The sequence below is a fragment of the Peromyscus eremicus genome, chromosome 9, assembly GCF_949786415.1.
Source record: "Peromyscus eremicus chromosome 9, PerEre_H2_v1, whole genome shotgun sequence".
NCBI lineage: Eukaryota > Metazoa > Chordata > Mammalia > Rodentia > Cricetidae > Peromyscus > Peromyscus eremicus.
In genome coordinates, this window is record NC_081425.1 from 74,251,232 (window position 1) to 74,393,317 (window position 142,086).

Below are 142,086 nucleotides of genomic sequence, written 5' to 3' on the forward strand. Positions count from 1 at the left end.
CCTCCTGACACCTGTTCTGAAACTAAAACCTCCGTGACTCACACGAGGAAAAAAGAAAAAAGAAAAAGAAACGATCATTTCTCTTCCTTAGGTTTAACTTTCTCTTTATCTGGTCAGGGAAGGGCTCAGTGTCTCATGGAGCCCAACCTGGTCTCCAATTATTATATAGTTAAGAATAGTCTTGAATTTGTGATCCATCTGCCTCTATCTCCCTCGGCTGGGATGATAGCCATGTGCCACAATGCCTGGTTTATTCGGCCTTGAGGATGGAACCCAGGGACTCGCACACGCTAAACAAGCACTCTACCAACTGAGCTATATCCCCAAACCCCTAGGTTTAGTTTTAAAGTTATAATTAAATTTCCTCAGGAACACCACAGCTCTAGCACGTGTGCCTCAAGACTTCCTTCCTACCTGGTTTAATTCCAGTTTAAAGAAGTTCAGGCCTAAAAATAGTGCACAGCATTCTGCCTGGAGAAGCTGGCTCTCCGCTCGCAAGGTGGGGCTGGTGCTGTCTAAAATCTGTGCCATTCATCACTATTCGGCACATTTGGGGATCACCACAGGCAGGTGAAGGAGGAGGGCTGTCACTGCTGTTCTGATGACTGGGCGTTTGAGGACCAAGCTGACTTAATTTCCACAATGATGATGGCCGGGACTTGCATTTATTTTATTTTTATTCTATGTGTTGTTCTGAACAGTTCCATTTGCTTTATCTATTTTTTAAACTTTTCAGAACAGTCAGCAGGTGGGATCTGATATGAGGCCTCTTTGCAGATCAGTTCTGGTTTTACAGCTGCTGTGAGACCCAGGATGAGTTAAACTCCAGGCCCTCCAATCCACATCTGAAAGACAAAGACTGCAATAAGGGGGACTCCTAAGATGGTGTAATGCATAGCCAAGGGTAACTGTCTCTATTAGCTGGATTCCTGGTAGAAGAAATGGAAGTTTTAAGGTCAGTTAGATGCTAGATGTTCTTCTGGTATTAATAAAAAAGAAAGAACTCTTGCAAGTCCAGAGAATTAATATTTTAAAAAATAAGATTTGTCTACGTCTGGTTTTGACTCAAGGGTTCAGAGGAAACAGGCTTGCCCCAGACAAAGCATGATCACACCCAGAGTGTGCAACAGGCTGCATGTGAAAGCTCCATCATTCCCACCAGTCACATAGAAGGAGCATCTGCTCTCCCACCCGAGTGCTAAGGTACATCTCACAGAACAGGGAACCACGGGCAAGAAACAAGAGCCAGAGATTACCCTTCCCATCCCAGAGGGTTGGAGAATTCCAAGTATGCTTTAGGAGGGGGTGGAGAGGAAGTCTTCAGAACAACTATATCTGAAGTAGATTATCATTCTTAGCAATCTTCCCATTTATAAACCATTCTATAAGTCACTGTTAACAGCAGATTTATTTGATGGCAATGATATTCCCATAGAAATAATTCTATAAATCAACTCTCAAAACACATTAATGTAATATTTTCTCAGCCACAGGACTCTTTCTTATCTTTCTATGTGAAAAAAAACATTATATTTTGTTCTATTTTATTTAAATATGATTTATTTCTTAAAAAAAACAAACAAACCAGAGTGTTAGCCCTATTAAACAGCTAGCCTTGGAGAAATTACAGTGCTTTTCAGAGACTCAATAAACAGTGACGTAACACATTTTTTCTTTCCTGCCTGAGCCATCTTTGAGCAATTTTCCAAAGGACAAGTGTTAGCTTAAAAATAAAACAAACAAGGAAGGGGGTGAGGCAAACATCTTGTCAGCCACTGGTCAGCCTCTCTGAGTACCAGGCATGATGCAGCCTGAGGAAACAACCTTGGTTACTGGGCCAGGCTCTCAGACTGCAGACAAACCTGTCTCCAGAAGGAGCCATTAAATCAAACGAACGTTTTGAAATATGCTCAAAGACATATTTATTCTAACTCAGGCTAAAATTCTCCTCCTCAGAGTGAGGGAAGGTAAGTTTGATAAATGCTTGGGCAAAAGGGAGTCTGGGTAGAACTGTGATTTCTCAAAAAGTCCAAGGCATCGATTCCCTTTGTGACGGCACCTCGGTAGATAGCCTTTAAGATCTTGAAGTCACAAATTTATCACCTTATGCTTTTAAAGCACTAGCGGGTTGGTAAATGTTTTAAACAGCACACTGGTTCCCTGAGCGCACGGAGAGGGATTTAGAGTCTGTGCCAATTGCCTTGGTGTAAATACTCCTAACATAGCCTGATTTCAGGCTACCAAGGTGGTGTATTGCAAATGCAGCTGCAAAAAGCTCTGCCCGCTCAGCCTACAGGAGCCAACATGAGTTGATGTAGCATAGCACTGGAATTGAGTACATCAGTAACACCAGGCAGGCCTGAGCCACTTTAAACCTGAGCCGTACCAGAGCCATCTTTCGGAAGCCATCTTTTTTGTAAAGTTGAGGCATTTAGTTTCTCATTCTTACAATGTTTGTCACCAAAAGATTAACACTGTTGGAAACAATCAATTGCAAAGCCCTTGGGAGGAGGGCTGTTAATAAACAGAATGACTCCTTAATCTTAGCTTATACTAATCCTCTCCAACAGCTCAGAGCCAAGCCTGGAAGGAATCACCTGTCTAGATGTCATCTGTCAGGAAGGCTTTTGAGTCTTTCCCGCACAGTGCAGTCATCAGTAAGCTTGGGAAAACATGATTGATCAGAGAAGTGGTAAAAAAGCAACCAGTGACCTCCTCTCTGTCTCCTTCCTCCATCCAAAAAAACTACATTTTCCTAAGCCCCTCCCTACTACTTCCGTGTCTCTCTATATGTCCTTGGTCCTCCAAAACGTCTATGGCTAATTTTGGTCAACTAGTAGCTAGCTCCGCCCTCTGATTCAAGGTAAACTTTATCGGCACTGCGGAGCAGCATTGCGAACAATTCTCCTGCAACATCGTTATGCTTGGGTCTTGCATGGGCTCTGGGGATCTGAACTTAGGTCCTCATGATTGGACAGTAAGCACTTTTCTCACTGAGCTACCTCTTCATCAGGCCTGACTATCAAACCTGTAGATGATGTGCAAGTGTCAATCATAGCTCCAATAACTAAAGAGGTTGCATGACTTCTTAAAATTACTCACAAAAACTAACAGTTGCTGGGGGCTTGGTGGGTGGTGAGGCTCCACCCCTCTCTGAAGATCTATAGGTAGTTAATGGTTGCTGGGGGAAGGAGAGAGATTTTCTTCAGTGGAGTAGTTTATATGCTTCTGAGTAACTCTACTTGAATTCATTTGTTCACAGAGAGAGGGGAGAGAGAGAGAGAGAAATGAAAAAGACACGAAACTAGAAGAGGAGAATGGTTGGGAAGAGGAAAAAGATAAGAGGACCAAGGGGGAAGAATACGATCAAAATACATTACATGCATGAAAATGTCGTAATGGAAAGCATCATGTGTCATTACTATATTAAATAATTAAAATATTTTTGAACATTAATCATTAAATCAAATGTCTCTTCAGAATGACTGTACGCATCAGCAGCGCCTGGAAGACCAGACATTTGTCCTGTTTCCCAACTTCAAAGACAAAACTGTGAAACCACAAGGGAACTGGCCAGGCCTAAGACATCCCCTTGTCTTCCTCTGAAGACCGAGGAAGGAACCCCTCTCTCTTTCAGGTTCTCCTCACATCATCCTAAGAAACCAAGCTTGACCGTCTGTCACTGAGTGAAGAACATGCCCCCGACTTTTCAGTTCAGTTGCTCTTCCAGTGAAGAGCACTGCGTGCTCCAACACTCGCTTTGGTTGGTTATTCGTGTAGGTTGATGCATCGTGGTAGTTATTTTTGTTGAATGGGCCCGGGACAATTGTGAAGTCACAGCCCTTTCATGTGCCTTTGAGAAAGAAACAGAATCCTCCATCTTTCCCTCTGTCCTCAAAGTACTGCAGAGAGCATACCATATTTAAACATCATCACACTAATTAAATATTTAATTTCAAAGCCTTTATAAATATATTTTTGCTGTTCATCAGGGTCTTGAATAAACTGTTTGATACGTTAGGGAAACAAGGACACGTTTTGCCCTCAAAGGCATATTGGTTGGGAACAAATTACAATCCTGGCTTCCTCGTCTTTTGTGAACTCACATTCAAATACCTTCAAAATTAAAGGTCACTGTTCCTCTGTTTCTACCTCCTAAAAGGGAAACTTTCCTTTTAGGAAAATGCTAGGGCCTACACCATGGCTCAGTGTGTAAAGACGCTTGCTGAGCGAGCCTGATAATCTGAGGTCTGGTACCAATTCCCCAAAGTTATCCTCTGACTTCTGAGTGCATATGCTCTGCTAAACACACATGTGCACATGCCCACACACAATAACAGTAATCATTTTTAAAGTTCAGAATCGTCGCATTGTGTAGTATCACTTCAGAGAGTTGGAGTAAAAATAACTATTTGACAGGCACTACATTGAGTTGTCAAAACAAAGTATCTCATACAGGCCTAGAGGAGGAGGAGGGTCAGGAATTCAAGGACATTGCTGGCTGTGTAGTAGCCTCAAGGCCAGCCTGGGCTAATTGACACTCTGTCCAAAAACAAACAAATAAAAGAAAAGAGTAAGCAAAGAAAGTCATACCAGTTAAATTTCCACTCTAACAAGTGAAGAAATGAGCCCATGGGGAGAGTATATTGACCACAGCCCAAAAGAGAACAATTTACTGTGGGTGCCTGGGACATCACCTTGCCAGCCTTGGTGCTTAATCAGGAGCAAGGCTTCCCACACTGGCAGCCTCTGCCTGGCAGAGTCGCTCCACAAACTCTAGAACACACGTAATTTCAGACAGGGATGCAAAGCACCAATTAGCAGAACAGACTTCCACCGTGGCAAGGTGAGCACATTGGGTTCGTGGTATGTGGTCTTTCCTGTGGACACACCCGTTCATCAAAGCCTTGAGTTCTAAAGATCAAAAAAGAAGAAACAGGGCTGGGGGTTTGGGCGAATCTGTAGAGTGCTATCCTAGCATACAGGCAGCCCTTGGTTCAAACCCTAGCAGGTGTGGTGGCACACTTCAATCCCAGCACTCAGGAGGTAGAGCAGGAGGACCAGGAGTTCAAGGCCATCCCCCAGACACAGACTGAGTCCGAGGCCAGGCCGAGCTCCAGGAGACCGTATCTCAATGAAACTAAACAAAAATAAGAACTAGGCATTGTGATATAACTCAACAGCTACAGGCCCCCACACCCACCCCAGATTTAAGGAAGTACAGTAACACCGGAAGGTCTGAAGGAGAATGAAGACAGATATAAAATAAAATGTGGCGGATAAAGGGAGCAAGGTCATTTATAATCTTCCTTTTGGGGTACTTAGCAGCTGATTACCAGATGGTGGACAGAAGGTAGAGGCAGCTGCCTGCCCACAGTTCTCTTTTCCATAAACAGTGTGAGATTTGGTAGTCACATAAGGTATAGCATGGATTGTATGAATAAATAAATAAATAAATAAATAAAATAATTAAAAAAGGACATTTCACTTAAAGTTTGAGTACAAGGAGATTTTATTTTTGTACAGAAATCCCTAACAATAGAAAAATGTCCCCATTAATCTGCCTTTAGTAAGGGTAAGGGAGACTCCCTATATGTAATGAAAATACCCAAAAAAAAAAAAGGTTTAAAATACAGGTTTAGAACATAGTTTTGTCTTTTGTTGATGGTTGGTTGGGTGGGTTTTGGTTTTGAGACAGGGTCTCGTTACATAGCCCAACTTGACCTCAAATTTCTAGAGATCTGCCTGATCCTGCCTCCCGAGTACCGGGAATAAAAGCCTGAGTACCATACCAAGCTCAAGTGTGGTTTTAAAGCTCTCATGTCAGGGAATATTTGAACACTTCAGATACTAGTAACACCATCTATTTCAAGGAAGTAACAACAACAAAAATGCATGAACTAAAATAGAACATAGATGGTACCTAATTACAGAAGGCTTCATGTTCTAAAAGTTCATCTATAAATAGGGTATGTGGGACCTGGAAAAAGGTTTTCAAGAAATAATGCTATAAGGGAAATCAAAGACATAGGATGGCCCATAAATATGTACCAGCCCACAGTGATCAGGAAACACACTGTGCCCGGAACCTTCCAAGAAATCATTCAGAGATCCAACCTAAGGAGTGAGCTACGTCTCCTGGGGACGAAGCTTTGAACTTGGGCCAGAGACCACATCCCAGGCACACATCCGCAGAGGCTTTGTACTGCTAAGAAATGGAATCAAATGAGGTATCAACACTCCCTATCACACGATCTCAGGTGTCCCTGACATCTCTACCCCACAGTCCTTTTTTTGAATAGAATGAAAGAGTACACGAAAGTTACATTGCAAACTACAGGCACCCCCCCACCCCACCCCACCCCACCCCCGCCCCCACTTCCCCAGGTGAGGAATTCTTTCGTGACAAACGACTCAGAAGCACCAGTCAGTAAGTTTGGTTAATAAATCCAGGGTTTAAGGAGAGAAAGAAAGGGGGGAGGGGATAAAGAAGGAGGAAATGAGGGAGGAATGGAAGGAACCAGGACTCTGGACTTCCGGTCCACATCCCTCTACACGGGATTCACATCTCAAACACCCTTTCTCTACAAGCCAGCACACCTGTCGTACCTCCAGACAGAAATACATTCTGCAACGACTGGGCTGGAGCCAGATTACCAGGCCCCACCACGAGTCTCACCTCTGCCCTGAGGGCTTCATCATACAAATGCACAGCCAGCCAGTTTCTGTGGCACTGGGTCTCCAACTGGGGAAACCACACCACATCTCCTGGCTCCTCTCAGGAACCGGAGTCAGAAAGGTTTCAGTTTAAGGGACAAACAATGGACTCAACCCAGCGAGGTTTGTAAAGCTTTGTGCTCATTAGGCCAAAAGGGCAACACTGCTTGCCTTTCTTGAGTATTATTGGCAACCTGAGACATTTTATGAAAAGAAAATAAATAGTAACTAAATGTCTCCCACATGTTTATAGAAGGCTTACATTAGACATTCGAGTTAGGGAAATTCAGTTAGTGTATGTGTGAAGAGAAGTGGGCGAGTCCTCTTCTTCTTTCTCCTCTCCTCTCCTCTCCTTTCTCCTCTTCACTCTGTGTGTGTGTGTGTCTGTCTGTCTGTCTGTCTGTGTGTGTGTGTAGACATCAGAAGTCAATGTCAGGGGTCTACTGCTCTTCACCTTCTTCTGTAAGATAGAATCTCTAACTGACCCATAAGCTCACCAATTAAGCTACATTAGCGAGCCACTGTTTCCCCGAGAGCCTCTTGTCCCCATGTCCCCTGTGCTGGAGTAACAAAAGCGAAGCTTCTGAGCCCTGCTTTGCACATGGGTGCAAGGGATGAGACTCAGGTTCTCACGCTCGGTCACGCTCGCGTGGCAAGCGCTTTCCAACTGACCTGTGTCCTCAGCCCACAAAGACTTCTTAAAAGTTACTTTTTGTGATCCACGTCTAATTTTATGGAATACATTGTTTATTAAAACAGGTGGGCCGGGCGGTGGTGGCACACGCCTTTAATCCCAGCACTCAGGAGGCAGAGCCAGGCGGATCTCTGTGAGTTCAAGGCCAGCCTGGGCTACCAAGTGAGTCCCAGGAAAGGCGCAAAGCTACACAGAGAAACCCTGTCTCGAAAAACCAAAAAAAAAAAAAACAGGTGGAAGTTTTGCATTACCTTAGGGTGTGTGTGTATGGGGTGGGGTAGGAATGGTGTTATTTTGGTAGCCCTGGAACTTATATGTAGAAAAGGGTAGTTTCACATCTACCTCTGCCTAAGGTCCTCCTGAGCCCTGGGATCATAAACCAGTGTCCAACCAAATTCTTACCTTAAAGTCAAGGTTCCTGTCTAGGTGTGGTCTTGAAAGCCTTTAATCCCAGCACTTAGAAGTCAGAGGCTGGAAGATCTCTACCAGTTCAAGACCAGCCTGAACCTTTCCCTTTCCTTCTCCTTTCTGTATTTCATCCTAGGTATTGATCTGGGGCTTCCCACATGCTAGGCAAATGCTCCACAGCTGAGCTACCCCATTGGCCTGCATCCCCTCACAATCTTAAAAATTAATGGCAATTCGAAGATTTTTTTATGTAGAATTTATCTACCCAGTTACATATTACAAGGAACTTCAGAAGCATTTATTCACTTATTTTTAGAGAGCAATATGCATATTACATTAACATAAATGACATGTTATGTTATTTATGGAGCAATGGGAAAGGCCAGCACTTTTACATTTTTGCAGACCTTTGCCATGCCTGTCTTAATGGAAATCAGCTAGAGTGCTATACCTTTTGCATCCCATCTGTTGTGCTGCGTCCTCTAGTTATAGTATATAAAGAAAACGCAGACTCCCAGCACTGGACTCGGAAAAGGAAAGAGCTCAGTGTTTCTTTGGGTAACTATTGATGTTCTTGATTGGTAGACACTAAAACCTGACAATGTATTTCTTAAAGACAGCATCAAAATCCACCCTGACAAAGCTTTCGCCTGAACATTCAAGAGATAATCAGAAGAGCAAACGAATGTCTTCATGTTGCAAAAATAGCTTTGACTTTTCAGATCCTCTGCAAGGGCCTTGGCGCCCTGGGCTCTCTAGACCACAGGTTCAGACCTGTACAGACTGCCTTGTGGTGTGTAGCTGGCAGAGGAAGGATGATGGTCTAGTTTCCTCCTAGGTTGTGGCACACACCATGACCCAAGGCAACTTAGGGAAGGGTTTATTTGACTTACAATTCCAGGCCACACATCATCACTGAGGGAAGTCAGAGCAGGATCTCAAGGCAGGAACCATGGATGGATGAACATTGCCTATTGACTCACTCTGTGATTTGCTTATGTAGCCCAGGATCAACTGCCTAGGGATGGTGCCGCTCACAGTAGGCAGGGCCCTCCTGCATCAATCAATAATCAAGACAGTCCCCAACAGACACACCCACAGGCCAATCTGATCTAGTAAATTCTTCCATCAAGAGTTTCCTCTCAGATGACTCTAGGCTGTGTCAAGTTGACAATTAAAGTCAATTAGGACAGGTGGCATTATGTGAAAGTTAAGGAACAACGCAAAAATAACCTCAAGACACATGAGCCCACCTCAACTTCCTGGGATCTAGAAAACGGGTATGACAGGGAGGAGCCTCAGAACGGCACCAGCCAGTCTGGGAATTTGTTTGCACCTCAATAGTCTGCACCTCTCCAGGAGGGTGGCTTTTATAAACAATATGTGAGACCCCTTAGGAATACTGTTAAGACACTTCTCCTGTACCATGACTGTCCACAAGTGGCCCAAAGCCAGCCTGGCAGGCCACACACAAGGAATTCATTAGGCTTTGCAGGTGAAGTGTTCCCTAGGCTCATGCTTCTAAACACTTTCTCCAGTGACACTGCTCATGGAACCTTTAGGCTGGAGGACTGCTGGATTGCACTCCTGGAGGGCTGTAGCCTGGGAGCTTCTGGCCTAACTTCTCTGCTTCCTGCTATCCACTATGTAACAAGAAGTCCCAGAGGCAGGATTCTACAGGCACGAACTCTACCATGCCTTCCTTGCCATGACGAACTAACTATACCCCACACACCGTGAGCAAAGAAAATCCTCCCTGTAGTTGTTCCTGTCAGACATCTGGAGGAAAATAACCAACATAAAGGGATCAGGAACATTAGGTCATGACAAAGTTACCACCTGCTTTGTTCCACTTGAACCTGGTCCCCACTCCCTCTGGGTGCCGCCTAGTTCTTGGTGCAGGCCTCTGGCCATATGGAGGCCTGTTCCTGTTAGAAATGGAGTGTGTGTTTGCTTGTCTTGGCTCTGGCTTCCCATGAGGATTGTGGCTCTTTCTGCTGTTGAGTGCCTTAGGCAACCCCTGCTTGGTCCTGTGTCCAGCTTTAGCCCCTCACATCGAAGTCTGGTACCTAGGCATGAGGTTGGGTGTGAATCACCCTTGATTGGGTAATTCAAGAAAATCAATGTTTTTCGGTCTTCTTGCGTGGCTCCCCCGCCCCCTTCTTATTTCATGACAGAACATGGAAATAAGTCATCTTCATGCTATTAGTGCGTTTAGGAAAGAGGCTTCTGTAGTAATTAAACTAATGAAGATGACCCTGGATTGAAGAAACAGCAATTAGAGTTGACAAGAATAGGCATTAGGGGAAATGAACACATTCGCATTCAAAGAAAGAAGAGGTTTTTAAATAAGAGATAAAATTAATAACTGTCCAAATTGTATCAAGCCAGAAAAAGCTCCTGCAGACTCAAAAAGAATGAGGTGACATATGGAAACCAGTCCATCACCTTCTAGTGAAAACAAATGCAATGGAGGCCTGACATGGAGGTGAAAAAAAAAAAAAAGTCATTTCAGAGCAGGCTGAAGAAAAGTAAAAAATTATAAGAACCTGGCCGATCCTCGAAAACATGAATTTTCCGTGTGTATTTTTAATTATTAGCTTTTTCCCCCTTCCTGAACATAATAACTGCTTCTTAAAGTGCTGTTTCAAATCCTGTGAAATCACACTCCTGTGGTCCACACTGCTGCTCTTCCAGCTCATCTCAGTCAAGGCATGTGCGGCTCTGGGCTTGCGGAGGGGGAGGCAGGACCACGGGGTATCCGTCCTCCAATGGAGGAGATTTGTCCACATGTGCGCATGCTGGTGGAGGCCAGTGGTTGACACCAGGCATCTTCCTCCATCCATCCCCACTCTATGTACTGAGGTAAGATCTCTCCCTGAACCCAGAGCTCACCAATCGGGGTTCTCTTGCTGACTCTCTTGCCCCCAAGGCTTTGTCTGCCTGCCGAGAGCTGGCACTTCCACGCGACCCGGCCAGCTTTCCGGAGGGTGCTGGAGATTGAACACTGGCTATGCTGCTTGTGTGGGAAAGAGTGTCACCCACTGAGCCATCTCCCCAGCACCAGGTTCTTCCCTAAGTCTCACAAGCCGGAGAGAGAGAGACAAAGGGATAAAGATAGGCAGAAGGGAATGTCACTCTGAAGGCTGTGGTTTAGGTTCAGGCGAGGTGAATGGTTTCCTAAACTGGGGCTGCCCACTTTCAAAGGCCACTGATGTCCAGAGTGAGGCTTACTCACCTGAATAAGGGCCGAGTGAAGGCTCAAAGATCCCTGCGGGGGACAGCAGGCGTGTCCGAACAGCATTGTTCTGATGGGGCTGATGGGTAAACAAGGGACTTTTTATTAACACCCATCTTTATTAATCTAGCTTTGAGTATTTTGGGGCTTTTTTTCTTTAAGATTTCTATGTTCAGCTACAGTCCAAGGCTTCCTTTTACAAAGCACATTTCTATGCCATTGCTCTGCGCTCTACAGCCTTGAGGCGTCATGATTAGCATGGTTTCTAATGCAGAAATTAAGTATGCTGTAAACTCTAATTATCGTCATGCTGGGCTTAGAGCTCGTTTCTAGGTGAGACGTTAGAAAGATGTACAGCTATTGTGGCTCTTAACAGCTTTTTGTTTTACTCCAGTTCCACAGGTTTAGGAGAAAGGGGGAGAGAGAGGGAGAGAGAGACAGAGACAGAGAGACAGAGACAGAAACAGAAACAGACACAGAGAGAAACCAAACTTGCTTTTTCCATCTGAGCAAGAGTGCTTTTTATAGCTTTTCTTTTATTTTCTACACTCAACCCAAAGAAGGTACTAGAGCTAAACAAATCCAAAGACATGTCAGTTACAAGCTGTGTAGCCGTTAGCTGTCTGCAGCTTCCCGTGGGATGGAGCTGTCTGTGGATGCACAAAATCAGAGTGGGCTTTCACAGTGTGAGACCTTATCAATAGTGGCTTAGCTCGACTTGGCTTAAAAAAAAAAAAAAAAAAGAATTGCTTCAGAAATTAATTTTATCGCAAAGACCATCAAGCTGTGAGAACAATCTAGCTATATGAGCTCAGAACCAGAGTTCAAAGATCCATGCTCCAAAATAAGGACTTCTCAGAGCTGGGGCGGACAGAGAAGAGTGAGCTGGTGTCAGCCACAGTGGTGCCAGGCCCAGCTGGCTGGGACATCCTCTGGAAGACCTAAGGGCTCTCTGGGGCTATAATGGGCACTGTGTGAGCTCGGGCGGGAGCGCCTTCCCTCAGGGCTGCGGCTCAGCACTCCTGCGGCTGTGGTGGTTCTCATCACCTCAAGTGGACACGCCGACTGGGCAGCACTTCAGTTTCCCCCCACTTGGAGAAACGGAAGGGCCTTGGGTTTGTTTGGAAAAGAAAATTGCTACAAACACCCATATTTGTTTTGGAAACTTTTAAGAAATATTCAAAACAGAATGGAAGTGATCTAGTTCTGGAAAAGAGGTGTCCTGTTGTAGCTAGATGCACACCAGGCTGGGGAGAGATGAAAAGATAGAGAAACGCATCTGCTGGCAGGGGATGAAAAACACAGCATGCATCATCTACCCATCTGAGATGCCCCCACATCACATCTGTAGCACCAGGTCGGAGGACTGGAATCAGGTCTGGTTAGGGGTTGGTGGGGGCAGGGGGGGTGCCTCTGTAATCTCAGCATTCACCAGACTGAGACACAAGGCGGTGAGTACAAGGCCAACCTGGCTACATAGTGAGTTCAAGGCCAGCCTGGGCTACATAGAAAGACCTAGTCTTAAAAGAAGGCTCAGGGGTTACTATAGGCTCCCATCTCTTGGAGAGCAAATACATGCCTCATAGCCAAAGAAAACCATGAGGACAGGGTGACTTTCAAAGACTCACAGCTTCAGCCCTGCAAATAAGTTTAACCTCTCTAAGATATTCTAAATGATTCTGCCAACTTTTGTTATCAGTCTGGCTAACTGCAGATGGATTTCTTAATCGTTAAGAAGGGTCTGCTCAGAATAAACATGGGACAGAGAAGGGAGTGTAGTGTGACCCAGAAGAGCCTGTGATAATATGCTGGTCAACACACAGCTGTTTCTTTTACGTTCATGTGCTGGGCATCACATCTTCCTCTCCAGATGTTGTAAGTTAGCCCTACTTGAAAGCACCTGAGTGCGTGTGGACAGGTCCTCACTAGTGACCAAAAGAGACACAGTCTCCCTCTTTGGTGATCCTGAAGCTGTATTCATTTCCTGCCCACATCCAACATGAATGGTCACGGTGTCAGAGGCTTCAAAGCCCTACAGCTGTCACCCTAGGGCTCTGGAGGTCAGAGGTCTGAAGTGAGTCCCACTGGACTAAAATCAAAGTGTTGGCCAAGCTGGGCTCCTTCCGGAAGCTCTGAAGGAGAGTTCCTTTCCTTGCCTTCCCCAGAGTCTAGAAGCTACTCACATTCCTTGGCTTGTGGCCTCCTCCTTCATCTTCAAAGCCAGCAATGGTGGCTGAATCTTTCTCACGTAGTATCTCCCTGACACAAATTCTTCTCCCACCTCCCTCATCCACTTATAAGGACATTGTGAGTATATGAAGTCTACTCCAATAATCCAGGACAATCACCCTATTTTAGAGTCACCTAAGAATGTTTATCCCCTCTATAGACATAATCCTCCTTTCCACTAACATCTCCCAGCTCTGAAGAGCAGTACGTAGACACGGGTCAGAAGCCATTGTTTTACCAACCACAGGTACCAAGGACATAGCAAGCATTTTTTTTCCTTCTTTAATTCTTTTACAAAGGCATTCTGAGTCGTGTAAGGGACCTTTTATCAATGGTTTTAACATTATCCCAAAGCGGCCAATTCAGGCCTTTCTTTGGCGGTGACTGGCCAGGTTTGGTCACTCCACACCTGTGCAGGGTGAGATTAAGGGACCCAGGAAGACCCCTCTTAGCCTTCCTCATTGGCCCTCCCTCCTCTACTCTATGATTTGGGACTTTGTTTTCACCTCAGAAAGCCACAGCCTTCACCTAGCACTAAACACACAAAGGTGGATTGCTCCCGGCTTACCTGTCTGCCCCGGCTAGCATAGTCCATGGCAGGTGACATTTAGCATGACATTCATGCAGCAGATGCGATGGTATCACCAACTCGATGCTGGCCTGGCACATTCAGCTCTGAACAAAGGGAGCAGCTCCCAGCATGTTCCCATATTTCCTGGGTAACTACAGAAGCCAACTATTTCCTCCTATTGGCTCCCCTTTTTGGGTAATGCCTAGTTAAGTGCGTCTTCTAGAACAGACATGCTACACGAACTTTTAAAAATCTGGAAGCATGCAGCAAAAACAGACACTTATTGCGACCGGTGAGGACCTGGATGAAGACACAACTAAGTTTTGTCCTGGATATTTGTGGTCTGAGTGCTTCCCAGTGCATTTTCTCAGATCCACACTGCAGCTGGGGCATGCCTGCCAGGCATCATATCTCCCAAGCTGCAGGTGAGCCATTGGGCTCCCCAGACTTCATTCTGTTGGCTGGGGTCACACAGCAAGTGGTAAGGTCTGGGACTTTTCTCTCTTCGAGTCTGTCTTCCAGATGTAACTTTCCCCATTGCCGGCTTCCAGGATCACATGCTATAGTTAACCTCTTCTACCTCTTCTCTCTCTCTTACACATCTTAATTCTCTTGGTCATCAACCCAACTCTCTCTTCTCACAACCTTAAACAGTGGCTCTTCTCAAACAAGAATGAGTCTGGCCAGTGCGAGCACATATGAGGGACTTCTTCAGATAGTACCCCTCCATCTCATTCCAGCTGCCCATCAGGAACATCTAATGGGGGGGGCGGGGGAGTCTTAGTCACTGTTCTACAGCTGTAGACACCATGACCAACGCAACTCTTATAAGAGAAACCATTTGATTGTGGGCTTGCTTGTAGTTTAGGGACACAGGAGACACGGTGCTGGCCCAAAAGCTGAGAGCTGTGTGTTCTGATCTACAAGACAAGCAGCAGGCAGAGAGAGAGAGAGAGAGAGAGAGAGAGAGAGAGAGAGAGAGAGAGAGAGAGAGAGAGAGACTGGGCCTGAGCTTTTGAAAGTGACACACTGCCCCAACAAGGCCACACCCCCCAATCTTTCCAAACAGTTCATCAGCATCAGACTAAGCATTCAAACCTAGGAGCCTATGGGAGTCATTGTCGTTCAAACCACCACGCTAGGTGGTGTTCTCCGCACTCTGTCAGCCATGCTCTGGCCTTAGCTTTGTCGCCTCTTGCCTTCCCTGGTACCACTTTCTGACCCACTGACCTTGAACTCAGCCCTCCACCTCTCCTTTGTGCTGGGCTCTGTCAAGGCTGCATCATCCTGGTACTAATCCACTCCCCTGGGCCCTGGAGGCTGCCCTCTGGCCAGCTACTCCCTGCTCTCCTCACCCTGCCTCTACCTTCCCATCAACCAGCCTCTGAAGCAAGCTTGAGGCTTCTCTTTTCCTGGGGAACCCTGAACACTGTGATGCATGATGGTGTGGTGAAGTCAGAATGCCTTCGTCCACAGCATTTCTCAATGAAGAGAAGAACCAACCTGCAGGCTCTCTCCAGCCACACACTTGAGGGAGGGAGGGAGGAAGGAAGGGAGGGAGGGGCAAGCCCTTTCAAGGGCTAAGTGCTATATATACAGCCTGCCAACTTCCAATTTTCCCAAGTCATTAAATATCTGGATTTTTTGAAAATGAAAATTTCCTAGAAAAGCCCGAAGAAAGGTGCTAAGCGAATGCTATGCCACAAGCCTGGTGCCGATTCCACGACGGGGAAAGCAATGAGGCTGTGCCCTTCATCTTTGCGGGGTTACTGCACCTGCCTCAGGAAGGGCCCAGCGGCCTCACCCCCGCAGGCTGACAATGCAGGGCAAACTCCCTGCCCAGCTCTGCCAGCCTCCCACAAAGGCACATGCCACGGATTCAGCAGCACCCAGCAACACGCACAAACAGCTTGTAAACATCAAGGCTGCAGCAAACCAATGCCACTCATTGGCACAGCAGGCACCCTGCAGGCTGGCCCTCTTGCTACTGAGGGTGGGACCAGGGTACGGGAGCACCATTGTAAAAGTGAAGAACACGGACAAACTGATGGATGGACACACACCACCTCCACCACCACATCACCGGAATTAAGGCACAGCTGTCTATTCTGCTCCTTAGAGTAGAGAGAACGTGTTTTGTGCCTCCTAAAAGGCAGGGCTGCTCCTTAAATTACTTTTAAAAATAATAACTTCTTCATCTTCCTGGGTCTTAGAAGATGGGGAGGTGAAGACGGATGCCTAATAGGCACTTGTCAGAATAGATTCATAGTTGTTTTATTTTAATTGTGCTCTGGCCTGTCTCTACCAAAGCAATCAGGAAACAGGGCACCTGCTCCTAAACACCCATCAGCGATGGTATAAGCATCTGGGCTCCTTAAAAAGTCTGTAGGGCAGGGACAGAGCAAAGGCTCGGAGGGGACACGCTTCCCATACAAGTTTGACGTCACCGGGTGGTGGTGGCACACGCCTTTAATCCCAGCACTCGGGAGGCAGAGCCAGGCGGATCTCTGTGAGTTTGAGGCCAGCCTGGACTACCAAGTGAGTTCCAGGAAAGGCGCAAAGTTACACAGAGAAACCCTGTCTCGAAAAACCAAAAAAAAAAAAAAAAAAAAAACAAGTTTGACGTCATGAGTTCAGTCCTTGGAAACCACCTCAAAGGCCAGATTTGGTGAGCACATCTGTAAGCCCAGCCCTCCTCCAGTGAGGTGGGAGACAAGACAGGAGAATCACCTGGAGGCTTGCAGACTAGCTAACCTGGAGTCTGCAGCCGAGCAGAAGCAACGAGAGAGGCCCTGCCTCAGAAGAAGGCGTAAGAAGAGAAGTGTCTCCCCAAAGCTGTCCTCTGTCTTTCACACGTGGGCCCCAACACGTGCATGCGTGGAATTTAACACACACACACACACACACACACACACACACACACACACATGCACACGCGCACACACATACACGTGCACTCACACACACACAGTCTGTAGAGGAAAGTCATCATTTTGTAAGATGGTTTTTGAAAGCTACGTATACATCAATACCCTTATTTGAATAAAATACAGTAGGACTCTCAAGTATCTATAACACTAATCACAATAGTCAAAACCGAACAACTGAACAATATGGAAGTTATTATAGACAGTAAAGCTCCAGGCCTTTGGCTGTAAAGCCATGCCCCATCAGGGCAAGCTTTTAAGGAAACACTCCTGTCGGTCTTCAGGATCTCCATGAGCTTCCCTGCCTCTTTTCTTTTCCGTTGCTTTTACTGTTTCATTTTTGTTTTGAGACAGGGTCTGTGTATATAGCCCTGGTTGTCCTGGAACTCACCAATGTAGAGTAGGCTGGCCTTGAACTCACAGAGAACTACCTGCCTCCTAAGTGCTGGAATTAACGTCCTGTACTAGCATGCCCGGCCTCCATGCCTCTTTTTAAACACCGCCATTTAATAGCTGCTGAACATCCCTCACTCTGTTGCTTTGAAAACTCAGATGTGCACCTAGTTCTTCTTGGAATGTTAGACGGTAACAAATAACCCACATCAGAAATAAAAGAGTAAATAAAGCTTTGGTGATCCACAGACACTCCCAGAAACGCCACCCCTGTCTCCAGAGTTCATGGTGATGATTCAAGACAGTCACCCTGGTTTGGGTCTCCTGCTTTGCAGTTTCTCCAGGGCTGGGCTGGTTTTCAGCTCATCTCTACAGCAGAAGCTTCATTCATGTCTCTACATCTTGTGCTCCAAGAACCATCATTGTGAGGGAAACGAGAAAACTAAGCTTACAAAGAGTACCGGTTTTATGAGCAGAATATCAGATTGCATTGATGATCAACATTATAAGGGGTAAAACCAAACTGTTTTAAAGTTCAGATGAGAAAAAAAAAAAAGGAAGTCTGAGAGTGTGGGCATAAAAAGTGGCTCAGCCACTATCACTTGGTGTCCACAACTAAAACATGGCAGGGCATACTCCAACGCGTTACCCTAGCCTAGAATGAGATTCTACAAAGGCACATCAGACACTGGTATTATTGATTTCTTGTGCTGCTCTAAACACATGGCATACATCCTGCTGACATTCACAACACAAAGTTGTTGCTTATTCTTGTATTGTGACAGGTCTCATCATTTCATAAAGATTACACGTCCAGCAGAAGCTTAAAATGTACGTGTTACATAGAACATAAATTTAAGGCAAAGATTCCTTTCCCTCCTCATTTTAGATTTATGTTTACAAGGGTTTGTAAGTTAGACTAATCTAATCGAATGCCTTCTAGTGATGATCCATGAATAAAATTCTGTCTTGCCTATAGCTCATGAACTCATTTGGAGCTGTGAGTTCTCATTTTAAGCAATAGGTGCTCATTTCCTATGTCAGAACAGCAACCCTAAGCCCCTCCTCCTGATGCCATACCTGGTTCTTTGCTTCTTGACTAGGGAGCTGCTTTCTAATCACCTCAAGCTCTTCAGTAGAGATACAGATCTAATTTGTGTTTCAACAATAAATCCAGAGAGAAAGTGGTTGTGTGTTTAAATGGCCTGGTTTAAAAGCAATGTGGAAATCTAGTGTTCTTGCTGGACCAGCACCTCAAAATCCCCCAAAGGGCAAATCACTACACCACCCACACTCAGCAAGGGTGTGTGGCAGGAAGAGAGTGTCAGAAGGAAACAGTGGAAGCAGAAGGGGTCTTCTCTTTTCTCAAGCCTTCCAAAACGCTGACTATGTAAAATACAGAGGAACCCTAAGTGTCCTAAGAGCGAACTCTCCACATACACCAGTTCCTAATGGTCCCACTACTAACTCAGAGGGCTGTGCTAAAAACAGGGGGCTCACTTCGCTCCATCATTCCATGGCTACGGGCCAAATGCCTGTTCAAACATTTTTTTTAAAACAGTTTCATGGGCTAATGGGCACAGTGAAGGCAAAGCTCTACACACTGGACTCCAGATGCTGCTTGGCATCCCGTGCTGTACAATGCCAACACTGGTCAGCTTCCGCTAGCTCCAAGCACAAGGGAGCTGTTACTAAATTGCCAGCAAGCTCATTTAGGTCAGAGTTAAAAATCTATACTCATAAAAATGCCTGCACTATACATATTCTATCCCATTTTCAAGTTTAATTATATTTGAGCTAATGAAAAGTAAGATTTAAATGAAAAGAGATATTTTAAAAAGAGTAGTGGTAATACAGTTAGCTTTGTTTATTATTAAATAGATCAGCTTTGTCTTGGGGGTTGGGGTGGTCCAAGATAGAGATACTGTATATTAAAGGAAAACCCAACAGTCTCGGGTACTGTGCAAGATGTGCCTGTAATGGTCTCTTCCTCTCCTCCAGCCCCAACTGTAGTCATGCTGGTTCATCATGGCCCTGGCCAGCCCCCTTAACCCAGGATGACTACAGGGGGTAGACACCTGAGTGAGGCAGCAGAGACCCCCACTAGTGATCCTCCAACTCCAATGGGCAAATAGACCCACTGTATCCACAAAGAGATCCCAGATATATCCATACCGCTGGCTCCCAGTCTGCCCTTCAAGGACCCAGACATTTAGTCTGACAGACATGATAAACAGCTCAAGAGGAAATAAGAAGGGTTTGTGTCTCAGAAGTTTCCCAGTTCTAGTGTTCCCGAGACTGGAGAGGATTCTGTCTGTGGGAGTCTCCTGTCAATCCCACGGCACTCTGGTATCTTACAGTCAATACCCCACCCCTTCAGCTAGTGTCTGCTGATTTCTGTCCCTTTCAACACCACCCAGGACTAGAAAAGACACAAAGCAAGGTGCGTTCATCCCAGAAAGGCACCGCCAGGCTCTTCTGGCTTGGTGCTTTCCCGTCGTCGTCTTGTTTTTCAGATGGTCCTCTAGCAACAAGCACATTATTCTAGATTTCAAATCAGCAGCATATCGACTGATTTCTGATTGGGTCTGGGCCTGCTCCACAGGAGGGAATTCCCATCTGGCACTGTAAACCTGGCCCAAAGCCTGCAGCCAGAGAGGCCATACCGCCTTAGAGGGGAGGCTACTGCTCTTGTTTGCTAAATGGACATGTGGTTTCTGGCTTCTTTTCCTGCCCCATTTTTTTTTTTATATCAATTTTCGCTCCATGATTACCAGCTATTTATGGAGTTTTCTTCTTTCTCCAGTGGCCGAGGGCTCTCATCTTATTCTGAAGCCTTTAAGGTATGTTAGCCAGATGTTATATAATTCTACAGCCCAGTATGTATAGCAGTTCTTACCGATAATGACTTGAGAGTGGTGGGGAAGGGCGTAGGAGGGGAGTCAGAATCTTCACTCCAAGCTGAGATCCTTGATTTCTACCTGGACCCCCGTCCCCCTTTTACCCAGACATGAGTGTCAACGGCAAAGCCTAACACTGACAGCTCCAGGGGAGCTCTTGGCCTTTCAACCTCAATATAGTCCACTCTAGCCCTTACCCAGGTGGAGGATAACCCGTTGATTTACATAAAATTGAAAACATTTGTACAGTAAGCGTTGCAAGCTAAATGTTTCGAGGCGCTGCCAGTGTTCCTAGAGGCGACCTTCCTCCTCGTTTGCTCACAGTCTCGATGTCCTCTGCATCCGAGCCCGAAGGAATCAAAAGGACAAAGTTCAAAGGGAAGCAGGAGATGGACACCAAAGCCAAATCCATGTGACCATGATAGTAATACCGGTGGTGGTGCCATTTTATTTAGACTCTGGACTACCTACTTCCATAACGGATTTAAGGGGTCTTAAAATAAACACACACACAGATGGCTGAAATAAAGAAAAGACGAGCTAATCCACATGGAAGAAGGAAGGATAACCACCAGGAAACAGACAAGAGCGCTATTGTAATGAAGACTAATTCTGGCGGAGGCTGTAGGAAACCCAAGCTGGAAAGGAAATGCAATAGCAAATGGAATCTTGGTTTCGTCAGGAAGCACGTGGACTCGTCAGCAAAGAGCAGCATTTCTCACTGCTTACCTCAAAGAGGAACAACTCCTGGGACAGTCTCCCCACCAAACACTAAGAAACCAGAAAGGACAATTTCAGCAGAATTGAGGAGTCAGTTTGCTCTTTCGGCTCCAAGTCCGGATTCTGAAATGCAGTCAGGAAGACTGTATGTCTCCAAAGCTCTCCAACCAGTTAGTGTGTCTTAGGTGGGCCTTCTTCGGGTGCTAAAAGGATGGGACCATGGCTCACAGAGCAGCTGAGGCCTCACCTGCCCTGTAGACCTCCTTCCTCGAGGGAGAAACACTGAACAATGGCCATTGCTGGCGAGTGTCAGGCACAGCCTGGCTCAGCTGCTGACCAACGTGCTTGGGAAGACGTAGAAAGTGGGGGAAAGGACTTCTGCCCTCGGCTGCCACTGGCGAGGCAAATACTACCTTTTTATTGCTTTTATTAACATGCCTGTTATTCCAAACCGTTATGTGTAAGATGCCAATGCAATGTTTCCGACACCAGAGGAAAACCATTTTAGTCTAGAAAATTGAGGGCAAAGGTTATCTGGTGGCTGGCTCAGTCTCGGAGATACTGTAGTGCGGTTCCAGGAGAACAAATTCTGAGAGAAATGATATTCTGTGGCAGACCTCGTACAGTATGCCCAGCAGCTGGATCAGTAAGTGTATTAGCTGAACTTAGCAAACATCTTTCAGGAACAAACAAACAAATAAAGAATAAATAAAAAGGAAGAAAAATAATCAATAAGGTCAGTAACAACAGAGTCTTTGAAAATAACCTTGGGGGGGCTAATTATTGGTATGGGGCCAGTAATGTCTTCTTTATCTCTCTCTCTCTTTCTTTCTTTCTTTCTTTCTTTCTTTCTTTCTTTCTTTCTTTCTTTCTTTCTTTCTTTCTTTCTTTCTTTCTTTGAGATAGAGTCCTATGTAGTCCAGGCTGGCCTCGAACCTGAACTCCCTATGCAGCTGAGAATGACCTTGAACACCTGGTCTCCCTGCCCCACTGATCGATCCATAAGGATGATAGGCCAGCACCACTTACCTGGTTTATGTGATGCTGAGGCTCAAACTCAGGGCTCTGTGCATGTTAGGCAAGCACTCCCCAAACTGAGCTCTATCCCCGAGTCCAAAGCTGTAATATTTCCTAAGAATCTGTGTCACCAGGTTGCCTGGGTTTACGCCAAGACATGCTCAGGAGGAGGAGCCGTGTTTCCCTTTGCTCTGCAGAAATCTGGTGTCTAACTTTCCCTAAACCAGAAAACAAATGTTTTGTTGTAATTTAAAAAAAAAGAAAAAGAAAAAGAAAAAAAGAAAAAACCAGGATACGGCCTTGCTTCCTGGATTCTAAAAGTGAAATTCTAATCAGCCTCCGAGCTGTGGTTCTTCACTCCAGTCTGGCTGTAGAAAATGATGTGGGACAGGGACTGGAGCAGAATGAAATGCCAGAGTAATGACCCAGGATATACAGTGTGACACATGGCTCTTCTCCCCGCGACCCAGGACTACAAGTTCAGAGTCTCCCCCAATTTTTATCTCAGAGGAGAGAGGCACAGGGCTTGAAGTTCCTGACTACACAAGTTCCTGCCCTGGAATGTGAAGTGTGATCAGGAAAAGAGAATGCCCTGGAGAGCCCCTAGGCTCACAACGCTCTCACTCCTGACATCCTCAGCATTCTTGTCTACTACTCTGCGGCTCCTAATGGACTGTTCATCGTCATCTCTGATATGATCTCATCTAATTCTTAACAATAATCTTACATGTCAGTTACAGTATTTCCCCCACTAACTAGACAGAAGACTAAGGGACAAAGTCTTCCCAGCACACAGCCAGAGAAACAGCAGTGCCCAAACTGGAGCTCAGCCCTCCCGACTTCACGTCCTCATCACAGACATGAGAAACAGTTCCTCTTAATGGAACCCAAGCAGCACCATGCTTTTGGGACAGGGTCTCACTGAGCTCAGACATTGGAGAACTCCCTAATTAGCCAGTAGAGACCCTGGACTGTCCACCCTTCTACCTCTACCTCCTGAGAGCTGAGATTACAGGTGTGTGCCAACATGTATGTGCAATGCTGGGGCTTGAACCCAGGGCTTCAGTGCATGCTAGGCAAGCACGCTACCAACCGAGTCACACTCCCAGCCCAATGCAGTATTTTTTTCTTTTATTTTACAATATAAATTAAAAAAATGTGGGGTAAGAAATAGGAGGCCTCAGCTATTACATGTATGGGGAAAAAACAAAACCCAGAAATTCAAGGTACTGAGATGGTGGTGGTGGTGATGATGATGATGATGATGATGACGATGATGATGATTTTGTTTTGTTTTGTTTTCGTTGTTTTTTTCAAAACAGGGTTTCTCTGTATAGCAGCCCTGGCCATCCTGGAACTCCCTCTGTAGACCAGGCTGGGCGTGAACTCTTCCTCTGCCTCCAGAGTGCTAGAATGAAAGGTGTGTGCCACCATGCCCGGCACTGAAATTATTTATAAAGGAGGGTGACGGTACATCAAGCTGCAGTGTTTGTGATGACCAACCACAGGTGAGATGTTATATATGATCTGAGCATCACTTCTTCAAATTGTGGCTGTCACTGCATATATGAATGGCCATTTGACAAAGGAACTAAATCTTGAAAATAAAGACATTATTTGAGATGTCTATTAAACATTTAAATGTGTGCTCCCCCCCTCTCCGTTTTTTTACTTTTTTGAGTTTATGCTAAAAGAATAAAGGTAATTCCACACAAATGTATGCAACAGGAAGTTCCTGATGGTGTTGTTCGCACTCACACATTACAGATCATCTCCTCTCCCATCTTATCTTTACCTGTGGCTTGTTTTGCTTCACTTTGCCATGAGTCTGTTTCCTTCAAAATCAGGAAAATAAATATTTTTTAAGGGCAGTGAAAAAGAGGAAGATAACTTTTGACATAGCAAATCTGTTTTCTCCTAAAGAGTCAGATGAGTATTTCAAAATATGTGTCTAAAGGGCTGACAAGATGACTGGTGAGGTAAAAGCCCTTGTCACGCAGGCCTGATGACCCGGGTTCAATGTCCCATACCTGCATAAAGGTGGGAGGAGAATAGAATGCACAGAATTGTCTTCTGAACATCATATGCATGTGCAGGTGCGCACACACACACACACACACACACACACACACACACACACACGGCTAATAATAATAACAACAATAAATGAAGTGTAAAGCATTTAAATGTATATAAAGAGGTATGCTGTCATATTTTAGAATGATGAAAAAGCAAGACCAACTTCTCTACCATAATCTCTAATATTTACAATATCTCCGTAAGACTGGTCGTCTCACACTTACAAAAATGTTCCTGCTTGCTTTTTCGTTCATATAAAACAAGCTGAAAAGCAGGATATAAACACTGTTGCTTCCTTGTGTGTGGACATACACCATTGGCAGAGGATAAAGACTGAGGTGGCTATGGCAACATAGGACTAACCTTAGTGCACGATACACCATAGCCATGTTAGGCCAGGACTCTAGAACCAGACTGAATCCAAATTTCTCCCTCCTTCTCTGCACTGCTCTGCTGAGGCCAGAGACCACAAGCTTGAATAACAGAGACAAAATGGATTCAAGACTCCAAAAGGGAGCAGAGAAATGGAGATAAAGGGAGGCATGCCCAGCTTTGTAAGGGGCAGCTCCTACTAAGCACAGCAAATTGTCCCACGTGGGAACAACCAGGACAGAGTTACTTTTCAAGGAAGGCATGAAAGTTGATTCCAATGTGAACCACCCCAAAGTCAACATAAGTAGATAGTTTGGGTACTGGTTTTGATTTGTGTTAGTTAGTTAGTTTGTTTGTTTGTTTTTCTTTTGGAGAAAATGTGTGAGCCACTCCCAATGCCCTTTTGTGACATCTGAAGTGTAGCAGTCATCTCTGAGTGGGAAGGGCACTCTTCAGACCCCATGGCCTTCTCTCCAAGCTGTACCTTCTCTCTTTTCCAGTTCTCCCTCTACCTTTCTCTTCCTCTGGGAGGCCATTCAGCTCCTGTGTCCTGGGTCTTTGGGGGCCATACAATGGGGTGCCAGTTGGTAACTGAAGGGAAGGCAGGGAGGGAGGTCGAGTATTTGCTAAAGCTGCAGGTGCCTGTCTAGTGCCTTCCTTCCTGACAGTCAAGCCTTTCACCAGACTCCACCAGACTTCACCAGCCCCCCTTTCCTGTTGTTGTGATGGGATCTTCTGCCTTCTTGTTGATCTCCCTGAACTCAGCCTACCACGGTGACAGCTATTCCCTGAAGTCTACTCATTTACCCTTTTTTAAAATACCACATCTTCTCTGTAAGGTACCTCCCTGATATGGGAAAGCCACACCCCATGGTCTAGTTACCATAACAAGCAGGCACAGCCAAGAGCCTTTGGTTTGAGACCCATGAGACCAATTCCACAGAAGGAAAAAAGCCAGGAGTGTAGCTACCTTGATTGATTTTTCCCCCTGTTGAAAGACACTACTTCTTGAATATTCCATGGATTCTAAATTCTCAATCACATTTCTGAATTATTAAGGACCTAAAACTAGCAGCCTCTCTCTGGAGCGGTTAACATGAAAGACCAGAAACGGTGTCCTCCTGGTGAAAATACAATGTGGGAGTCAAGTGTAGCCCATGGGAAAGAGGCCCTTGTTTTCCTAAAATACCCACATAGAGGTTGATAATTTCCTACAGTTTTGAATGAGCTTTGCCACTCAAGAAATGCTAGGTTGTGCTCATTCTTCAAGTTAACTTCACTAAATGCTTTCAGCACTCAGTTTAATCCAAATATAATACATTAAAAACCTGTTTTGAGAGACACTGTGGTAGCCCATGCCTTTAATCCTGCACTCAGAGGCAGAGGCAGGAGAATCTCGGATTGCCAGAGCTACACAGAGAAACCCTTTCTCAAAAAAACAGAGAGATAGGCTGGGGAGATGGCTCAAGTGGTTAAGAGCACTGTCTACTCTTCCAGAGGACCCAGGTTCAATTCCCAGCACCTACATGGCAGCTCACAGCCATCTGTAACTCCAGACCCAAGGGATCTGATATCTGACGCCCTCTTCTGGCCTCTGTGGGCACTAACATACATGCAGGTAAACATACACATAAGAAAGGAAGAAAGAAAGAAAGAAAGGAAGGAAGGAAGAAAGAAAGAAAGAAAGAAAGAAAGAAAGAAAGAAAGAAAGAAAGAAAGAAAGAAAGAAAGAAAGAAAGAAAGTGCCTTAAAAAAAAAGAAAAAAAAAACAGAGAGAGAGACCCTCTTATGACCATGTGAGCACTAACATACATTCAGGTAAACATAAATAAATAAATAAATAAATATAAGGCCTTTAAAAAAACGGAGAGAGAGAAAGAGAGACCCTCAGATTCTCTTATGACCGTGTGGGCACTAACATACATTCAGGTAAACATATACATAATTAATTAATTAGTTAATTAATTAGTAGATAGATAGATAGATAGATAGATAGATAGATAGATAGATAGATAGATGATAGATAGATAGATGATAGATAGATAGATAGATAGATAGATAGATAGATAGATAAGATAGATAAAAATAGGCCTTTTTAAAAAAACCAAAGGGAGAAGAAGAGAGAAGAGAGACCCTCAGATCCTCTTATGACCACCCCTCAGTTCTTTGCATTATGATGACGGTGACAATATTAATTAACTTCAGTAGAGTCACTGGATGCCCTAGAACTGGAGTTACGATGGTTGTGAGCCATCATGTGGATGCTGGAAACCAAACCCAGGTCCTCTGCATGAGCAACAAGTGCTCTTAACTGCTGAGCCATCACTTCAGCCCCAACAGCTAAATCTTTGCATGGGAAATCCTACTTCCTTCATTTGTTGATAAATATTTATTCTGCGCCATAAGCTAGACTCAGTCACAGGGCTATAAAATTGTATGACTTGATTTTGCACATGCTTCTCCATCTATCTGGAGCGTGACAAGACTCTCTTCTGTGTGACAAGATCCCTGGTCACTTTCAAAGCCCAACATAAAGGTCACTTCTAATAAACATGGTCTTACCTTCTAAGCTGGGTTTCTTGAGACCGGAATCCTCTTGTCTTCATAGTTCTGCTGTCAAGTTGGGGGCAGGGATGGTGTGGCATATTGTGTTAAAGAAATAATTAAATGAGTCATATGACCGCCGCGCATACCCTGTCACATAAATTCCGATGCGAAAAGTGAACTCAGAGTTACTGTTATGTTGGTACATCAAGACTAGTTCAATATCTTAAACTCATTCTTGAGTTAGTCCTCGTGTCCTAGTGCCTATCTTAATATGTTCCCCCCAAAAAGTCCAACCATACGCTGAATCTGATTCACCAGTACAGTTTCACCTCTGAATAATAGTAAAAGCCTGGGGTTTGAGCCCTTTATGCTTTTCCTCGGTCACGGTTTTCCACACCTGATGAGTCTATCCTGTAATTAGTACTAATCAAAAGAGCCGTCTGTGTTCTTGTACGTCAGAAGTCCGAACACTCACTGGTTATGGAATTAACACTATTGAGTTCAAAAGCAGCCTCTTTTGTTTCTTGCCTTATGCAGATCATATGCTACTACAAAGATTTCGACAGTCAAGCTGCATCTACCTGGAACTGTGAATAGGCTTATCCGGTAGGGAATGCCTCGGTCGGGAAGACTCATTTTCTGTGTTCATGTCTCTAGCAGACATTCCTGGAAATCCACTTTTTTTAAAAATAGCAGTCTTATGTTATTTGCATAATAGAGGAAACACAGACATTTTCTTAGAGTGGGTGGGCACATAAGTCATCTTCCTAGGGGTAGGCAATCCTCTGGTGTTGCTGGAGAAATCCCACCAGAATTTGTGCAATGGTCATCCTTCCCACATTCCCACCAGGGACTAGTGAACTCATCAGGCTCTGCCTTCACCCCGTGGTCCATCCTCCCATGGCTCACACCAGACCAGATCAAAGGACACCATCTCCCCAGTCTGGGAAGGGACCCCTTCCAAAGAGAACTGCACACAGGGCTTCTCCACTTAAATGCCAGGTGCTCTAAATCCTAAGCATCCTTGTTAAAAAAAATAAGGGTGTAAACTGGTCCTAGGAGAACATTTGTGCATACTGCTTTCAAATGCCTTTAGCTTACATGATACTCTTCCAGCCTTTAAAGGGAAACCATGTTTCAATCAAAATTAAATATTTGTAATTTTCACAGGGCAAAGATTACCGTCTATGAGATGTCGTTCCTCCTTAGAGTACTCCTCACTCCTTCTCATGCTCCCATTAGCTACGGAGAAGCTGGTAAAAGCCACCTTCTTACGTCACCAGTCTTCAATGTTAATCTTCCCTTTTTAAAAGCATAGAAAAGGAGCGGGAGAGATGGCCCAGCGGTTAAGAGCACTGACTGTTCTTCCAGAGGACCCGGGTTCAGTTCCCAGCAACCACATGGCAGCTCACAACTGTCTATAACTCCAGGGTATACCCTCACACAGACATACATTCAGGCAAAATGCCAATGCACACAAAATTTAAAAAATAATTTAAAAAGCATAGAAAAGAAAAATTCGTTATTACAACCCATCCGAGATTCATTCTGACAAGAAATCCTTGATCAATAGAAAAAAACAACAACAACAACAACAAAAACAGGCATAGATACAAAGTACAGTAAAAAGAAACCCACAAAATATGAAATTAACGATAATCAAGAGTTAATTATAGAGAAATTAATTGGGTTTCTAAGAAACAAGTATAATAACTATGAAGTATAATAACTATGTCCAGAAAGACTAAAACATTATAGTTAGAGAAAACTAGAAACCATCCAAATTTTCAATAACAGATGCATGACTGAGGAAGTCAGGTACCATCTAAGCACTGGATCAGCCACACTTCCCTTACGCTGATGGTGTTGAAGCTCAGTGTGGTGTTCAGGGGGTTACCACAGCACTGTACTTTTTGCACTTTTTATAAATATATGTTTCTAATACCAGCCAGCATTCTAGAAAGATGCCCACAACAGAACACAAGTGAAATGTGTAAGAGGGGAAAAAAAAGCAAAACACAAACTCCACAAAGTACGCAAATCTTGTTTTTCTCAAATGTGAACACAGGGCAGACTGTGAGAAGTTCATGCCATCTCGTGTTAGGCCTGAGTGGCTCTGGGAGGTAGGTTCAGTGAGAACAGTCTTCTTTTTCTACTTTGATAGTCTTAAAAATGATCTTAACTGGGAACATGTTCATTTTAGCAACTAGCAGAATGAAAGGTGGGAGAAGATACGTACATACTTGGGGCAAGACAGGGCCCCCCAGACCATGGGCATGAACTTGTTCTGTCCAGAGTGTGTAGATACCACGTGGGATAAGGAGACTGATGGTGTGAACTGCCCATCTGGGAGCAGCTTACAAGCTATCTGAGGAGAAAATTTCACTGCAGGAAAGTATCACACGCTACCAGGCTGTAGGTGGGTGCAGAAGGAGTTCCTACAGATGCTGGGTGGCTCTGAAGGAACAGAGAGCCCCAGCACTGGAACAGACCTGGAGACAATGTCACCTGGCTGTCTGGAGAATTGGCTTTGATGGATGGGTGGGACTCAGAGAGGAAGATGGAGGAACTTAGAGGAGGAAGGGCAGGCAGCTTGAGTTTAAGGTACACATGGAGAGGGAAGATAATGGGACCCAGGAAGAAAGCCACCGTGGGAAGGCAAGATTCATGGAGAAGAGTGGCCCATGATTCATGACTGTAAATTTAGGTAAGGAGAAGATTTCAGTCACCCATGTGACCACACCCCCTTGACTATACTGAAATGAAAATCAGAGACAAAATAACCTAGTCAGCATATAATTTTAACCAGTCATTGACCTCACTGAAAGGGGGAAATAAAGGAGAAATCATTCATAAGTCTGTAAGATGCATTATAGAAGTAAAAATTCAGGCAGGACCTTGAAGAGACCCAGTGCAATGGCTGGATCCATGCCCCTAGGCTACGTCACTGAGATGACTTGTACATGCAGATTGGAGCATCAATTTCAACATCACAAATAGGGGTGACGACGTGAGCAGGGGCTCCTGAAAAAGTCTCAAGCAAGACAAAAAGCAATCTTGCCTTCGTTTTAATTGTGCAAAACCTACTTTTGCCTAAAGAACAGGTTCTACACACACACTGATGATGTTGCTCCTAGGTCTCCACTCCACGGCAGTCACTTGGCAGACACTCAAAACTGGAACATGATTTGAGGAGCAACAGCCTTGAGTTTCTCAGAGTATCCACATCCTTGGCCCTACCCACCAAGACTGATAACTTATCCCTTAACGTTGTGAAAAACAAAAAACACCACCACAAATCTGTGCAGTTCCCCTAGACACTAGGAATAGCCTTACTACAAACTACTGGATAGAGCTTGAATCATCACCAGTGGCTTTCCAGCAGGAGAATTTCTCTTTTGCATGACGTCTCGCACATTGCAGGGTGTTGAGAATCTCCATCACTGTGTGCTGAGAATCATTCATTGTGATGCTCGGACAGCTCTCCACGCATCCCTTTGGGTACCACCTTTGAGGGGCACTGAATGAGGACCTAGAAGATACTGCAGCGACTGAGAGACACAAGGCCTGAGATCAACTCTAACCTTTGAGTCCTCGGTGATGCAGCTCTCAGGAAACTGAGGCTCGGAGTCCTGTGGTTATCAAAGCAGCCGAGGAAAGCTGCCCCGGAAGGGCCCCTGCATGTTGCTGACATCTGCCTGCCTTTCAGAGCCCAAGGCTGCTGTTGCCACACCTGGGAAGAGCTACCTGCTGGACATCACACTACCCAGTGGACTGAGAAAAACGTGGCTCACAAGTTGTCCACATTTATGTTTTTACGTCACTCACAGGAAGGTCATGAAAATAACATGATGTCACTTCTTGGAAGGACTTGGTGCAACCGACCAGGTGCATGACCAGTGTGGAGGGAGAGAAGAAGAGAAAACGTAGTAACATGAAGAGACAGAGAAGGGAGGAAAGCTAGACTAATCAGTGCCTCCTAGCCTTTGACAGTCCAGCACCTCTGAGACAGGTGTATTTCAGGATTTCCTGCCCCTTTACCTGCCTCATTTCTCATGGACTTATCACCACAAACAGTGTCAGCCACACTACGAGCATGCACACATTCGGTACATTAATTCATTCCACACACTACTCCTAAGGCTGGGGGAAAGGAGTGTACAGGCCCCAGCACCCTCTTTGCATGGGCCTTTCATTCTAGATGGATGTTCTGATAATAATAGACACATGAGTAATTCCATAGGGCACATGGCAAAGAACACTGAGAATTAAGTATTCGAGATGAGCAACACATTGAAATTGGTATAAATCAGACCAGACTCCAAAAGGGGGGTTAGTGAGGCTGTAGGGGTGCCTGTAGGAGATATAGAGGCAGAAACTGGAGGAACTCAAAGAAGTGAGCCACACAGGCTTCAAAGACAGCCAATCAGAGGGAACATCTGCCTCAGATGGAAAATCAAGCTGCTATCATGATTCACAAATCATGCAGAACAAATCAAAGCCACGGGCTTTGCTTTCCAATTATGGAAGCGGCTATGTCCTAGATCTGGGGGGGAATCACTTCCAGCATAGCATTTGTCCTTTCTTACAGAAACTAGAGCTCTAAATGTGCACAAGACAAGAGGGATAAGCGAGTATGTGAATAAACGAAGATAAATGAGTGGGAAAAGGAATGAACACCAGCCATCTTACCCTTCTCCTAGAGAATCACTGGCTGATGTTGACATTATTTGACTTATTAAATAATTCTGCATGCTTGTGAAGTCTTGATACTTACATTGATAACATAAGTTAGACGCAGAAAATAGTTTAAAGTACACCACTCATGTATATCACACATATGGAATCATTGGACCATTTGGACTCTTGTCTTATCACTAATGTATCTTCAACTGGTATTAAATGGACCATAATTCAGATAAAAACATTCATTTGAACGCTGGGCATTTGAATGCCAAGCATTCGGGAGGCAGAGGCAGGCAGATCTCTGTGAGTTTGAAGCCAGTCTGGTCTAGAGTTCCAGGACAGCCAGGGTGGTTTATACAGAGAAGCCCTGTCTCAAAAACAAAACAACAACAGACAAACAAACAAAACACTCATGAGTTCTTTGATATAGCCTTCAAACATTTATGTGAAAACAGAAACTTTATAATTCTTATAGGATCGGAAACCAACCACAGGCCACGGGGAAAACAAACTTTGGTTTGGTTTGGTTGCTTTATGTTAGTTTGCTTTATTTTGTTTGGGTTAGTTTTGTTTGCTTTGGCTTTCTAAGTCTTTCTGTGTACTCTAGGCTGGCCTCAAACCAATGGTGATCCTCCTGCTTTAGCTTCCCATGTAGTTGGGTTACAGGTGTGTGTCACTTAAGCCCAGCTGAAAACAAACTTTTAAATGAAGCATCCCTTGCTCCTAAAAGTACATTTCCTGCCAATAGAACAGCATACAAGTTTTAAATTTCCAGACACCATATATATGTGATATATATATATATATATATATATATATATATATATCCCCTTGATGAGAGAAAAAATATATATGACAAAGAACTAATACGTTAACAAAAATGCTGTAATGGAAAAAGAAGCAGGAGAATGAACATGAATTGCAACTGGACCATAAAACATGGGAAATGCCACCAAGAAATGCAGGAAGGACACTGGCTTCAGCAAGGCCTGCCTTGCTTCCACGGCACACCGTAGGAAAAGTGTTGAAGGAGTGAGCCACCCAAGTGTTCACAGGAGGAAGCCCTGGCTAGCAACCCCACATCCAAAACTGTTAGGATGCGTGACCCAGAAATGACACCTCCAGCCATCTGTATTCCGAAGTAAAAAGTGTGCTTCAAAGGATTTTTTACTATAGCATTCTTTAAATAAATAAATAAATAAATAAATAAATAAATAAATAAATAAATAAAAATTAAAATTAAAAAAATAAAAAAACCAGAAATAACTGAAAGTCCAAGCCTAGGGGTTTGATTTAGGAAACGTGGCACAGCCATGAGACAGAATGTCACGTGGTCATTTAAAATGTTGTAAAGGGGTTGACAACAGCCGTCAAAATACCAGAGCTACAGTGGGAGTGAAGGGTAGTTTCGATATGGTTTTCACCAAATGATACACACATATTCTGTGCAATACGTTCACGTGATTAGAATATTGAGGGCTTGTATAAAAAATACGTGTGTTTATGGCAGGAAAGAAAAAGAATATGTTTAACAAACTGAAAGCCATGCTATTTTGTGGTTTTATCTCTTTCGTCGGTTTCCTGCGGTAGAATACAGTCCTTCCTATAAGAATGTGGTCTTTAAAAACAAAACAACCTGTCCAGATCCTTTTCCAGGGTCTGATTTGCACACATTGATAGACTGTTTTCAGTGCAGGAGACAGTGTTAGCTGGCAAGTGTCTTCTCAGAAATAGCTCACTGTGCATATGTGCATACAGTAACAATTAATGAAAGAAAGAGGTCATGAATTGGAAGGAGAGCGAGGAGGGGTATATTTGTGTGTTTAAAGGGAGGAAAGGGAAGGGAGAAATATAATTATAATCTCAATTTTTTTTAATATGGAAAAAAATAGAAATAGCTCCCATGCCAAAACCCACTGGATCCATTTAACACTTCAATTTCTTTATGCTATAACCTTATCTTGTGTAAACTTGAGCAAGAATGTTTATTTTAATCAGAAAATATGGTAACTGTGTTGCCAAGCAATTGGGCACAGGATAGTAATGGAAAGATCTTTTATTTCAAGTCATTCAATTATACCCGAAGTTAAACAATAGCCCTAACATGGTTACCCAGTTCATTCTATCAAACCAGTTCCATTCTGAATGCCCACTATGTATAAAGTACTCTAAGAAGATAGTTAACTTGACAGTGTCCTCTCTAAGACTTCAGGCCTGAGATCAAAGAACATTTCCATCCTAAGGGTTAATCAGACCAGTTGCCCTAACCCTACAGCTTGGAAGAGCGTCGGCCCCTCTGTCAGGTCCTGAAGACTCTGGTGTTTTCCCCTCAGCTGCCATGCTTGGTCAGAAAGCTTTCTCTCCCATGGCCACACACGTATGATGTCTCACCATGGATCCAGAACTCAACACTGGAACACAATTGCCAAAAAGGATGTCGATCTAACACACACTCACAGTTCCACGGTAAAGTAAGGCAGCATTTCATCTGAATCAAACTGCAGCGGAAGCAGGCCGACTGGGGCCACCTGTTCCATGTCTAGAACCGACCCTCTTTCGGCAGCTCAACAACAAAATGCTATAAATATTCACTCCTAATGAAATTGCTCTAAGGTCACTCTTAAGAGGGGGGTTATCGGTGGGACAGCTGATAACAGGGTGGCTATTTTTAAAGACTGTCCACTTGCATTCTAGAAGGCACCGGTTGTTGAGCACATCATAATACACTATCACTAGAATGGGGGTGGAAATTAATTGAAGGCATTACTAGCTGCGAGATCCTTGGAGCCTTTACTTTTGACGGAATGTGTAATGTACTTGTAAAAGCCAAAGCCATTTAATTCTACAAAATACTTGCTTGAACAGGGGCACACCTTTTCCAAAGGTTTCTTGAATAGTGAGTGTTACAAATAACCTCTTTAACCTCCTGTAAAAACAGCCTCACTTTTTAACAGCTGTCAAAATAGATTTCAGTATCCATTTTACTCCACAGTGTTGGGAGAAGATCTTAAAATTGCTGAGGAGTGTCAGCATGTGGGTGACTTCGTTTAAAATGTTCCTCCAGCAACAGAGAAATGGAGAAAGCTCAGAAACATGATCCACCAAAGGGAAGACAAAGGGACCATGCCCTGCTACACGCAAAGGCTGGCCCCAGTGTTCATACCTGATCAGATATGTCCTTCACTGCAGACAGGTACCTCTGTGCCCCCTACTCTTAGGGATTGGGGACACCCCTACTATGGGATGGAATCGCTAGATCCAGGAAGGGAAATTACAGGCACTCCAGTTAACTTCGCTTCACAGATACATCATGAGTAATGTGTTTTGCTTTGGGTAGAATTGTACCCTGATATTCATGGGGTATCTGCACTTCAGTCAGGGTCCTGCCGTTTCTCTGGCTTCCACACGGAACAGTAAGGCATACAAGCCCTGCCCTCTCAGATCCAGTGTTCCAGCAGAAGGAGCTCTGGGAGGCTAGCTAAATGGTTAAAATAACGACAGCTTAACTTTTTCCTTTAAAAATTCTTTCAAACTGTACAAAAGTGAAGTCTGTAGTATAATTGACTTTAGCTTCCAGTGAAATTATCAATCCTTAATCTTTGTCACTTCTCATCGGAGATAGAGTAAGTCTAAAGACACCACATCCCCTCCCAAATAAAGACTTCACTCTGCATCTGCCAATAGTGACATTTCCTAGCATGACAGAGGTACTACAACACAAGGAAGTTGGTAGCTGACATAAGGACAAGTCCTGGCTGACATACAGTTCACATTCAAATGCAACACCTTGTTCCAGTTCTGTTCCTTATGGTCATGCCTTTCCCACCCAGGATCCAATCTAGAACCCAAGGTTGCTCTTATTTGTCACCTCTTAGTGGCTTCCTTCACTCTGGCACCCCCCCCCCAACCCCAATGCACCTCAGCCAACATACCATGTGCACAGCCATATGAACAGAGGTGGTATGGGAAGGTCGGGGACAGACCAGTGCCTCTTTCTTTGACTTAGGCAAACAATTCTGCTTATCCAAGGCTGAACTGCTAAGGAATACCACGCTCTGTTCTAACTCACAGAGCTCAATAAAATAACACAATATTAAACTCAGAGGGGTGGGTCTCTTTCTCCTTCAGTGGGAAAATAAGAGAGAAGGTGAAAAAAACCACCAAAGTAGCAGATAGTCTCATTCAACCCTTCCTGATGAAAGTATTGAACTAAGTGTGTACACATTCTACTGCCTATCACCTCAGCCGCCAGCAGCTTAATATCTGAACCACATGAGACTCGAGTTCGACCTTACTATTGGAGTTTCAGTATTTTCACTGAGTTCAGATCATCTGCGAACGCCACAATAATCTGGAAAATGTGCTAATGTTGCCCATTTTCCCCCAAAAGGAATGTGAAGATACAGAGGTTTTGTCTAAACAACAAAGAATACTGGAGAAGAAACTTACAATCTCACAACCTTCAAAGGAAGGTGCAGGTAGGAAGAATACGGAAGAGTTAACAAGCAAGGCACCATTATTTTCTCATTTAGCTGCAGTATGCAAAAATACTTAAAGGTCTTCCCTGAATAGTTTCAGGTTAAAGAGAAGCTTCTGCTGAGTGTTATCATTTTCCAAGCAATTCTTTTAAACAATAATAAAAAATTAAAGAATGCAGACCACTAGCTAATATATAGAATATATATATTTTCCCCCCTTGGAGCTGAGGACCGAACCCAGGGCCTTGCGCTTGCTAGGCAAGTGCTCTACCACTGAGCTAAATCCCCAACCTGAATATATATTTTTTAAATGGCTCCATGTATACCCATATTAGAGTATTTACAGGCAGGGACACTGATCATAATATATGATTTTGTGTAGCTTTCCTCTAAGGAATTCCTTTTTTAATTTTCTGAGAATTATTTTTGTGTGTATGAATATTTTGCCTGCATACACATGGGTGCCTATTGGATCTCCTGGAACTGAAGTCAGGCATAGTTGTGAGCCACCATGTGGGATCTGGGAATCAAACCCAGGTCCTCTGTAAGAGTACAAAGTTCTCTTGACTGATGAACCATCTCTCCGGCCCCATCTCCTTTGAAAATAGTTCTTTAGCAATGGTCTAAGTCCTTTGTACAGGAAGAGAGTATACAATTATGTAATTAATGAAAAGCATAAAAGTTGACACAAAGTTAACTTTGACGGGATACCGGGATGCTAGACTGTGGGAGTCCTAGCCCACAGTTTACAATTCCAGCTGAGCAGCAGACCCAGACCCAAGGTAATCATTGTTAATCAAGAGAACCATGCCTCGATTTCTGTTCTTGCTAACTGAGGGGAGGAAGAGCCAAACACAGCATCTTCCTTGGTCCTTTTGAACATCTGCATTGCTGTCAGCCTCCTTTAAATAATAATAATAATAATAATAATAATAATAATAATAATAATAATAATATTGATGCAGTTTATAAAGAACTGGATGCACAGACAGTCCTACTAGTAGGCCGTGTCTTCCACAGTAAAAGCTCCCTCTCACAGATGAAGTGACTGAGGCCTAGAAAACGTAGATAAAAATCTAGAAGGTAACATGTTTATAAGCCAAGACCCCAAATCTCTATTTTCATCTTGTCTTTATTACAAACTTCTTGATAATAACCTCGTCTTGTATATATTTCTACATCTTTAAGCCTCTCTACTTTCGTCGAAATCTAGATGGCTAGTCTCTTCAGAAACGGAGCTACTCATGACATTGCTTTGCATCATTTTTCCCCTTCTTTCAACAAAAACATACTGAGGTTGGTTGTGGTAGTACATGCCTTTAATACAGCACTTAGGAGACAAAGGCAGGCAGATCTCTATGAGTTCAAGGCCAGCCTGGTCTACATAATGAGTTCCAGGCCAGCCAAAGATACATAGTGAGACCCTGTCTCAAAACAAACAACGTACTGAGATCCTCTGCGTGCCAGATACGGTTTTAGGGATAGAGGATAAACAAAGACCCAGTGAAGTCAAGCTGTAGTGGACAGAATCAGTCTTCTCCTGTGAGTGCTGCACAGAGAGGTAATGCCAGGTGCTGGCCAGCCCCTGGGAGGTGAGGCACACTGAGGTGGAGCTGGGATAAAGAAGGAACCCCTAGTTGACCACATCCCCACACAAATAAACACCTATTCAGGATGTGCTTATGCAGTAGATGAATGAAATCCCCTCCCACAGGCAGCAGGCAGTCATGAATGACACCCAGTTCCTGCTGGGATCTAGGCTAACTTCGGAATGGCTGAGTCAGACTCTGCATAAACCCAGAGGACATTACTGGAACTGTGGATAAAACATGCTAAAATCCAGCCAAGCCTTCCTACACACCACTCTGCAAATTCAAAATATGACTGCTAGTTGTCGTCCAATAAAAACGAAACCTGCGGGAGCTGGGGAGCTGGCACAGTGGGTGAAGAGCTTGCTTGGAAAAACCTGAAGGCCTGAGTTCAGATTTGCAGCACCCACATTAAAAACCGAGTCTGTCATCTTCATGCTGGGGGGCAGAAATAGATGAAACCCTGGAGCTCATTGGCTAGGCAGTCTAGCTCAATCTTTGTGCGAGCTCTGGGTTCATAGAGAGACCTTGTCTCAAAAACAAAACAAAACAAAACAAAAAAAACCGAAAAAGTGGGAGAGATGAAGACACTTATCTGTGTGGATGAGAACACATATATACACCACAAAACTCATGTACGCGTGTGCACACACACACAAATAAATCTTCAATTTATTATGAACAGAGAAACAAAGGAAGTTCCTGAAAGCATCTTAAGATCAGTTTAATGAAGGTCATCTTTGAAATGTGGGCAAACAGACCCTCTCTCATTCCCAATACAGAAAGTTATTCAATGTGGTAAGCATCTACCATGAGGACAATGTCAGATATCCAAAATCTAGGTCAAGATCAATGGTTAAGAAGCAACTGGAACGAACAGCAGCCCTTTTTGTACGAACAGGTGTCCATAGCCGACCTTGGTCTGTCTTCCCAAATCTTCAACAAAAGGCTATAGCAGAAAAGGTCCTTGACCAACTGGTTTTGTAACACGTCTTGTCAATTAATATTCAGAACTATCGCACCATGTAGAGGCAAGAGGAGAGCCCATTTTGATTTATAGTTCTCAAGCTAATGCTTTGCCCCATCCTGGCCCTAACGAGATCTGAATCTAATCCAGCCACCCCTACTCTGTCAATGTCAAGGACTCCTGAGCTACTGAGTAACACTTCCTTAGTCTTTCCTCAGACTTGCAAAGCCTGTTGCCCTCCCAAAATCCTGTCACCCAAGCAGAGGTAGCAGAGATATCTACTCCCCTTAAAGAAAGGAGACAGTTAATGCCCTTTACATTGAAAAAGGAGGAGGAAGAGGAGGAGGAAGAAGAGGCTATTTAAAAAGAGGCCAAGCATGGGATAAAAATGGAACACACAGAGAGACACTGCAATGGGCAAGTCCAAAAGAATCCACCTGAGATTAAATATCTAAAATATTACAGCACACCATTAAAGGCTAATGTTACAAGTTCTGAAGTAGTTTTCTTATTTATTTATGCTGAGGATTGAACCGAGGGCCTCGCTTATACAAGCTGAGCTGTATCCCCAGTCCCCTGGTTTTTCAAGACAGGGTTTCTCGGTGTAGCTTTGTGCCTTTCCTGGAACTCACTCTGTAGTCCAGGCTGGCCTCGAACTCAACAGAGATCCGCCTGGCTCTGCCTCCCAAGTGCTGGGATTAAAGGCGTGCACCACCACCGCCCGGCAGGACAGCATCTTTAAAGCATCCTGGTGACCTCCAACCCCTTGTACCCTAAGTTTCCATGCCTATAGGATGGAAATGTTAGACAGCAGTTAAGCACTTCCTGAGTGCGAGAGCCCTGTCTGGGAGCTGAGTGCATTATCTACTGTAATAGATTGCTTTAATTTCCCACCACTGGTTCTGCTCCCTGCGCCATTCATCCTTTCCATAATTGGAGAGAGTTTGTATCCACTCGGTGCTCAGCACACACAAAGTGCTAAGGAAAATGAAGAAGAGCATGGAAAGGAGGGGTGATGGGAAGGGGGAAAGGAAAGAGAAAGACGCTAGTTTGGGTTGAGCATCGCTCATCACGAACCCAAACTCGGACACACTGCGGACGCTGCAAAGTGATAAGCTCCAGCAGACACTCAAAGCAGAAGCAACAATATTCATTAATCTGGTTGCATCCTTTCTTAAATGTGGCAGTCCTACTCATCATGCTGACCCAGCTTACCTCGCTGCCTACTTCAAAAGAGGACAAAGTTGCTCTATAGGTATAATCCACAGACAACAAGCCGCTCGCCTGCGACCCAAACCACCCGGAAGTACAGCAGGAAGTCATTTCACGATGCTCGTATTTTCTTTGCTCCTGCCCCTCCCCTATGTCCTCCTCTTCCCTTCAAGGGCTTTGTTCCTCTGTCTTCTTTCCTGATGACCCACAGAAGTTACAGAGTCTTAAACTCAGAAAGGACTTTAGAAGTCACCCAAAAGGTCGCAGCTTCTTTTTGAACTAAATAAGCCCTGAGTCCTGCAGTGGAGAGACGCAGGGAACCTCTGAAGTTGGGTTGCCTGTCTCTGGAGTAACGGCAGCATCCACCCCATCTCATGAGAATGACTGAGGTAGGGGGTGAGTAACTCAGGAAGATGCTTCACACGGAGCAGGTACTTAAGTAAGAGCCCATCTTGGTTAGAAGTGTGTTTCTCTGTCCAGCCCAAGTCTCCTCTTCCTTGGTGGAAACCCTTCCTCTTTGGTGTATCCAGTGTCTGGGCAGCTCAGATTGGGATAGTTGTCCACTATTTTGAGCTGGCTACTATACAGATAGAGAATTCAAATCCTCTACTCCAAACCGATTCCCAAAAGATCAGCCACGACCAGTTCCCTGCTCACCTTCTTCTCAGCTTACTTGGGTTTTCAAGTAGGTTTTCTCGTCACTCTCTCCCCTGGCCACATCCTGATTCATGCATTTTTCCAAAGTACGCATCCAGAACTGCACTCCAGTCTCCAGGGATGGTCTGGCCAACAGGGCATAACTGTTCTGAATATAGCCTCTGTATTAAAGGGTTTCACGGGAGGCAAGCACACTGTGGCACTACTCATGCGTGGTTCCAAGTCTACAAGAGGCTAGAAGTTCCTTCACGGCGGCTACTGATGAATGATGCCTCCCCTAAGGCTTAAGGAGTGCCCATGCAGGGCTGCGTTGGTTATACTCAACTATTTGGGGTCACACTTCTGCCGTCCAGTCCTCGGCTGCTCCTCCAAGTTTGTCATCCTTCTAACAAACACACCGACTCAATATTGCACTTTAAAAAAATGTAAAACTCTGCTGTAGTTTCTCTCACGTCCTGGAGTGAGACACCTGCAGACATGGTTGAGCATTTACGTGTGTGCAAACCCGGAGCTGCAGAGACTTAACATTCTGGGATTACCCTAGACCCAGAGAAAAGGGGGGCCAATATACCAGCCCCAGCCCCTGTTCCTTGGCCAATTCTAAAGCACATCCCACGCAGCTCCTCGGAGCCTACCTGGGAAATGAAGTCCCCGCTGCCCTGGGCAATCAGCAGCTCCATCACAGGCCACACAGGTTTTCTGTCCTTTGTTTCTCTCTTCCTAGCTCCCCTCCTGTTGTCTGGGATCAGTGCCCAAAATAAAACATCTGCATGGCCAGCCCTTGCCTTGGGCGCTGCTCTCCTGGAGCCCTGGGCTAAGTCAGACTCCGCTGGCAGGAGAATGATGGCGAGCATGTGTACCCCGAGGCACTGCAGGATGCCTCCCTTCAGGCTGATGGCCACCAGAGCCAAGCCTGTCAATCGCTGAAGCCATCCTAAGGCCACACACTAGACTCACCCATCCCCAACTCCTCATTTGACTCATCAGGAAATGGGGGCTTTGTCAAAGCTGTGTTAAAACTTAAATGAGAGACGCCCACCCGAATTCCTGTGACTGCCCGGAATGCAGCAGCCTCTCAGTGAATGCTCTCTCCTTCCCTCTCTCCCACCACCCTGTCAAAAGAGAAATGACATTAACCCTGCATGGTACAGCCTTCCCATTCTCAGAAAAACCAGGCTGTTCCCATTTCTTCACCCAGTGTTCACAAGTCATAGTGTGTGTGTGTGTGTGTGTGTGTGTGTGTGTGTGTGTGTGTGTGTGTTGTACACATAAGTGCACATGCAGAGGCCAAAGGTCAACATTAGGTGTCTTCCTCTCTTTATCATTCTCTACCTTTTACCTTTTTTTTTTTTTTTTTTTTTTTTTTTTTTTTTTTTTTGAGATAGGTTCTCTCTCTAACCCTGGAGCTTGCCCTTTCGACTACACTGACTAGCCAGGGATCCTCCAGTACCCACCTATTTCCTCCTTCCAGTCTGGGATTCCAGGCATGTGTCTCACTTTCATGTAGGTGCTGGGGATCGAACCCAGGTCCTCATGCTTGTACAAAAAGCACTTCATGCACTGAGCCATCTCTCCAACTGCACGAATCATGGGTTCTATGCCCTTCCAGAATACCGCGCAAAAAAACGTGCGGCCGAACAATCCCAATGATGCACAGAACCCACCTCCTCCTCTTTTTCCTCCTCCTCCTGTTCTTTCGGAGACAGTAGATGATCAGGTAGCCCAGGCTAGCCTTAAATACTCAGTCTTCCTATTTCAGCCTCTGGGGTACTAGGGTTACAGGTATGTAACACCAGGCCCAACTTCCCCTTCCTTTTCCGTTTTCACACTGGACCTATCACTTAGCCGTAGGCTTTGGTGCTGCCTCTATCCCATCATCTCTTCATAAATGCAAGAGTACTTTGGCATCATCATGGTGGTCATGCTCTTGACTGCAGACATCACACATCGGTGCCCATGCACAGACAGAAACGCATGCAGTGCCTAGCAATGCTATGTATTTCTGCTGCACACAGACGACAGATTCTACTGACAAATCAGGACATGCCGTTTCAGAAATTCCAATGACTGCTGTGTGAGAGAAAGCTGAGGCAGTGGGAAGAGATGCCCACCCGACCCTCCCCACCCCACCCCTCCGCCACTCTGGCCTCTGGAATTCACATTCTTGTTCTCTCCACCTCACCCCTTCAGACCCCAGCATCAGCAATATTTTAAATGTAAAAAACAGTGTCTTTCCCAGAGCATCATTTTCTATGGCCGTGGTGATATTAACAGATCGTGTGTTTTGTTTTCCTACATGTAAACATCTTTGAAATCATGGCTGCTTGGATTGACCCAAAAACCATTCCTGATATGTCTCATCAGGATCACGAAAATGAGGCTCCTGTAAAGGATCATCAGAACGCTTGGAAATTTCGGTAGAGCTAATCCATAAGGCTCAGGGCAATGCCATGACAGGGCCCAGCTCTGCCTTCCTCGAATGCAGGCTCACTTCAGGCTTCGAGAGACAAGTCCAGGAATCAGAAAATGAATGATGACTGAAAGCCATATATAAAAAGTCGGGTGGTGTAACGAGTGATCACACCTGGCTCAGTGCCTGTGTGTCTGAATAACACTTGAAAAGGATGGTAGGGCCAGCGATTCCCTTGTATGAGACACATTAACATCACTGGTATGCTGTATACTCTTGGAGCAAAACAATCATTGTCCAAAGCCTGCCTGGGGAGCTAGCTGGGTATGAATTTCTAGTTAGGAGTGACCACAGGCAGTCCCCAGAAGCATCCTGTTCTATCCTTTCCTCCCCTACCTTCCAAAGATGGCTGTCACCAGAGGAAAAGATTTGCTTCATTCTGTTGGTGAAGCTACCACGGAACTATAGAGAAAGACTAAGTACATCACCTTTCCCATACACAGCAAGTTCAAGTTGTCAGAAGAAAAGTGACCAGTTTAGAACACATCCTTGGATGAAGACACTAGTGGCTGAATGACACTGGGTGGAATCGGACAAAGCAGAATAAGAAGTGGGCTTAGGAGAGTCTGATCCTAATCCCAGATCAGCTGCTCATGACTGTCAACCAATGTCCCATCTAGGAGCCTGGGGAAATCAGTGTGTGGCCACAGACTTTCAAACATCCAGGAGGGTTGGGGCATCCATGTCCCACAAACTTCCATGTAAGTTTACATGTGCAAATGAAATCTTTGGAGACACACCTGGAGCTTGAGTGTCACTGCCTCAAAGCGCCTCTCCACTTCCTGACCGCTGTCATACTGTGTTCTTTCTGCTCAGTCAGACCCACAGACCTCCAGCGCCAGCACCGCCAGACGGAGCTCAGCTCAAAGAAGAACCCGGCCTCACTGTGGACGTCCTGAATCAGAGTTTCTGGATCAAGCCCCCAGGATAAATTTGTTTGTCTATGAAACTTGGAGAAAGATGAGCCTAAACTGCTTCCTCTTTCACAATCAATGCTTGAGAAGCTGTTGCTTAATGTGAGATCCTAAACAAGGTTCCCTGCAAAAGCATTACACTGTGAGGAACCAAGAGAACCATTAACATCTCAGACTTTCATGGACCTTCAGAGAGATTTTTTTTTTTTAAATTAAAGAATCAGATGTTTTGTTTTCCAACATGTAAATATCTTCGAAACTATGACTGCCCGGATTGACCCTGATATGTCTCATGCTTCCCTCGCTAACATGTTCATTGACTCACGGCCATGATGCCTGCCCCTAATGTGGCACATACCTGGAGTCTCCTTTGTATGTGTGATTTTCCTAGTGAAATTGGCATCAGCCACACTAAAGAGACAGATGTCTTATGAGCACCGAAGCACACCTTCCAAACATTATACATCCATTCAGCTTCTTGAACTACCCAAACCACCCAGCTCTTGCCCCTTCAGTCAAGTCCAGTTAGGTCCTATCGATAGAATCATAACACAGAGCAAATGTTTATGGTGTAATTATTACATCTGTGTTTGTTTTCTTTCCAGTTAAGTGGAAGCTCCTTGAGATGAATTACTACCAGGACTCCACTCCTTGGCAAAGTACCCAGAGCTTGAGGAGTTGAGGAGTTTGTGTGTCCTAAGAACCTGGCTCCACACTTTCTTATTGTGCATTCATCTCTTGGTACCACCCAAATGGTCATATCTAGTGTGTAGAAGAAGGCACGGGACTATGTGGGCTTTATCCAGTAAACTAAGACGGTAAGACTGCACTACATGTTGCTATTTGGAGTGGAAACAAAGTCCACAAACTAGCTTATGAGACCCAAGGAGTCCCAGGCTCCTACAGAAGAGAAAGCCAGTTCTTGGGCATTCCACACTGGCTCTGGGGTTTCAGGCTTCAGGATAGACCTAAATCTTGACTGGCATACTAAGAGAGAACACTTGCTCTAGTTCTGAAAGTTCTGCTTTCTTTGGGAGAATCCTGCCTCGGGCAGCTTCCACAGAAGCAAAAAATAGCTCAGATGAGACGCCTGATTCGGCATCTTAATCTGTGACTGTGGAGTGAGTTCTGTCAAGCCTCGGGAGAAGCGATTAGGGGGATGAAAGGGCAGGGCCAGGTGACAAACTCAAGTAGTGATTATATTAAGAAAACCACCAAGATCTGACCTCCCCATTTTGCCTGGCAAATAAGGTGATACGGGCACTTTGCGGATGACTGACGACCTTCCAACTCCTCTTCTCCGTCCTGCCGCTTCCCTTCAGAATCACCAGAATCACACCTCTGCAGGACTCTGGGAGCGTAGGTTACTTCTCAGCCCACCCGGCCTTCAGTTTCCCCTTGCTTGTTTACGAAGACATAAACAAGCCAACCGGACTGCTGTGAAGTCTATCTTGTGTTTGCTTTGATGAGCTGGATTATAACATATCCTAGTTGCTGAAGCTGGTGGTGACCCACAGTAAATAACCAAACCCAAGTTACTCACAGCACAGGGCGTGACCCATAGCACTGGCTACAATTCGCAGTTGTAACTTGCTGGACTATTCCAGACCATCCCAAGGATAAATGGCAATACCCTACCTGAACCGCATATCATACAGAAGCCCTGTCTGTATAGTCACTTAACCTAATGACTTCTTCTCACATTCACCAACTGAAGAAAAAAAAAAAAAAAAGGTCATTGGGAACATTAAGTCAGGGCTACAATTTTTAGAATAACCAAGCTAAAACACAGAAGCTGGTGCATGCTAGTCATGTCTTTCCAGCAGGCCCCAACCTCTTCTTGATAATTTTTAAATGCAAAGATCTCCATTGAGGAAAATAATGCTACGCCAGTTCCATATAATGAGAGGCAAGTTCAAACCTGAAGGATAAAACAGAGTCTTGCTGGATCAGTAACTGGGAACTTCCAGACAATGAACAATGAAGTTTATCACCATTATCACGAGAAAATTGAAGCTCAGAAATTAACTTGGTAGTCTTGTTGGATGGATCTCAGATTTGCACTCCAAGAATCCTCTATAACTTCTGCCTGCCTGCAGGTAGAGATGAATGAGCTTGGGGACAATACCTTCCTTTTCTCTCTAGCTCAGTCCTTCTTTCTTCCCTTAACAGTGATGCTGACACCACCCACACCGCCCTGAGACAAATGTGCCAATGGAAACTGCCAGAATCAAGTTGCCTCTCTTCCCCACTGCTGTGTACTGGGGCATGTATTCCAGATCAGCTTTTCCCCACAAGTCTAGCACTCAACACACACGTGCCCACATGTCACACTACTCATACCCACACATCATGCACATCATACTACCTATGTTGTCTAGTGCGTCCACAAAGCACAATACCGACACACATGCCATACATAATCCTATATACACCTCACATACCACACTATCCGTACTAAACATACCCACAGACCCATACTACTCACACCCATGGTGTATGCAGCATATACATCTGCACATACAACATACCCACATTCCTACATGGCAATCACACAACCCACACATCATACTACTCACACACATACAACATACATCCACCAGACACATTACACTACCCATACCACACATACAAACCCAAATGCCACACCATTTACACTCCACACCATACATACACACACATCCATAGACAGGTCACACACATCATATGCCTACCACACCCACCCACCACAGACCAGTCATATACATCACATATGCACCATACTATCAATATGCCATAACTCATACACCAGCTACACTACTGTGATACACCACATATATAATATCCACAAACGCCATACATCCATATACAACATGCCACATGTACATACCACACACACTACACTGTCTATACCACATACAAATCCACATACCACAGTACTCACACCCACACGCCACGCATACACGTTGCACACACCACACAACCCACATAACATACGGACACACCAAACACATTATACGAATCTACAATACTTGTATCCCACACATCCCTCCCATCAGTGAGCCCCTTCTCTCTTCCTTCCCAGCATGCCCCCTGCATATGAGTCCACCAGGGCTTTCAGTCACTTCTACAGAATGAATTCCAAATTCCTTGGCTGGCCACACTGTGCACACACACCACTTCTGTTTTTAGCTTCTGCATCTTAGAGCTCAGCGACTCCACCGTCACGGTTCCCCGCCTGACCGGCACGGTTGTACCAACACTGTCCCCTGTGCTTTGGAAATGCCACTTTGCCTCCACATGTAATCTTCTGGTTACAGAACCAGTCCACAGTCACCATTCAAGATTCAACTCAAACACATATTCAGCTCAAAGCAGTCTTCTCCACCTTTGCTGGAGCAACTTGCTCTCTGTTCACACTGCCCCTCAGCATGCCTCCTTCCATATGTTTTATGACCATACCCATGTTTCTGCACCTTCAGGGAATTAGTTATTCACTCAACCCTGAAAATATCTATCAAGTACCGGGCACTGGAATACAGTGGGTATCTCTGTATCCCCACTGTATAACACTGGGCCAGAGCACCAGCAGGCAATCAGAGAGTGTTTGTTGAGTGAATGAATGAATGAATGAAAAAACTGCAAATAATATCTTATCACATCATCAAGAAAACCTCCTGTGCTGTTCTCTTTTTACTCCGTCTGTGATCTAAAACGTCAACCGAGGATAGAAAACAGCACACTGGTACTATGTGAACTCAAAGCCATAAAATGCACAGAACCAGCATCTCCACCAACTAATGACAGCAGATGCGCCTCACTAGTGCCCTCCAACCTCCAGCCATCCTTGCCTCAAGCGTCCCCACTTTAGATAGTCCAGTCTCTGGTATTTAATTACAGGTAAGCAACAATCTTTCTTTTTGACATTAACTTACTATGAACACACATAGTTCCCCTCAAAATACATGCTATTTGTGAGTTAAAAGTCCTTACGGATTAGCTTGTAGACCGTGATTTATCACACGCTTTCCACTGACAAAATGTACAAATGACAAACGGTCGTGAACAATGCCACATAATCTGTTACTCTTTGCTAAACTTTGAGTGGAGTTGTAGACTTTCTCTGCGGCCATTCTGCTAGAATCAAAGCGCCTGCCAGTCCCAGAAACTGTTGCTATAAACGGAGACCAGCAAACGTCACAATGTGAACCTGGACTGGCTCGCAGTGAGCCCTTTTTTAAGGTCACGAGGGTTCTGGAAACAAGCTGTTACTTAGAGGGAACATGACCGCCATCCTTGACGAAGTCAGGAGTGTGCAGAGGCAAACGAGTTGCACTAATAAAGAGGAACTGCATCAGTCAGTTTCTGTGGTTGCAGCCAGTGCCTGTGTGATCAACTTAGGAAGAGAAAGGTTGGGGCTCATAGTGTTGGAGGTTTCAGTCCACGAACAGTTGGCCTTGTTGCCTTGGGGCCACCGTATTACATCACGGCAAAGCGAAAACATTCACCTCCTCAGGGTGAGAGAGCCAAAGAGAAGAGGAAGGAGCAAACCCACTATTCTCACCCAGGGGACGCCCTCCATGATTCAGAGGCTCCCACCAGACCCCTCTTAGAGGTACCACCACGGTGCAGAATTTCAAAGCTGGAAATCAAGGCTTTAACACATAGCCCTTTAGGGATATTCCACATCAAAGCCATAGTAGGAACTGAGTCAACTACCTCCTTTGGATCTCTGATGGTTATAAACCCGAGGCAAAGAACAAATCGGTGAATCACTAGATTTTTTCTTTGTTTTTATTTTCTTGTTTTTTTAAAGACAGGGTTTCTTTGTGTAGCCTTGGTATCATGGGACTTGTTCTGTAGACCCTTGAACTTACAGAGATCCACCTGCCTCTGCTTCCCAAGTGCTGGAATTAAAGGCGTGCGCCACCACCGCCACCGCCGCCGCCACCGCCGCCGCCGCCACCGCCGCCACCACCCAGCCACTAGATTCTCAGTAAGGTTAAGGAAATGAAAAATTAGTGTCGAAGCACAGCCCACAGATCTCCAGTGAACCATGCTCAATGTGCAGCCTATTGAAGGCCAGTTCATAGTAATGCTTTTCTTCATAAGAATAAAATAAAGCCTCAGATGCAAATTTGATCCTCATCTACTGAGTTTTTAAATCTCCAAGCATGAAAAGAAATGTGCATATATTTTAATTGTTGATTACAAAATAAACGACACAGGGTGACTAGGGTATGGGAAATCTCAGCTACTCAATGAATGAGTCACTCTGCACAGCCTAGCTCTCTGAAGTGCTGAAGCTCACCAGAGCAGTTTGGAGGTTAATTACCTTGGGTGTAAATATTCCCCATGTATACTGAACATTTTCTTGTCTTCTTAAAGAATGTGTTTTAAAGGTACCTTTTGATGCTTTGCTGTTATCACCAGGAGACAGCAATAATTCATTTATATTATTATATAGAGATGACCATAGAGCCAGTTACGAGTGCCTATCTTAGTAGTCCCAAGACTTCAAGGTTTTTAATCCAATTCTTGAGTCTAGAGTTATACTTTTTCTGTCTTTCCTAGACTTCATGTTACTCGGAGTCACTCTTCACTGCTGGTTACAGAAGCTTCTCACCCTCGTCTAAATATATAACTATGCGGACTATTTTTTAAAATGTTTTAAGGGTTGTATGTACCTGGGGATGTAACCCAGTTTGATAGAGTGCTTGCCTCAAACACACACAAGGCCCTGAGTCCAATGCCCAGCACCTCATAAACCAGTGTGATGGCACACACCTCTGACCTTAGCCCTTGGAAAGATCAAGAGTTTGAGGTGCGAACACAGCAGGCTTGAGGCCAGGCTAGACTACATAAGGTCCTGCGTCAGAAGAAAAAGGTCAGTATCTAGGAAAATAGTGTGTTCCAAGAAAGTCAGGTTTTCTATGTATTTTATTTCATCTTCTTTGGTTGCTAAGCAGATTCTTTTGCCCATTTCCTGGTCCTTGGCTAAGTTCCAGATAAGCAGAGAAGTGCAACAGGTTTGCTAGGACACATGTGGATGCTCTTTATGTTCTCCACCCCCAGACTGTGAACCATCACATCACCTCCCCCAACAACTTGGCCACACAAAAGAACAAGAGCAAAATGTTTCCATGAAGGAAAAATATTTAGGTTGAAAGATTAATCCATAGCAGAAAAATTATTCCTATCATATATACTGGTTTCGTGTTTTATATTTCTACATCCTTTAGAAGCACAAATTGGTCAGTATATTATGTAAGTTTTTTTTTAAGTTTAAGAGAGAAAAATTATCAAATGTGCCTCAAAAACAGAGAGAATTTCAATTATTTTCGTGTGTTACATTATAAGATTTTTTTAAATGAAGCCATTTATTTTTAGTATCATACATTTAATTGCTTTACTTATTGGCTTGATAGCTACGATATATCGGAAAAAAAATCCTCACCATTACTCAAAGGGAAAAAATGTTGCATCAACATCTGAATAGCATAAAGACAAATTATTGTTAGTTTAACCAGCCCCTGGGCCTCCTGAAGTCAACACTGGATACAAATGACTGTACTTAGATATTCTGCATTCTACAAAAGGAAAAGTTTACATAATCTTGTTTGTCAAACCCAAGGAAGCAAGCTAAAGCAGGTGAAAAGCTATGCTTTGACATTAAGGACAGAAGCGAGGTGGACAGATCATCAGTTACCCTAGTCATGCGTCTACACCCAGAGGAACGAGGTTGGCCTTCAGCTATTTATAAATGTAGCATTCAAGCTTCAGCAAGGGGGCCCAGCCGCTGTGCCCTTCTGAGTAGCTGATCTGGGCTGCCAGGCTGCGGCTGAGTGGAGTCTCAGGATGACCCTCCATACTTGGCAGTTCAGGACCCTTTGGATGCGGTCAGGAAAAGGCCCGCAGGATCTCTCGCTCCACTTCCACCCTATGATTCTATATAAGGAAACATCCCATTCTAGTGTTCTCAGCATCGTAAGCGCTGTATCAGGCTGGAGGAATGAGGAAGCCACAAGCCCTGCCTGTCCTAAAGGCTCACTCACTTCAGCAACCTCCAACCCCCAACCCCCGCTGCCCTGGGCTGGACCTTGTCAACAAATGGCAACCCAGCCCCCCCCCCCCCCCCGGGAGTCTTGCAGACTCACAGCTAACATGGAACAGCTGGAAGAGGACCCTGCGTTCTTTACTCTGCGTAAACACTGGGGGCTCTGTTCACCCTCCTGCAGCAGAAAGAACCAAAGAATTTCCCTGCCCCCCAAAAATATCACAATCGCCAGGCTCTCCTACACCTTCCCGCATCCCCAGCCTCCCCTTACTCGAGATATAATTTGAGTCTATCACCACCCGTAATGGCAGATGGCAAACCGCTGGACGTTCCGACTATATTTACTTTCTGTAGTAGTTGCTGTGTCTGTAAATACTAAAAGGTTACTAAGAAACAATTCTGTTCTGTTCCTTAAAGTTTCCTCATAAAAGCCACACACTGTGGAGCCCAAGCCATGCCTGCTCTTCCCACAAGATCCCTTCCTTATCAATGCGGATAACGTCATGACCAATAAGTGTAGCCACATCACAGCCATGCTGCAAATGTCATTTTGACAGCCTATAGCGTCACCTACATATTATTCGGAAGACAAACCTCTAAAACCGTGCTATCCGTAGGGGATGGAGGAGAAGGAATAATAAAATTTAATTTTCAGGTATTCTTACAGCCTGTCTGAGCTCGGCGACTGGAGGGGCAGTCCCGAGCTTCCTGGTGTATTGCTGAAAGCCAGCGAGCCACGTTACCCGAAAGGAGCGGGGGGGGGGGGGGGGGGGGCAGAAAATCCAGACTCTACGTGACCTGACTTACTTATTTCCAAGGAAAGCGCAGGAGAGAAAAATCAATCATTCATGCTACCGTAGCTACCACACGGAATGGACTAAGGAGTTCACAATGGGCAAAGCCCCAAAGCGGACAGAGGAGATGAAGAGGGACCGGGTTCAAGCAGATGCCCAGAGCCCCGGGGGCCAGTGAGGATGAGGTCCCCGCGGAGTGGAGGCTGGGGGGGGGCGGGGCCCGGGCCGGAGGCGGGGAGTCTGGATTCCCGGGGAGCCGCGGCCGCGCACTTACCCGGGCTGTTGGCCTCTCCTTCCAGGACGTGCAGCTCGGCGCAGTCGGCCAGCGAGTGCTCCAGGCAGAGCTGGAGGAAGCGGGCCTGGGTCTGGCTCACGCGCTTGAGCAGCGACAGCAGCGCAACAGTCTGCTCGCACTCGTTCCAGCCCTTAAACCAGCCCGCCAGCACCCCGACCTGGTCGCGAAACATCATGGTTAGGGGGCCGCCCTCCGTCTACGAAGCCTCTCGGCGCCCCTGCCCGCCCCAAAGTTTGGTGGAGCCGCAGCCCCGCGGCCTCCCGAGACGCGTTCCGGTTCCAAGGTCTCCGGTGCCCGGGCGCTGCAGGTACTGACTCGGCTCCTGCCTCTCTCTCTCTCTCTTGGTTCAGTTACGTTCCGGTGGTTCTGGCTGATTCCCCAGAGACGGTGACAGACGGTAGCACAGAGATGTTTCTTTTGTAAAAAATAGCGATTAAAAATATAAATCCCTCACAAGGCACAAAACTGAATGAAGAATGCTCTTTCCCCTTTTCTCGTAGCTTCAGGATGGTGATTTCCGGCGTCCCGGGGTCTCCTCCCCGCTGGGCGGCAGCTCGGACCCTTCACACCCGCATTCCCAAGCGGCAATCACTACTGAAAGGACAGAAAGAGCTGCAGTGAGACCTCTGCCCCCCGAGGAGAGCGTCTAGGGGGACCCGAGCATCAGAGGGAGCCCGGTGGGGCGATGGGGATGTGGAAGCCAAGGTTGGGGGTGTCCCGCGGAGGCAAGTCCCCCAAATTCCAGCCGGCCCCTCCACACTCGGATGCGCAAGCTGAGCTATTGCACAGCTTCCCTCCCAGGTGCGGGAGGAGACCCCGCGGCTTCCTGTTGCTGCGGCTGTGACCCGCTAGTGCTCCCTTGCACGCCCCACCCGGGGTGGCCTCCAGGGCTGTGTCTGCGAACGCCAGCACCAGCAACAGATCCTCCCCGCGCTGAAAACTTGCAATGCGGCTGCGAAGGGGCGCGGGGGTGGGGTGGGGGCTAATGCAAAGCAGAGGCGGTGACAGAGGCAGCCAAGGTTCCAGCCTCCTCCTCCTCCTCCTCGCCTCCTCCTCCTCCTCCTCCTCCTCCTCCTCTTCCTCCTCCCTCTCTCCTCCTCCCTCCTCCAATTCCTCCCCTCCCTCCCTCCCTCCTCCTCCTCCTCCGGGAGAAGCAGCCGTACGGCTGCAGCTCCATCTACAGCAACAGCCAGCATCTCCACCGCCAGGCTCCCCTCTGGATTTAGGCCGTGAGCAGCCGCTGCGACAGCTCGAGACAAAAATAAACTCTCCCTACTCAAAGCTCGGCAAGGCTCAGTCGGAGCTCTCACTCCCTAGCGCTGCTCCAGCCCACCGGGGAGGTTTCCCCTCGGCCTGCTTGGCCCGCAGCAATCAGATGTGTGTGTGTGTGTGTGTGTGTGTGTGTGTGTGTGTGTGTGTGTGTGTACGCGCGCGAGCGCGCGTGTGATTTAGGCATCCTGCTCCCCGACCCCGCTGCAGCCTGCCGGCTGGAGTGTCCTCGCCCGTGGGGTCCCAGGCCCAAGGCGATGCAGTTGTGGGAGCACGCCTTGCTCGGGGACCGTGGTAGCCTGTAGTACGGCTTTCCCGAGCGGCAGGGAGGTCCCCGTGGGGAATGCAGATTCCTCCCTCTGGCACACGCCCCCCCCCCGTTCTCCACCCCCCCCCCCCCGCGCGCAAGGACCTCAGAGAAGAAAGTTAGGTTTGGGGGCTCTACCGTCCCATCCCAGCTCCGGTGGCGCAGCCAGGACTAACCGCCCGGCCCTCTATGGGGCCGCTCGCTTCCAACATCTGCCGCCTAGAAGTTCCGGGTGGGAGCGCGAAGCCCCCCACCCCGGTTAGGGTCGAAGGGACCGCGGAGTGCCTAGCCGGGGCGGGCGGGGGGGGGGGTGCAGCAGAAGGGACGCTCACCTCTACGCGCCTCATCCCTGCGGTTTGGGGCCCTGCGCGCGGGTCCGGAGCCGTGGCAGCAATCAGCGGGGTTGGGGGCGCTCGGAGCGCGGGCTGCGGGCCATGCCGTCGGGGCTGGCGGCGCGCGGAGAGTGCAGCGCTGCGGGTTCGGGGCGCTATCGCCGCCGCCGCGGCTGCCTCCAGTGTCGGCTCGCGAAGGACTGAGCCGCCCGGAGCTCCCCACATGCTACTGATTAACATACACCATTACATCATGGGCTTGGCAGGGAGCGCCCGAGCGGGGGGGAGAGGAACCCGGGCGGCGGCGGCTGCACGCGGGGGAGTCGGGGGAGGATCCCCGGGCCCGGCGGGCGGCGGGCTGGGGGGGAGGGACGGATTCCTAAGCCGGGACCATAGAGGAGAAGGGAGCCAAGTGGGAGGAGCGGAAGAGCACAGATTGGAGGATCTGAGAAGCGAAGCACAGAAGTTTGGAGAAGGGGAGGGGTCCGGGCGAATTCCTCCCGACTGCCACCCGCGTGTTCTTACAGCGGCCTGCCGGGGCACCGGAGACGCCAGAGCTGGAGCAGAAGGGGGACCCGGACGGAGCTGGAGCTGGGACGGTGCTGCCACCCGCTGCTCGCCCTTGGGAATGTGGCTCGCCAGATCCGGTGACCCTTTAGCCCTGCTGGGACCCGTGGGTGGCTGACCGGTGTGGACCATGGACAGCCGGAGTCACTGCCGCAGGGGGTTTGGACGGGTTCCTGGGGTCTGGAATGCGTAAAGTGTCAGAGGGCGGCGAAGGGCACAGCGCAGGGCTGGACGTGCCTAGCCGCAGGGCTCCACGCGGCCCTTGTCCCGGAGAAGCGAGCTGTGCCTGGTCGACCACCCTCGGCCGAAGTCGGGCGCTGGATGCCCTTTGCTTTGCGGTCTCCGGGCCTCGCTCTCGGGGAGAAGGCCGACTTCAGGAGCCCTATCTCAAGCTATGCCTGGCGTGCGACTGTGGCTCATGGCCTGGAGCCGTGGCCCTAGACGCCCTGGGCGACCGAGAGGCGGGGCAAGACCACCTGTCAGAGCCGCCGGATTGGGGGTGGGGTGCAGCCTTCACCTGCGCCTGCAGCGGGCGGGGCCCTAGGCTGGGCCGGCGTTTATCGCTGGAAGTTCTGGGATGCTGCACAGAGTCACCTACTGCAAAGTACCTGGGTCAGTCTCCCACAAGCAGGGTTAGCTTAAAACATCCTAAAAGCTAAACATCTCCGCACCTTCTAATGTGAGTGTTCACAAAGAGGACTCGGCCCAAATCCAGCCTGTTTTTAGAGTAAATGCCGATCCCTAGAACTTGTTTGGGGCGCAAAAGGCTGGGAAAACAAACATGGGCCCCATATCCCGCCTGCCCTGCTCTGGCTAGCACAGTTTCTGAAGGTGTATCCGAGAGCTTAGTCCTCCATGCTTCAGCTCCCGCGCTGGCATGCTGATTTCCAGTCCTCTATTAGTCCCCTCCTAGGCTTTCGTTTCTGTTGTGAGGAGGTCCTGTCACAGTGACAACACCTACCATCTGTTGTGGTATTGAAAGGGCTCGTGGGGCGGCATAATGTTTGCCAACGTTTCCATCACAACTGAGTTAGTGAATTTTTAGAAGTTCATTGTTAACCACCCAGGGGAGGTATCTGCATAATTTGATGAGTAGTTTGTTCTATTTAGGAAACATTCATCCCGGAGTCAGTGTTTGGTTTCTGATTTGTTTTATTATCGTAGAAGCAGAAAAACTTTATAAAACTTGTTATCCGGATTGCCAACTAACTACTCCTTGGTAGTACTTCTGGTAGGAAAAAGGGAAAACGATGAGAGGTGGGACCACGTGGGGCTAACTCAGCCAAGGCAAAGACGGTCCTCATCTGGGGCTTTTAGACGTCCCCGCAGTGGTTTTTATTTTTTCTTTTGGTAAGGAAACCAAAGATACACCAATAACATAATTACTGTCAGCTGTCACTTAAACAAGGATAGGAAGGCAGGGGGCGGGGCGGGCGGGGGTGGCGTGGCAAACACTGGAAAAAAGAAAATGGTGCCATCTACCGGACAAGCGTAGTTCTTACAGCAGCCTTTGACCTAGGAAGCCATGTCTTCCCTAGTCTTTGAAGTCCTACTGTTCAACATTATTTTGAATTTTTCCTTCTCCTGGGGAGAACTTGGGGAGGGAAGAAACTGGTGTTTGCTTAGCAAATAATATTCCTGGTCAACAATTCACATTTTCAAGTGTTTGAAAGATTACTGATTCCAGAAAGGTCAGCTCCACATTCACAAGTGCTGAAGAGGATTTCTAAGTATTGTTTTATTACAGGTATCCTTGAGGAGCCTGTGTTTATGTATTTTCAATTCAAACTTCTTCTAGAAGAAATACAATAAAATGGTTGGGTGAGACGGTTCCGTGGGTAAGCATGAGGACCTGAGTTTGAATCCCCAGTGCCCACCGAAGAGCCCCGAGAGCCCTTGGAGACAAGCGGGTCTTGGAGGTCTGCTGGGAAGCCAGCCTGGCCAAGACAGTGCGCTCTGGACTCCGAGAAAGGCCCTGTCTTTCCAAATAAGGTGGGGAGCAAGTTTTGAGGTTTCCTATGCTCAGGATACCACCCAGTGTCCCAGCTCTAGGAGAGCAGCCTGTTGCTCTTAACTGCTGAGCCATCTCTCCAGACCCTTGAGATGCAGTACTCCCAGCTACTGTTCCAACACCACATCTACCTGCACATCACCATGCTCCCCACCATGGTGAAAATGGACTGAACCTCTGAAACTGTAAGCAAGCCACCCCAATTAAATGTTTTCCTTATAAGAGTTGCCGTGGTCATGGTGTCTCTTCACAGCAATAGAAACCCTAACTAAGACAATTGCCAGATATTAAGTATAGAAATGGGTGGTGAGTACCACTTAATTCTTACAACTTTGCTGTGTTTAGAAATGTTTATAGTAAGGGATTAAAAAGGGATGAGTCAATAGGATACAAATAGCCTAGAAAAATCATGTTCCGAAATCTATCCTATAATTCTAGTTTTGTGATTAGGAAAGTCATCTTACAATTTCAGAGGTTCAGCTCATTTTCACCATGGTGGGGAGCATGATGATGTGCAGGTAGACGTGATATTGGAAGAGTGGCTGAGAGTACTACATCTCAAGGGTCTGGAGAGATGGCTCAGCAGTTAAGAACAACAGGGCTGCTCTCCCAGAGGACCCGGGTTCAATTCCCAGCACCCACATGGCAGCTCACAATTGTCTATAATTCCAGGATCCAACACCTTCACACAGACATACATTCAGGCAAAACACCAATGCACATAAAATAAAAATAAATTAATTTTAAAAAGTCATCTCAGCTGGGTGGTGGTGGTGCATGCACCAAAAACTACACGGAGAAACCCTGTCTTGAGAGGAAAAAAAAAGTCATCTCAAATGGATAAAGGATGTTGAACTTTTGGGAGGGTTCAAGATAGGGTTTCTCTGTGTAGCCCTGGCTGTCCAGGAACTCGCTCTGTAGACCAGGCGGGCCTCAAACTCACAGAAATCCTCCTGCCTCTGCCTCTCAAGGGCTGAGACTAAAGGTGAGCACCACTACTGTCCGGTGTTGTTGCAGATTTTTAAAGAAAATGTTCTGCCATTTGTGTCAGGAAAATTCAAAACCACTTTGAGAGTCTATGTCACCCCAAGCTGTGATCAAGAAAACTGACAAGTACTGCCCGGAGAGGCATCGGAGTAAGAGGAACTTTTATGCAGTGTTGGTAGGATATTAACTATTAACCACTATGGGAATTGAACTGGAAGTCTTTCAAAGTGGAAAAAATAACTACCATGTGACCCCGCTACACCACTCCTGAGCCTATCCCTAAAGACTGCATCCTACCACCGAGATGCCCACACAAACCACGTGTGCTGCTGTCCTGTTGACTATAGCAGGGGATGGAGCCAGCCCAGCTGTCGCTCCGCTGATGGCTAGATAAGCGAAGCAGGACATACATGCACAAGGGAATTTTATTTAGTGGTTAATAAAAATGAAGCCATGAAATCTACAGACATAATTGCTGGAACTGGAAAGGATCATAGTAAGTCAGGTGAACTAGTCTCAGAAAGACACACGCTGTCACTTGTACCATAAAAGTGGAAAAGAACTGGGATGGAGGGGAGCCTGAGGGAGGCAGGAGGGGGAAGAAAGGGGGAAAAAATAACCAAAACAAATTCTTGAAAAGTGCTCTCTTGTACAGGTTTCTATTGCTGTGAAGAGACACCGTGACCACAGCAACTCTTATAAAGAAAAACATTTAATTGAGGCGGCTTGCTTACAATTTCAGAGGTTCAGCCCATTATCATCATGGTGGGGAGCGTGGTGGTGTGCAGGCAGACGTGGTGCTGGCTACATCTTGATCAGAAGGCAATAGGAAGTGGTCTTAGTGTCACACTGAGTGATGTTTGAGCAAAAGAGACCTTAAAGCCCTCCCCAACAGTGATACACTTCCTTCAACGAGACCACACCTACTCCCCAAGGCCACACCTCCTAATAGTGCCACTCCCTTTGGGGGCCATTTTCTTTCAAAACTATACTAAAGGTTTATACTATAATGAGAATTAAATTTCTGTAAGATAATAAAAAAATTTAGGAAGAGAGAACATCAGCTCTAGACTGGGAATCCTACCTTGGATCCCAGCCCCATCACTTACTATCCTGGTGGCTTCATAGGAGTCACTTCCTAACCTGAGCCTTGTTTTTATTGGTAATAATCAGTCTCATTGTCATTATGACTAATAAATACCTCAGTATATCTACATTTCTTAAAATGGTGCCTAGAAAATGCTATCATTAATTATCGTTGCTTGAAATAGGGTGAATGGATTGAGAGGAACAAGCAAATGTGTGTCTCTCTCCATCAGAAATATGTGTGCAATTATATGTGTGTGGACTGGAGGGAGAAGCGTGATACAGAGTACTGTATTTTTGTGTGTTTGTTTTCATGCTGGATGCAACTGTATGAAGAAAAATCAGAGAACTCCATAAACAGGGACAGGCTCCAAGATAGTTGACCTGCAGGAATAATAAATTAAAAGAGACAAAAGGCTCATAGCAACCACGGGCACCATGTGCTCTTTTTGTTGCATTCAGATTTGCAAAAATAGCTACAAAAGACGTTTTGGGGGCAAGTGGGAAATTCTGAGCATAGGCTGAGAACTAGCTCCGTTAAGACACTGTTCTTGGTTTCATTGACTGTGGCCATGGCACTGTGGCTATAGAGAACATCTCTGCATCTGTTAAGGAATGTCATGCTGAGGTGAGGGGGAGGGACATGATGTTTGTCTCAAGAAATAAAGATGGAAGTGATGGAGAAAAGATACCTTACATCACCCTCCGGTCTACACACAGAGGCACACCCACATGCACAAATGCACACACCCACACATTAATAAGTACCCACACTATCCTTGAAAAGTATTGTTAAAGGTCCAGGGAGGTGGCTCAGCAGATAAAGCAAGACCTGACTTCAGATCTCTAGCACCATGTTGAAGAACTGGGTGCAATGATGTGTGTTCATAATCTTAGCTCTGAGGATTCTGAAGACAGAAACAGGAGGATCCCAGTGTATATCCCTGGCCAGCCAGCCTTGCCCGCTGTGAGCTTTAGGTTCAATAAGAGACTCTGGGTTAAAAAAAAAAAAAAAATTCTAAAGTGGAAATGAACAGAAGAAGATGCCCAACATTGACCTCTGACCTCCACACAGATGTGCATACACAGGCATATACCATATACACAGAGGAAAAAATGTGTGTGGCTGGGCATGTCAGCACATTCCTTTTATCTCTGTGCTCTGGAAGCAGAGGCAGGGAGATCTCTGCAAGTCTGAGGCCAGCCTGGTCAACAGAGTAAGTTCCAAGCCAGTAAGACCTGCATAGTGAAACTCTCTCAAAAAAGAAAAAAAAAGTAAGTATGCATGTGTATAATTAGAAGTAATTGTGAGCTGGGGATATAGCTCAGTTGGAAGAGTGCTTCCCTAGTGTGCATAAAGCTCCGGGTTCAATTCTCAGCACTATATAAGCCAGGAAGGGTGGTCCATGACTTTAATTCCAGCACTTGTGAAGTAAAGGCCCCAAATCAGGAATTCGATGTCACCTTCAGATATATAGCAAATTTTTGAGTTCTCAAGTTTATGGTTAGCCTGTGCTATAAGAATCTCTGTCAATAATAGTAGTAGTAGTAGTAGTAGTAGTAGTAGTAGTAGTAGTAGTAGTAGTAGTAATGCTTGTTCTCCTAAGCTTGTTAAGAGGTCTGAGAACTGGTGCAGTACTTGGCACTTAATGGCTACTTGATAAATAGTAAATTTCCTTCTTCGACGTACATTAGAGTGCGTGATTTGGCTGGTATCCAATTTAGGTCGATTTCACAGGCTTTCCACCCTTGGATGAGGGTGCCAGGGCCTGCCAAGGGATTCAGGAAACTGCTGGTAGACAGACGTAGGCAGGCCAAATCAGAAGCCAGCTCTGCTAAGACGGAATCAATGAAAGGAGGGTAGGTAAGGTCCAGGGGCTTGGGCTAACCTGAGCTCAGAACATCTCAGTATTAGTCAAGGTGGGCATCCCACTGAAAAGCCAGTGTTCTGTTAGGCCAGAGCAATATAGTGAGTGCCTGAAGCCATTTCCTGAATCACTTGCACATTTTTACACCAGTGGGATCATGGCCTTTTGATTCTAATCCAAATCAGTCCTTGGGGGACATTGGCTGGGGAGTCTCTAGGAATCTGTTTACATTCTTTTTTTTCCCCCCCCTAAGACAGGATCTCACTATGTAGCCCTGCAGGGCTGGCCTGGAACTTGCTATATAGACTAGGCTGGTTTCAAACTCACAGAGATCTGTTATCTTCTGTCTTCCCAGTGCCAGGATTAAAGGCACATACCACACCCAGCCCCTGCTTACGTTGTTTATGAAAGTTCTTAGCACAGAGTAGTTTCCAATCTTCTTCAGTTTCTCAGCTTGAGATTTCCTTCAAGCCAGTGTGAGCAGCTATGATTACGCCTGGGGTATCAAAGTAGGATGTGGGTTGGGCGAACATCAACTCAATACAGGAAAAAAAAAATCTCAACCTTTTTATAATGCTAAAATATGTGCCCTCCTTTAACATTTGTTTTTTGTTTTGTTTTGTTTTGTTTTGCAAGACAGGGTGTTGTGGAATATTAGCTGAAGATGTGTTACATTCATTTATGCTGTGGATTTGTTTAATGATGCAAAGATGTGTTGTATTCTTTTATGTTGCATTTGTTTAACTCTGTGAAGCTGTGTTACTTTGCCTGCTCAAAATACCTGATTGGTCTAATAAGCAGCTGAATGGCCAATAGCTAGGCAGGAGAAAGGATAGGTGGGGCTGGCAGGAAGAGAGAATAAATAGGAAGAGAAAAGGAAGGAGATGGAAGATCAAGAAAAGGAGGAGAGAGGATGCCAGGGGCCAGCCACACAGTCACACAGTCAGCTATGGAGTAAGAAGGAAAGAAAGGTATATAGAATAGAGAAAGGTAAAAGCCCAGAGACAAAAGGTAAATGGGATAATTTAAGAAAAGCTGGCTAGAAATAAGCCAAGCTAAGGCTGAGCATTCATAGGAAAGAATAAGTTTCTGTGTATTTGTTTGGGAGCTGGGTGGCAGGTCCCCAAAGAACAAAAAGTTAAAAAAAAAAATTACAACAGGGTTTCTCTGTGTAGTCCTGGCTGTCCAGGATCTCTCTCTGTAGACCAGGCTGGCCAAGAACTCACAGAAATCCACTTGCCTCTACCTCCCGAGTGCTTGGATTAAAGGTGTGCACCACCACTGCCCGGACTTTTTTTTTGTTGTTGTTGTTGTTGTTGTTGTTTTGCTTTGTTGTTTATTTTGTTTTGTTTTAACATTTCTTGAGTATGAATCTGAAGGCATGAAGTCCACTTACAGTATTGTGCAGCTTTTCCTCATCCAAAGTGGAAGTTCTACACCCACTCTGTACCACTCCCCTCCTCCAATCCTGGCAGCCACCATTCTGTTTTCCACCCATATGAACTTGAACACTCATATAAGTGAATGGTACAATATTTGTCTTTTATGGCTGGTTTAGCACAAAGTTTCCCATGTTGTAACATGTGTCAGCACCTCAATCCTTCCTTGCTACCATCTCCAACCTCTGGCTCAGAGGTGCAGACAGCAGGCACTCAATATGCAAGGCTTGTCTATCTATCCCATGAAGAAAAATTTTAAACAACTTTCCCTAGAATAGAGTCTGATAAGAAGGCCTACCAAACACTATTTTTTTCAAACACTTAGATACACTGTCTTCTTGACAGATTTGTAAACAATATAACTCAAACCAATTAACTGATAAAGTTAACCAAATTTGGGAAAAATATAAGCAAATGAGGCACAATCTCCAACACAAATGCAGATGGATTCACACCTCTTAAAAATAAACAAATGTGTGAAGCATTAATTATAATTTTACAGCAGAACATCTCATAATGTGTCATAAACTATCAAATGCAGTCAGAAGGTTAACTGTAAGCACTGCAAATCCTATTTACAGGATCTATGTGGGTCAGGATCTAAGGGGTGGGAAGGAGAGCTTGCTCTCAGATTGACAAAGGAAAGAAGTAGAAATTGCTCCTACTGGAAGTCTTCAGTTCCTTCTTCTGACACGAGCCAAGACTCACCTGTATGTGGCCAGGCATGGTGGGGCACACCTGTAATCCCAGCCCTCAAGAGACTGAGGTGTGAGGGTTGCAAATCACATGCCCATCAGGGATTTGCTCTACGGCAATATAATTTTCTATATGGCAAGACCAAGAGAAAGAGTTGACTGAATCTTTTTCTCCTGAAAGTATAATTGAAATGCGCCCATAGTTTCAGGCGGTTGACATGCAAAGAAGAAGAAACTTAAAGCTATAATTGGAGACCCCAAGGATCAGAGTCAATGACAACCTCTGTATGACAGGAACAGTTGCTGACAGGCACAGCCTTCCCCTAAGCAGACACTACTGTTACCCAGGATTCCTTAGATCAAATGATGATCAATCCTTCTTATAGATTTCTGTTATTATAAAAATGTGACACAATGAACTTACAAAGAGCAAAGGTTTGCCTTGGCTCACAGTTTCAGAGGGCTCTGCTCATGAGTGATTGGCCCCGCCCACTGCTTTCAGATTGTGGTGAGCGCCTCACAGGGAAACACAAAACAGAACAAAGCCCGTCATCTCTTGGCCAGGAAGGAAAAGGAAGAGGCTGGAGTTCTACTGTCCCTTCAAGAGCACCTCAACTCAAATGACCTGAAGACGTCTCATTGGGGCTCACCTTTTTGTTTTCTTTAAAGGAAAAAAAAATTCTTAAATCTGCTCTTTTCCAGTTCATGTTTGTATGTGATATGTATGCATGTATACGTGAATATTTATATGTGTGTCTGTGTGCACAGGTCCATGTGGAAGCCTGAGGCTGATATCAGGGTCTTCCTCCATTGGTCTCCAATTTGTCCACCCAGAGCTTCCAGCAAAGCTAGTCTGGCTGGTTGGATACTCCTTCAACCCTGTCTTTGCCTTCCAAGACAGGCTGCCACACCCATCAGGCAATAAGAGCGATGCTGGGGATTTGAACTCAGGGCCTCAAGCTTAGAAGTCAACTGCATTAACCACTGAGCCATCCCTCCCACCTGTAGGTCCCACCTTTTAAAGGTTTCATAACTCTAGTGGTGCTGCGTTGGGGAACAAGCCTTCACCAATGGAACTTTGGATATTCAATATCCAGACTAGGGCAGACTGTTCTTGAGGTGTTCCCCTATCAGAAAGTTTATGAGAGACTGCCCCCCGCCATATTAGATTTTACTACAAGATTTTCCAAGCCTTTGTTTGACTAATGCTCACTGTGACTCTTCTCCTAAGTAGAGTATGTGGTAATTCCTAAACTTACCTCGGTCTAGAACCCATAGCTCACAGGCCTTGTTGTGGTAGTGTGGTGTGGCATGTATTTTGAGGTAATAGATTAAAGCAATAAAAACGAAAGAATTTGGAAATTGCATATACAGTTTCATGTTGAAGCACCACATATATTTAGTTCAGGCATTGTAGAAAGGCAACTGGAGTTTAGATGCTGTGGTAGTTTGAATGTAATTGGCCCCCATAATCTCATAGGGAGTGTCACTATTAGGAGGTGTGGCTTTGTTGGAGTGGGTATGGCCTTGTTGAAGGAAGCGTGTCACTGTGGGAGCAGGCTTTGAGGTTTCATAAGTCGGGGTACCACCCAGTGAGTCAGTCGACTTCCTGTTGCCTGCAAGATGTAGGACACTTGGTTATTTCTCCAGCACCATGCCTGTCTGCATGCCATCATGCTCCCCGCCATGATGGACTGAACCTCTGTAACTGTAAGTGAGCCACCACAATTAAACGTGTCCTTTATAAGAGTTGCTGTGGCCATGGTGTCTCTTCACAGCAACAGTAAACCTTAACTAAGACAGTAGCCTGCCATCCACAGGCCACACGTACCCTGGGACAGCTATGAATACTGCTCAGCACAGAATCAGAAAACATTTTAGGGGTGTGTGTGTGTGTGTGTGTGTGTGTGTGTGTGTGCTGGCTTTTGTTTATAACTTGATTATGTGGCTCTTGAGCATGAGTTTTGAAGGAGGCAAGGTGGACCCACTAAAAAGCGGGCCATACCTTGGGGCTACACTTCTGATAAAGTGAACTGGGTTGAGTCTTCTTTTTTCCCACCAAATAGCTGTGTGTTCGGGGCTAATTATTTAATCCGTATCATCTCGGTTTTCTGTCTACCTTAGTAAATTGTGCCAGGATTGTATGAGATTATATCAAACTGTATCGCTTGAAATCTAGCCAGGGGGCAGAATCTTTGATGAATTTCTGAGATCGTGAGTGTGGAATTGTTAACTGGAGAACACAGTGTGACTTGTAGTTGCAATTGCCGGAAGCTGAAGCGAACAGCAAAGCCAACCTTGGAGGAAGGGGCTCTGCAGAGCTAAACTGCTCAGACCTCTAACTGGAAGGAGGTTTGGTGCTGGATTGGGTGACGGAGGGGGTTCTGAGCGGGTGGAACAAATTGTCATCTGGCCCCAGCTGCTGCTTCTAGAAGTGACCATGACAGAGACTGGGATGATGCTCAAAGGAACAGGAAACAAACAAGAAATGTGTGGTTGTTGGTTTTAACTGTCGACTTGACATAATCTAGGAAAACAGCGGTTCTCAACCCATGGGTCATGACCCCTTCAGGGGTCACACATCAGATATTTACATTACGATTCATAAGAGTAGCAAAATTACAGTTGTGAAAGTAGCAACCAAAATAATTTACTGGTTGGGGCAACCACAGCATTAGGAAGGTTGAGAACCACTGGTCTAGAACCACCTGGAAGAAAGTCTCAGTGGGATGTTCTCTAGCTCAGGTAGGCCTGTGGGCATGTCTGGGGAGTGGGTATCTGGACCGGGTTAATTGAGATGGACAGTAGCATTGCACGGACTGGACTCTGGACAGATGGAAAGCAAGAGAGCCAGTGGATGCTGGTAGGCAGCTGTGTATTCATTCTCTACACTCTGAGCTGTGACTAAGGGGCGTCAAGTTCCTGCGGCCTTGACTTCCCTGCTCTAGTAAACTTGAAACTGTGAGCTAAATAAACCCTTTCTCCATTAGGTTGCTTTTGTCTGGATACTTCATCACCACAGGAAACGGAAGACAGAGGGAAATCTCTTCCTTCCCGTCTCCTGCAACGGCTCTGTTTTTGGAAAGCCTCGCAGTAGCAGCTGGCAATACATATGTGTTGCTGCCTGAGTCCTAGCGTTGGCATCATAAAGCACAGGAAAGACAGCTGGATGTGGATGCTGGGGAGATGGCGTGGGAGACGGCGTGGTTAAAGCACAAGTCCAGCCTGGGAAGGACGAAGCTACAAGCTGGCAAGGGAGAGCAGTAGCCTGGTTGGCCATGTGGTTGAGCTCTGAATTGACTGAGAGACTCTACTTCACCAATAAGGTGGAAAAGTGAGCAAGGGTGAGTCTCATCATCAGTCTCCTGCCTCCATATGTACTGATTCCCACACATGTGCCTGAACACATACAAACATGTATACACATGCAAATACCATGCACATAAGAAAAAAAGAGTTGATACAGAAAAACCAAAGCGTAATTGCTGGGACAGCGCAGAGCCTTTAATGCTTAGAAAACATCCGATTTCCAGTCTTCCTCTGAAACCTGACCCAGTCCTGTACATGGTATATTTTTGCAGAATTTCTGTAAGACAGTTAGATTAAGTGCCTGGAGGGTCAACACATTCAACAAAACAAACAAGATGGGCTTAACATTACATCTCACGTGTAAAATGTCTAACATTGAGCTCTTTTGTTCTGTTTTTCGAGACAGGGTTTCTCTGTGTAGCCCTGGCTGTCCTGGAACTTGCTCTGTAGACCAGGCTGGCCTCAAACTCACAGAGATTCTCCTGCCTCTGCCTCCCAAGTGCTGGGATTAAAGGCGTGCGCCACCACCACCCGGCTAAGACTGAACTCTTGATTTACTTCTCTTCTCCTCCCCAAATATCCTCCTCCCTCAGGCTTCGGAAGTCTAACTCAAGCATGTCATCTCCCTGAGCTCACTCTCCCATCTTCCTGCTGTAGAGAAGACCCTGGCTGCTCACACCTGCCCATGCCTAGGGCCTGCCTGTGGACCCCCACCTCCACCACACACACACACACACACACACACACACACACACACACACACACGTACACACTCACACACATACATACACACACTCACATATATACACACATACACATATATATACACACACATACACACACTCACACATACACACACATATATACACACACACACACACACACACACGTACACACTCACACACATACATACACACACTCACATATATACACACATATACATATATATACACACACTCACACATACACACACACACATATATATATACACACACATACACACACACATATATACACACACACACACACACACACACACACACACACACTCTTTCTTGCTCATTTGGTTTCAGTCACACAGCTTCCTCTCTGTTCTTAACACTGTACAGTTCTTTCTCGCCTTGGGACTTCAAGTTGTCTGTCCTTTGTGCAAATTGCTGGGCACAGCTCTTATTAAGGCCGTTGTCTTTTAAGTGCTAGAACTCAAGAGAGTTCAGAGAGGCCTCCCTAGAACCACTTTAACTCCAGTTACCCCCCACTGCCCTTTCATAATATGTAACGCAAAACTGTTTTTCTCTTGCTGTTTAATTAGATGACTGTATGGACCAGCCCACTTTCAGAAGATTAACTCCTTTACGTCCTGTCCATGTAAGTGGGTGCCACAAAGGCAAAGACCTCTGCTGTCTTGTCCTCTTCCAGAACAGCAGATAGGTCAAAGCACACCATCTAATGAGTTGATGAATGATTGAATGAATGAATGAAGAGATGGATTATCGAATAACTGAGTAACATTCTATAAAATATAGACACAAGTAAGCTAGAGCCTAATCCACAGGGCCAACAATCAATTGGGAAAAGTAGATGCAGCAATCCATTTTTTAAATTGATGCTGTTACTATAATGAAATATCCAAAGTTAGGTAACCTTTAAAAAAAGAGATATTTTAGCACAAAAATTCTAAAGTTCTGAGTGCTCACATTTGATGATAGCTTTGCTGAAAGAGTCTCCAGGCATCACATACATCATATGGCACAAACCTGGGAGTGTGTGTGTGTGTGTGTGTGTGTGTGTGTGTGTGTGTCCATCCTCTGATCTTTTTTCCCTAACTTTTCTTAGAAGACCATCACAATTCAATCACAAGGGATTTATCTTGATTACTTTCTCTAGTCATATTCAAAGGTTCCATCTGTAAATACCACATTTGGATTAAGTTTCTGCCCATTTAAATCCTTCCTTTGAGAGCTTAAATTTGAACACATGAAACACTGGGAACTACTCAAACCCTATCCATGCCAAAGCAGTGGATATGTGCTCCCAACACAGTCACTCCCTCTGCCAAGCCAGATGCACACAGTGTCTTTAAGTTAATTATCCTTAAATGAGGCAACTCATAAATTAGACCTCATCACTGGGGCAACAATGAAACGTTTAGGCCCTTAATCTTTTCATCTAGGTTACTGTGATACTGTCTTGATCTTGGTTTTCCTGCCTCCAACTCCCACTTCAAATGCTAAACTCTTCTGCCAATTTTTACATTCATTTATAAGTAATGGTCCATGGCCAGCTTGGAATTAGCAAAATTCAGTGTCCTGTGTAGATAAAAATAACCATGAACTCTAATTCTCTCCCTAATGCCAGCACCCTGAGCCACCTCTAATAAGAGGTGCGAATAAAGTCATATTACTCAATTAAAAATTAGTGCAGAAATTCCTAAGGTTCCTTCTTAAGATTCACTTCATCATTTAGCAGATATTTGTTAAACGGTAAGCTCTGTGCAAAGCAGTGAGAACACAGATCGCCAAGCCAGATCCTGTCCTAAGCAGTTCTAGTGTGTTAGGATACAGAGCCAGGAACAAGCCAACAAGACATAAGATGCTAAGTGCAAGGATGAACGTAAGCAGGGCATCTTACGTGAGAAGGAAGAGGGCCCTACTCTGGGCACGAGGCAAAGCATTCCAGAAGTGACAGGAGCCAGACATGAGAGACGATGGAAGTGATGGCCGGGAAGAAGGAACAATATGCATGGGTCATTCTAAGTTCTGGGACATGGAAATAGTTTGGACTAGCTGGAGTGCATTGTGTGAAGGAGTAAACACAGGGAAGAAGCTTGCAGGGGTCAACTAAGGCAAGAATCAAGAAAAGGACAATTTGGAAGGTTTCTCTCATGGTAAAAAGAGGCCATTGAAAGATTTTAATCAAAAGTAGTTTTAAAGCCAGGTGTGGTGGCACACGCCTTTAATACCAGCGTGGAGGCAGAGGCAGGAGGATCTCTGCAAGTTTGAGGCCAGCCTGGTCTACAAAGCGAGATGCAGGACAGCTAGGGCTACACAAAGAGACCTTGTCTCAAAAAACGAAATAAAACAAAACAAAAAGTAACTTTAAAAAATAAAAATGGGCCAGGCGGTGGTGGCGCATGCCTTTAATCCCAGCACTTGGGAGGCAGAGGCAGGTGGATCTTTGTGAGTTTGAGGCCAGCCTCGTCTACAGAGCGAGATCCAGGAAAGGTGCAAAGCTACACAAAGAAACCCTGTCTCGAAAAACCAAAAACAAACAAACAAACAAACAAACAAATAAATAAACAAATAAATGGGCTGCAGAGGTGGCTCAGCAGTTTAGAAAGTGTACTATTCCTATACAAGCCCCGAGTTTGGTTCTCAGCACCAATGGCCAGTGGCCCACAACTGCCTGTAATCCAGCTCCAGGGCATATGATACCTCTAGCCCCCAAGACCACCAGAATTCACATGCACACATGCTTACACACACACACACACACACACACACACACACACACACATTGGTACACATAAAAATAACAAAAAAAATTAATTAAATAAAGGCATTCCTGGTTAAGTGTGGGGAATGAAGTTATGTTGGGACAAGAGAGAGGCCACAGGGGCAACAATGATTATTGTTTATTTATTTATTTATTTACCGAAAAGTCATTTAGCTGTTGGGGTGATAGCCTGCAGGGGGCGATAGGAGTATGTAGAAGAGGGGGTGCAAAATGGTGGCATATTTCTGGCTTGGGGATGAGGTTGTAGATGCTATCATTCACTAAGATGAGTGACCCTGGAAGAAAAACAGGGTACACAGAAGGGAAGCTTAGCTCTGGACATGTTGAGGTTGAGGAGCCAGTGAGACAGAGCATGGAGATCTAAGTGTAGGGATCAGGAGAAAGTTCTGCTCTGAAGATACACGGAGATCATTAGCACAGTGGCGAGAGGAACCAGCTGCAGGAGGGAAGAGGTTCCTGAGGCTCTGGGGGGACTAAAAAGAGCAGTGTGGTTGAGAAAGGTGTGGTATACAACAAGGTATAGAATGTACAGGAAGGAGACAGACACTAGAATTAGTAAAATGGTGTAGAATCAAGATTTATGAATGTATCAGATGTCATGGAAGCAGTGAGTGGGCAGGAGTGGAATTGGGAGATTTTAGATGGTTGGGAAAACAGTGTGTCACAGGCCGAGGAAGGGAAGATGGGAGGCAGACTTTTACAGGAAACTGTTACACTTGCACAGTGCACTCTCTGAGAACAGCAGTCTGCTCTTGCAGGCTCCCCATACCATAGCAATGGCGTTTAACCAGGAGACACTGACTGGTGGGGTACCATGGGAACAACGCTATGTGACATTTAAGCTAGGCTATAAAATACCAAGCACCTCAAGGCCAGGCACTGGAAGAGGAGGTCTACTCCTATGCACTTCCATTCAGCATGATGCCTGAGCAGAGAGCCAGTTAACAAAGCATCCCATGCTATGGTACTAGAATCACCTAAGGCTCTTAAGCTAGCATAAAGAGGACAGGCTACAATTCTAGAGCTAGTGAGTTGGAATTTTAAGAAGGATGGCTATGAAGGTCTACATTGTTATCTCTTCCTCAGAAGTAGTTCTCCAGCGACACTAAAAGTCAACGGATGGTGATGACTCAAACCGAAGGATGTGAGTCTCTGGGAGGAGAAAATAGGTGCACACAACACCCTTCAGAGGGGCCATAGAGCACGAGGAAAGGAAAAGACCACAGGATGGGCGAACTGGGAGCTCTCTGCACACACACTACCCCCACCCGGTGTACAGAGACAGATCAGTGACTGGAAGACAACAAGAATGACTGTGATTTTAGACTTGGGAGGCAGTAATGACTGCCGAGGGAACTTGTGAGTCAGTGTGTCCAGGGTCTGTTTTGTGATTTAGATAAGTCCCCACGTTGAAATCATTGGTGTCAAATACCTTCTCCAGATGTTTAACACTAAGGAAAACAGAAAACGGACAGAAGTTAAAAAGGAGTTGGAGGTCTGAATGAGAAATAGGTTGGGGATGGTTTGTCTCTTTAGAACTGGTAACATTTAAAGCTAAATAAGGTCGGAGGAAATAAGGCAGGTTGGAGATGCCAGAGAAGAGACACACATATGTATTTGCTTCTCCAGGGCTGCCTGCCAGCGATTGTTCCTATCAGCCCCACGGCACATATGCCTTCCTCTGCTGGGCCATCACACCAGCATTCACCTGTGATGCTGTTTGCTCCCATCGTGAATTAAACCCCAGTAATCCCACAGTCTCCCTACTTTTACCATAACAAAACCCTCTAAAGGATTGGTTATATTTGCTATCTCCATTTTGTCCCTCTCATATTCCAGCCTTCATCCTGAACAGGTTTTCATCACACCTCAAGAACAGACCACAAATGACCTCCGCACTGCTAAATCCAATGGCCAGATCTCATGAAAAATAGCAGCAACATTTGATTGACATCTGTCACTCTTTCCTTGCTGATTTTGTTCTTAGTATCTAGGAAGCTAATTGGTGATGGCTTTAAAAATTGTAATTGAAAATTATTTAAATTGTTTAAATCTTTTCTTTTGAACCTGGGTGGGCTTTGACTAGAAGGGTGCAATACCATGTGACATCCAAGCTGGGTTATAAAACACTAGGCACAAGGGAAGCTGTCCACTCTGCTCACTTTTACCAGACATTGTTTTGGGAACTCTAGCTAGAGAAATTAGGAAGAAGGAAAGGGAAGGAGGGAGTAAAGGAGGAAGGGAAGGAAGAAAACTCATCCATATTGGAAAGGAAGTGACATTATCTCTTTCACGTTGAGACGAGCTTGTATCCAGACAGGAGTAAACATCCTCCAGACAGCTATTAGAACCATGAAACAGTTCAGCAGTCCAGAAAGGCATGCTATCAGCACAAAATGAATGGCATTTCCATTCACTGGCAATGAACAATCGGAAAATGCCATAAAGAAAATAACTCAGGGCTGGGAGGTGGCTCAGTGGGTCAAATGTTTTCTGTGAGAGCATGAGAAGCTGAGTTTGAATCCCCAGCACCCACATCAGCTAAGCACAGCAGCCCACATCTGGAACCACAGCATAGGGTTGTGTGGGCAGAGATAGATGGATCCTTGAGGTCCCCTGGCCAGGCAGTCTAGCCAAAATGGCAGCCCCTATTCCAATGGCAGGTTCAATAAGGCCTTATCTCAAAAAATAAGGTGGAGAGTAATCGGAAAACACCAAGGTCCACCTCTGGCCTCCACACCTCTGTACATATACAGGTACACACACAAAAGTGCGGGCGCGCGCGCGCACACACACACACACACACACACACACAAATGTAGGGAGGGAGAGGGAGGGAGACAGGGACATAAGGTAGAAAGAAAATAGGAACAAAAGAAAACATTTCCATTTGTAGTAGCACCAAAAAGAATAAAGTGTTTAGCAACAAATTTTTATAAACTAAAAAACTGTATGCCAAAAACTATAAAACCATGTTTCAAAAGGCATCATTAAGAAAGTGAGACGAAAAGAACTCAGACTGGGAGAGGAAACATTATAATTCGAATAGCCTATGAGGGACTTGAAGCTACAAATGATAAAGATTTCTTACAACTCAACAACAAAAAGTCAAATGGCACAATTTTAAAATCAGTGAAAGCTATGGATAGGGCCAACGAGATGCCTCAGCAGGCAAAAGCGCTTGCCACAGGAGTGTGATCTCAGAACCCACAATGGAAGGCGAACCAATTCCCTAAAGCTGTCCTCTGGCCACCACACATGTGCCAAGCATACATGTACTCACTCACACATATACACACATACACAATAATAATAAAATAATTTTTTCTTAAAGTCTTGATATACATGGCTAAAAAAATACAAGAAAAGATACTCAATATCCACTCATTAGAGAAATGCAAATAAGAGAGACACACTTGGGGACCAGAGAGATGGCTCAGTGGTTAAGAGCACTGGCTGCTTTTCCAGAGGTCCTGAATTCAATTCCCAGCAGCCACACGGTGGCTCACAACCATCTATAATAAGAGCTGATGTCCTCTTCTGGCATGTAAGCATTCGTGCAAATAGAGCACTCATATACATAAAAATACATTTAAAAAAGAAAGGAAGAAAGAAAGAAATGCCAGAAAAAAAAAGAGAGTGAGAGAAAGTCACACCTGTGTTTCAGTATGGTGGTTGTCCAGAGCTGTGTGTAGAGGAGTGAGTTCATAGGTATACAGAATGGTGGTTGTCCGGAGCTGTGTGTAGAGGAGTGAGTTCATAGGTATACAGAATGGTGGTTGTTGGGAGCTGTGTGTAGAGGAGTGAGTTCATAGGTATACAGAATGGTGGTTGTTGGGAGCTGGGTGTAGAGGAGTGAGTTCATAGGTATACAGAATGGTGGTTGTTGGGAGCTGGGTGTAGAGGAGTGAGTTCATAGGTATACAGAATGGTGGTTGTTGGGAGCTGGGTGTAGAGGAGTGAGTTCATAGATATACAGAATGGTGGTTGTTGGGAGCTGGGTGTAGGAGGGATTTTACAGGCATAGATTTTCAGTTTCTGGAGATGAAAACTGTCCTGGAGATCTGCTGCTGTGAGTGTGAATCTATGTCACACTACAAGTAGTTACAGTGGTAGATTTTGTTACACATTGTTGTCACTAGAGTTTTAAAACAATACAGTTATAGCACTTAAACCTGCTAAAATAATACTAGTCTGAAATGATAACAAATATTGGCAAGGATGTAGAGAAACACACACACACACACACATACCATACACTACTGTGTGAAGTGTCTCAATGGCTTTGCCAAGTTGCTGAGACATCCCTCACAAGGTTTTGCACATTACCATGTGACGGGCAAGTCCACTACTGAGGTGTCCTGGCCAGGTGGTATAAAAAGTACTTAGAGAGAAATCATGAGTTTCTGGACATTTTTACCTGCATAAAAGCAGAGTCTCCTAAAAGAACTCAATTGCCATAAATTCCCTCCCATCTCAAGGAGGGCTGGCTTATCACCGGAAGTGCAAAGTCTCCGGTACCATGCCTGGACAGACAGTTTAAAAACAAAACAAAATAAACAAACAACAACAAACTTCTCACATTTCCCAACTGGGGCGCATTTTCCCTGACAGTCGTTTTCCTAAACACAGATAATCCTGGAGAGGTGGGGGCAGATCAGCTGTTCAAGGCCAGCCTGGGCTACACGAGTCCTTGTCTCAAAGCAAGAAAGTCATTTTCCTGTAAGCATCCTTCTCCGTGACCCCTTCACTTATTAGACCCCAGACTGATTCCTTTGATAATTGTGGGTCTGTGTCTGTGTCTGTGTGCAGGTGTGTGCACATGAGTGCAGGCTCCCCTGGAGTGTCAGGCCGACTGCAGCTGGAGTCACAGGTGCTTGAGCTGTGATGTGGGTGCTGGGAACCAGACTCAGGTACTCTGTAAGAGCAGCATCTTGCCAGCCCCATGACACCAACTTCTTAACCACTCCTTTCTATTTCATTTTATTTTATGTGTATGGGTGTTTTTCCTGCCTGTATGTCTGTGTGCCAGGTGTGTGTGTACAGTGCTCTCAGAGGTCACAAGAGGACATAGAATCCCTTGACATTGGAGTTACAGGTGGTTGTGAGCCACCATGTGGGTGCTGGGAATTAAACCCAGGTCCTCTGGAAGATCAGTGCTCTTAACTGCTGAGCCATCTCTCCAGCTCTGGGTCACATTTCTTTGTGAACTCCAATATGTATACAAGTAAAATTTCTTCTTTCCTATTAATCTGTCATTTGTGTTTCATTTAGACCCTAAACATTAAACCTAAAAGGGTAGTTTTTCCTTCCTTACGGTAGATATCTAAGAGAATCTAAATGTATATACACATAAAAATGTGTATGAATACTCACAGCAGCATTACTCTCAACATATGAAAGGTAGAAGAAGCCATCTGCTCATCTACTGGTGAGTGGACGAACACAATGTGGCCTATCTATAGAATAGAATATGCTTTGGCAATGAAAAGGAGTAATTCGTGCTATGATGTGGATGAACCTTGAAAACATGGTGAGAGCCGGGTGGTGGTGGTGCACGCCTTTAATCCCAGCACTTGGGAGGCAGAGCCAGGCGGATCTCGGTGAGTTCGAGGCCAGCCTGGTCTACAGAGTGAGTTCCAGGACAGGCGCCAAAACTACACAGAGAAACCTTGTCTCAAAAAAACCAAAAAAACAAAACAAAACAAAAAGAAAGAAAGAAAGAAAGAAAGAAAGAAAGAAAGAAAGAAAGAAAGAAAGAAAGAAAGAAAGAAAAGGCGGTGATAAGTAAACTAGAAGCCAGTCATGAGACCACTAATGGTACCATTTCATTTGACCCCACGTGACTCCATTCATGAAACGACCAAATCAGGCAGATGTATAGAGATGGAAAGCAGACTGATGCTTACCTAGAGCTAGAAGGTAGGGGGATGGAGATTGACCCGACAGATAGAGGGGTTCCTTTATGAAGTAATGAAAAATGTTCTGAAATTGAGAGTAAATGGATGTACAACATCATGAGCATTCGAAAGCTACTATTATACTTTAAATAGTGTGTGAGTGTGTGTATGTGTGTGGGGTGCTCAGATCTCCGTAATTTTTTTAAGGAACAAACAGGAAAGGGTCATACAACTTTGGGCACAATCACTGCAAACACTTGTTCTTCGAGCCCTGGGCCCCGTTTAGAGATCTGCTATCCCTGAAGCCACCAGGGTTGCATGAAGAGGCCACACTGTGTCTGAGTCACCACAGGCCAAGACTGGAGCCTCTGGGCCTTTAAATCACCCTGGTCTCTCAAGTCTTTTCCAAAGATGCCCCAAGCAAGGCAATCTGCACCACACTCTTGTCTAATCCCTGCCACAGAACCTGTGAGAACGATACAATGATGGTCTTCCAATACAGTTCAGTCTGGGGACGGTTAAGCACTAATAGATAACCATGGACCCCTCCCATGTTTCCCTCTCTCCACTTTCTTAATCTAGTGGCTCCTCCTTCATCTCCCTGAATATTAGGATCTCCAACACCTCAGTCCCCAGGTCAGTCTTTTCCTGTGCACCCTCCCTGAAGCTGTATAGCTTCAAACACCATGCTAATGACCCTAATTTTTTGTCATCAGATGGACCACTCCTCTGCATGCTATAGAGCACTGTAGATGTAACTGTCTTATTAAAATAGAAACACAGAGCCAAATGCAGAGTTGAAAGCCCAAGAGGTCAGAGCAGTAGCTAAGAGCTGATACTAAAACCCTTTCTTGCCGGGCAGTGGTGGCGCACGCCTTTAATCCCAGCACTTGGGAGGCAGAGCCAGGCGGATCTCTGTGAGTTCAAGGCCAGCCTGGGTTACCAAGTGAGTTCCAGGAAAGGCGCAAAGCTACACAGAGAAACCCTGTCTCGAAAAACCAAAAAAAAAAAAAAAAAAAAACACCCTTTCTTACCCTTCACTGCCGCTCCTGTCCTTCCCCTCTGAAAGAGACCTACTTCCTGTGTGTCTGTCTTTTTATTGACTTTCTGTTCTGCCTTCTCATTGGTTGTAAACCCAACCACATGACCTCCTCGACACTGCCTGTCTATATAGACCTCCAGGTCTTCTATGGTTGGTATTGAGATTAAAGGCGTGTGTCTCCATGCTGGCTGTGTCCTTGAACACACAGAGATCCGCATAGCTCTGCCTCCCAAGTGCTGGGATTAAAGGCGTGTGCCACCATCGCCTGGCTTCTGCTATGGCTTGCTATTAGCTCTGACCCCCAGGCAACTTTATTAACATACAAATAAAATCACATTTCAGTACAAATAAAATATCACCATAGAGCACTAAGTATATTTACCTGTGTATCTGACATCTCCACTTAGATTTCCAGTTGGTGGGTGTGACTAAACAGAACCAACATTCTTTCCCTCCAAACCTGCTTCTTCCAGTTGTCTCCATCTCAGTAATCACATGGTCACCACTATGGCCTCTTACCTACATTATCACATGGCTCCAAGTCACCCTCAGGTACCTTCTGAAAGGGCCAAAGAGACCTTCCTCAACTGTGCGTTTGACATTTCGACCCCACCCCCACCCTCCACATTGCTTACCCACGTATGTCCACTTTCAGCTTCTCCACAGCACTGTCTCCATCTGGTGCGTGACAGCCTCTTCTGACTGGCCTCTCTCTACTAGTGTAGGCTACAAAGGCAGGCCTTTCATCTACTACACTCATTGCTTATATCGCCAATGTCCACACACGGCAAACTGTCTCTGAGACTTCAGGAGCAAGCACAGTTGAGATCAAGAGTGCAAGCTGAGTGTCAGCCTCAAAGGAGATAGAACGCTCTGTTGTCTGGGGGAAGAAGAGACGTCTACACGCTTTGATTAGCTAAAGCGAAGCAATAGACGTCCGGCTCACAGAGCTTGCTCGGCACTATGCCTAGGTCTACACATTTCACACTTGCTACCCGGCATAGGCCGCTCAACAGCCTGTGGATAGATCTAGCATCATTTTGTAAGGGAGGAAACTGAAGCCGAGTAATCTGTCCAAGGCAATCAATTTGACAGCAGAACTGGACCCCAACTCTGAGAGCTGGAGGTGTCGGAGCTGTGTGGGACACAGCTGCTGAGAAAAGCAGCCGAGGTTTGGGACGCGATGGGGAGTTTGGTAGGGATTTGTGGAGTAGTGCTGAGGGCCCAGACACACCCGGAAAGGTGGCTTCACAGTGGGCGCCAGCAACCCGTCAGGCCCTTGACTTTCTACTGCAGTCACACAGCTAAAGCCAAGCATGGCGGCGCACACCTACGGCACTCAGGAAGCGAAGACGAGGGAGGGGGTGCTTCCAGTCTAGGATAGGCAGGGGGCTACACAGTGAAACACTGTTACACACACACACACACACACACACACACACACACACACACACACACACACCAACCAGAGTTGAGTTTAGACAAGTTTGTGGACTGGAGGACAGGAAATGTAGAGAGGTCAGGAACACAAGAGAAAATGAAAATACATTTGAAATAGTTGGACAGGGAACCTGGGAGCAAGTTAATGAATTAACTTGCAATTAATTAACTCAGGGACCTGAGAGATAGAGGCCACGGTGACAAAGATTCGAGATGGAAACACTATAGAAAGCATCGAAAGACAGAGACTGATCACTGGGAAAGGCTATGTTCAGGACCTAGAAAACAGATTTAGGATGCTCTTGAGAGAGGGGCAGGGCTCAACCTGAGTTCCTAGGAGTGCAGGAGGCTGACATCATTTCCTCCCACCTTGCCCAAACCAGCTTCAAGGTCACAAGCTTCATCAAAGCTCTTCTCAACTAATAGAAAGTGTTAAGAAAACCGGCCAACCCCATTGGGAGAATCCAAAGGCTTGTGTGTAGTGCTTGAGACAGTTATCTTCCTTCCCTGGAGTTTCTTTAGACATTTGAACTCTCAATAGGCACCAGGTTGAGAGCAGTGGAGTCACTGAGGGAGGAAGTGGCTGTCACCCATGACACTGCTTACATATAGCCCTAGGTGGGGTTTTTACAGAATCATAGGACCAAATGTTTTCTCTAATAACGCACTCAAACCAACTGCTTTCCCACAGATGTTTTCACACAGTGTCATTGTTCATGGCGAATTCTGACAGAAGCCTCTAGGAGTCTGTAAATATACTTAACGCCATTGAATTTTACATTTCAAATGCTTAAAATAGTACACTTTATGTAACATATATTTTACTACAACGAAGTTATGAAAAATAGAGTAATAATACAAGGTTACCGCCCACAATGCTCCATACGAGTTCGTCTTGATAACAAAAGGGAAGCTGGAAACTCTGCACACAGAACATGCATGGAACACACCTCATTCCGGTCGACACCCTCACTGAACAGTGCAGAGCACCCACTGTTTGCACTCTCGACTGTGTGGTGGGGAGCTGCGTCTCCTGCAGATGCTGTTCCCTGCCACAGGTCGGGCTGCAGGTCCCTCACCCAGGAAAATAGACAACCTAACATTTGAAGGCTTCTATGAATGTCCATCCCTTCTGCTACATTGTAAAGTCAACACTTCCTAAGCAGCAGCAGCGGCAGCAGCGGCATTCTAAGAAGTTGTCAACGGACACCGTGGTGCTCACCTTTAATCCCAGCACTCCACAGGCAAAGGCAGGTGAATCTTGTGAGTTTGAGGCCAGTCTAGTCTACAAGTGAGTTTGAGGCCAGCCAGGATCACACAGAGAGACCTTGTCTCAAAATAAATAAATAAATAAATAAATAAATAAATAAATAAATAAATAAAAATAAAAAAAGAAAGAGAAAGAAAGAAAGAAAGAAAGAAAGAAAGAAAGAAAGAAAGAAAGAAAGAAAGAGAAAGAGAGAAAGAGAGAGAGAGACAGGAAGAGGAAAAAGGAAGTAGGAGCTGTAGCATGGCCATCTATGCTGTTTTACTTGATTACCTCACCAAGGTCTTCACACTAATTACCTCTGTGGGCAGGAAAAAAAAAATGATGACTTTAGCTGCAGCAAGGGAAAGCAAGGCAATTTATCTTCAGAAATCATTAAAAATAAACAGAAAAATGGATATCAAAATGGGAAATATGATTTAGACTTCACAAAGACAGAAAAGTGTAATGTAAAGTGCAGCATGGATAAACCTTGAAAACACTAAGTGATCCCACTTACATGAAATAGAATAGTTCAATCCCTAGCTATTACAGTGAACAGCGGCTACCAGAGACCGAGGGGAAGAGGGGCTGGGACTAAGAAGACACAGAAGCATAGCTTGGGATAGAGGAGTTCTGGAAATGGACAGTGGCGATGGTTACACAACAGTGTAAATATACTTAACGCCACTGAGTGTATGTTTAAAAATGCTTAAAATTGTAAATTCTATGTACATATATTTTACTTAAAAAAAAAAAAACCCTATGAAAAACAGGATAGCATTACTAATAGAATTGTAGTTACCAAAACTGTACCTCCACAAGAAGCAATCGTCTAGGACGATTTGAGTACAAAGACATGTAAAGGACATCAGGCTAGGAGGGAGGCTATCTTGAGGACTCTCCCACACGACAGGGTGGAGCGGGCAGTCAGGAATCAGGACTTCACTGCTGGCTGCAGCAGGGACTGTCCTTTAGACAATCCTGCTCCACTGACAGACTTAGGGCCTCTGCTAGGCATGGGAATTGCTTCCAGCTAACCATCCATGTACCCTCTAGGCACACAATACTAAGTCTGCTCCACTGCAGCCCAGACCCAGAAAGTCCGGTGGCTTTGGTTCGTTTTGAGACAGGATCTCACATCATAGGCCTGGCTTGCCTGGAACTCATGGAGATCAGGATGAACAGGAATTCACAGAGGTCCACCTGCCTCTTTCTCCCAAGTGCTGGGATTAAAGGTGTGAACTACCATGTCTGACTCTAGAAGATATTCATTACACAGCGACTGTATGTAGAGAAAAGTTCAAATCGTTTATAAAATGAAGAACAGATTTTTCTTGCAAATGCTGCATGGGAACGGAAGGAAATGACATTTAAAAGTGGTGACATGGGCTGGAGAGATAGCTCAGTGGTTAAGAGCATTGGCTGCTCTTCCAGAGGACCTGGGTTCAATTCCCAGCAGCCACATGGTGGCTCACGACCATCATTAACAGGATCTGATGCCCTCTTCTGGCATGCATGCAGTCAGAGCACTCATACCTAAAAAATACATAAATTGATGAATTTTAGCTGGCAATGGTGGCTCTGGCCACTGGGAGGCAGAGGCTGGTAGATCTCTGTGAGTTTGAGGCCAGCCTGGACTACAGAGTGAGTTCCAGGACAGGCTCCAAAGTGAAACCTGTCTTGAAAACCAAAAATAAATAAGCAAATAAATAAATCGGTAACACGGAGGCAAGGCATGGGTCCAACACAAGCGTTACAGAAGAGGCTGCAGCATGCCCCTGGGGGTCTTGGTGTGACCCACTGTCCTGGGACGCCCCCATTTCCCTTTCTGTTCTTAGTCACCTTGGAAAGAACGGCGAGGGTGGCTGGGGGTGGGGGAAGTGTCTAGCAGGTTCGATGCTTACAAAGTGTAATGAGAAATACGGGATACGGGGTTTATTTGGGATAAAAATTGTAGAAAAAGAAAAAACGTTATTTGTTCCTTTTTTTTTTCTTTCTAGCTCTACTCCTCCAGACCCCGACCTCTGAGTAGACTTGCTGCATAGGAGGAGACGTGAGGCAAGGCTGAAAGGGCCCCACTAATTTAATCACATCTGACAACCGAGTTTATAATTTAATTATGCACGAGATTTTATTATCCAGGTGTTATGTATCTGCCTCCTGTAGATGAGAGCCATCAAATCTATGACACATGGGAGCAATCAGAACTGTGCCTTATGTTTATGACTTCAAAACCTACACGACGGAAAAGTTAAAACATGTATTTATGTAACTTTGATAAGGAAAATTTGAAACCAAATGAATATTTATAAAAACAAATTTCAGAGGCAGTGGAAGGTAAAAAGCCCCTTCCAACTACTTTGTAAACTGGGGGACATTTAATTACTTTCAGCAGAATTCAGTCTTGTAATTTCACTCCAGATTACATCAATGGAAAAGCAGTCGCCCACCCTGAAACTTGGATCTCCTGCAATGTCAAGTAGATGGATTTTCTGAGTGACTTTTCTCACCCACATTACATGAAGTCTTCCAGCTGGCCAAAGGCAGATGTTTACATTCTTCTCAAGAGCTGAGTGAGTTTTAGGTATCAATGAAGACAGTAGTACTTCAGTGCTCTCCATGCTGAGCAGGAAGAACATCTTTGCATCATCCAAGGACAAGTATGACATGAAAATAGAATTCCTTCTGACAGTCACAACTGTAGATTCTGTGTTATGATCCTAAGGACACAAGGTTCTGCACCTTGCGTAGACAGTACACTCTCAAGCTGTGACAGCTTCAGGAGGTTTCCAGCATGTCCTTGTCTGGCTCTTTCTGACTGCAAAGTGCAAAGGATTCCTGCACAAACTGCCGGCACATGGGGCATTGCTTGAAGTAACACACACAGCTGTCGCATAGGCACGTGTGTCGGCAAGGCAGGAGCACCCAGTTCACACCCCCGTTCTGGCACACCACACAGTCCTTGCTGCTCTCCTCCACCGGCTCCGCTTCGCTCCCAGCCAGTCCTGCCTTCTCCAACAAGCTCTGCTCGGCCTTCCTGTCTGCAGGAGAGGGGTTGCTGGAGGGACTGGGACTACTATTTGCAGACATGAAAAGTTGCTGAAAATCAAAGAAACCAGTATAAAGGCAATTGTGAACAACAGTTACTCTCTGAACCTGGGGGGCGGGGTCACAAAAGCTACTGAAAATTTATGAGCTAGCAAGTTCAACAAACAGGCAAGAGTAGTTAACGTCCATAGCTAACTGAAAACCACAGTTCTCTTTAAAACAGCCATTCCTTGAATTCCATAAACAACAAATATTACATGGTGTGACTTACCTTAAGATCATAAAATTGACCTTGAGCCAGGAGTAAATATTGATACAATACTCTGCAGGGAAGCTTGTAAGTCTTATCAGGAATATGAATTACCGATACCATGGAAATCTAAAATAAAAATTAGACACAAATCAGTATTTAACACTCTTTCACAGAGAAGTGAAAAAATGCTTCTCAAATAAGAGCATTTAGAACATCTATATTATTTGCATATTAATTTTCACAGCACTGAAAAGTGGCCAGCCATTGACACATTTAAATTATATTGAAATTTACAGATTCATGGTGGTCCCAATAAAAATATCAATGTGCTTCACTAGAAGCTACAGACACTGATTCTAAATTACTCACATAGAAAAAGGAACATATAAGAATAGGTAGGAGAGCATTCAACAGCCCAGAGCAGCCTAGCCTCATTAAATATTAAATTGTATTGAACTGACTCATAAGTAGATGAATGGAAGAGACAGAAGAAACAGTCTAGAAAAAAATAATAACAAAACAATTAGTTATGTGCAAAACTACAATGAAGGTGTTATCTCAAAGCACAAGGCACAGGGAGGTTTGGCTTTGTTTTCTTTAAGTAAATAGTTTAGAGACAACTGGCTAACAATTTGGAAAAACATATAACTGGATGACTGCCTCACAGAGCACATCCATAACACCAGTGTTGAAGGGTGGGCAGAGATAGGCAGATCCCTGGAGCTCACTGGCTAGTCTTTGATTCACCGAGAGCTGGAATTTCAGCCCCTGGGCGGGAAGGGGTGCCTAGCAGACAGTGATGCTCCGAACCTGCACTTTGCATCCTTTCTGTAGAGCTGGCAAGTGCACTTGTCTAGTTTCCACCAAAGGCATTGGTTGAGTGGAAAAGAAAACATTTTATTGGTAACACTTTGCAATCTACTTAGGAAGCTTGAGCATACCTAGTTCCAAATGTGATTATTATGTAGCAGTTGGCCACCACATCTTCTGATAAGCATTTATAAAACACTTTGTTGATAATGCTGAACCTGGCATCATCCTAGCTCTGGTTCCTCTCTAGTGCTTTGATTCCTTGGTTGTCACCTTCCTCTTTGTATGTCTCCTGGCCTGACAGTTCTGCTAGGTCCTTGATTCTGGCCTTTCCCTTCAGGCTGGTTAGCGCTTGACCGACACAGCATTTGGAATCCTTGAGATGCCTTCACTTACACAACTTAAGTAAAACCTAGCTCTGTTAACGATGAAGACAGGTTTCTTCTGTATCCCAGACTCTAATCAATATATGTATAATTTAGCTATTATTTGGCTTAAAATGGCTTATTGGGAAATGTTATCATTTTCACTATTTTCTACAGAGAAAATATTTTCCAGTTTCAAATAACCCTGAACTTTTAAATTATAATGTTTTTATGTTAAAAAAATAAAATAAAACACTTTGCTTTTTCCTGACAATAATACATAAATGGGTAAGTTTCTAAAATTTCTGGTGCTTCCAGGAGCACCAACGGCAGATATCTGATAGATCAAACAGAACAGTGGAGACCACTTTGAGGGTGCCATCGTTAATCAAAGTGAGGCACTCCTTAGTTTCCTGTGCTGGACTTTGTGGTAAATTTGACTTTCAGATTTCGAGATAAAGCTAGTTCACATCTACTGTTTGGTGACGTGGAGGTATCCCTGTGTGAGCAGGTGTCCTTAGTTCAGAAGATCCCTGAGCTGCTTTTTTTTCCAAAGAGGGAGGCCTAGTACTATGTATGACAGGGCAGGAGGAATACGTGATATTTTAATAGCTTGGCAAGTATCCTATATACAAGTGAGGGCACACTAACGCATCCCAAAGATTTGGCTCTCTACTCCCCTCATTGAGTCACTCATCCACTGCTGGAAATTATGGTTTGGGGCTTATCATTTGTAGGTTTCCATCTTTGGGAGCTTTAGACTTTAGGGGCTTTGAGCTTTGAGGATTTCGGCAGTTGTTGGTGTTGGGGAATTCTGGCTGGCATCACACTCCATTATATATGTGTGTGTGTGTGTGTGTGTGTGTGTGTGTGTGTGTGTGTGTGTCCAGAGGTCAGCTGTGAGTGTCTTGTTCAGTCCCTGCCCACACTCTTGCACGAGTGTGTTCCTGTTGTGTGTGCACGTGGGTGTCCTGTGGAAGAAGCCAGAGGTCAGCATCAGCTGTCTTCGCCAGGTGCTCTCCACCCTATTGTTTTGGCAGCGTCTCTCACGGAACAAAGAGCTCACCGATTGGCTAGACTAGCCAGTTTGACTATAAATGCTCAGCCTGGTAAGAAGTGGTGAGATGTAATTTGAGTGCCAAAACAGTTAAATTCAAAACTGATATAAACTACTGAGGAAGAGAAAAGAGAATCCATGCAGTCATTAGGATAACAGATATTCAATTAAAGGGAAGGTTCGCTAACATTGCCAGCAGCATCCCTGTGCCTGGTCCCTTAACCTTCACTGAGTGTCTTCCAATTTATTAGTATTGTGTGTGTGTGTATGATATGGAGGAGGACACTCAGGCGCCAGTCAGAGGACAACTGAGTGGAGTCACTTGTCTCTTTTTACCATGAATGGGTTCTGGGGATTGGACTCTGTCATCTGCCTTACATAACAAGCATTTTATCAGATGAGCTGTCTTGAATGACTTTTTTCAACTGTATATATCTGAGGTATACAGTAGTAAGTGCTGATGTGGTATGTGTGCATAGTGAAGCCGTCATTACAGTCAAGCAAACTAATAAACCATTACTTTACAATGATTCTCCCTTTCCGTGGCAAGAACACCCATTCTCACCGCAAACATTCTGAGTATCACTAAATGTAGCCTTCATACTATGTACCACACCTGTAGCTTTATAGCCAGGGACCTACACGTCTCCATTCCTCCCTGTCTGGCTCTTTCAATTAGGAACAACAAAAAAGCTTCAGTTTGATTTTTAAAAATAAAATTTGAAGTCAGGCATGGTGGCGCCCACCTTTAGCCCCAACACTCAGGAGTCAGAGGCAGGCGATCTCTGTGTTTGAGGCTAGCCTGGTCTACATAGTTTCAGGATAGCTACAGCTACATAGTGAGACCCTGTCTCAAAACAAACAAACAAAATAAATAAAATGAAATTTGAAATATCTGTCTGCAAATAACAAGTTATATTTTCCAATAAGAGTCTATACCTTTCAAAATTCAACACACACTTATTTCATAAAGATAATCTGATTTTTTGTTTTTGTTTTTTCAAGACAGAGCTTCACTGTATAGCCCTGGTTGTCCTGGAACTCCCTCTGTAGACCAGGCTGGCCTTGAACTTACAGAGATGGGCTTGCCTCTGCCTCCCTAGTGCTGGGATTAAACGCATGAGCCACCACCGCCCGGCAGCAATACTCCACTTTTTACAAATGGGTACAAGTGGAGACATAGCTCAATAGCAGAGCACTGGCCTAGCACAAGCGAGGCCTCGAGTCTGACCCTCAGCACTGGGGTAGAGTAGGGCTGGGATTTTCTCTACTACGATTTAGTTTATAAAGACACTTGCTCTGACACCCTAGGTTGTTGCTGAAAGAAAATCACAGGCTAGGGGTTGGGGATTTAGCTCAGTGGTAGAGCGCTTGCCTAGCAAGCATATGTCCCTAGGTTCAGTCCTCAGTTCCAAAAAAAAAAAAAGAAAAGAAAAGAAAAAAAAAAAAAAAACCACAGGCTAATTAATGTTAGTGAATATATTTTGCACATTACACAAAAGTATCAAAATGTCACTGCATCTTTACTAATGAGCATACCAAGCACCAAGGAAAGTAGCAAATTGTGTATAAGGGCACTCTTGCTATAAGTTTTCTTTCTTTTTTTTCCTTCTAGACAGGGTTTCTCTATGTAGCTTTTGGAGTCTATCCTGGAACTCACTCTGTAGACCAGGTTGGCCTTGAACTCACAGAGATCTGCCTGCCTCTGCCTCCCAAGTGCTGGGATTAAAGGCATGTGCCACCACCGCCCAGCCCTTCTTTCCTTCTTTTCTGAGACAAGGTTTCTCTGTGTAGCCCTGGCTATCCTAGAACTTGCTCTGTAGCCGAGGCTGGTCTCAAACTTAGAGATCTGCCTGCCTCTGCCTCTACTTCTGCTTCCCAAGCTGCAACTAAAGGTATGCACCACCACGCCTAATTCTTGCCGTAAGAGTTCACCAAAAGTTTGTTATATATATGCGTTGTTTCTCTTACTGAAAATGCTTGGAATCCGGAGGCAGAGGCAGGCGGATCTCTGTGAGTTTGAGGCCAGCCTACTCTACAGAGGTAGTTCCAGGACAGCCAAGGCTACACAGAGAAACCCTATCTTGGAAAAACAAAATAAAACAAAAAAGATGTATTTTGGGGGTGTTGGTGGCGCACACCTTTAATCCCAGCACTTGGGAGGCAAAGGCAGGTAAATTTCTGTGAGTTCAAGGTACAGAGTGAGTACCAGGACAGGCACCAAAACTACACAGAGAAACTTTGTCTCGAAAAAAATCAAAGAGAAGAGATGCTTGGAAGCAAAAGTGGTTCAGATTTTAGATTATTCAAATTTGGGTATATTTGCATATACACGATGAGCTATCATGGAGAAAGAGATGAGGCCCAAGTCTAACCAGGAAATTCATTTGTGCTGTAAGAACATCTTGTAAATATGGGCTAAAGGTCATTTTCAAAAGCATGTTTGGTGCACACACACTTAACTGGATGGGTTAGAATTTCCCACATGTGGCATATGTCAGTGCTCAAAAGATTCCCAATTTTCAGATCAGGATGTTCAACCTGTGTAAGTTTCTATCTCATATAGAGGGTAGAGACTCAGGGTCTCTCTGACCACTTAGATGCTTTTATGCTCCAATCAGGGAACTAACTATCAGTCTAAAGAATCAGTACATAGGGCTAGAGAGATGGCTCAGAGGTTAAGAGCACTGGCTGTTCTTCCAGAGGTCCTGAGTTCAATTCCCAGCAACCACATGGTGGCTCACAACCATCTGTAATGAGATCTGGTGCCCTCTTCTGGCCTGCAGACATACATGTAGGCAGAACACTGTTTACATAAAAAAAAATCAGTACATAGTGAGGAAACAAGATTCTAAAATGACTGAACATAGAGATCCCACAGGCATAGCAGGGACTCCGATGGACCATAACTATGGCCTGAAAAGAGCAGACCTGGTCTTAAAATCAAGCACTTCAAGTCATGATGCTGATCAATTCAGTAATAAAAATGTGAAGAATAGACATGTATCCCAAAGGACATTTCTCTAAAGGATGAAATTAATTTAATTCAACAATAATCTACCTTTTATTTTATAAATAAAGCCATGTTGTTGTCATCCACAGTGTGGGGGAGGGGGATCATCATACTCCGAAGGTGTGTTATAGGATTAATCCATGTTTTAATTTTTCAAGACGTGTGTGTCCAGGACCAAATACATGTTTTCAGAAATCATTTTTTTCCTATTTCAAAAATAATTAAGAATCACCCAAATCTTGTAAAAGTAAGGCATTCCGGATGCTTCAATTACTTACAATATCATAAATTTCCCGATCATCCTCATCAGCGAGGGTCAACAGAGCTACCAATGGATAGCGAGATCTGGGCACTGGACCAAAGTCTTCAATTTCAGTATCTCTCGGTAATTGGCAATATATTTCTTCTTTGCTGTGCTTTTTAATGCTTTTGAGTATGTAAAGGCAAATTGCCAAAAGAACAAAACTAGATTAAAGAGTCAATAACTTGGTAACATTTTACTGTATCCACAGAGTGTCATTTTTCTGTACCAGTGAGTGCATCGGGAAAAGGATACAAATACTGTTCTCGGTGGAGATAGTCACTGTACAGTGCCTCTTCTAATGCTTGTGGAGTGTTTATCCTGAAGCAATAAACATGCTTCTGAAGAGCTTCATACAGCTTTTGGACACTGCACCCCCAGAAACATGTAAGACGACTATCTTCAAGGCAATCTGTTGTCAAGGTCATGCCAGCTACAGAAAACAAACCAGAAAGAGATAGGTGTCACCCAATGTAGCAGATAATATAACAAGGGATAAGAAACACAGGCTTTGTTCTTGTGGACGCTGGCCTAGCTGATGGCAATTTTTAAATGTTGAAAGATACGTATCTACAAATATAAAAATGTTAATAGCTATATAGAATTTGAGCAATACAGCAAAATTTTATTATTATAATTTGTCTTTAAAATGATTGGTCCAATTTTCCTTTTGGTAACTATAACCACCTCTTTCTAACAGTATATGCAATCATTGTGTGATTAGCACAAGGGTCAAACCAGCAGAGCAGAGCCATCCAAACAAACCAGGGGGTCCAGATGGCCATCACTGAAGTAAGAAAAACACTATGAAAAAACCGAGGTCTATTATTAATATACACAACAGCACTGTTAATGTCCATCATACGGTTAGTGTTCTACGGGTATATAAAACAGCCTGAGGAAGGGCTGGGGATGCCAACCATGGAAGGTTTACTAGCAATATTCTCCTTTTCTCTTTGCTTTCAACAGAAGGAGGTTACAGCGTCAGTAGACTTGGTAAGTGGATAACTAACTGCACACAAATTGTATGTGTTGTTTTACTTGTGGACTTTATGCTTACATAGCACTTTACGTGCTCCCAACATGATTTTTGTCTCTCCTTACTGGTGGCAGTTGAAGCATACCAAGTTCAAGGGCATACTTCCGGTGTCTCATACTGTTGGGAGGGGAAGCTGCCACAGTCCGTGCTCAGAGGCACTGTGTGTTTGACTAGACCTACATGTAGTCTGGGTCACTGTTCCTGGTACAGCAGCTTAGCTTCTGAACCTGGCCTAGGTCCACCAGCAACTCTGCAGGTCTTAGTGTGCCTTTATTGAAGGCTTTTCTACTGCTTGTAACAGGAAGTGTGATTTATTGCTTACCTTTTTAAAAAATGTGATCAAGAGAAAATACTGTGAGAAGATACACAAATTCAAGCAAATGTTTCACAGGATGACCAAGATGGATGGTCCCCTTACTCATGTTCTACTTTGGTGGTATGTGTGACAGCAGTGACACAAGACTGCTATAATTAATCAAGCACAAATTTTAATTAGCAGGAACTGCATAGGCTACTGGAATGAAATTCTATTTCAAATATTTACTTGATTTCAACCAGGTATTAATTCACTGACAACTGAAAAGTAATCATACTTTAATGTGTCGCTAAGACTAGCACTAGAAGGTAATGAAAAAGAGCCATAGCATCTGCAGAATTCTCCTCTACACACTCTCTCATAACCTTGACCATTGCATAAGGATACCACCTGACGGCAGGTCAAATACTTCCTTGCAAAACTGCTCTCTCTTTATTTTTCCCACTTCTTCTGCAGGGAGTTTCCCCTTCACACGTTCTTGTTCTTCCAAATTTCAATGCATTCACAAAACTGCTTTATATCAATATCATTAACAAAACCTCGGCAGCTGTAAATCAGGAAGTTCAAAGCCAAGTGGGTATGACTTCTTTCAACCCATCCTCATGCCACACAGCTTCACTGGGCTAATAGCACCAAGTGCTGGAGCCATCCTTGGCTCTGAGTCGGTGCACTGACCATTTAATAAGAGCAACACGGGACAGAAAAGCCATCCTGTGAGGAAGTGATATACAGAGACCACACATGAGGATGACGAGACAGGGCACCTGGACAGAAAAGTTCAGGATGCAGGAAATGGAGGTTGGCAAACTGCTCTCCAAATGTTAATGTGTGTTTTGCCTAAGTCTTTTGCTTTATGTTAGCTTTTATTGGATCTGTTAAAACGAGGTGGGCTGGGGTAAGGGGGATACTTCCAAAGTGACAACAGACTTCCTGAAGCAAATTAATCCAATTCAACTAATATATACTGAGTATCTACCTTAGTTTCAGTAAAGCCTCTATCTGGGGACATGAACTGAACAAAAATCCAAACACAACACTGTTACACAACAACAAAATCCCAGCAGCCTGTTCTAGCAAACCGAATAATCATTTTCTCATTTGTTGTCAAGTTATATCATATCTGGATTTTTGCTCTCTTTCCTGTGCAATCTGTCAGGTACTTGGGATACAGGGGTGAGAAAAAAATCTGGATTATTTAAATGTCTGTGCAGGAAACAAAATAACCTTATAACCACTGTGTAAACATCTTAAGGGTATTGACCTTTCCATGAGCTTTGTTCCTATAACTTCCACCAAAATCCGTCTCCCTTTCCCCCACCAGAAAACAAATAGGAAACACCACTCACTGGTGTTTTTTAAGTGAGTTCTTTCAGTAGCTACACTCTGAGTGAACACATTTGTTTTTTCCATTATGAAGACTGTCGGCACATGGGCACACAGCTGAGTGCTCCACAGACTGGCTGTCTTCATGTGCCCCAGACACTGGCAGAGTCTGCTCTACTGGAGACTGCTTCGGCCTGAAGAGTAGGGGTGATTTCCTCTGTTCTAGCTCCAGCAGAGCCCATGTTTGACTCACAATGTGATCAGCCCACCCCACTTCCCAGTGTACTTCCAGACTTGTGGACTGGACAGCAGGAAGTCATGGTTGATTTCTTTATTGGCAGTCCTTACCCAAAAAGCAGATGAGAATTTGTAGCAGGTTAAATCTAAAGATGCTGAAGGGGGGTGGGGGTAGTCATTAAACTATCACTGTATATTTTAATCAGGAATGTATGATCTTTGCCTTATTTGAACAAAGGTAGTCTCTTTCTTATTTTGGTTTTTCAAGACAAGGTTTCTCTGTGTTGTCCTAGATGTCCTGACACTCACTCTGTAGACCAGGATGGCCTTGAATTCACAGAGATCCACCTGCCTCTGCCTCCCAGTGCTGGCCTTTTCTTACTTTTCTCAAAAATAACAGTTGTGGTGGCACACACCTTTAATCCCAGCCTTCAGGAGGCAGAGGCAGGCAGATTGCTGAGTTCCGGCCAGCCTAGCAGCCTGGTCTACAGAGTGAGTTCCAAGACAATCAGGGGCCAGGGCTACACAGAGAAACCCTGTCTCTAAAAACCAACCAACCAACCAACAAACAAACAAATCTCATATTAGATGAAAATAATGTATACGAAAATACAATTTCAGATTAAAAAATCAGTTGTTCTTAAAAAGGCCAGCAACCTTAAACTTACTGTTTCAGACACATTTGATCATTTCTCATTTCACTGAAGACTACTGAATGTGGTACAGTGTCCTAACAGACTTGTTTACCAATGCATGAAATACTTCATTCTCCTCTGTACGCACACGGGTCTTTGTTGACTACTGGATAAACACTTCTAGGAGAAAAATCTATGAACTTTAACCCTGACATCTGCAGTATTCAGCTCAATGAGTGGTGGTGGTTAGTGAAGAGAAACAGAGACAAACACAGAAGGGCTAAAACATGGGACTAGGGATGAGAGAAAAGCTTTGGAAAATGGCCACCAACCTGCTAGTGAAGCTGAGGACGAGTTAGTGATCTCTAAGCCAAAAGGGTTCTTGACTTGTCTCATTTGTTTCTTGAAAGCTCTTGTGCTGAACTGGGTCTCTTCTGAATTTCTCAGAATTACCGGAACATCCCAACCAAACCTAAAGAAAGGTAAAAATAAAACATAACTTCAACAAACTTAAAATTTTGGCCACACAAACTCTTCTACACTAAGACTTTTGTTGTTGTTGTTGTTGTTCTTTTTTGGTATGTTAGTTAGTTTGTTTTTGTATTTTGGGGGTTTGTTTTTGTTTTTGATTTTTAGATATGAAGGGATAGGGAAATGGATGGGATAGGGATGCACAATGTGAGATCCACAAAGAATAAATTAAAAAAGTCTTTAGGCTTCATTACAGATTCCCTTTAAAAATAAGTACCAGGGAAAGAGACTCAGTCACTTATTTTATAATTGTCTTGCAGAATCAGTCTAGAATTGAGGGAGGTCAGAGGTCTCACAGAACTGTGCTGTATCATTTGGCTGAATGAATCAGTATTCTCCAGAAAATAAGCAGCTCTCTCCTTTATATTGTGGATAACAATAGAGAGCCCAACAATTATAGGTGAATTATACTTAAAATAAACAACATGGTCACTACAGAACCAAATCCTCAAAAGATAGAAAAAAGCAAATGTTTACTCAATGTACAGACTATGTGTTATGATTTATGAGGGCAGGGAACTATCAAAATATCAAATAGTCATTTAGAATTTTTAAAGTAACAAAGCAAAATGTCAAATACAGACTTTCATTCACATAATATTCTTTTAAAGGTCATATAAACTATGCAAAAGCATGAACTGTGACAATCCACACAGAACAAGCTTTCAAATAAAGAAACCAAATGAAATATCCAGTAAAATTACAAACCAGGCAAGTTTACTTCACCTAAATAGAGTGCCCTAAAATAAATTCACAGTTGGTGTTTGGTTGGAACCTTCAGCTCCTTCCTGCACAGTCTGAGAAGCCCCATCTCTCTCTTTCTCTCCAACCCCCGCCCTCTCAGAGAATCTCCAACAAAGAAAAGGCACCAAAAAGCCCAGTTCTGCATTTTGGCAGCTGCGGCAGCTGCTCCTCCAAAGTTGCCAGCAGCCCATGTCCCCACCTACAGCAGTCAGTTTTTTACCATACTTGGGCACAAACCCAGCTTGTTATGGACACGTCATCACCCCTCACCAACAGGCTATATAACCTCCATGCTTTAGTTTGGGTGTGTGACTTCTCTAGCCTTGATCTCTGGGACTGGAGAACTCACCAGGGAGTTGCTTTGCTCAAATAAACCTGTTCTTTTACTTTTTAGTTCAGCTTGAACTGGCTTACTGTGGCAGCGGAGAAACCTATTATCCCACTACAGAAAACCTATTAGTTGGATAAGGGGACTTCACCTAAACAGAGTGTCCTAACATGATTCAATAGTTGAACCAATGGACTTGAGCTATGTTCATACTTTGAGTACACCCTTTTCTCCAAATATACAGCACTGACAGGGAAGAAAATAAGAAATAGAAAAAAGCCTGTGGAAACAAACAGACAAACTCGCATATTCCAGGAAGAATGTACTAATAGTCAGCACTGAAAAGAGATAATACATTGCTATGACCATGTAGATAATTTTCAAAAATATAAGATCTGGAGAGATGGCTCAGTGGTTAAGAGTACTGGCTGCTCTTCCAGAGGACCTGGGGTTCAATTCCCAGCACCCACATGGCAGCTCACAACTGTCTGTAACTCCAGTTCAGGGAGATCAGACACTCTCTTCTGGCCTCTGTGGGTACCAGACACACAAACAGTACATACATATACATGCATGCAAAGCACCTACACACATAAAATAAAACAAAAATTTCAAAAATTTCAGAAAGGAGATACTGTATGATTATCTAATATGAAACCCTAAAAGAGGCAAAACTAACCTATGAAATAAGAGCAAGGTTGTTCCTGAGTGTACAGAGCAGGGGTACCTGGGAAAGTACATGAAGAACCTATCAGTGTACAGTACTCAATTTGGGATTGTATAGATGTATTTGGTAACACCTAGCAATTAGCATGCTTCAGATCTACACATCCCATTGCAGGTAAACACCATTTCAAAAGAAAACCTGGCTAGGTGTGGTGGTGCACACCTTTTAATCCTAGCACTTGGAAGGCAGAGGCAGGCAGATATCAGAATTCAAGGCCAGTATGGTCTACAGAGTTCTAGGGCAGCCCATGTTACACAGAAAAACTCTGTCTTGAAGTGTTAGGTCACTAGGGAGATGGCTCAGTGGGTAAAGAGCTGAGCAGGTGTGAGGGCCTGAGTCAGAATCCATGTAAAGCTGGTTGGTGTGGGCCTGTGTGTCTGTGTAGTGCTCCAACAGCAAGATGAGGTGGAGACAGGAGAACCCCCAGAAGCTTCTGGGGCAATTAGGCTGGCATGTGCAGTAGAACAAAGAGATCCTGTCTCAAACAAGATGAAAGAGGAGGACTCCACTGGAGGAGGCCATCTTTGAATTTCAGGTACACACTGTGGCACATGCGTACATGTGCACGCATGAGTGTGTGAACACACACACAAACACATCACACACCACACACACACAGGGAGGCATTGAACATACAAAAGAAAAGAGAACTATAAACAAAACACTGAACTTTAGCTGGTGATAGTCATACTCTAGTAGTTAGTGGTGAAGAGAACAATTGACTTTGGGTACATCCTGGAAAAGGATGGACACATGGTGAGACAGAAGAAGGGATGAATGGGCAGATATGTAATGTAATAAATGTTGACGGCAGAATCTAAGCAACAGGTAATTCCTTATGCAATTCTTCCTTGTGTCCTGAATGTTTGAAAGTTTATATAGTAAAAAGTTGGAGAAAGGAGACAAAGCTGGCTTTAAAGGCAACTACTTTTAGGGAAAATACACTGGGAAAGACGACTGGCGTGGATCAGTGGGTGCTAGGCCAGGAGCAGGTAGTGGGAACTAAGCCTACACAAGGGCCAGGATAGGTCATGCATGCAATGCAAGGGTTAGAACAAGGCTCACACCAAGAGCAGGTTGGGCCAGTGTCAATCTGCAAGAGTGTCATTGCAATCCCTTGTCCTAGATTGGATGTCTAAGCATCTGGTAACAGGTATTTATAAAATAGTAAAACAGTAAAGATAAGAAAAAGAATAAAACAAACAAAAAAAACCCTGCCACTTGGATGCTGGAGAGATGGCTCAGTGGTTAAGAGCACTGACTGCTCTTCCAGAGGACCCGGGTTCAATTCCCAGCAACCATATGGCAGCTCAGAGCTTTCTGTGACTCCAGTTCCAGAGGACCCAACACCCATGGCAAAATACCAATGCATATAAAATAAATATAAAAAAATTTTTAAAAATCCTGCCACTAGCCTGGCGGTGGTGGTGCATGCCTTTAATCCCAGCACTCGGGAGGCAGAGCCAGGCGGATCTCTGTGAGTTTGAGGCCAGCCTGGGCTACCAAGTGAGTTCCAGGAAAGGCTCAAAGCTACACAGAGAAACCCTGTCTTGAAAAACCAAAAAAAAAAAAAGAAAGAAAAAATCCTGCCACTAATATTTAGGTAGCAGACTAAAATTTCATAATAAACCATCAATCTAGGGATAAAAGGAATCTAATAAAATTAACAAACAGAATAGACAGTTATTTAAGATGATAGACCTAATTTTACTGAAGTTAGATAAGGTTGCTGTGGTCCAGCCAAGGAAAAGGAAAAGGAAGCCTCTAATAGATCACACTGTTTCTAAGGAAATTAACTGTGATCCAGTACAAAGCTTAAGAATATGTTTAAGAATATGTAAGATAATGGCCCAACAAGCTCTAAGGAAAATTCATGTTTTCCAATATTTATAATGCTTTAAAAAGTTAACCGGCTGCCAGGCGATGGTGGCGCACACCTTTAATCCCAGCACTCGGGAGGCAGAGGCAGGCGGATCTTTGTGAATTCGAGGCCAGCCTGGGCTACAGAGTGAGTTCCAGGACAGGCGTAAAGCTACACAGAAAAACCCTGTCTCAAAACACCCCCCCCCCCAAAAAAAAAGTTAACCAGTATGCAAAGAAGCAGAAAATGTTAACCATAAGGAAGAGGTAAACGAATCTATAGAAATGTATAAAAATGATGCCAGAATCTTTCTATCTTTTTATACAAGTTGATAATCTTTTAACTGGGGACATCTACATAGTTGCCAGGACTGTATTCCATGTGCTCAAGAAGGCTTATGAGATTGAAGAATATATAGACATAGACAATAGTTTAAAACACTCATATCAGTTTTACAGATGAAAAGGCAATATTTGAGGTGAAGAATCTGCTGGCCAGGCTGCACAGCAGATCGGACACTGAAGAACAGAAGGGGTGTAAATGTGAAGGCACTACAGTGAAAAGGGCTCGATACGAGGGCTAGGGATGTGGCTTGGGGGTCTACTGCCTACTAAGCATGAGGCTATAGGTTCAGTTCCCAAGAAAAACACACACACACACACACACACACACACACACAGAGTCTCTGTCTCTGTCTAAAATGAAACAGAAAGAGAAAAGAAAATTGAACAAAAATGAAACATCTAACAGACAATTGTAACCGAAATCTACAAGATACAAAGTATCTTTAAAATATTAAGTGAAGATTAGAGGCAGATTAAAATCCCCAAAGGAACCCCAAAGTTGTTGCTAACATGCCAACATAGTCATTTAACTTATGCAAATGAAGAGTAACCCATGGGGGAAAAAACAAAGACAGGCAAGTCAAATAAAAACAAACTGTAAAATGGGGGACTTAAATCCAAGCACCCCAAGTATCACATCAAATGCAAATAATGCAAACTCCCTAACTAAAAGACCGAGATAATCAGAGAAATGGAGAAAAATGCAGTACTAGTTATATGGGACATAAATAAGAAACCCCCTTAAAATATCAAGACAAAAAGAAACCAGGGCAGAGATTGTAAGAGGAAAAAAGAGCACAGTTTCATAATGAGAACGGAGTTAACTTATCAGATACAATAATCCTAAATGTTTATTCATCTACAGATAGTACTTCAAAATACAAAGAAAAAAAAAAACCACAACTCTGAAACTAAAGAGAAAACCACACAGAGATTTCAATACTCTGAACCAACGCAGTAACTGGTAACAGCAAGACGGAAAATCAGTAAGGACAGCGAGGACTTGAAGAGCACTATCAGCCTGTCTGGCCCGCTGACAGTTACAGCCACCTCACCAACAAGCAGTGAGGCTCTCCCTCCAAGTCCACTAGAATGTTTACTAAAGACAGCATACTCTGGCCTGCAGGTTACAAACATCTAAAATTTGGAACTGGCTAAGAATGAAAACATAGGTATCAAATTCTGTGCTATGCTAGAAGCCAAAAAAAAAGAGAAACCTTGAACTGTCTCAAACTTAGTGAATCAAGTTTCAATCAACCAAACAAGTATGTGCTAACACTCTGGCTCCAGAAATCCTTGAGCACATATCCATATAGATGTATCTGACCTTGTAACATCTATCCTTCTCTTACCATCCTAACAGTATGGTCTCCTATGGAGTACACAGTTCCTATGGACCAGTGGTCCTCAACCTTCCTAATGCTGTGACCCTTTAATACAGTTCCTCATGTTCTGCTGACCCCCAACCATGAAATTATTTTCATTGCTACTCCATAACTATAATTTTGCTTCTGTTATGAACTGTAATGGAAATAATCTGTGTTTTCCAGTGGTCTTAGGCAACACTGGTGAAAGGGTCATTTGACTCCCAAATGAGTCAAGACCTCCAGGTTGAGAACCGCTGCTATAGACAGAAATTTATAAAGTGGGATGGGCTATTTCTCACTAGGTCAGCTGTCTGTCCTGATGTAGAGCTCTTGGATTAGGACAAAAGGCGAGACTTTTCTGTGGATATTTGTTTGGAAAGCAGCTGTCCTAGTGATACTGCCACAGGGTCTTTCCACCAGGGACACCGGCTTTCTTACTCAGGGAAAGCAGGCTGGATCCATAGGTAAAAGGAGCTCAGATCTCTCAGCTTTAAACTGGGCATGGCAGCTTATTCCTCTAATCCCAAGCACTCAAGAGGGAAGCTAAGGCAGGAGGACCAGTCCAAGTTCAAGGCAAGCCTGGTCTACCTAGAGTTCTGGGCCAACCTGGGCTACAGAGTAAAACCTGTCTCAAAAATTAATAAATTCCAAACTTTGTTCATGTCCATCTAGATGTCTCCATTCCAAGTCTCAGATCTCCACTTCTTTCTAATCAATAACATGTGAACACTGAAAAGATTATGCAATTCTATTGCCAGCACAATAAAAAAGATGGGGCCCGTTTTCAGCAAGGTGACTATGGGACACAGACAAAGGGGTTTAGAGCCCCCAGGAACTCTGTGATTCCCAGAGTGGATGTGAGAGTTCCAAGTTTGTTTTCTTCCTGTAAATACTCCAGCAAACCCAGGACCAGCAACTACTACCACCAACTGTCAAGGGCTGTAAAGATTTGCTCCCCTAGGCGCCTAATTCAGAAACCACTCCATCACAATCAAACAAAAGCATCTTTATTTAAGTTAATTCCAATGCCATTACATGCAATGGGTCACTGGGATCTCATTTCTCATTAGCAGGGAGCTGAAGAATATCCTAATAACAACCAGGTGTCCAGGTTATAATCAACCCAACTCCCAAGCTCTATCTTTGATGGCATTTTGCCCAAGAATCCTCTTCTGAGTAATACTTTATCAGCCATAGTCTAGTCAGGAGACCAAAAGCACATGAACTATTGAGCAGAAAAAATAAATGTATTAAAAACTGTTAACCAGCGCTGGAGATGTAACCCATTGGTAGGGTGCTTGTCTAGCAGTGGGAGACTTGCCACCAGCTATTAAGTAATGGAAAGTAACTAAGACTTACAGTAACGGAAGAAAAAAGATTTGGAGTTGGGATCCTATAGATCTACTGCAACTCCAATACAAAGAGACGAGGCTGACGTAGGAGAGTTGAAAACTATAAACTGGGACCAGAACACTGCCAGAATGAAGCATTGTTGCTATGGAAGACATACAAGAAAAGGAACCAGACAGAAACAACGCGCCCCTTAGGGCTGTCTAGACTTCCAGTCTGTATCCTTTCTCGGGGAAGCATTATCAGTAGACAGCTAGCAAAGGAGAAATGTGCTTTAGAGTTCTGCCCCAGATTCACGAGCAGAGGACACAGGAGCGCTGTGGGGCTGACAGCCAGTCCCTTACTAAGCTGTGGCGCAGAGGAGGCAGGGAATCTCTGCCAAGTCGGAGTCCTGGATTATCTGTGTAAAGCACTTGAGAGCACCTGACTGAGGCTGTTGAGGTTCCCAGAAGCCACCGCGGAGGCTAAAAGACTTCCTGCGGTGTGGTTCTTTTTCTCTGCTATGGGATCTAATCATGAGATGCTCCTCGTCTTTCAGCATGCTCACCACACAGGGGAACACTGCACAGTGGAGAGAAGCAAGTGGCAGGAAACTCAGCTGTAAGGGGTAAGAACCACGACTGTGAAACAGATAACCAATAAAGATCAAATGCAGACATTACCAAAACAAAATGACAAGGATGAAAAGGATAGTAGTTGGCAGTTTACCTTGGTTGCCTTGGCTGGGATATTAGAAAGATGTTTGTAAGGTTAAAATAGTGTCCATGTCATCATTTCCAGTAGATAGATCTTTTAACTTGCAAATAACATATAAAAAGTTTATCTATATAGATGAAGCTAAGCTAAGTGGGAAGAATGGTTGGTTAGGTTCACCAGGACTGGTTAGGTCCAAATCAAGACGGAGGTGACTGGCACTTACTTACAAAGTCTTCCAGCCTCAGCAGTGCTCAGCCCAGACTTCAAGAAATAATACATCAGCAGAAACTTGCAACACTTATGAAACTCATACTGACAAGGCGTAGTAAAATAATCATTATACATTCAAGTCAACCTTAAACCTGACAGAGCCAAGATGTGAACCTGCGTTTGCCTGACTCTAAAGTGTCTGTCTTCTAAACACACACACACACAGACAGACAGACAGACAGACACACACACACACACACACACACACACACACACACACACACACACACAGATCCTGGCTTCCCTTTACCCTAGGATGCCAGCATTATGTGCAATATGAATTCCACCCAGTTCCCCAATGCTAGAGATAGGTCTAAGAGATCTAGAACTTAGTGGCCTATTTAGCAACACATATAATGTAAATATCAACTAGATACCAATTTTCCTTAGAGAGGAAAATTATGTTGACAAGAGTAACACTAATATTATAGTCCTTTAAAAACAGTGTATGAGCACTAATTTTTTCACTTGGGAAACACCTTCCTAATTCCAATTACAAACTTCCTTGAAGTAAATGACAGCAATTAGAACCCAACAGGTTGCAGGCGGTGGTGGCCTACGCCTTTAATCCCAGTACTTAGGAGAAAAACAAACAACAACAAAGAAGCTGGAAGGTTAATAATAATAACACTATGATCCAGGCATAGTGCACACTCCTATAATCCCAGCACTTGGGGAAGGCTGCATATGCTACAGTGAAACCAACCATCTACAGAGAACAAATAATTTGTGTGAGACTGGTCTTCATGTTGTTCGGCTTGCATCATACGGGTTTTATGCTGTACCACGGGGCGGGGGGCGGGTGTCAGCTGGGAATGTTACATTTTTCTTCTTTCCCAAAAGTGGCATCTATTTTCAGAAACTGACAGGGACCTGTGCCTGTCTTTAAAGCAATGATGAATATGTAATCAGGTGGTATTTTTGAGCCTGATTTACAAAGCCCGCTTCAGTCCCGACCCTGTCCGCTTTGGCTCATGTGGTGTTTCTGAAATTCATTCCCTTTCTCACTGTTTTTTTCTTCTTCTTCAAAATACTCGTCCTCCAACTATAGCTCCTGTCTCTTCCCAAGGTCCTCTTTGGGCCATGACTCTTGTGCACTAAGGGGCTATGAAGGCTACAGCCTAGAACAACCGCTGCAGTGTTTATAAGGGTGGCCTAAACAGGATACAGCCACATCTCCTCAAGAGAAATACCGGAGACTCTTCTACCTTGAAATAATTGCTCCGGGGTTATGTAACTCTCCGAGAAGCAAAATACCTCCAACCCACAGAATAGCTTACTCCTGTGCTATCAACTAAAGACCATGTCAAAACAGTGGACTGCTTTCAAGAAGCTGTTCCATTACCAAACGGTAGCTACAGAATTCGGGTAAAAGTTCCTCCGAAAGATCTGAAACCAAGCCAAGGGTCAGTTCAGGTCAGGAACACTGTCAAAGCTCCTTCGTAACTCGTCTGTGCCCGGTGCGGCGGGTGACCGGTCCTCACTGGGCACGGAGTAGGCCCCGGCCCGGGACAAAGCCTTAGGACTCTCTGACCCCATCAGGGCCAAGCTCTGCCCTCCCCCGGGCGGTCCCATCCCACAGGTGCAGCAGGCGGCCTGGGCCGAGTGCCGGCGGTGGCGGTGCCCGCTCTGCCCGAGCCACCCGATCCCTCCGCACGGACCCCACACCCGGCCGGCGGTCCCTTCGCCCCTCGCTCCCAGCCCCGGACACTCACCATCCTAGTACCAGGCCGGTGGTGACGATGAAGCAGGTGAAAACCACCGCGATGTAGAAGAGCGGCGAGTATTCATAGAGCGTTACCAGGAACACTGCGGCCATCAGGGTCTCTCCTAGGCTCAGACCGGCCCAGCCCAGACGGCCGGGACCAGAGCCCGTCCGTATGGCGCCCCGGAGCGGACAAACTTTGTAGGTCCTCACTCGCCCAGGTTTCTGGGGAGCTGGAAGCCGCGGCCACAGGAGCCTGGATGCCAATCACAAGGTTGATAAGCAGGCACGCCACGCCCCTCCTGCTCCCGTCCCGACTATTGGCTGCATAGCGGGGAGGGGCCAGCTCCGCCCCGCCCACCCCAGGCCCCGGGATTGGTGGCCTGCGACAACTCCTCCAGCGTGGCCCAGTTCGCAAATTCCAAACAGAAATTTGGGGTCTACACGGACAAAACTTCAGCTGATACAGATTCTCAGATGCGCAAGGAATCCTGAAACCCTGCAGACCCTAGGCAGATTTTGGAAGAGGAGGAGGGCCGGCATCGGAGGGGCGGGGAGTGGAGGTTCTACAAAGTGGAATAAACTTACTCCTGTTCTTGTTTGATCTCGATTTACAAATAGTCACGGAAAACCAAAGAAGTGGTCTCTACCGCGAGCGATTTATTGGAACTTTGTCAGCCTTTTGAAAGTAAGTTTAATCAGAGATAATTCGGCAATACGTATTCAAGATTCTCTTAGAAAAAAAGCAGTTGTTCTCCCATGGCCATCTTTTATTAATTTTATTAATTCTCCTCAAATTAGAATTAGCCAGACCTTTGAGGGCTTTTAAGTAACTAATTTTTGTTTGTTTATTAGGAGACTATTTTAAGTACAGGAAGTAGCTTATAAATGTCTGCTCCCTTTCCTTACCCTTAAGGGTCAGTACCTCACGGTAGCCTCCCGGAAGTCTCTCACAAAACCACATTTATCACTTTTACTAAAGCCCTAAAGGCCTAGTTACAACAGAGGTGGAGGAAACACCCCCCCCACACCACAAATCCCACTCTGTTAGGGAGGAAGAAAGGGGAAATGAGCATTAGAAGCATGACTACAGGACCCGGCCATACTCCTAAGCCACCAGGAAATTCATGCTTCAAAAAGATGAGTTAACTTTGTCTAATGGCCTTGACCAAATAACCATGTATTTTCTGGAGTACTGCTATTTGAGAAGCTTGTTTCTACATGATTTTTCATTACTAGATATTGACTTTGAAGGTTATGTTTATTTAGTCTGGGCTCAGCTGTTGGAAATGTTTTCATTACTATACCAAGCACTACGGTGAATATCCATAAAGCTAAATTATTCTTTAGGCTATATCACTAAGGTAGGACTTTTTAAAAGGTGTGTTTTAAACATTTTAGAGACTAGAGTCTAGAAACGCTGTGTCAAACATACAACCACACCATTCCAACTGCAGCTTGAACCAAATTCTTGGCCAAGCTGAAGGCAACTTTGTTACAATAAAATAAAAAGGTATCTTTATTGTGAAACAAAAATCCAGGAAGTTGCCGGTAAAGTTAAACATTAAACAGAGATAGGATGTTGCTGCGGTTCAAGCTCTATTGAACTTACAGTAAAGAGATTTAAGATGTAAGAGCCGAATCTGAGCACTCAAGGAAGCAGAGGCAGGTGGATCTCTGTGAGGCCAGCCTCATCTATAGAATAAGTTCAAGGATAGCCAGAGAGAAGCCCTGTCTTAGAAAGAGAGAGAGAGACAGAGAGACAGAGACAAAGAGACAGACAGAGACAGACAGAGACAGAGAAGAGGATTGGATTGTGGGGGCTCTGACCTAACCAGCAGAATAACCCTTTTGATGGGTTCGTAATTCGATGACATTACTATGAAGTGGTGGAATCTTTCAGAGGTAGGGTCTGATTGGAGTTACCAGGTCACTGGGGGAATAGGCCATGGGAACTCTATCTTGTCCCTTTCTGCATCTCTTTCCTGGCTGCTATGGAGTGGTCAGCTTGGATCTGCCATACCCTCCTGCTGTGCTTTTCTGCTCTCGCCATGGCCAAGAGACAGTAGAGTCAGCTGGCATACACTGAAACCACTGAAACCGTGAGCCAACTAGACCTTCGCCCGGTGTTTCTATCAGGAATGTTGTTACTGGGATTTAAAAACAAACACATCATCTACTGGGAAAAGATAAACAGTAGCCAAAGAGCTTTCAACAAGACAAAGGCAACATGACAGGTTCTGTTAGAAAAGGTTCCTGGGGCTATGAGGACTTAACATGGGGAAGTGGAAGAATACGAGGTAGAGATAAAACAGATGTTTGACGTGAGATCTCACAGGAATGGGTTTGCCAATCTAAGGAGCAGCTGGTGTCACCTGCTCCTGTAGGGTGCAAACAGACAAGGATAGTTATAGTTGCATCCCAACAACAAAAGACCATACGATTACATACAGCATTGTGAGGACCAGGGATGTCGTTGATCGAATCCTTGCTGGCATACTTCAAGACCGGGGTCAATTCTCAGTACTTAGTGAAACCAGGCATAGTGGTGCATATCTGTAACTCCAGAGATGGAGGCCAGACTCTCAGAAGTTAAAGGTTATACTTGGCTACATTGTGAGTCTAAGGCCAGCCTAGGTTGTGTGAATCCTTGTCTGGAGAGAGACAGAAAGAATTTTTTTTTGCATTTTTTTCTAACTTTATTATGCAGTTCTCCGGCATGAACTTTGTAGATGACAACATTGTGTTGAGATGTCAAAAAGTTGGGCACACCTGCCAGTGTAGCACAGACAAAGGCCCGGAGATGGGAAGTTGAGAAACTGAAAGGTTAGGCTGGGTGAAGTATGGAGAACTAGGGGAAAGGTAGGCCCTGGCCATATAGGGGGTCTTGCATTTTAACTGCTTACACTACAGCTACCCACTACAATACACCCTAAGAACAACTGAAACACAAGGCTGCCAATGTATCTGAATTTTCAGTAAATCACTGTGGCTAGTGTACAAAACAACTGACAGGAAGGACAGGAGAGTGTATGTAAGTAATGGGACACTAGCTACTAGATTATTTCAAAAAGCCAGGCACGCGGCTGGAGAGATGACTCAGCAGTTAGGGGTACTGGCTCCTCTTCCTAGAGCTCCTGAGTTCAATTCCCAGCAACCACAAGGTGGCTCATAGACATCTGTAATGAGATCTGGCGCCCCCTTCTGGCTTGCAGGCAGAACACTGTATAATAAATAAATAAATTTTAAAAAATACAAACATTAAAAAAAAAAAAAAAAAAAAGCCAGGCAGGAAAGCTTGGCGACTCTGATTAAGATAGTGACAAGGACTTTTAGAAGAGTAGATTCTATTTCCATCTGTGAATAACAGAAAACCAAGAGATATAATTACAATTTCCACTGAAAGTCCAGATGTGGCAATGAAAAGCCAACACTGTGTTCTGTTGTGGGAGGAACCCAGACTCCTCTTTGGTTCCACTATTCACGGCCCCCATTCCTCAGGTCTTTTCACGGTCTATTATGAAGGGGCCACCATCATGTTTGTATCCTTGCTACCACGGAGAAGGAAAAATGGGAGACAACTTCCACTGAAGAAGATTCCAGGAACATATCACACATTCCATTGACCACAAGTCAGCTTTGTGTCTGAATTTAGCTGTAAGGAAGTTTGAAAAAAAAAAACTACAGACTTTACTCAAGGAAGTTATGTGCTTGGTTAAAGACTAGAGTTCTAATTCTTTAAAAGGAGATGCAGGGTAAAACGGAACTAGGTGAGGTTTATGGGATTTAATCCAGGCATGTGAGCATAGAAGGGGAGCAGGAATGAGGTTCTGGGTTCTGCCAGGAAAAGAATGTACCTAATTATGCTCTACTAACAGATTCTCTGCTGTCACCCTGTTACCATTCACCTCAGTTCTTCTCTTAGCATAGACCTTAAATGGAATACACTAACAATCTCTGAACACACTGGTGATGGATGCAGGCTTGTGTAGCCAACTTGGGAGATCCATTCTAACAGTGTGAACACAGAATTGCAATGAGGAAGTGAAGTATAAGGCCCGGCAAGGTTCCCCTCAAAACTTAAGCTTAATTCAAATCAGAGTACTTCACGCTTCAAATTTACCCTACCACTGAAAATACAAGGAGGATGGCATGGCCCTTTAGGTACTGATTCCATAGAAGTGAGAGTACGTGTGGAGGATGGGGCAGTGTTAAAGTTGGGTTTTTTTTTTAAATTAATTAATTTATTTTATGTATACAAATGCTCTATCTGCATGTACACCTTTATGCCAGAAGAGAGCATCAGATCCCACCACAGATGGTTGTGAGCCACCATGTAGTTGCTGGGAACTGAACTCAGGACCTCTGGAAGAGCAACCAGTGCGCTACACCTCTGAGCCATCTCTCCAGCTCCTCCCCATCCCCCTTTTTTGAAAGATGGGGACTTATGAGGCTAGAGAGATGGCTCGGTGGTGAATAGCACTGGCTGCTCTTGCAGAGTGCACAGTTCCTTTGTCAGCACCCACGTGGCAGCTCACAACCTTCTGTAATTCCAGTTCCCAGGGTTGGGATGCAGTCTTCTGACCTCTGCTGGCACTTGCACTCGTACATACATAGACATAAATTAAATCTTCTCTAAAACCTTTTTTTTTAAAGGATGGGGACTTACTATGTTGCCCAGGCTATCTTGAACTCTTGAGTTCATGCAATCCTCTGCCTCAGCCTCCAAAGTAGCTAGGACTACAGGAAAGCACTATTGTGCCTAGCTAAAGGGATCACTAACCTTAAAATTAGTGAAATAAGGGTTGGGGATTTAGCTCAGTGGTAGAGCGCTTGCCTAGCAAGCGCAAGGCCCTGGGTTCGATCCTCAGCTCAACAAAAAAAAAAAAAAAAAAAAAAAATTAGTGAAATAAGCTATATGCAGATCCCAGAGTTGACTACACCTATTGTCTTAGTTAGGGTTTCTATTGCTGTGATGGAACACCATGACCAAAAAGCAAAGTGGGGAGGAAAGGGTTTATTTGGCTTACACTTCCATATCACCGTTCATCATAGAAGGAAGTCAGGACAGTTTGGGTCACTGCCCACTACCTCCCCAGTGCTAGAGTGACCTACCTTGACCGATACACATGACTTTGAACTTGGGTCTTTGTGCTTTACACAGCAAGCGATTGAGTGAGCCATCTCCTCAACCCTAACTGATCTAGTTTTGTTCTTGAACACTACTCCCATCCCAAATAGTATGGGTGTGAAGGAAGAGAGGATCATGGGGACTTGCATTTATAAACTGAAGGTCTTATTAACATTTGAGTCTGGAGTGATGGCTTGGTGATTAAAGGGGCTTCCTTGTACGATGGTGAAGGCCTCAGTTCAGATCTCTGGAATCCGTGTGAAAGCCAGACTGAGTGTGTCACCCTAGTGGTCGTGTAGCAAGGTGAAAAAAGAGACAAGTGAATCCCCAGAAGGTCTTGGGCCAGGTAGCCTGGCATGTGCAGCAGCAGGAAGAGACTCCTGTGAAGACTGGCACCTGAAGATGTCCTCTGACCTCCACGTGTGTACTGTGGGATGCATGTACCCGTGGCATACACATGTACACACACATTGTAGCAGGACAGGCCCATAGGGTCGAGGAAATTGGCTCAGACCAGTTGCCAAGGCATGCACATAACGAACTCCTTATGAGCCAACCTGGAGTCTACCTGAGGTCCTAGCAACAGTTGCTGTCAGAGTTCCTGATTGTGCCCAGCCGATGAGAGATGACCACACAGGCTGGGAGCTGGGAGCTGGGAGGAGGGTATATAAGGTCTTCCCTGTTATTGAATAAATGAGCTCGTTATTTGCCTTTAATGGACTCCTGGTGTCTGTGCTGTTGATGCTGTGCCTTCTCACCCCCTCCCCTCCCCCGGGAGCTATTAGAATCCAAGCAACAACACATGAAGACTTTTAAAAAGAATTTTTTTTTTTTAGTTTACACTTCTAAGAATCTGGTCTCTTTCAAGAAAATTCTTGTGGTGATATATTGTGTACCCTAATAAAATTTGCCTGAAGGTCAGAGAGCAAAACAAGCCACTAGATTAAAGATAGAGGCCAGACGGTGGTGGCACACACCTTTAATCCTAGCACTTGGGAGGCAGAGATCCATGTGGATCTCTGTGAGTTCAAAGCCACCGTGGATTACATGAGATTGACTCAGTCTAGGAAAGAAACAGAGCCAGGCAGTGATGGCACACACTTTTAATCCCAATACTTGGGAGTCAAACGCCTTTAATCCCAACACTAAAAAGGAGGTGATATGGTGGGCAGAGAAAGGTATATAAGGTGTGAGGAGACAGAGACTAAAGCTGTTAGGCTGAGGAAGCCCTTTCGGCTGAGCTCTTTCAGGCTGAGGAGTTGATGAGGTAAGAGGTGGTGGCTGTGGCTCGCTCTGCTTCTCTGATCTTTCAGCTTTCACCCCAACATCTGACCTGGGTTTTTTATTAAAAGATTAAATTAGATTTCATGTTACAAATTCTGTCTTCCGCCAGGCGGTGGTGGCACACGCCTTTAATCCCAGCACTCAGGAGGCAGAAGCAGGTGGATCTTTGTGAGTTCGAGGCCAGCCTGGTCTACAAAGTGAGTTCCAGGACAACCAGGACTGTTACACAGAGAAACCCTGTTTCGAGAAAAAACAAAACAAACAAAAACAAAAAACAACAACAACAAAAATTCTGTCTTCCCCTTTCTTTCCTCCCGTGTCTCTTGCTTCTCCTAAAACAACAGTCCGATGACAGCAAGTGCTCATGGGATGTCGTGGTGGGTGGGGCAGGAAAAGGAGGGCTCAGTTCTGTACCATGCTCATAGATCCTCACCAAGTTGAAGAAAACTTTTGACTTTCTGTCTAGGTGATACCCAGTGCTGAGATCTGAGGCTCCAGCCATTAACCTGTGTCAGTAAAGCCTGCAGAAACATACAGCCTCGTAGCTCTGCCAGTCTGCTAGACTCCCCAGGGGTGTGTTATATGAACACGAAGATTCTCCTACATGTCACATGCAGGTTTCAGGGGTATCTTAGGACAGCAGATTAGGCCACTTCTGCCGCTAAATACATCTCTACCATGTTAAAAATGGTATACTGTCAAATTCAAGGCCTCTCCGCAGAGAAGAGGATTTTCTCTAATACCCCACCAATTTGGATCCTTCCGTGACTACACCTTTCCCTCTGCCATTTCAGGCTGGAGGAGGACGGCCAGAACAGGAAGTAAGGCTCTGCAGGTCCTGCAACCTTCCCCCACCCCAGATTCCACAGATCCAAAGCAGAATGCTTTTCCTTCCTGCTACTGACTTTGTCTCAGTTTCCCTAAGGAGTGGTATACAGGAAATCCCACTTTCACTATTACCAATATCTGGATTTTTTAAAACTGCTAATAGAGCTTCAAAATTGCCTAAGACCCCCTCCCTTGAAAATGTCTGGTTTTTTAGGACTGATGAGATGGCTGAGCAGTTAAGAGCACTGGCTGCTCTTCCAGAGATTCTGTGTTCAGTTCCCAATAACCACTCGGTGGCTCACAACCATCTGTAACCGTATCTGATGCCCTCCTCTGGCATGCAGATGTACATGCAGACAGAACACTCAGATAAAAATAAATAAATAAAATTTAAACGAAAAGTAGAAATAAAAAAAGAAAAAGAAAATGTCTGGGTTTTTACTATGATTGTGGTTTGGAGATCCAAAACTCTATTTTTAGAAATCAAAGTTGCTCTTTGCTTTCCTTTCATCTTCCCTCCCTCCCTTCTTTCCAGTCTTCTCTTCTTATTTTTTTAAAAATTATTTTATTACTTTGTGTGTAGGGGTGTTTTGCCTGCTTGCACCACCTGCATGCAGTGGCCCTGGAAGCCAGAAGAGTGTATTGGATCCCTTGGAGCTGGAGTTACATTGTGAGCTACCATGTGGATGGGTTCTGGAGATCCAACCAGGGTCCTCATAGAGAGGACCAATGCTTTTAACTACTGAGTCATCTCTCGAATTCTTTCTTCTTTTTGAATTTCCGATGCCACGGTTCTACTAATTTTTTTGAGGATAATAGTTAATTCTGGATGACCAAGGAGAAAGTCCCAAAGGGATATAAAATATTAAAGTATTTTAAAAATCTCTCACATTTTTTTTCCCGTAAAGTTGCCAACCTTTTCATTCATAGTCTTTCTTGTACCTCATATTCTTTCATAGAAGGACAAATTTAATCTCCGTTTTGGAATACCAATAGTAATTTAAAAAAAAAAAAAAAGGTTGTAACTTTTAGTGTCATACTTTAGTTTCAGAATTCAATTTGGCAGTGATTTGAAAGTAAGAGCCCGCATGATCACCATTTATTCATTTTATGAATTCTATTTGGAAAAGAAATGTATTCAGCAAGTTCTGGAAAGCAGGCAGGGTCAGGAATGGCACTCTGGGACAGGTTGGAAGGATGGAAGCCGTGCCTACGTTTGTAAAGCATTCAATCTGGAAGTAAGCTGTAATCAACACGCACATTTACCACTAAAATCATTGACTCGGGTTTGTCATCAGGAACTTCCTGCCGTGGAGGCTTGTAGAAAACGTAAAGACACCAAGAACCTGCGCACCCAGGCGAGGCTCTTTGCGCGGTAACTGGGAGGGCGGAACATCCTTTCCTTTAAGAGGCACAGGGGACGCCAGCGTACGCGTTTTTTGCTGAATTTTGGGCCTCGCCACCCGCCGTCCGCCGTCACGTGCGGGCCGCAGCGGCCGCGTAGTCAGGTGGGGACGGCTGAGCCGGGTGCCAGCCGAGGCAGGAAGGGAGGTGGCTGTCGAGCCATTCTTAAAGGGGCCCCGAGAGATCCTACGGCGACGGGCCGCTGACGGCCGGAAGGAAAATGGTGAGTGGCGGCGGAGGGCGGCACCGCGGGGCTGGGAGGGCTCGCCGGCCCTTCCCGACTTCCAGCCGCGGCCTGGAGGACCCCCCGGGCCGGCGGTTGGAACGTGGCCTCCGCGTGCACGGGGCTCTGGCCCTTGTGGTCCCCGCGGCGGAACGGGCTGGGCCTGAGGGGCGGCGTTGGTGGCGAGCGCTTGGGTTCTGATTGCATTCTGGCCTCGTCCAGGCTTCGTTCTGCTCGCGTCCCCCAGTGTCCCGCTGAATAGCTCCTGATCTCCGCATTCTTCCAGTCGAGGCCACTGGAACCCGTGTGACCCGAGGGTCTCTGGTTTCGCCTTTAAGCAGCTGTCAGAGATTTAGTTTTGCGGCGCCTGGGGCCGTGGCTTCTGTTCCCCTTGACGATGGACCCCCAAGCATAAAATAAAGTGGAGATTTAAAGTCAGTTGCCACCAGGGATCTTCTGGATCCTTTTAAAATACGACCAAGTCCCATGGAAACACAGCAACAGGAAAACACTGTTGTTATCCGTAACTCCTCTCTTGGGAACCACTTCCATCTAGCTGCTAGATTCTAGCAGATCTTGCCGTGGTCACTGAACCCAGGAAACGCGTGGGTTTTCATCATTACGACCTTTAGCCACATTCCAGGGTGTTGACAACTCAGACTTGAAGCATTCCTTTCTTCATGCTTCCCCCTAGGCTTCTGGGATTCAGAACTCCTGGCTTTCCTCCTACTTCTGCTGATGCATCTGTTTCCCTTGGATTCCGCTCTCCGTTTCCTGGTCTGTGCTCATAAGAGCCCTAGGCTCCATCCTGAGGCTTCATTTTCTATTGTATTTCCCTTTGCTGAATTCCTGGCTTCGGTTACCACCTACTTTGAGTTGACTTGTGAGTTCCTATCTCTGACCTTACTGCTGAGATTCAACCAGAAGTTATATTCCACTTTTTGGTTAATATACTCAGGAAGCATGGCACCACACAGATGCCACAGAGGCTCTTCAGTTTGTCCCAAAAGAACTCATAGTTTTCCCCCTCACATCTGGTCTTCCTTCAGCCAGAATTTTGTAACTTGGTTAAAGGTCCCATTTGTTTCTGCTACACAAACCATAAGTCTTTGTAAGCCTTTATTTCCTCCATATTGAATCTAGCCCAATTCCTATGTAGTGGCTAAGAGAAAGAGCTGTAAAGGTCAGGCTACCTAGTCGCTTCCTGAGTCCACTACCTATATGTCTTTGATTTGGGGGGAAGATGCTTGTAGCCTGTCTAAGCCTTAGATTTCCTGCCAAATGGGGATGGTGTTAGTGTAGGTGAGATGGTTTGGAACATGAAGCAGGAATCAGCCTCATGCTACAGACATAGGAACTTAACTGATGTCACTCACTTCTATATGCTGCTCTTCAATCTCTCAGCTGCTTGTCATCTCTTATCTGAAGTGGTCTTGCGGGTCACTGGTGCTGCCATGTTCTTCTTGGCTCTCTGCCATTTACTGCATATCATGACAAATATGATCTTATCAAAATTCAAATGTGGCCATGTTGATAGCTTCCATTTGCTGATGGGATAGAAATCTGAGTTCCTACAGGCCATTACCTAGCCTTGGTTCTCGATCCTGTTCATTGTGGGCACCTTAGTCCCACTGTCATTGCATGATTTAGGCTGCCATGCTCACTTGAATCACTTTAGATGGCTTTTACTGGGGCCACGATGTTCTTCACCACACATCAAAGCATCCTGTGGTTCTCCATTCTAACCTTTATCATAGGTGCCAGTTTTGATATAGATTTCTTCTCTACTAGTCTATAATGTAAGCTAGCACTTACACACCAATAAATGAACATTTGAGCTCAACTAAGTAACACTTGCCACCTAGAATTGTTTTTATAACTTTGTACCCATTCTTAAACGCTTCCAAGTGTAAACAAGAGTAAGAGTTGGCTAAAGCCTGAGTCCATTCCCTTCTCTCCCCACCCTTTTCTTCTCTCCCTCACCCTTTCCTTTTTAGAAGAGATAATGATCCTCCTGCCTCAGCCTCTAAGTGCTGGGATTACAGACATGTGCTACCACACCTGGTTTCTGAGTCTTTCTTGTAAGATGGGTTTTTGGCTTTGTTGTGGCATTGGGAAGGGAGAAAACACACTGAATTACACAGAGTGAATCAAAGCGTGTTTTCACCTTTTCCACCGTGCTGGGGGTCACATGAGGCAAGTATCTTACAAATAGAGTTACACACTGAGCATGTTTGCATGGGTTTCTGAACCTGTGATGTCAAGCTTACGCTTGTGGCTCTGATTATCAGGGTGTCAAATTGGTTTTGTCTAAATAAAAATCAAAAGTTTTTATTAGTTTCATTAATTCTATCTTTGATCAAAGTAGATTGAATCAGCTTCAGGTGGTTCCCTGTGACTTAGCATCTCTCTAAAGAGAAGTAGAAAACTGAAAATACATATCCCAGCAGTGGTTATTTTCTATTGGCTAGTGCCTTTGGCTGGGGTATACTTCCTGATTGATTGTGTAATCGCACATCCTATGATACATCTTACTGATTAGCAGAGTTCAGAATTTTTTTTAAAAGTATTTATTTTTATTTCATTTGTGTTGGTGCTTTGCCTGCATATATGTCTGTAGGAGGTTGTCGGATCCCCTTGAACAGGAGTTAACAGACAGTTGTGAGCTGCCATGTGGGTGTTGGGAATTGAACCTGAGTCCTGTGGAAGAGCAGTCAGTGCTCTTAAGCACTGAGCCATTTCCAGCCCCCAGAGTTCAGAATTTTAAAGACAGTTAAAATGATAGCCATTTCCTGCTTTAGTGGATGCTGTCTTTAATCCAACAGAGGATCAAACACCTAGGCTTCCATTACTTTTTTTTTAACTTAAAATTGGAAGCCTTAATGATTTGAGGTTCTGATGAGAAGTGTCCAAATTTTCTTGAAAGAGAAGGGGAAACTTCTCTATGAAAAGTCCAAAGTAAGTGAACTTTTTGCAACTTGACTCAAACAACTGTAAAAAAATGTAAAGAAATGAGGAGATCTGAACACTAATTAGGTGAGAGACTAGAATTCTGGGAGGGTTTTTAAAGCAGAACACCTTTACTATGTTTGTGTTTCTGGTGACACATGATGTCTTTCAAATGACGAATGGTGCAATATTGCCAGGTGAATGACTTGTAGCCTCTGGGTAAGACAGTCCTTTGGGGTGTTGTTGATGTATTGTAGGCAGTGAAATGCAGATGTAATGATTGGAGCTGGATGATTGATACATAGGATTTCACAATTCTATTCTCCACATTGGTGTAGTTTGGAAGGCTCTTTTCATTAATTTTATTTTTTTCCTTTCTTGGAGACAGGGTCTCACTCTGTAGCTCCAGCTAGGCCCAAACTCAGAGATCTTTCTGCCTCTTCCTCTCTAGTACCAGCATTAAAGATGTGCACCATCATGCCTGGCTGATTTTGCAGTTTTGCCTACTAAAAGCATCATAGCGTGGCATGGTGGCACACACTTGCAGTATCTATGCTACTGGAGAGGCCAAAGCAAGGAGGATCCCAAGTTTGAGCCAGCTTGGACAACAAGAGAAAATCCCCTGTCAAAAACCAGCCAGCCGAGGGCTGGGGCGATGGATGAGTATTTAAAGTAATTAATTACTGCATAAACACAAGGATATGAGTTCAAAGCCCTGGAACTATGAAAAGCCAGGCACTGTAGCATGTGTCCATAATCTCAGTGATCCAACAGCCAGGTTCGGGAGGCAGAGGCAGGAGAATGCACAGAAGCTCACCAGCTAGCTAACCTTTGCACATAGTATGCAGAGGGATCCTGTCTCAAATATTGGAAGACTAAGACTGGCACCCAAAGTCATCTTCTAGCCTCCATGTGTACACTGTGGCACGTGTATGCCCAGATTCACACAGATATATGTATATGCACATATAGTTTCGATCTATGCACCCAAAGACAAAACCAGCTAACTAAACAACAACAAAATAGCCGGATATAATACTCATACCCTGGAATACTAGCATTTAGGAATCTGAGGCAAGAGACTTGCAAGTTCAAGGCCAGCCTGAGGTACATAGTAAGCTCCAGGCCAACCTGGACTACTCACTACTCACCAAGATTCTCAAACAAAACGAAAAACAAAAAGCAAAAACAAAGTAAAACAAAAATATAAAACTACGTCTTTCCTCTTGTTTGTGGCAATAAATTGCACCACTGAAAGAAGAAAGCATTTAATGATTTTCTTGCCAGATTTCTGGGGAAGATCTGTTAGTATTTCTTCATAATCTCTAAGCATTTCTTTTGGCTTTTATATTTATTTTGTCTGCTTTTGCATATAAAATATATATATATTATTTTTCAAGGAAACAGATTTATTGAGTATACTACAAGGGGCAGTGGGCTGGGTAGTAACCAGAGTATTGCCTGCTTTTTTGTTTCATTGTTTTTTTAAGACAGGGTCTCTCTACATAGCCCTGGCTGTCCTGGAACTTGCTCTGTAGACCAGGCTGGCCTTGAACTCAGAGAGATTCTACCTCTGTCTCCCCAGTGCTAAGTTTAAAAGCATGAGCCACCATGCCTGGCTTTTTTTGTTCTTTTGTTTGTTTTTGTTCTGTCCTGGAACTCACTTTGTATACCAGGTTGGCCTCAAGTTCACAGTGATCCTCCTGCCTCTGCTCCCCCAGTGCTGGGATCAAAGGTGTGCACCACCACTGCATCAGATTCCATTACAGGTGGTTGTGAGCCACCATGTCATTGCTGAGAATTGAACTCAGGACCTCTGGAAGAGCAGCCAGTGCTCTGAACTGCTGAGCCATTTCTCCAACCCCCTTTTGTACATTCTTAATAGCTAATTTTATGTCTTTGTATTCACCTAAGATATAAATTGTTCATTTTTACTGTCAGGTTTATTTTTATTTTCCTCTTAATTGTGAAACTCCCAAACAGTAAAATGATTTTCCTGTCTTGCCACGCAGTGTGAGATGCTAACGCAGGTGATGGCCCTTCACTTCCACATTTCTCCCTTCCTCTCTACTTCACATGCGATGCTTGTCAGTGTGTGCTTGGGTTCTGAAGTATTTATTAGCCAAAAAGAAAGTTAAAGTAAGCTTGCATTAGAGATGAACAGGTATGACTAACCCATGTAGATCCAAAGGGTGGTAGATTTGAAAGTTCTTTAACATGCACAAATATTGAAGTCATGACATTTTAAGTGTATGTATCCCCCTCTCTCTTGTAGAGTGAGTCTTTGGTGGTTTGTGATGTTGCTGAAGATTTAGTGGAAAAGCTGAGAAAGTTTCGTTTTCGAAAAGAAACCCACAATGCTGCCATTATAAGTAAGCTGAAGTTGCCTCAAAACTCTCTGACGTTAGTTTGTGTTCTCTTACAGTCCTTTGAATGTGCCAAGCCTTTAGACAGCAACAGTTCTTCCACCTACTGTATTTGTCACTGTTACCTCTGCAAGTTAAGAAACTGCTCGTTCTGTTTCCATAGATAGCACCCCCCCTCGGGAGACGCCAATTGTCTTGATCACTTGAGGAGTGAGGGTTCCATTTGTAGTGATCCATGAATCTTTGTATGGCTCCGAGGGCTAACATTTGCCAACACCTAAATGGTAAAGTTCAGCATTGAGCCTTATTCTAATTCTAACTAAACTTTAGTTTCAGGGAGAGTGCTTTACTTGTTTTCGTAGCTAATAATACTTCATGGGAGATGATTTAGAAAGATGAAGGAAGATTGAGGGAGTGAAGATGTAAAAGTATAGTCACACTTTTGCATAACAGAGATCCATCAGGCAGGTGTGTATCAAATCAGGTGGTGACACCTTATGAATTTTGGTTCTGTTACAAATAAATATTATCATATGGTCCTATGGGTCTCTTTTTTTTTTTTTAATGTATGAGTGCTCTGTCTGCATGTATGACTGCAGGTCAGAAGAGGGCACCAGATCTCATTATAGATGGTTGTGAGCCACCATGTGGTTGCTGGGAATTGAACTCAGGACCTCTGAAAGAACAGTCAGTGCTCTTAACCTCTGAGCCATCTCTCCAGCCCCGGTGATAGGGTTCTTAATGGTGAAAATGTATAATAGTGCCATTTACCCCAACAGATGAGGCTGTTTGAAGTCCTAGTGTATGTCCTTAGGATTTAATGTGAATTTAGTGCAAACTCAAGCATAGTTAACTCTTTAGACAGGTAGAAAAGAATAAAGGCATAGAGGACCTAAGTTTACTCTGATTTGGATTTGGATTATATCAGTTATATTTGAACAGAGGTTGAATCGGTAATTCACTTTCTTAGAATAATGGCTATCTGCCATGAAACTGTAATGTTGGAGAAGCTAGGGGTCTTGGGATTTCTTTCTCCTAAGCCCTGGTGAGCTTTTCTTTGGCAGTTCCAACCATGTTGCACATAGACAGTCTCAGTCAGTTAGTCTTCCAAGCCTCCTTTTATTTAGACAGTTGCGCTGGAGTCCCAAAGTTCTCCATACATGCAGTACATGTGAGGAGTTGATAAGAGTCTAAATAAGCACGTTCCATGTTGGGAATTCCACCTGGAAATGTAAAGCTAATACTTACGTGTGTTTATGCTGTGTTTCTTGATGTCTTAGTTTTTGGTGCTCCCCTCCCTTCATATAGACTAAAGCTGCATAGATTGCATAGTCAAGGCCACCTAGAATCACACTTTACTTATACTGTATTTTCCTTGTAGTGAAGATTGACAAGGACAAACGCCTGGTGGTACTGGATGAGGAACTTGAGGTTTGTTTAATGAGCTAAATACAATTTCTATAGTTAAGCAATTATTGTTGTCCAAACAATGCTATGTTAGTTACATGTACTAAAACAAGTTCTGGACCTCCTTAAATACATGCTAATTTTACATGAAAAGCGTGGGCTGATTGTTGGTTCCACATTGTCTTGCTGATTTAACTGCCTTCCTTAAAGTGTTAATGAGATCCAGTGTTGGAGGTCTGCACCTAGTAAAGATGAGTTAGCTTCCTAACTGATGCACAGAGTGATATCAAACTAACGCCAGCCACTGAGTATTTAGTAGAATTCCTGTTTCCTCTGAGGTGCGCCTTTGTCACTCAGTGTCTCCTGACAATTGGAACATAAACATAGAAGGAACACTGTCCTTCAGCCCTGTGTTTTGTTAGTAGAAGTAATTTTGTGATGTGATAACAGATTCATAGCTCTTAGCAGAATGGGTGCTCAGCGGATCTTTGGGGAAGGACATGCTTCAAAGTTTCTTTTCTCTCTGGTGCCAGGGCATCTCCCCAGATGAACTTAAAGATGAACTCCCTGAGCGGCAACCTCGATATCCTTTTCTAAGTGGTTTGGAAAGAGTTTTGTTAGTCACCAGGATTTTATTTATGAATCCATTTGTTAAACTTCCAAAAGACATTTTATATGCCATGAAAACAGAATGGGGGGCTGTTGGGAGAAGGAGGGAACAGTGAGGGGGGAGGGAGGGACAAATGTGAGCGGAGTACTAAATATATGAATGACTAAGAAGTTAATAAAAGGATAAAAACATATCTTAAAGGCCCCCCCTCCACATCATGATCACATTAAAATATGTATGCATGTAGTAGATAAGAAAAAGGAAAGTTGATGTATTAGATTTCTTTTTAAACAGTTCTCTTTAAATGTGCACATAGTAAAAACTGAGAAAGAAAAAGTCCACATTAAATCTGGACTTTTAACAAGTTTCTTTTTGAGAAGCTGCATGATTTTATAATTTGCCTTTGGGACCTATTTTGTAGAACGATATCAAAAGTGTGGTGTGTAATGAATAAGGCCATTCACTAGCTCAAATGTTGACTGTTGCCTGTCTTAGAGCAGTGACTTTTGTTTCTTTAACTTGAGAAAAACCTTCATTGTGTATAGTTATAAATACCAACATGATGATGGAAGAGTTTCCTACCCTCTGTGTTTTATCTTCTCCAGTCCTGTTGGTGAGTCAGTCTCTTTAATAATGTGTACTTGGCTTTGATCCAATCAAACCATCTTCTGCTAGACAGATTTTTGCTATTTATAAAGATGAAATTGTTGAATATCCTAAATTGAGGTCAGCTGATGTTTGTGTTTGTGCACACACTGTGTACACTCTAGAGAGCAGGTACTGTAAAGTGTCGTCTCTCAGGATGCACTTACCTCCGCTGGTTAATTCCTAGAAGTGTAATTGTTGAGTTAAATCATACATTTTAATGATTCAGAAATACAATGACACCTTTTAGAATCAGAAGTATATATTTTAATCTTGTTTAAGTATGTGATCTTTGTGTGACCATGGTAATATGCTTATGTTTATCTTTTTTTTTTTAAAGTTACTAGTGATATACCTGTAATCTTGAAGATGGTCCTTGTACTATCAAAATTAAAATAGTGCTGAATAAAGTTTTTAAGTGTCAAGACTCTAAAAATCAGGATCTATGGAAACCTAGAACCATTTTTAATGATCTGCTCACTTTGAATTGTATGTCTTTGTGCAGGCAATGTACAGTGGAAGAATCACAGTTTAGCCATGTACATTTAGACCAAAGCTTTTGTAAACTTAGTAGCAAAGGAAATCCTAAACAAATCTTTGTGAGAGATAAAAGTAATGGAAACCATTACCTTTTCAAAAGCTACCCTTTGTCTCTGTGCTGATGTCTTCCAGGGTGCAAGCCTGAGCAGCAGATGATGTATGCTGGGAGTAAGAACAAGCTAGTCCAGACAGCTGAGCTAACCAAGGTAGTATCTGTGTTGGACATGCTTCCTTTAGAGTACAGGGCAACAGCTGAGCAGCTGATCCAGATGTATTCTCTATAGCTGAAGCCTTGTCGACTAATGTGGTCCATAGTATAAGGCTTGGTATTCGTGGGAAAGAGAACTATAGTAATCTTTGAACCAACGTGTGTTTTTAAAATAATTCAATTAGAAAAAAATAACTTTCAAAATGTGAGCAGCTTCAGAAAAGCTACTGTAACCATGCATGGTGGTACATGCCTGTAAAGCCAACACTGGGGAAGCTGAGGCAGGAGGATCATGAGTTCAAGGCTAATTTGGGCCACATAATGAGATTACCTTAAAAAAGAAGAAGAAGAAGAAGAAGAAGAAGAAGAAGAAGAAGAAGAAGAAGAAGAAGAAGAAGAAGAAGAAAAGAAAAGGTCATGGTAACTGCTGAGCTAGTAAGTCTTTTATACTATCTGCACCCTAATGTACTAGATCTAACATTTCAATGTACACATTACTTTTATAATTCTGTAATCTCATTCTGTACAGGTGTTGAGATTGACGGTCATATTTCTGTAAATAAGAAAACAGGCTCACTGGATAATGAGACTTACCCCCAAGCCTCACAATCTGAGCTTGATTCCTAGGACACACATGGTAGAAGCAGAGAACCAATTCCTGCAAGATGTCCTCTGACCTCCATACACATAGGGCTCATATGTACAGGCATGTGCTTACACACAAATACAAGTGTCATTTTAAAGGTAAAAATAAAGAAAAGCAGGTTCAGAAGATGAATGACTTGCTTAGGGTTGTGTGTTAGTTAGAGCTAAGATTCACATTTACATCTGGTTCCACATCCCATCTGTGTGCTGTAATACCTCATCTCCCTCTAGCCTTGTGCTCTCTGGACTGTGAGTTCAGATTCCTGCTGGATAACTCTAACTGTGGACTTTGAGTGTAGCCTTAACAAATTAGTCAACAGCTGGTGTTAACATCTGATACTCAAACTGTGGAAGATTGGCCTTATGTTTCTTCAGCTCCTGGCTAGGTTGATTATAGATATGTATGCTTGGCTGTCTTATGGGCAAGGTTTACATAATTGCTCTTTTAACATGTATGTGCCACTTTAGAATTTGTGGTTTTAAAAGAACATAGGTTTTATGCCATCTTGATTACTACACTTTGGTAACTTAAGTATTTAGCGCTGGAAAGAAGGTAAATATTAGCCGGGCAGTGATGGCACATGCCGTTAATCGCAGCTAGCACTCATGAGGCAGAGGCAGGTGGATCTCTGTGAGTTCGAGGCCAGCCTGGTCTACAGAGCGAGTTCCAGAACAGCTAGGGTTGTTACACAGAGAAACCCTGTCTTGAAAACAACAAAAAGAAGTTAAGTATTACCAAAAAGGGACATCTAATTTACTCAGATTAAGTCATGGTCATGACCAATATGAAGGAAACAGAATGTGGTATTTAATACTCAGTACAATGTAGGAATTTTTTTTTTTTTAAGTGATGGAATATGACTTCAGTTTGTTTGTTTTTTCCTTCCTTAAGGTATTTGAAATAAGAAACACTGAAGACCTAACTGAAGAATGGCTACGTGAGAAACTTGGATTTTTCCACTAATGTGAACTTCTGTGTTTCTAAAGTATTTATGTATTAACCTGACCATACTGGAACCAGACATAAATAGTTAATTTATGCCTAAAATGCACTGTTACTTACAGTCTGTTTCCTGCAGTAAAGAAACTTCATTTGTGCAGTTTGAACAAAGGGAAATCATCTTCATAGTAACGGAACTTTGTGAAGTGTTTCCTTGTGTTTGTCATTGTTAGCTGGACCACTTTTCTCTGGGGTGACTAATTTCTGTAATTTATGATTTGGAATGACTGTTTGCAGACACTATTGGAAGGTGGGTATTAGACTGTGATGGACACAGGTCCTCCTTGGACCCCTCCTGGGTACTGGCAGTTTAGAAGTGCGGAGAGCACCTCATCGCTTGGCACATCAGCCAGGTTCATGGGCTAAGGTGACTGACGCTGAGCCAGGAGTCGTGACTGCAGAGCCTCGGCTGCACTCCCTAGTCCTCCTTCGCTCTTGGTCTCCTGTGCTTTTTAATCAAGTGTGGAATCTACATCAATCACTCGTTCTTAAGGTCTGGGAGTTCGATTTTATGGTTGAGTTATGATTATTAGGTTTTCTTCTTATGGGAAGTAGAATTCTAGTCTTAGAAACTGGTGAGTTATAGAATCAAGGGCTTTGTTCCTGGTTGTGTCACTAATAGGGAGCTTAGAATGTAGCTTGGTAACACTATAAAGCATCTCCTAATGTCTTGTGAGCACTGTTTAAATATATTAATACTGTGCCTTTGATTTGTCAGCATTAACATTAGCTTAAGACTTCTACACTGCCGGTATTCTAGATTTGGTGAAATTAATACTTTTTTAAAGGGTTCAAGTAAAACAATTTTCTAATATGTATAACTGAAGTTTGTAATAAAACCAACTTGTTATTTTTAAAATTCCAACTGTCTGCCCAAAGTCGTGAATATATATGGTAGGTGAGAGTTATAATTTGGGGTATATTTACTGTTAGTTTTGTGCCATATGTAAGCATTATTTAAAAGTTTGGTCATAGTTAATAACACATCAATAGATGTCATACCTTTTATTCTAAATGTCAGAAGAAATTCTAATATGGACAAAGCCAGTCATGTTAGATGGTGATACCATTGTTAGGAAGTGAGGCTTATAATGTACTTGCAGTTACAATTAAGAAAACATGTAAGAAACTGCTGAGTAATAATTTGATTTAAAGAGAAAGGTAGAGAGACTGTAGAGGCTGAGCAAATTTTTATATTAAAGTAATTATTTTGAGCTGAGCAGTGGTAGTGCACATGCCTTTCATTCTAGCACTTGGGAGGCAGAGGCAAGTGGATCTCTGAGCTCGAGGCCAGCCTGGTCTACAGAGCAAGTACCAGGACAGCCAGGATTACACAGAGAAACCCTGTCCCAAAAAACAAACAAACAAACAAACAAAAAAATCACTTCGAAACTAGCAAAAGCATTTTTATGTTGGCACGTGTTCATTGCAAAGTTCATTGTCTTGTTTAGGGCTCTGTACTAGCTTTACTGGAGGAGAGTAGTTGAACTTTCACGGTGGAATAGGGTGTGCTGTATTCCTAGCTGTATGTTCACGAACCTGTGTGTCAGGAAGCAGTACAAGTGCTAGAGGAGGTGTTTGCATTGTCTCTGAATGGAAATAAAGTTGCTTTATTTCGGTTTCTAGAGAGTGAGAAAACTTCACCCAAGAAGTTTAAGAGTTTACCATATAGGTATTTTGTTATGGGCTAGAGAATAGCTTGCTTATAATCCTACAGAAAGCAAATGAGGTCCAAGTAGAGAATAACTTTAATGTTTTTTGAATGAAGCAAATAAGCTTTTGTTTCACCTGATTGCATAAGTACTCTGTTGAAAGTAATGCTACAAGGGAGTACATTTTTAATGCAGTACTTCATTTGGGCTTGCGTATTTAACTTAATTTTGGAAATTAGACCTGCCAAACACAGGACTCTGACCTCCAGATCTCTAGTAGCAACACAGAGGGTGGTCAGCAGCTTCCTTTTTAAGCTTGTCTGACCCTTCCCAAGAAATGTGCCTTCTGCAAGGCCGCATATTGGATTGGGGCATCAATAGAACATTTTTATTCTGTCTGTCCTTAGGCAGGTTTGTAAGTCTTATGCTCCAAAGTAGTTCTCAAATATTTACGTAAGTTTCCCTTTACATTCTTTTAAAGTATTTTTATTCTTTTTCTACCTTTCCATAAAGAGTATGTCCAGATTTCATAATTCCAGCTTTTACACTCCATGTCTTTCTGCAACAACCATTCCCACTCAGCCTTAAATCTTAATCTTTCCTTTTTGGAAGCCACTCTTTCCAGGAACCTCTTTGTTTTCTAAGTCAGCTTTGGTTTGGAATTTCTGATCTTATCTAAGTTGTGCATAGCATCTAATGTCAGAACCAACTAAGAGTCACAGTATGTATTTAGTAAGTTTTTGTGACACAGAAGTGACGTATGAAGAAAGGTATTCTCAGGTTACTGTGCTGAAATTCCACAATGTCTGACTTTTGAACAGTAATCACTTTGTTCTGATATTGAAACAATTATGTTAGGAAAAAAGCTGGTTGACTGTTTTGTTTAATGGACTTCTGAACTCTGAATTGTCTATCTGGATGCCTAGTGCAGTTAAACATTCTCTTGTGTGAGGGCTGTTGTTAGATTGTTTGTCATTAGTAAATAATTTCTCTCAAAATGTGTGTGAGCATTTTCCCTCCCTTTGTCTCCTATTTTCAGGAGCCAAGCTCAGCCATAAACTGTACCCTGGTCTGACGCTTCACTAACGCTTTCCAGTTAGAGGACGTTATTGCCAAATTAAACTTGGCTCTTATCCTGTCCAGAAAGAAACTGAGGAAGTGCACAAAAGACATGTTCAGACACTTGTAAAACTTGTGTGACCGCATCATTCTGTATATGGACTAGTGAATAGATATTTTCATAAGGGTTGAAATGCCAATATTTGGGAAGTAGAGAGTAGAGTATAGTCTATCAGTTCTATCGAGTGTTAATATAGTTGTACTCCTTATTTGTTCTGGAGACTGATAATACTGGAGTCCATAAAGTTTGAACCTTTACAACTTATGTGAAGAAATGTTGCAAACATTTCTGAATGGATCTTATTTTGTATTTCTGGACGAATGTAAATACTCCTAGGCCTCTTCATGCTGATGGTTCCCAGGCAAATGTTTCTTGTTAGGCCGTTTGACATTTCAGATCAGTGATCATATTCCTGTGATGTTTTAAACAATTACATTAAGCTTGTGGTATTTTTTGCTTTTTAGAATATAAATACTTGAATATTATTTGAGCTCACTAACATGCCAGGGCAAGTCCCACTGATTTTGATGGTCCAATATAATCTCATTGAGGAGGCTTGAAACATTGGTGGTTTAGTCTCGTGGATTGAACAGTTCTCTGTCATTGTTTGAGAACACCAACAACTGGCACCACTTCTTCAGCTGTGCTTTCAGTCTGCTAGTTCATACCGCATGTTTATTTTGGAGTCTTTTGGTAAGCATGGTGCTTGTACTGGTTTAAATAAAATGCTAACATGAAAGGACTTCTAGTGTTTCATTTTTTACCTGCCCTCCACCATCTCTCTGTAGCTACGGATGCCTGCCTGTCAGTTTCTATAGAGGAAAACCAAGTAACGACAATAATGAAAAACAGGAATCCTTGGGCAACTTGATGGAAGGAAAACATGATGACATGAAACTTTCTGAAACACAGTCTGATGCAAAAATGATGGATTTTTAAAAATGTCAGTGAAAAGCAGTAGAGGCAGAAGAACTGGTTCCAGACGATGAAGCTAGCCTTGAAAGGGAGAATTAGAAGTTAGGAGGTCTGTGTGCCTCCAAGCAGTCGTGTCAGAGGTCCTGTTATTGGAAATAGTGTCATTGTTTATAATCATGCATTGAAGACCCATCCTGCTCTAGGGACTAGACTCCAGAGTATATGCCAGGGGTGTCTAGTAGAATGGATAAATGCAAATCAAATCACTAAAATGCTCTGTGGCTGCTTTACATGTACTACTTGTGATTTCATCTGCTAATTGTCACAATTTGTTTTGGTTATGAAAGGAGTAATTAATGCTTTCCTGTCTTTAAGAATCTCAAAAGGATGGGGCTGGAAAGATGGCTCAGAAGTTAAGAGCATTGGCTGCTCTTCCAGAGTTCAATTCCCAGCAACCACATGGTGGTTCACAGCCATCTATAATGAGATCTGGTGCCCTCTTCTGGCCTGCAGGCATACATGCAGGCAGAACATTGTATACATAATAAATAAATAAATCTAAAAAAAAAAAAAAAAAAATCTCAAGAGAACTGGCCACAGTCCTTATTTCTCAAATTTGGTCACTTAGTTACTCAAAGAACCACTTTTTTTTCTCATTATTTTGCCTTCACTAAAAAGTATGCCTTTCCCCCAACCCCCAAATCCTTGTTGGTTTTCAACAACAGAAAGTATCTGTAAGCTCTCAACATGGGCCCAGAGTGGTTTGCAGGAGTGGACACTGCATCTCAGTGCAGTGTATCTGTAGCTGTATCAAGGGCCAGTTAGGTGGAAGGTCTGGACACTGCATCTCAGTGTGGTGTATCTGTAGCTGTATCAAGGGCCAGTTAGGTGGAAGGTCTGGACACTGCATCTCAGTGCAGTGTATCTGTAGCTATATCAAGGGCCAGTTAGGTGGAAGGTCTGGACACTGCATCTCAGTGCAGTGTATCTGTAGCTGTATCAAAGGCCAGTTAGGTGGAAGGTCTTCCTGCTGAGCATCCTGTGCTTTCAGAGTTTTTATGGGGATTGGAAAGTTCGGTTTCCAGCACCTAGGTTAGACACAACTGTCTTGAACTCTAGCTCTGGGGGATCTGATGCCTTTTTCTAACCTCTACAAGTACTTGGCGCGCGCGCACACACACACACACACACACACACACGAATGAAAATGCTTAAGAAAGGAATTCATGGTCTGAGCTGTTACATGTTAGGTTTGTGATCCCCCTGGAATTCGTGCTGTACAAGATGTGCAGAGGCCAAGGGGTGGCTTTACACACTCACATGTAGACATGCTTCTGTTAAATTTCATTGGCTGTTGAGGTGAGAGTGCATTTCATAGTCTTCATTTTATATCACTGCATATTTATATTTATGTCAGTGTTGCACTCTTTTGACTTTCCTAGCTTTGTATTAATTTAGCATTAAGGATATGAGTTCTCAATGATCAGATCTTGAAGTAGTTACCAACCCTGGCCACTGACTAGTACATATAACTTGGAATCCAAATAGCTGCAATTTTCAGTGTTCTTTTATCTTTAAAAAATTTTATTGGTATGCCATGTGGTGGTGGCATACACCTTTAATCCCAGCCCTCAGGAGGCAGAGGCAGGAGGATCTCTGAGTTCAAGGCCAGCCTAGTCTACACAGTGAGTTCCAGGATAGCCAGGGTGTTACGTAGAGAAACTCTGTCTCAATATATATATACATATATATATATATATATATATGTATATATATATTGGTGTTAGTGTGTGGATACCCACTACAGCAATTGTATGAAGGTCAGAGAACAACATGGAGAGTTGCTTCTCTTTCTCTACCATGGGTTCTAGGGAAAGTTGTCCAACTTGCAAGAGCTCCTACCCACTGCACTCTTGATGGCTCTTTTTTCAAACAATATTTTATTTATTCTTTCAGAATCCCATACAATACATTTGATCATATTCTCTCACCTGCCCAAACTCCTCTCAGCTCCTATCCAACAAAACTTCTACCTACCCAACTTCATGATTTTTCACTCTCTTAAAAGAACGGACAGAAAAGCCATGGAGTCTAATTTGTGTCTGCTGAGCATGGCGCCTGCCTGGAGCATGGTTGATATGCTCAGTGTTGCTCCTTTGAAGAATACTGATGTACCTTCCTCCAGCAGCTATCAACTATGAATAGCCTCTTGGTTAGGGGTAGGACTTCATGCCTACTGCCTCTCCTCCGTGTCTGGCTTGAACGTATACAGGTCTTGTGCATACTGTCACAGACTCTGTGTTCATATGTACATCTCCCCTGGAAAATGCCATTTCCTTGAAGTTGTCCACCACCTCTTGCTCCTATAATCTTCCTGTCCCCTTTTCCACATAGATCCCTGATCCTTAAGGGAAGAGGTGTGATAAAGATATCCCAATTAAAAAATTAGTAAATAGGTGTTTTTAAAAACGGCATGCCATTTAACTAAGCTATTGGTACTATTTAGATATTATGTTATATCAGGTTTGGAGTATAAGTTGCACAATTAAATCACAAATTTTGAACTTTGGAAAGGGCAAGAAGCTGAATTTAACTAAATGAGTTTTGTGACTATATTGCAGAAAGGGATTAGTGTCTATAAATGATGTAATCTATCTTGTTGGTTTTGTTTTACAGAGACAGGGTCTCACTATGCAGCCCAGCCTGGCCTGGAATTCACCCTGTAGCCCAGGCTGGTCTCAAAATCCTGGTGATCCTCTTGTCTCAGCCTCCCTAGTCTTGGGATGACCAGAGTTAGATACCATGCCCAGCTGATGACTTCTTATGAATAAAACAAAGATTCATTAAGAACATTAGGCTTCCAGTAGGCATTTTCTCCAGGGTAACAGCAGTACCACCACCTGTTTAAACAGTGTTTGTGCACTGTTTAAAAATGTTTGGGAATAACCTCAGAGTGTCTTCCAGATAAACTCTGGGGTGAGACCAAATTACCTATATTTTTTTGTTGTTCTCATCTCCTTGTCTTAATTAGGGTTTCTATTGCTATGAAGAGACACCATGACCATGGCAACTCTTATAAAGGACAACATTTCATTGAGGCTGGCTTACAGTTTCAGAGGTTTAGGCCATTATCATCATGGCAGCATGCAGGCAAATGTGGTGCTGGAGAAGGAGCTGAGAGCTTTACATGTATATCTGCAGGCAGCAGAAGCAGACTGTACTGGGCATAGTTTGAACATATATGAGACCTCAAAGCCCGCCCCCATAGTGACACACTTCCTCCAACAAGGTCACACCTACTCCAACAAGACCACACCTCCTAAATAGTGCCACTCCCTATGGGCCAAGCATTCAAGTCTACAGGGGGTCATGCCTACTCTAACCACTTCCTCCCCTCCCTAGAAATATGTATATGGAGCCGGGGAAATAGCTTTGTGGGTAAAAGCATTTCCATGCAAATATGATAATCTAAGGTCAAATCCCTAGAACCAGTGTAAAAGTCATATGCATAGCATGAGTGTAATCCCAGTGTTCCTATAACAAGATGAAGACAGACCAGAGAAACCCTGGAAGCTCACCAGCCAGCTAGCCTGATGTAGAAAATGCAGGGGTAAAGGCTGGAGAGATGGCTCAGAGGTTAAGAGCACTGGCTGCTCCTCCAGAGGTCCTGAGTTCAATTCCCAGCAACCACATGGTGGCTCACAGCCATCTATAATGAGATCTGGTGCCCTCTTCTGGCCTGCAGTGATACATGCAGACAGAACACTGTATACATAATAAATAAACTAAAAAAAAAAAAAAAAAAAAAAAAGACAATGCAGGGGTAAAATCAGGAAAGGACTGACCTCTATGTGTGTGCTACTGAACAGGCATGCCTGTAGTCTCACATAGTAGTGTGTGAGTATAATAAAATTTCTTCTAAAAATGTATTTTTTTCAGTTGGGGCGGACAATGGTGGTGCACACCTTTAATCTCAGCACACAAGAGGCACTGGCAGGTAGACCTCTTGAGCTCGAGGCCAGCCTGGTCTACATAGTGAGTTCCAGGACACCCAGGACTGTTAAACCGAGAAACCCTGTCTTGAAAAAACAAAATGTAGTTTTCCGTCTGAAAAGTATGGTAAATATAAAAATATGTAAAAATAGGGAAAATTTATTATTCTACTCTTTAAGATAATTAGCATTTTAATATACATTACTTTCAATTTCCATGTATTTAAAAAGTATTGCATATGATACCCAAATCCAAATGATGATTAGTGTTTTATAATATTATCCATTAAGAACCTTATAAATGCAGGACGTGATGGTACATGCCCTTTAATCCCATGTATGCCAGGCAAGTGCCACACTCCCAGTTCTAGCAATAGCTTTGAAAACTAGCAAAACATAAAATTGTTAAGTAAATCATGAAGTATGTACTCAAAAGTATTAGGAGACTATTTGTAAGGTTGTTTTGTAATGCCCATTCGTGAGCCCCCTCCCCCCACAAGACCGCCAAGGAGCCAATTTCCACAAGACCGCCAAGGAGCCAATTTTCGATGTAAGAACGAAAGGTTTCGTTTATTCCGGCCTAGGCAGGCACCTCCCCAACACCACTTTACAGCAGGTGAGAAGAAGAGGGAAGGTGCCGAGCACTCACTCTAAGGGGTTTATATAGGAAAGGTTTGGGGGGTAGGGATGAGGTAAGTATAAAGTTGCTAATTGCTAACAGGGCTCAGGGTATCTATAGAGACATAAATTTTTATTCCCTATGTCCTGTTTTTGTTGACACATTCAGATTTATTGTTGCAGTCTTACACTCTTTGAGTTCAACTTTTGGTCAATCGAGCCCATTACTCTTTATATCTTGTTTTGCCAAGTCTAGGATACACAGATTTATTGTCCCAGCCTTATCTTTCCCACAGGTTCAACTTTTGGTCAATTCAAAAAACGCTGGTCAGCAAATACCTTTGGAGGAAGAAGGGGGAAGGGGAAGGAACGTCTTTTAAGGTGGCTACTAATTTCTCCCTTTCAGCTACGAATTTCTCCCTTTCAGTTTTTTGTTTGTTTTTGAGACAGGGTCTCACTGTGTAGTCGTGGCCGTCCTGGAACGCACTATGTAGACCAGGCTGGTTTCGAACTCAAAGATATCTATCTGCCTGCTTCTGCCTGAGAGTGTGGGGCATACATGAGCTACAAAGATGGTGCCGAGAGGAAGTTAGCCTAAGTTGTTTACGCAGAGATTAGATACAAATGGTGCCGAGAGGAAGTTAGCTCAAGTCATTTAAGCTGAGATAAGATACAAAGATCAGGAGATGATGGCAGTGCATAAACAACTCGTAAACAAGAAAATGAGTATAGCGTGACCTTTAAAATGATTGGTTGGTTCCTTCACCCCCTCCTAGGGTTCTGAGGTTTTTGCTATAAAAGAGGCTTACAATAAACGAGTTCTTGCTTGACTTGACTTCCCTCTTTGTTGCTGTGTCTGATTGTCTCCGGGTAAGAGGAAGGCTGGGAAACCGGCAAGTGGCACACTCTACACTCCTCAGTTCCAGGCCACCTCTTCAGAGGTGACCTAGATTCCCGGTGGGGCAGGACCCCACATGAGAGATGGCTCAGCAGTTAAGAGTGCTTTCAGAGGACCCAAGTTCAGGAACCAGCACCCATGACAGATGCCTTATAACAGCCTGTAATTTCAGCTGCAGGGGAATCTAACGCCTGCTTCTGTCCCATTCCACCCCAAGACACCTGCACCATGAGTACAGACACATGCCTAAGTAAAACTAAAATCTTCAAAACCACTTGTTTCTTACATGGTAGGGGTGGTTTTCTGAAGAAAAAAAAATGTTCTAATATATTTGTCTTATCATTGATCCTGTGCTCCATAGCTCACTGCTGTCCTCCTGCCTAGTCTTCCAACTAAAGAAGACTGGTGTCACTGACCCAGCAGATTCTTGGACCTCAACCTCACTTATATTGTTGTAGCTCCATGTATTGCAAGTTGATTAAAATCAGAAGAAAATATTGCTTTGTTTATGATACTGAGGATTAACTCAGGGCATTGCACATGCAAGGCAAATACTCATTTACTGAGTGAGATACAGCCCAGGTACAATTTTCTTTTTCTTTCTTCCTTCCTTCCTTCCTTCCTTTTTTTTTTTATGACAGAGTCTCTCTAAGTTGTCCAGGCTAACTTCAAACTTGAATCTTCTTCATCATCTTTCTGAGAAACTGGAATTAGTGGATATGGCACCATGCCCAGGCTTCTTCTTTTAGAATTATAAATTTAAGCTCACAGTGGTTTTTAAATATAAACAGTGAAATAAAGGACAAGGGAATTAGCAATTATTTTAAAGTGTGTGTGTGTGTTTCTGCATTTGGGTATGTGCACATGAGTGCACTTGCCTCTGGAGGCCAGAAGAGGGCACTGGTTCCTCCTGGAATGGAGTTTCAGGTGATTGTGAGCTGCATCATGTTGGTGCTGGGAACTGAACTAGGGTCCTCTGGAAAGATAGATACATTGAACCACTGAGTCAGCTCTCCAACCCCTCAAAATGTTTTTTAATAATAAAAGTATATAAAAAATTAATTTTAAAAGTATACAGCTTACACATTAACCACACAAAACTATAAAATTTAAAGATTAACAAGTAATAAACACAGATATTTTTGCACTCGTTTTCTAATCTGATCACCATATTCAGAGACACAGAGAACGTTTTTTAATTAAATAAATTTAAAAAAAAAGATTTGTGACCTAGGAGCATGTGAGACCTCATCAGTGCCACAGCTTTGACAGCAGCATTTCCAGTCCAAGGTCACTTCTTAAGGGCCTATTAGTCAGAACTCCTAATCCCAACAGGCATCTAGACATATTGGAAGACTCATGGCCATAAACTGTGCACTAATTCCTATATTTAACTAATTTACTGGCAGCCAGCCCCATACATAGGATGGATGTAAAGATTTCTAAAGCATTGACTCAAAAAGACTCTGAATTTTTCAACTAAGTAAAACCTTAAAAATGCCAACTAATGAATAAGAGAGATTGCTAACAATTAAGAAAATTGCAGCCCGGTAAGGGGCAAGACTACATAAGACTTTCTGGCAGGTACTTTCCATTATATCCTTTGGTAAACAATGAGTTGGTGGCACCTGGTCAGGACTCTGCCCCTTACAACCCCAGTGAGCCTGACTAACCCACTCTTAGATCAGACTGGTTGTGGTGGTTGGCTCTTGTCAGTGTGACCCAAACTTAGGCATATTTGGGATGAGGAGCTTCACTTGCCCAGGGATGGCCCCACCCACAATGGGCTGGGCCCTCCCACATCAATCACTAATTTAAAAAATGTACTACAGGCTTGCCTACAGCCAAGATTTTTTTGTTTATTTTGTTTTGTTTTGCTTTTTTGAGATGGGGTTTCTCTGTAACAGCCCTGGGTGTCCCAGAACTCTCTTCTTAGACTAGACTGGCCTGGAACTCACAGAAATCCGCCTGCCTCTGTCTCCCCAGTGCTGAGATTAAAGGAGTGTGTTGCCATGCCCAACTACAGCCAAGATCTTTTGGAGGCATTTTCTCAATTGAGATTCTCTCCTCTCTGATGAGTCTAGCTTGTGTCAAATAGACATAAAACTACCCAGCACACTCTGGCTCTGGCCCTTGACTGGCCCTTGCCAAGTCTGCTCCTAGACAAGGACACAGAACTAACATTCCCTTTGTCCTTTCATTATCAGGGCCTCTGAGAAGTCTTGGTTCAGTCTGGCTCCCAAACACTTGCCCAAGTTGCTTTTGGTCAGTGATGTTTTATCATCACAGCAAGAGAAACTCTAACTAAGACACTGGTAAAAGAGCAGAATGTTCTCTAATAGCTGTTCAGTCTCCTTCCCAGATTTAGTTCAATAAGGAGGACATTGAATGTATAACTGAAGAATCAAACCTATAAAATAATCATAAAGAGAATTAAGCGAATTAAGCATGTTCTTATGCTTAAAATGTGGGTAAGTAATTCTCAAACCAGTTATTGATGTTATCTTTCTAATCCCCCTCTCCTTATAACCAGCAAGGAAGCCAGCCCTTTAGACCACCTAGTCTTGGGAAGTTTTTGAGGTAGGCTTGAAAGAAGTGGCTACCTGAAGGCCACAGATTTTTCTTACCTTTTTCAAAATCCTTCTTTGCACAAGAGACACTGCTAGGGATCCTGTCGGGAAAGGAATAGGAGTCGGAAGTAGGGAGTGAAAATTTGTGGGGAGTACAGAGGATCTAGAAAGACATACAGAGAGATGCACAGGAAGGAGTACGGAGGGACTTAGAGATTTGTGGTCTTTTTGGTTTGAGGTGAATGGAGAGATTTTCTTACTGGGTCTTCAGCCAAAAGGAAGGTCAGCTGGTTGCTTCTTGACCCATCTGAGCTATCAGGTTTTCACCCCAACATCTGACTCCCAAGTCTTTATTGGTAGATAGAACTAGAACGATAGACACTCAGTTAAAAACTTCATTTGGTTGAAGAGATGGCTCAGAGGTTAAGAGCACTGGCTCTTCTTCCAGAGGTCCTATGTTCAATTCCCAGCAACCACAGCCAGGCGGGGGTGGTGCATGCCTTTAATCCCAGCACTTGGGAGGCAGAGGCAGGTGGATCTCTGTCAGTTCAAGGCCAGCCTGGTCTACAGAGTGAGTTCCAGGACAGCCAAGGCTATACAGAGAAACCCTGTCTTGAAAAAACAGAAAAACAAAAGCAAAAAAAAAACAAAAAAACAAAAACAAAAACAAAATCCTCTTCATTTGGCAGCAGTGACAGAGCCAATGCCAGCAGGACCAGCAATCCCACCAGGAGCACTGGCGGCGGGGCGGCGGGGCAGCGGGGCGGTGGGGCGGCGGGGCGGCGGGGCTGCAGACAGTAGTTAAAATATCAGTCGATTCAGGTGTAGCTGCTAAGCCAAAGGAAAAACAGCAGGGAAGCAATCAATAGTCCTACCCAGCCATGATGCATATGAACCACAACGACCAGTACGGCACAATACCCCTAAGGGTGCAATATAGTGCCACATATACCTTGGTAGTAACCAATAACTCTGTAATTGGACTTGGGACCTGCTGAACAAGAGAGAAATCATACCTGGTACCGGAAACCTAGCCAACTACCTAAGGCTAGCGAGGGCATGGATCTTGGAGAACCTACAACTACCCCTTTGCTAATCCAGTATAATTCCTAGCTATACTCTAAATGTGTGTCCTTACACCCACAGATAAGTGTAATTCTCACCCCTCATCCAGGAAACTTCCCTTTGGAACAGACAGAAACCATCACAGAGTAATGGAGGCATCTACAACTCCCACCCCTAAGGCTCAGGGATCATTGAAGAGGGGATGAAAAGGCGTTAAGAACCAGAGGATCAGGGAATTTGCTGTGAAACTGTGTTTCCTATGAATGTGAGAAGCTACATCCATAAAGTCTCAGTGACGTGTTGTAGAATATTATTTTAAGGTGTGTTACTTTTGTTTATGTTGCATTTGTTTAACTCTGTGAAGCTGTGTTATTGTTCCTGTCTAAAACACCTGATGGTCTAATAAAGAGCTGAACGGCCAATAGCAAGGCAGGAGAAAGGATAGGCCGGGCTGGCAGGCAGAGAGAATATATAGAAGGAGAAATCTGGGAGAAGAGAAGTAGCCAGAGAAGAAGGAGGACTCCAGGGGCCAGCCACCCAACTACACAGCCAGCTGCGGAGTAAGAATAAGATTTACTGAAGTAAGAGAATGGAAAAGAGGCAAAAAGTAGACAGGATAATTTAAGATAAGGAAAGCTGGCAAGAAAGAAGCCAAGCTAAGACCGGTCACTTAGAAGTAAGAATAAGCCTCTGTGTTATTTATTTGGGAGTTGGTTGGAGGGCCCCCCCCCCCAAGAGCCAAAAAGCAACTAATAACAGACATGATTTCCTAAACATGAGCTGAACAACATTATATCACTCTAGCCTCAGCCCTACGGACCACAGCACATCTCTACTACCTGGAAAACCCATGGGTCTTTCTGAGCATGGGAGATGGAGGCAGAGGCAGTCTGACCTCTGTGTGTTTGAGGCCAGCCTGGTCTACATAGCAACTTGTAGGCTAACCATAGCTACATGTTTTGACCCTTTCTCAAAACAAACAAACAAATAAAATAAAAAATCCCACAGGCCTTTTTGATTCCTTTCTGGTTTAAGATTCTGGATTCTCTCCTCTTTTCAGTCTGCTGCTGGGTTTCTAAAAGGTGGTCTTTGACTCTTGGAGGGGGATCACTGTCAGCTTAGATGAGAAAATCTCATTTAAACTGTATATGTATCTTTACACACAAACTCAAAGGTATTGGAGGGATTTTTTTTAAAGTATAGTTAATAGTATGATTCCTTATGACTTTTTCCAGCCATTCTTAGAATTATTTTGCCCTTCTCTCTTCTCCTGTATATATCTCCCTCCTCCTACCTAATTAGACCTCCTCCCGTTTTCCTGTATCCCCCTCCCATCAGATCACTTGTACCTTGCTATTCCTTTCTCTGTTGCACCCTCAGTCCCCACCCTAGCCACTGTCCCTTTTTACTTTCCTGGCTTTTGCAGTTACCCTAGGATATGAACTGAGTGTAGAATTTTATCTAAACTCATTGACTGTACTCTTAAATGGGAAATGTGTTTTATACAAGTCATACCTTAATAAAGTTGACTTTAAGAATGAATACAGATATACAGAGCAGTGTGGAAGAATCTCAAGCAAAAAAAGAAACTCAAACATTATGTTGAGCCAAGAAAGACAAAGAACACATAAATGATTTCATTCAGTAAAATTCAAGGACATAAAACATCTATGTTCTGGGATGAAAAGCAGAATATTTGTTACCTGGGGTGGGACACGAGGGAACTTTGTGGAATGATGGCAAGGTCCTTTGTCTCCTAGAAGAGGGGTGTAGATATAGATGGAAACACAGTGCATCTCATTGTGTGTCTCACTGTCCTCAAACTTGACTTTTTTGTAACATTATTTTAAGAGACATAAAAATAAGAGGAATGTACTGGCTAGTTTCATGTCAACCTGACACAAGCTAGAGTCATCAGAGGAGGGAGCCTCAGTTGAGAAAATGCTTCCATAAGATCCGACTGTAGCAAGCCTGTAGGGCATTTTCTTAACTAGTGATTGACTGGGAAAGGGCTCAGCCCATTGTGTGTGTTGGGGGGGGGCACCTCTGGGCTCATGGTCCGGGGTTCTGTAAAAAAAAAAAAATGCTGGCTGAGAAAACCAGTAAGCAGCACTCCTCCATGGCTTCTGCATCAGCTTCTACCTCCAGGTTCCTGTCCTGACTTCTTTCAATGATGGGCTATGATATGGAAGTGTAACCCAAATAAACTCTTTCCTCCCCAACTTGCCTTTTGGTCATGGTGTTTCATTGCAGCAATAGAAACCCTAACTAAGACAAGGAATAAATAGATACAGTTTTGCACATCTGAGATTGTTGGCTGAGTCATGTTTGTCAGTTTGTACACTTATTGCTTTCATAATGGTTGTGTAATAGGCACTCCTCGAGCAAAGGCCAAGGTGTATGACACAGCTATCTGATATTGAGAAATCACATCCTGCTGGGTAATTCAGTGCTTTCTCTTTGAACATAGCCTTGGCTTTATGTTTTAGTGAGGTATATTGTACTGGCTGGTTTTGTGTGTCTACTTGGCACAAGCTAGAGTCATCAGAGAGAAATGAGCCTCAGTTGAGGAAATGCCTCTATGAGATCCAGCTGTAAAGCATTTTTCTCAATTAGTGATCAATTGGGGAGGGCCCAGCCATTGTGGGTGGTGCCATCTCTGGGCTGGTGGTCCTGGGTTTTATAAGAAAGAAGGCTGAGCAAGCCATGGGAAGCAAGCCAGTAAGCCACACCCTTCCATGGTCTCTGCATCAGCTCCTGCCTCCAGGATCCTGCCCTGTTTGAGTTCCTGTCCTTGAGTTCCTTAAGAGATGAACAGCAATATGGAAGTGTAAGCCAAATAAACCCTTTCCTCCTCAACTTGCTTTCTGGCCATGATATTTTGTTGTAGTAATAGAAACCCTAACTAAGACATATATAGTGAACAAAAATGTATTGGGTTTCTATTGTTGTGATAAAATCAAAAGCAGCCTGGGAATAAAAGGTTTATTCAGTTTACATGGTTTAATCACAGTCCATCATTGAGGGAAGTCAGGACAGGAACTCAAGCAGGACAGGAACCTGGAGGCAGGAACTGAAGTAGAGACCATGGAGGAACACTGTTTACTGTTTACTGGTTTACTTCAACTCCCTTGCTCAGTTTGCCTTTTTTTTTTTTGTTTGTTTTTGTTTTTGTTTTTCGAGACAGCGTTTCTCTGTGTAGCTTTGTGCCTTTCCTGGAACTCACTTGGTAGCCCAGGCTGGGCTCGAACTCACAGAGATCCGCCTGGCTCTGCCTCCTGAGTGCTGGGATTAAAGGCATGTGCCACCACTGCCCAGCTAAACAGTATCTTTTTTTTTTTTTTTTGAAGATTTATTTATTTTGTATACAGCATGTGTGACTGCAGGCCAGAGAAGGGCACCAGATCTCATTACAGATGGTTGTGAGCCACCATGTGGTTGCTGGGATTGAACTCAGGATCTCTGGAAGAGCAGTCAGTGCTCTTAACCTTGGAGCCATCTCTCCAGCCCTCAGTTTGTCTTTTTAATACACCCTGGACTAACCATGTGTTCAGGTGTGGCCCTTTCACATCGATCATCAATCAAGAAAGTGCCCCCCCCCGCCCCCCAGGATTGCCTACAGGCCAGTGTGATGTGGATATGTTCTATATATTGTCAATTGAGGTTCCTCTTCCCAGGTAACTCTAGCTTGTGTCAAGTTGACAGTAAATAAAATAAAATAAAAAATACCATGAACAACCAGTTGTGAGCTCTTGCTCAGTAGGTGAGTCCATGGCCCTCATGGCAGGCAGCACAGCACAGCAGCAGCAGCCAGGCAATGGCACCAGAGCAGTTGCTGAATGCTTACATCCCTATCAGCAAGTGGGGGGCAGAGGGAGCTACACGGGAGTGGCTTGACTTTTGAAACCTCAAAGCCCACCCCAAGTGACACACCTCCTCCAAGAAGGCCACACCTCCTAATCCCTTCTAAACAGTTCTACCAATGGAAGACCAAGCATTCCAAATATATAACATCCTCATTCAAACCACTACAGAGTGCAAATGAAAGTCAGTCATCACTCTCAAGGAATGAAAACTACCTTTTCCCAAGACTTTGGGCTGGGAAAGGTTCCTCCTCTGAGCAATAGCAAAAGGGCCATAAACCTTGAGCAAACTCTGAGGTCTGCCAATGAGAATGAAGTGGGCATATTTGTTACACTTATGATGCTGTGACATTCTGTGACAAACACCTGAGCCCAGCAACTTTAAGGAGGGAAGACTTATCTGGGCTCCTAATTTCAGAAGTTATAGTCTACATTTTGCTGTGCTAGTGCCATTGTTTCTAGAAGAACATCATAACAGAGCAGGGATGTGGACTAGAGTTGTTCACCTCTGGCAGCAGAGAGGAACAGGCTAGGAGCATGGTTATCTTTCCAAGACACATCCTGTCTTAGCCATTGTTCTCTTGCCATGAGGGGAGATCATGAATAAGGCAGCTTATAAAAAAAACCATTTAGTTGGGGGCTTACTTACAGTTTCAGAGGGTTAATCGGTTATCATCATGGTTTTCAAAACCCACCCTCAGTGACACACCTCCTTCAACAAGGCCACACCTTCTAATCCTTCCCAAACAGTTTCATTCTAGGGACCAATCATTCAAATATATCAGCCTATGGGAGCCATTCTCATTCAAACCACTATATACCACTTGTGATCTACTTCATCTAATTAAGTGTCACTTCCTGCTTACTACTACCTCCCAACAATGTCATCTCACTATGAATCCACCAAGGAATCCATTGATGTATCATTTCCCCGAAGTCCTACTGTAGGTGGAAGTTTTCATTCACCAGTTCCCAAATAACCAACACAGAGGCTTAAGATTAATTATAAATGCTCTGTCAATAGCTCAGGCTTATTACTAACTAGCTCTTACATTTTAAATTAACCCATATTTTTTATTTATACTCTGCCATGTGATGGTACCTTTATTAGCATAGTGCATTAATCTCCTTCTCCTTCTCTGACATATATTCATACAGTATAAAGGAATATTTCACAGCAGATAGATATCATCTGTCAGGATTCAGGAGGTTGCTCTTGATCAAATCTGATCCATATTAACCTGGAACAAATCCACAGCCTCTTGTTTCCTGTGGAAACAAAAGCAAAACCTCTTCCCCAAAGCATTTTTGACTTCCATTTGACAAATGCATTTTTTGTTTAACTTCTTTTTTAAAGTTAAGATAGCCCTAAAGTATCTAAGTTAGTTCAATTTTGCAGTCCTGTTCACAATCTCATGTCTCCTAGAAGCTGTCTTTTGCTCATCAGCATTCAAAGAATTCAAAATCAACACAATAACATATAGGATTCAGTCTCCTGTGTATTTCCTATATCTATGTGGCTTATTCTTTTTTATAATTTTACTTCTCTTTTAAAGACTTTATTATTTTTTAAATTTTTTTTTCTGTGTCTGTCCATGCCCCTTTTCTCTCTTTCTTATGCCTACACACATTGTAAAACACACTGGAACCTGTTTAGAGGGTTTTAGTTTTTTTTTCATCTGGACCTCTTTTACTGTGTATCTTTTTTTGACTGTGCGAGCAAACTTTAAACTGCTAAGCTACACCTGAATCCTCCTCACAGTTCTCAGCTGGCTTGGCCCACTTCTCAGGTCGTGTAAGCCAAGCCTAAAGCTCATGGCCTGGTCAGAAGTCGGTGAGCAAGAACTGCATTCAACCTTCCTAGAGCTCTAGAATGCTGATGCTTGCACTGCAGCAGGCATTTTTATTTAGGTTTTTGTTTCTATTTAGTGTGAAAAGGGCTGTTTAAGTATTCTGCTGTCGGCAGAGCTTCTTAAAGAAGCCATGTCTTTCCCCCACCCCCAGCTTCCTCAGGCTTTAGATGGATATTCAGACCTCACATTGGTACACCAAAATGTAATTATTGTTGTTTTCTTACTCTTTTGGCTCTTTGGGGGGCCTATCATCCAGCTCCCAAAAAGATCACACAGGGAGGCTTATTCTTTCTTATGAATGCTTGACCTTAGCTTGGCTTATTTCTAGCCAGCTTTTCTTAAATTATCCCATCTACCCTTTGCCTCTGGGCTTTTTCCTTTTCTTACTTCTGTATATCTTACTTTCACTCTTAACTCCCTGGCTGGCTATGTGGCTGGGTGGCTGGCCCCTAGTATCATCCTCTCCTTTTTTTCTCATTCTTCCTTCTCCTTCTCCCAGATTTCTCCTATTTGTTCTCTCTGCCTGGCAGCCCTGCCTATCCTTTCTCCTGCCTCACTATTGGCCATTTAGCTCTTTATTAGATCAATCAGGTGTTTTAGACAGGCAAAGTAACACAGCTTCACAGAATTAAACAAACGCAACATAAAAGAATGCAACTCATCTTCACATCATTAAAACAAACATTTCATAGCATAAACAAAGGTAATACATCCTAAAATAATATTCTACAACACCCCACCTCTGAACTTTGCTAGGTCAGGAATCAAATCTTTAACACAGAAATCTTTTCAGGGGACACTTAATGTCTAAACCATGACATTAGATTAGGGGCGACCCATACTTCTGTTACCCTTCTTGGTTTCTCCAATTTCATAGCTATTCTCTCCAAGGTTTATGTCTTGGGCACATGTGTAGATTCCTGTTACCCACAGCCACTTGTAATTTCCAGATAAGATTACTATTTCTCCAAATTAACAAACCTCTTATAGCAGATTGGGAACTGTTGTCCTACAATATTCTTTGTGCTTGGTGAATCCTTACTTAATGAGCAGTTCTCTATCCTTCTGTGGTGGTTTGAAAAAATAATGACCCCCATAGGACCATAGGGAGTGGCACTGTTAGGAGGTGTGGCTTTGGAGTAGGTGTGGCTTTGTTGGAGGCGGTGCATGACTAGGGGGTGGGCTTTGAGGTCTCAGAAACTCAAGCCAGTTCACTACCTGCTGCCTGCTGATTCAGATGTAGACCTCTCAGCTCCTTCTCCAGCACCAAATCTGCTTGCACACTGCCATGATTTCTGCCATGATGATAATGGACCAAACCTCTGAAACTATAAGCCAGATCCAATTAAATGTTTTCCTTTCTAAGAGTTGTAGTGGTCATGGCATCTCTTCACAGCAATGGAAACCCTAACTGAGACACCTCCCAAAGCACTATGTAACTTGAGATGACATGCCCACCCCCATTGCTCTACCTTTATGGGAGTCCTGGAGTTGAATGAAGGTAGATTCAGATCAGTTCAAGACTTGCCCTTTTCTGTTACCACCCAATCCTGTCTCTTCTGGCAGTGGCCGAGGGACTTCAGAGCCTCCTGAGCCAAAGAAGGATTGTCTCCTTGGTGTGGACTGGACTTGGTGCTGACCAGAAGGCCAAGCTGGTCTCCTACCTGGAAGAACAATGGGTGAAGTGTATCCTGTTGTCAACTGGAATCATCCACCATGGACAGGTGATAAGGGAAAAACAATGAAAGAAAAACCAAGTTGGGCTGCTAAGAGACTCCCTAGATTTTGGCAAGATGGTGCTGGTTCCTGCTGAGATCTTGTACAGCCCTTTAAGATGGCTTAGTGCCTCCCCTTCATCCTATACCACCAGCATTACCTAGTCTGGGGCACAGACGTTTCTCAGGTGTGTATCTGAACTGCTCCCGGTCTTTTTCTGAGACTAGATGCTTTGTAGGATTTATCTTCTAGATCATCAATGCCTGACTAGCAGTGTCTAGTTATATGAGTTGGAGGGCCTGATCAATAGGGGATTTGGAGGCAAATTAATGGAAAGAAAATTTGAGCCAAGGAGGAAGAGAGACTGGAGAGACAGATGGAAAGAAAATGCATAGATCAGTAAGCATTCAGCTCCATCTCTATATACACTAGAAGCAGGAACTTAATGTGTACTACAAACACTCCTGTGTTTTGAGCGTTAATGTAAATCCCAGGTAATACTAAGAGCTGTTTGGACTCGGGGCACAGATTCTTCACTGTTTGTAAAGGTCCTCCAAAACGTCAGGTAGACTGATTAGTTCCCTTACCTACTGCCTTGTATGGTTGGTTGATTTAATTAGCTCTTTGCCCTCATTAAAGTGGGTGTTTTCTCCAGCAGTTTACAGCTGCGAGATATTCTACATTTTACCCAGTAGAATTTTGTGTGTGTGTGTGTGTGTGTGTGTGTGTGTGATGGTAAATGTATCCTGCATGCACAGTAACAGCCATATGAGTCACATGAGGACACTGAGTGTTAGCGATATGACTAGAATGGCTGAGGAACTACTTCTACACTTGATCTTAGCCAAAAGGCGGAGAAGCGATTGAGGAACTACTTCTAAAGGTTTGTTTTTATGTGTATGGGTGTTTTGCCTCCATGTACTATGTGTGTGCAGTGCCTGTGGAGGCCAGAAGAGGGCATCAGATTCCCCTGAACTGGAGTGGGCCTCTGCCTATCTGAAAAGTACAATTTTCACATGCCATACAGACCTTCACTGTCCAGTACCTTAGCTACGTGTAGCTGTTTGAAGTTCAGCTGAGGGCTGGTCAGTTGGCTCAGTGGGTAAAGGCATTAGGCTAAGCCTGACTACCTGAGTTTCGTCCCCGGGAGCCACATGGTAGAACTGATTCCTGTAATGTGTTTACTGACCTATGCCTTGTCATTGCATGGTCTCCAGGAATGGACCGATTGGGGTGTTGAGTGAATGACTAAAAGCCAGATAAACACAGAGGAACAGCTGGGGTCAGGAGGACTGAGCTCTTGGATGGAGAAAGCAAAGTATCCTTGAAGCTTAGTG

The 142,086-nt window shown here is 44.1% G+C and overlaps 3 protein-coding genes across 8 annotated transcripts in view; 1 reads left to right on the plus strand and 2 right to left on the minus strand.

Annotated features, from left to right (window-relative positions):
* The window catches only part of Samd4a (sterile alpha motif domain containing 4A), a 218,425-nt gene extending 166,325 nt beyond the window's left edge, over positions 1 to 52,100 (minus strand). For all 4 annotated transcript variants that reach the window (XM_059273753.1, XM_059273750.1, XM_059273752.1 and 1 more), the window contains exon 1: positions 51,890 to 52,100. In XM_059273753.1, coding sequence (XP_059129736.1) covers positions 51,890 to 52,085 — 196 coding nt within the window. In that variant the 5' untranslated portion in view covers positions 52,086 to 52,100. The remainder of the gene's footprint in view (positions 1 to 51,889) is intronic.
* A 28,932-nt stretch (positions 52,101 to 81,032) lies between these two features.
* On the minus strand, positions 81,033 to 101,482 carry Cgrrf1 (cell growth regulator with ring finger domain 1). Of its 2 annotated transcripts, none has more exons than XM_059273755.1 (6): positions 101,258 to 101,482; positions 91,657 to 91,796; positions 88,030 to 88,207; positions 87,752 to 87,938; positions 82,247 to 82,354; positions 81,033 to 82,026 (listed from the first exon to the last, which is right to left on the minus strand). In XM_059273755.1, the coding sequence occupies exons 1-6, from the start codon at positions 101,359 to 101,361 to the stop codon at positions 81,706 to 81,708; spliced, it is 1,038 nt and encodes a 345-aa protein (XP_059129738.1). In that variant the 5' UTR covers positions 101,362 to 101,482; the 3' UTR covers positions 81,033 to 81,705. The 2 variants fall into 2 exon arrangements, with proteins under 2 accessions (XP_059129738.1, XP_059129739.1); XM_059273756.1 differs by having other exon boundaries at positions 87,752 to 87,899; positions 101,258 to 101,478.
* Positions 101,483 to 109,945: 8,463 nt separating this feature from the next.
* On the plus strand, positions 109,946 to 121,352 carry Gmfb (glia maturation factor beta). 2 transcript variants are annotated; one of them, XM_059273758.1, is made up of 7 exons: positions 109,946 to 110,117; positions 115,342 to 115,438; positions 116,814 to 116,863; positions 117,373 to 117,422; positions 117,977 to 118,062; positions 118,767 to 118,840; positions 120,380 to 121,352. In XM_059273758.1, exons 1-7 carry the CDS (start codon positions 110,115 to 110,117, stop codon positions 120,449 to 120,451), a joined length of 432 nt encoding a protein of 143 aa, XP_059129741.1. In that variant the 5' UTR covers positions 109,946 to 110,114; the 3' UTR covers positions 120,452 to 121,352. The 2 variants fall into 2 exon arrangements, with proteins under 2 accessions (XP_059129741.1, XP_059129742.1); XM_059273759.1 differs by having other exon boundaries at positions 117,980 to 118,062.
* Positions 121,353 to 142,086: the final 20,734 nt, after the last annotated feature.

Coding starts and splice junctions, on each gene's coding strand:
- Cgrrf1 (XM_059273755.1), bottom strand. CDS start 101,361: ATGGCCGCAGTGTTCCTGGTAACGCTCTATGAATACTCGCCGCTCTTC. Junction 82,355..87,751: donor ATCGGGAAATTTATGATATT/GTAAGTAATTGA, acceptor TTTTTATTTTAG/ATTTCCATGGTATCGGTAAT. Junction 82,027..82,246: donor GTCAATTTTATGATCTTAAG/GTAAGTCACACC, acceptor TTTGATTTTCAG/CAACTTTTCATGTCTGCAAA.
- Gmfb (XM_059273758.1), top strand. Junction 116,864..117,372: donor TACTGGATGAGGAACTTGAG/GTTTGTTTAATG, acceptor CTCTGGTGCCAG/GGCATCTCCCCAGATGAACT. Junction 117,423..117,976: donor CTCCCTGAGCGGCAACCTCG/ATATCCTTTTCT, acceptor TAACTTGAGAAA/AACCTTCATTGTGTATAGTT.